Source organism: Crotalus tigris, unplaced genomic scaffold (genome assembly GCF_016545835.1).
Source record: "Crotalus tigris isolate CLP2741 ecotype Arizona unplaced genomic scaffold, ASM1654583v1 scf7180000017625.6296891, whole genome shotgun sequence".
NCBI lineage: Eukaryota > Metazoa > Chordata > Lepidosauria > Squamata > Viperidae > Crotalus > Crotalus tigris.
The window spans coordinates 12900-142588 of record NW_024096520.1 but is presented as its reverse complement, the minus strand read 5'-3'; the positions used below and the strand labels follow the sequence as shown (position 1 = coordinate 142588).

Sequence of the window (129689 nt, the reverse complement as noted above, 5' to 3'; positions counted from 1 at the left end):
GAGGGCTCGGAGTGCCGCCTCTGGCACCCGTGCCATAGGTTCGCCATCACTGGTTTACATAAAAGAAATGTTTTCTCTGTTTTCTCTTTTTTTTCTCTTATTTTTCTTTAAGATAAGAGAAATGTAAAAATGTGATGACTTGTATGAGAAAATCTGGACCATTCCATTCCAACGTATTTTCTCAAGGATGTAGCCCTTAGAATCCTATCTGAACTTAATTGCTGAAAATTGACAGAGTAATTCCCATTTTGCAATTTCCTGCTAAAGCATTCCCTGGAAAAATTGTGATCCAGCACTGACAAGCTCTATATTGAAGTAAAATAATGGCTAGTCTCAGGTTTTGAACAGGATGTGGAAAGTGGACAAAACTCCATCCCAACAATGGTGAGACAGAAGGCAACAAAGACAAGAGTAAGTAAAATAAAAGATACACAATATGCTGGAAAAGATTACAGGACGTTATTGTCAGTTTCAGTAGATGACAGTATAGTTGCTATATTCTGTATGAAGGAAATTTTTGCTTATGAAACCTATTTTTTGTTAAAGGAAGGATGGATTTCTGATACATCAGAATAATCAATCCTGGCATCACAAAGAATTAATAAACATTACCCACAAAACTTTTAACAAACTTGACTTGCTTCCTAACAATGGTGAATGTGTAAGATAAAGACTAAAATCATACCATCTGCTATGCAATCCAAGTTGATGGTTGACTTTATATTTTATTGGCATGTGGGCTAAAAAAAAGTAACTTTACGAAAATCCTTGTATTTCTGATCATTGCAGCATCTCCCAGTCATGTGATTGATATTTGGGTACTTAATAGCTGGCTTCCAATAAGCAGAGACAATTGAGAAGCCGGCCTTAAAATGGCAAATTGCAGTCATGTGATGTCTTCCTTAACAACCTTAACAGGATTTGTTTGATGTCTGTAGCAAAAGCAAGGTCATAACATCACAATCCTGTGATGCTTTGCCAGTCCCAGTTTTGGTTGCTAAACAAGGACTATCTGTAATCTTTTTTCGGAAAGTATGACAAACCTCAAATTTTAGATGATCTCATGCTGACAGGCTGAATAGATAGAATTTATATATATATTTTAAAAAAATTCCCCGCTCAGTTATAATTCTTTTCAAACACCAGACAAAATTGGCCTATACCTTTTTCATTTCCCTGTGGGGTCATTCGGAAGATAACTTCAGCCTTTAAATGATGCCTAGTTTACAGTTTTAGACTCAGGATGTAAAATAATGGGGAAAAAATTTATTGACAAGGCAAAGTAACCATCAGTTTCCTTAAAGAGGGTGGCTTTTCGCTCTGTTCTATCAAACTGTAGGATTGAGGAGGAGGATAAAGGAACCAGCAGTTCCCAGGTAAAGATGGCATTGTATAATACAGCTACCACCCATTTTCAAACTCACCTAAAGCTATGCTAAGTATCCATTAACTTTGAGGAAAAAAACTCTCAGGTTAATCCCTTGAGAATATATAAACATGTTTGACAATTTTACGCAGCAATGGGCCATTAACTTGTGCATGTGGCCTCATTCCTGTCCGCAGTCAAAATTTTGATCTAGCCAAACCACACTTGCAAATCTTCTTCCAAGTGGAGCTGAGGGTTGAACTGAGGGTTATGTATCAGGAGAGGGGTGATTCCTTTTACGCTATGAAGCTGGACAACTTGACTGATCATTCTATACCCATTAATATAGAAGATCCATATAGCAGGGTTGTCAAACTGCCGACCTGTGGGTTGGATGCATCATAGCAAAACCGTGCCCAGCACATTGCCAGCAATGGCAAAAAGTTGTGATACATCACGAAAGGTCACGTGACATGAGTTTGACACCCCTGCCATAGAGGATTAACATAATGGCTACAGACCCCCTGGCAGCTCCATGGCAGCCAATCAATGCCTTGGTCCAACATTGGAACCAAAGAATAATCCAGGTGCAACAATTTTCGATATTATGAGTCCTGATGGCCCAGTGGTCAGTATTGCAAGCAAACGGCCCACAGCCTGGAGTTCAATCCTGGCAGACCCCAAAGTTGACCCATCCTTCCATCCAAGGTCAGTAAAATGAGGATCTAGATCAGGGGGTTCCAATTTTTGGCCAATAGCCTACTACTGGGCTGCGGCCTATTTGCAACTGAGCCGTGTGAACTGTGAGAGGGTGCGCATACTCACAGTTCAACTCTCACAATCTGCAGGCCAGCATGCACTCACACACACACTCAGTTACCTTATGCAAGTCAAGCTGCACAAGCATACAGGAGCATGCCAACCTGCTACTCACGCAGCTCGGTTGTGAATAGGCCGTGGCCCAGTAGTGGGTCATTGGTGGCCCAGGTTCCCAGAGGTTTGGTATTTCAGTTGACTTCAAGAGAAAAATTAGTAATTTCTCAAGGTCAGGTTATTTCTCCTGGTCAACTTGCTGAGAAATACTGGACACTATATACATATTTTCTAGTACTGTAGGAAGTCAGCCCCTCCAGAGAAGGAAATATTAAAAAGGGCAAGAAAACATATTTCCTCCAAGGATCTTAAAGAGACAGAAAAGCATGCCCACTTTTCTTTGATAGCTCCAGGTCTCCCTCCCACAAGTAGAAGCCAGCTCTGTACAAATGCAGATGTAAACCATCAGGAAAGTTGGAGCTAAAAGCTTAGGAAGACAAAGACACCTAAAATCTGCATACCCCACCCAAACTCTTAAAGAGTCATTAGCCCCAGCACCAGGGAAGCAGGATATAACCCTTTGGACATAATAAGATTGACTCATCACCATCAGAATACCAGAAAGGCACACTCAGACTCAGGTCAAAGTTCATGCCACAGAAACAACTCCAAACAAAAGGCTCGAGAGGATATAAAAACCATTTCCCACATGTGTTCAGCCCTTTTTTTCACTTCTCTTGCTGCCAGAACCATCTTCCTGTCTGGCTCTCCCCTCCGATAAACTACAACCTTCTTCCCAAAGCAGTTGCCATGTTTATTCCCAGTTTGGATGAACCACGATGAAGTCCTTTCTTCTAATAGTACTGAAGGGATTGCACTTTTGCTATCCCCCCATACGTGGGGCAGATCCCACGAATGGCTGAATACACGGAAGAAGGCTCCTGACACAGAGGCTTTCTTGGGGTGGGACTGCCCCGAACCGAAGTCCGGGAACTACTTTATTGATTACATATGCAAATAAGCATTGATTACATGTGATACATTTGTGCCATACATATAATTTCTTGCTGCGCCATAAGCTTAAAACCACTCCCATTACTTAGTCTCAGAGCATGTCAAGAGTACATGTCATGTTTGACCTATATTGCCCACCTGGCTACACAAAACAAAACCATGTGGTTAGTGCCTTCTCGAGCTTAGTTCTGCATAACATCCTGTTTAACTGTCATGCGGTTTGCCATTTGTGTTACGAGCTAGCGAGCTTTGCCGCAGACGTTTCCTCTAGAAAGGGCAAAGAAAGGGCAAGGAGGGGGCGAGGAGGGGGCTACAACTCCAACATCTCCCCTGTCTTTTTCTAATTAAAGGAAAAATCATCTTCTTCACTGCTAAGGGTTATGGCTAAAGGGCCCGGTATGTCCATGGTTGGCAGTTTCTTGTACCTAACCAGGTGTATGGTCCTTTTGAGGAAAATATATTTTTCTGCTCCTTTTTAATATTTCCTTCTGGGGGGGCTAACTTCCATCAATATCCCCACTTTGTGCCTTAAGTGTGTAAATGTATGACATTAAAATTGATCTGGTCAGAGAGACTTGGTAGGCAAGCTTTTAAACTGTTAAGCAAAAAAAGGAAAAGAAAATTAAAACATTAATGGAGGCAGCAGAAAAAGATCCCTTTAGTGGCATCTATAAAGTTCTAAAAGTTAGGGCAAAATTTTGTTAGGTGGAAAAGAAATTTATAGTATCCAATATTCTGTGCCAATCATTTTCAAATGTTGGATGTCACCTTTAGCTTCCAGTCAGGTTTGCATACCTCCCAAAATTCTCCACAGCCATGGTTTTCCTTAATACATGACCACTGGCTGCCCAATTTCAAGGGTTGTTTCCTGCCTTAGCTCTTAATTCAGTGCATCCAGGTTTGTAATGTCCAATATGCCAGTCTATTAAATTTTCTTTAAATTGCACATAATGAGTTCTAGGAATCCCAATCTGAGCTCACCAGTGAAGATATTCAGGGCTGAAGTTTGGGATTTTTCCTGTTGCCTCCTTAGTCAGGGCATATGAATTGCAAATCACCTGAGGGGGCCTAGTTCCCTCCCCCTTGTTATCTGTTGAAAGTTGGTCCCACAAAGCTTTGGTGCAATAGAGCAAAAATCAGCCTGAGGAACTTTACTAAAGGTAGGTGGAGGAGATAAACTCAAGTGTAATTCTGAATGGTGTGTGTGTGTGCATGTATGTGCAGCTACTTTTACAAAATAGTCAATACAAACATTCTGGATCAATTTTCCCTCCCACCAGATAGAAGTTCAAGGTGTTCAGTACTTGTTCTGCCACATATTCCCAAGTGCCATCTCTCTATTAATACATTCAACTGGCTTGTTACAATACAAATGGGGCAAGAAAAAAAAAGTTTACAATGAGTTTCCACCCTCCCCCCACAGTCTTAATTTTCTCTTTTGAGGCTTTACATGGCACCACCTTCCTTCTGCAGCTCTCACAGGCATCTGGGGAAATGGTAGGACTTGGGAAAATGTTCCACTCAGATTGCATGGTGGCTTTTTAGTGGATGGCTGGATTCAAAACTCAATTCCATGGCTCAAATGGATGGAGGCAGCATCTGGGTCTGTGTGTTCTGCTTCCAAAGGCTTGGGAGAGGGTTTCAGGGCTGAAAGATACAAGAACAGGGTCTCCCCCCCCCTTTCTGGGTGGACTCTACCAGGAGAGGCAAACAAAAGGTATGGAGAACAAAGGACAGGAAAAGAATTGAAAGGGGGGTAGCTTGCAGGCAGTTTGAAAATGCTGAAAACTCCAAATAGTTTTAAAAGCCTAATATTTTAAGGTGTAGAACTTGTCAAGGGTAGGAGAACATTTATTCTAAAATAGACCACATCATTTTAGAGATTAGAAAATGCTTATTTGTTTCAGAAAAGTTTCATAGTAGTTTTACCAGTAAGTTTTAGGGTATGAAAAGTAACTTAGGAAAATTATTTCCCCACACAAGCAGACTTGAGCTTTAAAAGGCTTTTGTAGATAGACACACATTTTTCAGAAAAAGGATAGATGAAATACATACAGTAAATGCAAGTGAAACTTTTCCAACAGATAAACTTAAAACAATCCCTCCTGGTAACTTAAGGCTGTTCTTGAGCGTACACAGAGAGAAAGAAAAACAAACAAACAAAGAAACACAATTCTTTTTCTTCACTCTGTTTGTTGGCCAGACAAACAGAATGAGGTATTTCCTTTTTGTGGCTTATTTTAAGCAAAATTTCTAGCAAACTTTAAAATTCTTTTTCCTTTAGATTTGAAACAGTTAACAGTCACAGTTTTACACATCCTGATCATTCATGAAAATACTTTCCTAATTTAACCCACACAGATTCTTTGAGTGACCCCTCTTCAGGGTAGGTTGGGCATTGTTGATAAACATATTTTAGCAGACTGACCAGGTCTGACTTGGTGGGAACGGCCAGATTTTTCCTTTATTAAGTCGGGTCTTGGTCAATTCCCTAAGTTTGTGGAGGTGTCTGACCTGAGGCTTAGAGAATTCTGTCCCCATACTCACGAATTAGGAGGGTACTTCGTTCCACGACGACCGGCCCTGAATTGCAGTAGGCGTCCTGCCGAGTAAAGTATGAGGGTACCAAGAGATGTCTAGGAGGGTACTTCGTTCTGCGACGACTGGCCCTGAGAGTTGCAACAAGACATAAACGTCTAGGAGGGTGCTTCGTTCTGCGACGACCGGCCCTGAGAGTTGCAACAGGACATACACTCGACTTGCGGGTCGAATCACGTCGGGGTCACCACCTGAAGGGATTGCACTTTTGCTATCCCCCCATACGTGGGACAGATCCCACGAATGGCTGAATACACGGAAGAAGGCTCCTGACACAGAGGCTTTCTTGGGGTGGGACTGCCCCGAACCGAAGTCCGGGAACTACTTTATTGATTACAATATGCAAATAAGCATTGATTACATGTGATACATTTGTGCCATACATATAATTTCTTGCTGCTCCATAAGCTTAAAACCACTCCCATTACTTAGTCTCAGAGCATGTCAAGAGTACATGTCATGTTTGACCTATATTGCCCACCTGGCTACACAAAACAAAACCATGTGGTTAGTGCCTTCTCGAGCTTAGTTCTGCATAACATCCTGTTTCACTGTCATGCGGTTTGCCATTTGTGTTACGAGCTAGCGAGCTTTGCCGCAGACGTTTCCTCTAGAAAGGGCAAAGAAAGGGCAAGGAGGGGGCGAGGAGGGGGCTACAACTCCAACATCGTACTACCATGCATTTTTTAAAATTAAAAATGTGACTAAGCACAAAATATGAAGCAATATAAATTTAAAGTAATGTAAAAGTTGGATTGTGTTAGCTGATGAAAACAACAATTCATCAACAATTTGAAAATAAGCAAATTTAAATACTGGCAATCCTACTGCTATGAGCAATAGTACTTAGACTTATATACCACTTCACAGTGCTTTACAGCCCTCTATGAGTGGTTTATAGAATCAGCATATTGTCCCCAATAACTTGGGTCCTCATGTTACCCACCTTGGAAGGATGGAAAGATGAGTCAACCTTGAGCCAGTCAGAAACAAATTGAATTATGTTTGCGTAAGGGTTTCCAGATGAAGGAAAAGACTCAAATTAATTAACTAACTAAGAGATCTAAATCTCTTTTTCAGTACAGAAGATCCTGGACTTAATCTCTGTTCAGGACAGATCTGTCTGGAAAAGACTTCAGTCTCTATCCCCGGTGTTGAGTCTTCAGCGAATGGCAATAACTTCACGAAGCATTTAGTAGTTCTCAGGAGCCTCTTTATTGATGTTCAGCAGCCCTGTTACAACGCCGAGGCACACAAGCCTCTCTGCTTCTCTTAAAGGCAAACCCTGGGCCAAACAGCAACATTTGGCGCGCTTTGCACTTCACGCATGCGTGCGAGTGCCGGCGCCAGCCAGTCTGGTCCCAGGCAGCTTGCAACTGCCCGGGACTGTTGCAACATCCCGAGCCTGCCTTTGCAGGCTCAGGACACAACACCCCTTCCCCCCCGGCTAAAACTACAACTATATTGATAGTTACACGTGACCTCACACGAGCGTGGGAGCCACACTAGCTCCATGGTACCAAGCTGTAATTTTGGGCTTCATTCCCCAGTGTTCCTTATTCCAACCTTTCACAGGAATGCCCTCTTACTGTTTCTGCTTTGCCAGCAGAGTTACAAAATCTTCAAGATATTTAGGAGACCTTTTAGCTCTCTGTGATCTCCGAATTCCCTGGTAGCCTCCAAGCACATCTTGTCCAGAGGGTGCTATGTGTTCGCCCCCTTCCTTTGACTTTGGTGGTCCCCATGGACCGTGCCCCGTTGCCTGGCCTGCTTGCTTGCCCACGAGGCTCGTCAGGCCAAGACTTTGTTCTCTCCATAACCTGGTTGACCTGCCTAGTTGCAGGCTCTCTGGCCCTTCTAGAAGGCTACCACTGTTGGACAACTCTGTAGAGCCTCCCATGTCCACCCTAGACCTATCATGAGGCTGCCTTCCTCCACTCCCCAGTTCCATAGTAGGACTGTCTGGGATCTCAGTACTGTCCCAAAACTCAGTTGCCCCCTCTGTTATGCCGGAGGTGTCAGAATTGGGATTCGGCCCTCCGACCACCTCCCTATGTGAATGCCCCTTTCTGGGAACAGTGGCAGTGTTAGGCCAACTAGACGGAGTGTGTGCCAGCTCTCTTGCAATGTTTGAGTTATTAGGATGCTCCCGGTTATTCTCCCTGGCTGGAGTGCTGAATGGTGCTGGTGTGTAATGATTATGCCCCCGGGGTAACTCCCTGGCTGGAGTAGACACTGGTGCCTATGTTCTAGCTGGTTCCCACGAATTCCTGTTCAGAGCACTCGCGGAATCTTGAAATGGGCCATCTGTGGCCTCTCTGTTGGTGTCTGGCTGCTGCCCACACCCTTCCCTTTGCCCATAGAGGTCCCCCTCCCCCCCTGGAAAAGACCCTGGAATCTCTGCAGGTGAGTCCAGTCTCGTACGCAGCTGGTCGATATACCGGCGCAGGATACGACCGTCATCCAGGGAAACCTCGTAAGACAAGGGACCTGTAACCTTGCAACTTCACTTTAAGTGACAGTTTCTTCTTGATAGGTTTGTGTGTGCCTGTCCTATAAATGCTTCTTTGTGAAGCACAGAAACCCAACCTGTTTTGGCTGGGGACCCTGGTACCTTTCAGGCGCAATTCTTCTCGGGGTTGTACCTTCTGATGGCCCAGACACACAGCTGAAATGTGGCCTTGCTTTCCACATGCTCTACAGATAGCAGAGCAAAACCTGCAGTCGGTCCTCTTGTGGTGACCTCCACACCCGAAGCACTTGGGGACAGCTGAAGACTTTTCTTTGCCTTCCTTCTGCTTCCCTTCTTTTGTTGGGTAGAGACGGTCTACTTCTTCATCAGGATCGTCTTCCGAGCTCCCTTGGACTCCCTCCTGGTGCACGGACACATCTTCTGGAGTACTTCTGATAGGCCTCATATTCTTGATTGCCCCACCTGTTGCCTCTTCTGCAGTAACCTCTCTCAAGGCATCTTGGAATGATAAGTCTTCTTTGGCAAAAAGTCTCTGCTGCAAGTCTCTATGTCTCAGTCCACATACAAATCTGTCTCTCAGCCTTTCTTCTAAGTCTTTAAACTCACAAGGTTTAGCTGCTCTTCTCAATGCAGCAATGTACTCTTTAGCTGATTCACCAGCCCGTTGATCCCTCTGTTCAAAAGTATGGCGCCAAGCAATGACAGACAACTTGGGCTGGAAATGTTCCTTTAGCAATTTCTTTAAATCTGTGTAGGTAACAGATTCTAGAGGTGCAGGTGCTGCTAGATTTTCAGCGATCTCAAATGCATCTTGACCACAAACACACAGCAGGGTGGCGGCTTTTAAGCCATCTTCTCTCACTTGATTGACCTTGAGATAATTTTCTACTCTGGCCACATAAAACTCCCATCTTTCCGGATGCGTAACATCGAATTCGGAAAGTCTTCCTATCTTTGCCATCTTCAGTAGTACAGGAAGGGTCTATCAGCCAGCTTACCTCCAACGTTTGCTGTATTGGCAGGCAGTTGCTGAATTTAACGCCGTTTCCTGCTGCTTCAGGACTCCAGGGTAAGCTTACAATTGTTTGAAGTAATTGCAAGGCATCTCACCTTCGTCGCCAGTATTGAGTCCTCAGCGAATGGCAATAACTTCACAAAGCATTTAGTAGTTCTCAGGAGCCTCTTTACACATGTTCAGCAGCCCTGTTACAACGCCGAGGCACACAAGCCTCTCTGCTTCTCTTAAAGGCAAACCCCGGGCCAAACGGCAACATTTGGCGCGCTTTGCACTTCACGCATGCGCGCGAGTGCCGGCGCCAGCCAGTCTGGTCCCAGGCAGCTTGCAACTGCCCGGGACTGTTGCAACGTCCCGAGCCTGCCTTTGCAGGCTCAGGACACAACACCCGGAATGTTGTTGCTCTTAATGAAAATAGGCTTTAGAATGGTATGTTTATTTATCAAGCAAATGCTATACATGTTGCTGATACAGTGGAACAAACAGTAGGAGGCAATGAAAAAAGCAGGAACAATAAAAGGAGAGAATGGCTAGTTGCATTAGCAACAATGCTTTATTAGATTCCAAGAAGAAGAAAACAGGTAAAATAAATCCTTAGAAGAAACCATTTCACCAATTCCCTTTAAGAAGGGCTTCAAAAGCTTGATTTTGACTTGGTGCCTAATATATGTCAAGGAATTCTGTGAAAACAAGACCTACAAAGGAAGAGAGGGAGGGAGAGGGAGCAGGAGAAGTTTCTTGCATGATGTCATTTAGCCATTTGCACAAATAGGATGAAAAGGGGGAAGGGATAATACTCAGGGCTTTTCAGAATCAAACAACTCTTTTGTAATGTAAAGGAGACGCCAAACTTGCTTAAATACAACTAGGTTTTCTTGCTGCACAAAGCACAGAAAGAAAAAATGCCAATTGAAGATTCCTGAGCTGCTTCTTATACTTCAAAATTCATGAAAATCAGGAATCAGAATTAATGGTAACGAAATTTAGAGCTAATTGGAATTGCAAATCAAGAATCTCCTATCCTCCTTGCTTAAAAACGGGACAGATTTCATGTGAATTCATTTGATCCTCTTGCAACACAATTTGTTCTTCAGTAGTTAGATGTCTGAAAACTTGGTGGATCTGCTGGGGCTACTTGGGAAATAGCTGCTGCCTGCCACTTGTTGCAAATACTCCTTTCCCTTATTATCATATTTATCACATGTTACTTCCTTTCCTGCTATCCAGCTTGCTTGCTTGTTTTTCTCCAAATTCAGCTGGACATTAACAAAAAACAGAGCAAAAGCAAGCCATCCACCCAGTTGCAATTATTCTCTTGCATTATTTTATTAATTTCTGATGTTCTATAATCAATCAAGGAGAGTGAAAAGGCTTATTAAGGCCTATCTTAGAGGAAAAATACAGAAAGCTTTTCCCCTCCGCTCTTAGGGTCTTTTTCCCTAGTGGGCATAATCACTGCAAAAGGAAACAGTAGACACTACAACAATTGCATCAACTTATTGAATCAAATCTTGAATATAGCTGCCCTTTTAATACATTTCTCAGATCCAACCCAACTAATCATAAGAACACATCACTGACCAACACAATTTCTCTAACTAATGATAAGAGCAGGACACCCCCTCTCACCCCAAAGAGAAAATACCTTGGCAAACATAGGAAGAACCTCCAATATAAACTAGTCTGACTCAGCCGCAACCTGAGGCTAAATAAACAAACACTTAACACACACTGGCTACAAGGAATGCAGAACTGGCTAACAGCAATTAGGATTGACAGGATTAGAAAAGAAAAACCAAAAGGTACACAACAATAAAATAATTAACACCGGATCCCTCCTGGAGCAAAAATTAACACCTTTTAGACACAATTGAGAAGGAAAATAACCCAACAGTAGATACTGACCAACAAATCAGAAAAAACAAATTTAAACTCACCAATCAGAAATGACAATTTTGGAAACCATGAAAGGATACAAGAACTCATGTTTGAGGGCCATTCTGTCTAGCTAGGCGGGGATTCATGCTGAGTTGTCACTCAACTTTAATCTCCATGATTAAATCTCTCTTTCCAGTAACTGGCTTCACGTTCTATTTGTTCTCCTCTGCGCTTGGGAGAATCTTGGCTGGAAGAGCCTGAAAGGGGGAATTCCTCCCAACACTAATATAAGCAGAAAAGTTATTTAAATAATCAGATAATTACCAACAGTTGTTTTATGGTTGCTTTATTCCACTGAAAGATTTCCCAGTGTGGAAAAGAAAGTGATAAAAATTGCAAATAAAATAGCAATATTTAGAATAAAAAGATGCTTTACACCAGCAATCCTCAACCTTTGCATCTTTGTGGACTGGTGGTGGTGTCGGCAGGGGGAAAAGAGGGGATGGTTTTGCACAAGCAAGTGGAGCTTCACATGCTTGCACATGCACCAGCCACTCATGCAAGTGAAGTTGCGCACACTTGCACACCACCCGCCTAATTTTGAACAGGCCATGGAGGGGGGCTGCTTTACACTATATCCACATACTTCTCACATTCTTCCCTCTTATATTTTATAACCTAAAAGCCTTGGACTCTGACCAGCTGATTTTCCTCAATCTTGTTACTGAATCTTGTTACAGTTTAGATCACAATTTAGGGAAGGATTTGGCTGTTCTCAAGTAGTTCTTAATCAAGGAAATTTATGTCCTAATTCTGGATATTTTTATCCATCAGATACCTTGATCTTCTCATGGTCTTTGGCACTTCATTGTTTTTGTTCATCCCTGCATGATACTGGACTTCTATGCACTTATGTGTTCAAATTGACTATATGAATTTAATTAAACTAAGCACTCATCATACAGATAATTCAGCTCTTTTTCCTTCATGAGCACTGGAGAGGTCATTACAGCTAGTCATGTTCAGCTAGCCCTTCGTTTCTCTACATTCAAAGTAGCCTTCCAACAGCTTGAATAAACCTTATTATTTAAGGTTTCTGTAAACAAAAAGCCAGGTCTACTGAAGGACATAAATCTGATTCAAGCATACCCCAGCACAGAAAATATGGTTTGAAACTACAACTTAAAACAAATATTTTAGTGGATCTGAAAGTCTTGTTTTAAGGAACTGTGGTCAGAAATGAAAGGTTGCTTTAACAAACTACTGGATTTCTGCACTAAGTAGCAGAGTGACCAGGTAGTCTATAAGGTTTCTTCCAGATAATTAATTCATTTTATTCTAGGGATGTCATGCTGACACTGCTGTTTACTGAATGATGGAGACAGAGAAAAACAGGACTGTTCTTCTTGAAGGCTGAAGACATGCTGCTGAATTCCTTCCAACGCAAGGCCTTTACCATCTCACTCAACATAGAATGGCTAGCTCTTCCATTCTTTCTTAGAATTTTTCTTTTTCTTTTTTTCTCTTTGGAACTTCTTCCCTTTCCTTTTTCTTCTGTTTTTGGCATTTTCATCAGAATTTGAAAACTAAGAATTTTGAAGCTAACAGAAATGGTAGACATAACATTTTCCAATATTTAGAACGTGTAAGTATGTTTACATTAAAAATAGGTCTAGGAAGAATTTAATTTATGTTTCCCTGACTTGATAATCAATAATAATGATTACCATTTATTTTGATTTATCAGTTTTAGTTAGCAATATATCCTGGTGATGCAGAGGTTAGAATGCAGTATTGCAGGCAAATTCTGCCTACAGCATAAAGTTCAATCCTAACAGGCTCAAGGTTGACTCAGCCTGCCATCCTTCCAAGGTCTGTAAAATGAAGACCGAGATTGTTGGGGGCAAAATGCTGACTCTGTAAACCACTTAGAGAGGGCTGTAAACAGAGCTTTTCAACCTTTTCACCGATTATATGGCAATATTCGAGTACTACCAATCGCCTAGCAAGGTGTCAAAAACTTGAGGACCCCCCAAAAAGGAAAAAAGTGATAAAGTACAGGTAATCCTCGACTTACAACAGTTTGCTTAGTGTCTGTTCGAAGTTACAACGGCACTGAAAAAGTGACTTATGACCATTTATCACACTTATGATCATTGCAGCATCTCCAGAGTTCTATGATTTACATTTGGATATGATGGTCACAGTGTCCTGGGATCATGTGATCCCCTTTCTCAACCTTTTGACAAGCAGTCAATGGGGAAACCAGATTAACTTAACAACCATATTACTAATTTAACAACTGCAGTGATTCACTTAACAAATGTGGCAAGAAAAGTTGTAAAATGGGGCAAAACTCATTTAACAAATTTCTCATCCCTTCTCCTTTTACTTCCTCTCCTGTCTCCACTTCCTTTTATATCCTCTCCTCTCCCCTCTCCTTTTATATCCTCTCCTTTCCCCCTCCTCCTTTTATATCCTCTCCTCTCACCCCTCTTCCTTTTATATCGGGTGTCAAACTTCATTTCTCTGAGGGCTGCATTAGCATTGTGGTTACTGTGGGGGGCCCAGCTCTACATCACTCAGGTCAGGGGGGTGGGGGGGATCCTGGGGTCTCTGGCAGAGGGGGTTAGGGTTACTTTCCTTCCCTCCCTCCTTCTCTCTTTCTCATTCCCATCTTCTTCCTTCTTTTCTCTTCTCTTTTTCTCCTCCCTTTCTCCTCATGGCTTCTCTCACAAAAAGCCTTTTTTCTCTTTCTTATGCACACATTCCTCCAATATCCTCCCCGTTCTCTCTTTTATGTTCCTCCAATATCCTCCCCATTCTCACACACATGCCTCTCCAAAAGCTTCCCCCCTATTTCCCTTTCTCTTGTCTTGTATTAAAATGAATGAAGTGAGACATTTCTCTAATGACAATATTCCTATAAAAAAAGAACACAGCAACCCTTACCATGTTTCCTTTTCAGCATATATGCATTATTAATAACATCCATCTGCCCCTCTATTTCTGTATTTGACTTGAACATCAAGCTTCCTGTTGTTCCATTCACCCCAAAGTTGTGTGTGGCAAAGAGAGTGCTAAAGCTGTTTTCTTTTTTATTTCCATGTCTGTCACTCTATTTACCTTGGAAAAAGAACGACACATATTTTCCAACCTTGTATGTAGTTGACTGTTTTTTTCACAGATGGACGGAATCCATATACAGAACATGAGACTGCAGAATATAATTTCCCTTATATCATAAATAAAACAACAGCTTTTGATTTTCCTTGCTGCAGAAAAAAAAACCAATGTGTTTTTTTTGTATGGAATCAAACTTTAAATTCAAATCGCTTACCATGGATGGTGAGTAATCTGAGAAACATGCTTTCAAACTGGCCTTAGATCACCTCTGGCTATTTCAGATTCTGCAAAACAGGCAATCCTTTTCCTGGCTGCCATATCAGCTAATAAAAAATATGGATCTACTGTTTTTTGACAAGCTTCTTATTATTCTGTAAAATATTACGTTACTTGCTCTACTAATCAGCCCAGCCTCAGACTTATCCCAATATGCTATCAGTGAACAAGACAGCTCTCTCCTTGATCACCTCTGGCTATTTCAGATTCTGAACAGGACCTTTTCCTTCTCCATTCAGCTTCAAAATATGGATCTACTTTGACAAGCTTCTTAATGTGATTACGTTACTTGCTTACTAATCAGCCCAGCCTCAGACTTTCCCAATACATCAGTGAACAGACAGCTCTCTCCTTTTACCTTGACATCTTGCTTCTCAAGCCACAGGAGGGAAAAAAAAGTTCTCCATGCTGTCTAATAGGCTTCCCTGAGCTTCTCTTGACAGGTACATTCCATACTTCTGATGAAGTATTAAACTGGGAGGTTTTTCTTGTGTGAATGAAGCATTATGAGATGCAGAATGGCACTGAACCCAAATGACAATAAAAGCCAAGGCAGAAGTTTTGCATCCTGAGATTGTCTTCTGAAGAGATGTCAACAAAAGCCTGAAACAATTCTGTTTTGTGTATGTTATTCTGCTTTTATGTTCCTAAACTGAAACACTTTCTGATGCATAGACATAGGCATGTTGACTGGCCAACTGGAATAGATTATTTATTTATTTGAAAAACATATTGTGGGGAAAAAAGCACGCTCAGCAAACTGCCATGCTTTCCCCCCCACAAACCTCATAACCTTTTGATACTCTTTGTCCCAAGGAAGCAGCCAAAAGGTCATCCCCTTTTGACTTAATACCTTACTTACCTAAATAAATAATATGCTTAAGTTCCCCCTTATCTCTTCCTGTCTTTCATCTACCTGTATTTGTCTTTACCTGGTCTCTGAACAGGTAATATGTTACTAGAAAATAGTTGCTTATATGAAGGAATTTTCCAATAAAGAAACTATGTCAGCATCTAAAGGTTAAACTTATGAATGTAAAATGTCAGCATTTAATGTAAAAGCCTATGTACGTAAAAAGTATATAAGAAGCAATAAACTCAGAGTTTGTCAAGCTGTAACCTGCAGCTTCAAACCTCTGCTCAAGAAATGCCCGAGTCTTTTTCTTAGCATCTTTACAACATATATCCTGCCTCTCCTCCAGGAGCTTAAAGAAATATACACAGCACTCTTTCTTCTATTTTTTTCCACACAAGGACACCACTGGGAGATAGCTTAGGATAAGAACAGAGCTGTAGCTGCAGCTCCTATGGCCCAGCTTGACTCTATAAATGCTACACCATCTTGGCTCCTGCTGGAGTAAATTAGAACTTTTTTCTTTATAGTCCATGTCAAATAATGACATACATTTCTCTTTCGACTAGAATAGATTTTAGAAGCTGAAAACCTAAGGAAGGAACAAGGTGTATGTGAAGAAAAGCTTGGCGCATCATTCCCTTTCACTGTTTTTTCATCAACCTGGACTCCTTCAGATGCTGTGTGGACGGATGAGGGTCAGAGATAAGGTCATATATGCTTTCTTTAGATGCTGGAAAACAAAGTGAGGGAAGGAAGGATTTAGAGCTAGGACAGATCAAGGTAAAAATGTTAAGTAATCACTTCTCAGGTATTCCTTTGCTTATCAAAATACAAGACATACAAAGTTTGCTTTCAGTTAGAAGCAAACAAATGCAACAGGTGTTTTTAAAATTCCCTTTTCTTATGATTATTCTTTGGAAAATCAATGCAAAGATAATTTAAAAAGTCCATTGGGTGTGGCCCTTGAAATGGTATCCAATGACTACTGGACATAAACATTCTTCTCTTTGATTTTGTCAGAGTATGCAGGGCAATCAATAGTGTGGGTATGTGTGAATAAACTCTAAAAAAAATTAAATACAGTAAACTGTTGGTAGTAAAATCTGGACTGGTTCTTATTCCAAGCTGGGAGAAAGAAGTAGAAGAAATGAATTGGAGGCAGGCTGCAGTTGGAAAGGAGGTCTCCATTTATTTAATAGTCAGAAACAACAGTGACAACAGCATGCTTCTGGGATGGCTGACAAATTGGGGCTAATAGTAGATGGGCTTTTACATAGTTTTGAGGGTTTAGTGATTGAGATGCTGTTCCTGTGCAAGAATATGTCCTTTAATATTTTAATGGCTGTTGCCAGTTTCCTATGGGATCATGTAGGGGTCATGACTGGCTCCCCAGGCAAAAGGGGAAATGCAAATCCTAGGTGTTTCATTTGTCTGAGCTAATCTTGTCAGTTTTGGCTCCTTGCCTATTGTGCTGCTTATTCAGAGCTGCTGGGTGCCTTTTGTTTATGAACAGAGTGGCCTGGCTTTATGAATTCATACAAAATATCCATCCCTAAAGCCTAGCCTCTTCAGGCTTCTGCTTGAGGCTGTTTTCCTATAGCAGAAAGACTGGGGCTCCTTTCTGTCTTTGTTAAGGAGATTTTTCTCCTCCTTTAGGGGAAATATTCTATTCTGCCTCTTTTAATATTCTGTAGAATATTTTATTCTGGGGGGGGTGCTTCCCACAAAACCATATTGCTATGCATTTTGCATTTTTCTCAACACTGCGAAGTTCGTGGGACTAGATGGCTACAGTTTAGCTATATTTTGAAATAGAAATAAATGAAGAATAGAATAGAATAGAATAGAATAGAATAGAATAGAATAGAATAGAATAGAATAGAATAGAATAGAATAGAATAGAATAGAGCTGGAAGGAACCTTGGAGGTCTAGTCCATCCCCCTGCTCAAGTAGGAGAACCTATACCATTTCAGACAAGTGAATGTCTAGTCTCTTCTTAAAAATCTCCTGTGATTTCTGGAAGCAAGCTGTTCCACTGATTAATTGTCCTCACTGTTAGGAAGTTTCTCCTTAATTCCAGGTTGCTTCTCTCTTTGGTCAGTTTCCAACCATTGTTTCTTGTCCTACCCTCTGGTGCTTTGGAGAATAGTTTGACCCCCTCTTGAATGAATGAAGATTTCTATGGGAAATGGAAAAGCAGTCAACAGAAATGCTAGTTTACCACCAGCTTATCAAATACTTAGGAGGTGGATGTCAACGCTGCTAATATTGAATATTCTTGCTTTGACAATATATGCCAGTGGTTCTCAACCTGTGGGTCGGGACCCCATTTGGGGTCAAACGACCATTTCACGGGGGTCGCCAAACCACACTGTCCGCCATTTTTTCCCTTTTCCCTAGCTGTCCTACTCTCTCTTATTGGTGGCCACACCCACTTGAGGGTCACCACAACATGGGGAACTGTATTATGGGGTCACAGCATTAGAAAGGTTGAGAACCACTGATATATGCAGAACTGTCTGGTATTTTTAGAGTTAAATCAGGTGATAGTGAAAGGGGAGGAGAATATAAGGAAAGCCGGGAAAAAGAAATGGAAGTAAATCTTTGCCCTCCAAGTTAATTGGAAGATGTGAATCATGACCCCAAAATAGGGGAGGGGAAATGCCTGGAATGTTATGTGCAAAGGAAGGGAAATTCAGATCTTAGCATCCACCATGTTGTGCTGACTTCTCTGTAATACTAATAAAGGCTTTTTAGGTTGAAAAAATGCCTGAAAGTTATTTGAAGTGTTTCATTAATCAGACACATGACAGTGAAGGCTTGGCAGCATAAGGAAACAATAGCCAATGACTTACAGGTATCCATTAACATCTATAAAGCCACAGACAACAGGCACCATATAAATACCACGCACAGAATAGACCAAAGCACATACTCTGCTAGAGAGAAGTTCCCTAAAGATGGGCTCCAGCATAAGTGAAAGCCTAGAAGACTAGAACTCTGGCCCTGGTGACTGACCCAGATTGGATCCTGCAACTTCTGTGTTTTTTAAATAGTTTTCATTTATTTATAAATATACTTCAGTCTAAGCAGAGACACTACAGGTAGTCCTCGACTTATAACAGTTCATTTAGTGACCGCCCAAAGTCACAACGGCATTGAAAAATGTGACTTATGACCATTTTTCACAGTTATAGCCTTTGCAGCATCCCCATGATCATGTGATCAAAATTCAGATGCATTGTTGACCCTGACTTAGGGGACAGTATCAATTGTGAATACGTGCAAATGGCCCTCCTATCTCTGGCCACTTGCAGAACCATAAATGCAAGGTCATAAAAGAACAGCAAAGGAAACACCCAATATCCTAACCCACCCAGGAACATATGGTGTCTTGGGGAAACACCCAAAAGGGCACATTTTTACCTTCTTCTGCTTTCTTCCTTCTTATCTATAGTGTGCCAGGCTTAAAGAGTGAAGTCTTCATCTTATGTGTGTCAGCTTTGCTAGGTGAATTGCTTATGTAATCAAAGAAGGTATAAAAATAAGGCTTTTCTGATATTGGAGGATTTTTCTCTCTTTTAGAGAAGCCCGTTCTTTGTTCAGCTGAATAAAAACGTAAAGCTTGAAGGCAAATTCTGGTTTCCTGTATTTTTTTATCAAGCAAAACCGCAGAACCTGCATAGCAGCATGGCAACTGGTTCATATTTATGATGGTTGCTGTGTCCCAAGGTCATGTGATCATCTTTTGCCAAGGTGGGGAAAACAGATTCACTTAACCAAACTATTAATTTATCAGCTGCAGGGATTCACTTAACAAATATGGCAAGAAAGGTTGTAAAATTCGTTTAACAACAGAAATTTGGGGCTCAGTTGTGGTCATAAGTCAGGGACTACCTGTATTTAGCAGCAAATCTTCATTTCAAAGCCTCAGAGAGAAACATATAATTCAGAATGCTGTGCATATTTTATGTATTTTCCTTCCTTCCTTCCTTTCTTCCTTCCTTCCTTCCTTCCTTCCTTCCTTCCTTCCTTCCTTCCTTCCTTCCTTCCTTCCTTCCTTCCTTTCCTTTTTCTAGATTTCTAATACCCTTTAGATCAGGGGTGTCAAACTGTTGGCCTGCGGGCTGGTTTCATCATAATGGAGCTGCGCCCACCCCATTGCCGGCAATGGCAAAAAAGCTCCGATACATTGCATGATGTCACGTGACGTCGTGAGTTTGACATGTCTGCTTTAGATAGTTAAATAAACAATTTCTGAAAGTGATTAGAAACAAGGTTAGTGAATTTAGTGTCCTTTAAAAAGCTCCACTACAGTTGTGAACTTAAACTCCTTGTCTGCTGGCACTGAAATGGGAAGGGGATCACTGTCCTGCAATCTCCTCATGAGGAACATCATCCAGAACACAGATGGGTAATCTCCTATGCCCTCTTTGTCCAGAGAGTTTCTAAAGAACCAGTCCAATCACCAGACGGGCAACATATTAAACATAAGGTAAGGTGCCAAGTTCAGCAACCAGAGAGCCCAGCATGAGGAGGAACAAAACTTCCTAGTGTGGAGATTAATATTTGAGTATGTTGTTTCAGCCAGCCTCATCTCCTGGTGTTTGTCTTGGTTTGCCTCTTACATGGTTGTTGTCTAACTTAGATGGTCATCTGTACTATCTAAGTACATGCAATATGTATTGGTGCTGTGGATGATTTGGCAAAGAGGTTTAGTGAGGTGCCAGACTTTCACATGAACAGGTCAAAAATAGTTTATTTCTTTTCCCATTTTTATCCATTTGTATTTGGACTTGTCACAGTGTAAAAAAAATAACCCAAGGCTATATAGATGGATCTTCTACCTAACATCCGGATGCTCCCTAAAAGTATATCTACAAAGACTCAGACATACCCAGATAATGCTATTCTTGTCATTTGGATCAAAGGCAAATACATGATCAAAACAAGTCTGATTTTAAAATATAAAAGTCAGTCAAGGACACCTGCAGATTAGGGGGGGGGGAAGGGTTAGGCATAGAATGGGTTGAAAGGTGCTTCATTTAATTGGACCAGCTGGGGGTTGCCTTCTGCCTCAGAGGAGCCTCTGGCAGTAAAGTGATTGATTATGTGCCATCAAGTCATCTTCAACTCCTAGTGACTACATGGATAGATTTTTCTTCATGATCTGGCAGTAGAATGGGTATATATTTTGCTGATATTTCCCTTATGCGTCTCTGTGAGTACTTTAACTCTTGTAAAAAATAACAGCCTAGTTCTGAATCCTAAAAGAACCTCTTAGCTTTGACTGGCCACTGCTAGCAAGATATAGTGTATAGGCACACTATAAATAAATTATGCCAATTCAAAAAAAGCTAACTATGTTACTTTTTGCTTTCCTAACCCAACTTCACATGCACAATAGTTAGCCCCAGATTTTCCCTATGATTGGAACAGGCAGTATTTATTCCATAGCAACCAGCTTGCTGCAATAGCAGGTGAAGTCTATAGGCTGTGCTTTCGCCCCATGCTGATGGATAAATGGAAGGAATCTTACCTTCTATTTATAACAATACATCAGAACTGCACTTACAGTTTAAACAAAGATGAAGAAATACACAAATCCAAAGCAGCACTGTAATTTTCCCATTTTACTGTCAAAGGAAAGAATGGGGGTGAATCAGAGATATAATGACAATGCAAAATATGACGGTGTACTTTTGTTTATTTCAACAAAGCTAAGACATGTGCATGATTTTGCAGTGAGGCTGTAGGGACTGACTCCTGGATTGATATCTGGGAATTTCCCTCGACTTTGATGTTTTTGTTTTATATGGCATTTTGCATGATCTACTATACACGTGTGATGCTTTACATTAAGGAATGGCTTGATAATATGTTGTCAATTAGCTAATATATACTGCTCAAAAAAATAAAGGGAACACATCCTATAAGAAATCCTATAGGATGTGTTCCTTTTATTTTTTTGAGCAGTATATTTGCTTTACTTAATAATAATAATAGTAGTAGTAAAGTTGGAAGGGACCTTGGAGGTCATCTAGTCCAACCCCCTGCTCGGGCAGGAAACCCTACACCATTTCGGACAAATGGCTGTCCAGTCTCTTCTTAAAAACTTCCAGTGTTGGAGCATTTACTGCTTCTGGAGGCAAGCTGTTCCACTGATTAATTGTTCTCACTGTCAGGAAGTTTCTCCTTAGTTCTAGGTTGCTTCTCTCCTTGATTAGTTTCCACCCGTTGCTTCTTGTCCTGCCTTCAGGTGCTTTGGAAAATAACTTCCATAAGGAGGAAACAAGGGGGAGGCATGATATATGTTCAAACAAAGTAACTTAGAAAAGTGGCTGAAGATCAAGATTGCAAACATCTGCAGAGATGAAGCCATGGGCAATATCATGAAATGAACTATCATGAGGGCCTCTGATACAGTTGGACCCAAGACTTCTTCCCTTTACATCTAGGTACCTTTATTAAGATTATGTGAAGGATGTTTCCTAAAAGCAAGGTAGGTTGCATAATTTGTGTAAAGTGATCTTGAAATAAGAGAGTAAATCAATCTGGAACAGAAAAAGTCTAACTGAAGTAAGTGCCAGTAGGAAATTCCAATTCCAAGGCTGTGGTTAAATTGCTTGGATAACAAGAAAAGACAACAAGACTTTGTAGAGTAGAGTGACACTGAGAGGTTCTTCAACACTGTCGTAATATAAAATCTTGTATAGCCATCTCATGCTTCCTACATCTGGTATCCGGTCTTCTTGACAGACCAGAAGAAATTAAAACATAGCATTACAGAATCATCGATCTTAGCACCCACTTAAAACATACCAAATCTGGTAAGATCATTCATCCAATGCTTTATTGGAGTGTTTAGAAGAGAGGAATCCTGGATAGATGCTCTGACTCAGGAATGAATGCAGTATTGCAGGCTAACTCTGCCCTCTGCCAGGTGTTTGATCCTGACTGATTCAAGGTTGACTCAACCTTCCATTCTTCCAAGGTCGGTAAAATGAGGGTCCAGATTATTGCGGGCAATATGCTGACTCTGTAAACCACTTAGGGCTGTAAAGCATTATGGAGCGGTATATAAATCTAAGTGCTATTGCTATTTGATAAATTACTCATAAATTTAAAGGTATGCAGAATGGGAACAAGATGTTGGGCTTTTTGTAAGAGAGTTCTTTGACCATCCAGGCTTGTTTATTCATTTATGGGGAAGCAGTTGATTTGTTGAGTTGTCCATTGTAATGGCAAATTATGTAATAAGCACAGCAATTAATAAACCTTTGGGATTATTAGGCTCAAAAATAATGAAGGTTTTCTGAGTGTATAATCGAGCATGGAGAATATTCCTGTGATCTAACAGGAAAACACCTTTGGGAATGAAAGAGAAGTAATGTGGCTAAAAGAGAAGCCATCTTATGAAGAGACTGCTACTGCATTGGGAAACATATCCCACTTATCATGCTTTATGACGGCATAAATACTGGTAGTTACTCTCTTTTCTATTTTCTACTCTCCTTTTAATATTTCTGTTAGAAATAATGTCACGTTTGGCATTACTGACGCTGCAGAAAGTAGAGAAAAATAGAACACTGCTTTGAGCTTGGTCAGATTAAGTAGGTCTATACCAGGGCTAGGCAACCTTGACTCTTTTATGACTCATGGATTTCAACTCCTAGAATTCCTGAGCCAGCCATGCTGGTTCAGGAATTCTGGGAGTTGAAGTCCACGAGTCATAAAAGAAACAAAGTTGCCTACCCATGGTCTATACTATACAACACGCCATGTTACTTATAATTACATTGAACATAAGAACTTCCATGTTGGATCAGGTTGAGACTCATCTTAGTACAGCATCTGTTTCCCACAGTGGCCAAAAATATCTACCATGCGTGTAAGCAAGAGGTATGGACTCATCCTTTCCCTCTCCTTGTTTTCCTGCATCTGGAATTTGGAGCTATCTTTGCTTCCAATCCAGGGGATACACTGAGTCTTCAGGTCCAACAGCACTTCTTGGTCTGTTCTTCCAAAGTTTATCCAAGTGCATTTGACAAGCATCCAAGTTAATGGCCAGAACCTTCCCTTGTGGCAATGAATTCCAGAGATTAATTTTGCACTGTGTGAAAAAATGCTTTATCTCTTTTAAATGTCCTCCCAGACAGCTTTAAGATTCTAACAGAAAAAAAATCTTCATGACCACTTTCCCTATGCTATGCATGATTTTTTTTTAATGTTTCAATCATATGTCTCCCTCCAACTGTCTTATTGTTAAGCTAGAAAATCCCTGGCATTCTAATTTATTTTTCCTAAGGAAAATGTTTAAACTGGCTAGTAACTCTCTTCTGTACTTTCCCCCCAGCTTTTCCACATGTGGCCATCAGAAGCAATGTTCCAGATGTGGACTTTTCTCTATTGTAGGGGCATTACAGTGCTGGCATTTTAATCTGTCATGCCCTTTCCTAAAAATCTCCAGCATGGAATTCACTTTTTTTTCACAATTTGTTCCTTTCCTTATGTAACCCAGGGAAAGGATACACCCCTAGCATTAGTATATAGTTTGTTAAACTGTGGCTTGTGGGAGAAAAAATCCCAATGGTTGAATTCACACAACCCACCAAGCCCAAACTAATCATATTAGGGCTCAGCAGACTGCAAACCCTGTCCATGCCTCAACTGCCATATTGGGCGGGGTGCTTTACCCTATTTCTTGTTGAAATAAGAAGGACCGATCATCCTCCGGGGGGGGGGGGAATGGGAAACACTGGCCAGGTAAGGAAGCACCTGGATCCTTTCCATCCTCTTAGTGGCAGGTTGAACACCTACACGGCTCTGAAAGGAGGGAGCAGAAAGCCGGGAACTGCAGTAGAGGAACGCAGCCTTCCTCCGCCTGCTCGTTCCTTACAAGAGTGGGAAGAGAGATACCCTGAGGAGGAGGAGGAAGAGGAGGGAAAGGCGTTCGTCATCGGTCGCGCTGTCCTTTTGCCCAGCCGCACGTAGAAGAGGGAGGAAGAGGTCGGCGAGGCAATCAGAGGCGTTCTTGGATGGTCGCTTCCCTTCCGCAGCTGTTTGGTAATAGCCTATCTCCCTCCTTCCTTCCTTCCTTCCTTCCTTCTTCCTTCCTTCCCCATTCGATTCCAGGGGATCAGGAGGCTGAAGCTGCACCATATATAGCCAGGGCTGCCTGCTTTATTGATTGACTTGCATTTCCAGCATCTCCCCCGCCCCCTTTGGCGCTGCAGCGGCGGCAGCACCAGCACTAGCAGCAGCCCGGAGAGGGAAAGGAGGTGGACAGTTGAGAGACTGCGGAGAAGCTGCCCTGGAGACATGGCGGACCGAGGCCTCTGAATAAGCAAAAATTGAGCGCGGGGGTGGGGAGGGGAACGAAACAGGCTCCCTCCCGATTTCTCCTTTCCCTCCTTCCCCAGCGCAATTATGCTGTCCCGAAGTGGAGCGGCCGAAGGACAAACGGTGCAGCAGCTTTGGGGAGCCTTGGACTCCTTCCCCTCGCATCTACTTCTTAATCTTGCATCCCATCCTCTCCCTTGGCCTTAAGCTGAGGTAGCTGGCTGCTTCCCAACAACATCCAGGGCGAATTGCTATCCACCCCTCCATCCATCCTGTGGCTGCCTTCATCCCTCCCTCGCCCTCCCTTCCACTTCTTCCCATCTGTCTCCATCCTTCTTCCTTCCTCTCATTCTCTATCTCTTTCTCCTGTTGCTCCCCTCCCCCCACCTCCTCCCTGGCTGCCACCACCGTCCTCCAAAGCCATGGCTGCAGAAAAGATCTTGGAGACTGTGGATCACTATAAATCTGAGATTGAGCGCTTGACCAAAGAACTGACAGAGACCACCCATGAAAAGATCCAGGCGGCTGAATATGGACTGGTGGTCTTGGAAGAGAAGCTGACCCTTAAACAGCAGTATGATGAGCTAGAAGCTGAATATGATGTCCTCAAACAGGAGCTGGAGCAGCTGAGAGAGGTGAGTTGCCTTGGAAAACCGGCTGATCTCATTCTTCATTTCCCCCATCTCAATATGGTACCATCTTTTTTGTTTTCTCTCTTGATTCCTGGCATATGCCATGTATGCTTAAAAAAGAAAGGGAAGGAAAATATCCACCAGATCTCCTTGCTTTGTGATATTTTCTGAACTATTTCATCTAAAAAGAAGTGTATTGTGGGCCAAATGTTTTGAATCTGGATCTATAAATGTAGGATAAGACTGCAATGGCAGTGATTCAAGATACAGGGATCAGCACTGATCAACAAAGAAGCTTAAAAGTTATTAGGGATCTGATATTTTAAATGTATTACTGATCAAAATATGACAATACATGCTATGTATAGACACAACTTTTGTTTTTGTTTTTTTGTTATTTGAGGGTAAACATGCATATTACACTGAATAGCTAGGTTCATATTAAGAAAAAAACATTTAAAAATGAACATCTTTACATTTTTTAAAAATTAACAATTCTTTATTACATTTGTTTACATCCTTTTATAATTTACCTGTCAATGGGATCCATGATAGGCATCCATTTCTGTCTAGAAAGATATATTTGATCTGGGTCAGTCAGGTTTGCCTAAAAAGAAACTGATACATATCTAATCAGTGCATGTCACTGAGCAATCTGTATTTTTTCTTTGCATATTATTGACAAGATACAAGCAAAGATTTATAATCTCATAAGGCAGATTGCAGATAGGTATTTATGGTAAATCAATCAAATTGTGAATTCTACATTCATATTTATGTCCATATATTATATTTTACAAATAATAGAAACCTAAAGGCGAATTCTGATAGGCACTAGTATGGGAATAAGTATAACTCAATGTATCTATGTATGTATGTACTCAATTTTGACAGAAATGCCCATAGAAAACATCAGTGGTAACTGAAATGGCTGGATTCTTCCCTGTGAATATTTACTTGTTTAACTGACTTTTTAAATCTTGCCTTTATTACTTTATAAGTAACTGAAGGCAGTGAACATATATATTTCTCCTTTCTCCTTCTATTTTCTCCACAAGAATAAAACAACCCTCTGAGGTGGGCTTGGCTAAGAGAGAGTGACCAATCTGAAGTCACCTAACTGCCTTCATGGCTAAAGTAGGACTAGAACCAGTGGTGGGATTCAGCCAGTTCGTACCAGTTCAGCAGAACCGGTAGCTAATTTTTTGTTGAACAGACCCAGAATGGACCTCCGGAAGCGATATCCACACAGAGAACCAGTTGTTCACATATTTGAATCCCACCACTGACTAGAACTCACAGTCTCCTGGTTTGTAGGCCAGTACCTTCACCATTACTCCAAACTGGCAATATTCTTTGGTATGTGGACGCAAGTGAAAATTTGATCTTGTTCCCCCAAACCTTCTGGGTCCTGGCTCTAAAGTTTAGTAGAAATTTCTGTTTACGTCAGATATGTTGGATTATAACTCTCATAATTCCCACTGAAGGTAGTGAACTTGTTGAAGAAAGCTGACTATTGCTGATAGGAACAGAAATTCACCCCAGAGGGCTGTTGTAGGGAAAAATAGAAGGAGGAAGTCACATTAATCATGTTCACTGCCTTTGACTTCTTTATAAAAAATAATAAAGGTGGGATTAAAAAAAAATCTTTAAAAACCTAATATACATCCATGCAATGAGGTCAGCTAGATGACAACATCAATCATATGGACTGATCTTGAACATTTAGCAGGATTGGATTGGATTAGCACTTGATTTGGACACCACCTGGAAATGCTAAGATTATAGGTGAAACTGGAAGTTGAAAAACATTCTGCACGTGATCAATGGAAATGACTGTTCCACCATGGCCAGGAAAGCTACATGGATTGTCCGTGAAGTCATCATGAGTTGAGTTAGACTTGAAGGAGACTTTATGAAATAAAAGTGACATAGATGTTACCTGCTAAAGTGAAATGATATCAAAGGATAGGGGTGGGGGGGGGAGAGGTTGCACAATTGCTGGCAGTGTGTAATCTGGATGAGAAAAGGATGAGAGTGTAAGATAAGTCCTACCATTAGGCATATGATAGCTCCAGGGAAAAACAAGGCATTGCTGAGTAGCTCATCAGGAGCAAGAGAATGACTAGGCAGGTTGGCATGGAGAAGGATGACATACACCGTATTGATAAATCAGGAGGTGAAGAAAAAGGAAGATCATTTCCAGTGGCAACCTGAATATGTGAGTAATGAAGAAAATTCTCATTGCGTGGAAAAAAGGTAAATCCAATGTGTTCACTGTTGGTGTACAATATCCTGTCTTTAGTGATATATAGTTCATTTTCATTCATAAAAAATCATCACAGTGATGCTTGGATGCTGTTATATAAAGAGGTCTCATTGGTCTTTTATTTTAGAAATGGCAGTGGTGATTTTATAATTTTACATATAATTCTCAGCATTTTCATAAAATAGTATACTATAGATAGTCCCCGACTTATGATCACAATTAAGCCCAAAATTTATGCTGCTAAGTGAAAGTTGTTCCATTTTACGAACTTTCTTCCCGCAGTTATTAAGTGAATCATTGCAATTGTTAAGTTAGCAACACAGTTGTTAAGTGAATCTGGCTTCCCCATTGACTTTGCTTAACAAAAGTCACAAAAGGGGATCATATATCCCCCTTTTATGCAACCTTCGTACTGTAAATATGAGTCAATTGCCAAGCATCTGAATTTTGATCATGTAACCTTGGGGATGCTGACAACTGTCATAAATGTAAAAGTGAAAATGTCACTTTTTTCCATGCCATTGTAACTTGGTCACTAAATGAACTGTTGTAAGTCGAGGACTATCTGTAATTTCTGATATTAAAATCCATTGTAGCAAAATAATGTATATAAATACGATAGATCAACTAGCGTTTTGCTTAAGACATACCTACAATAAGGAGACCTGCATTGGTTGAATGCAAAGTGTAAAAGAAAAGTTAGCGAGCTTATTTTGTAAAGTGATACTTATATTTCTTCTAAAATATTTTCTCTAAACATGACTGCATTGCTTAAAAGCAAAATAAAGTGTTTTCCTCATGTCTTTGTGTAAATATCATGCAGATATTTTTAGATTTGCTCAGCTGATTTGATTAAAGCCCTTAAGATTTCTTTAACTGATAGCCTTATTTATATGCACGAAAACCAGCAATGTGCTATTTTTTTAGTATAACTGATTGTGTTAAAAAATTAACTGGTCTGAAATACAACCAAGTAAAATGGGATTGAATTAATAGCTTAATAAACCTTATCAGTTTTGAAAGTAATCTTCTAATTGGATTTACCCTGTGATAATCTAGTCTTAGCATTGCATTTATACAATGTACAGTATGTATTATAGAGATACACAAACCTTGTAATAACTGCAGAGAGAACTTGCACGGCTTAGGCTTGTTAGTTTTCTACTGCTCATAAGTTTCTGTTGGGTGAAGTACTTCTAAATACATAAAGCAAAGGTGTCTAACCTTGGCGACTTTAAGAATCGTGGACGTCAACTCCCAGAATTCTCCAGCCAGCCATGCTCCTGAGTGACTATCTTTGCATGTGTATGCTTGCACAGCCACTTTGCACCCTGCAGAGGCATCTGGAAATAATTTAAGAAGCAGCTGCATTAACCAGAAAAAAAAAGATATAGCTTATTTTTGTTGGTGTGAAATAATTCTGGTACTGTTGCCATAAGTTTGTCTGCTTATTTATTTATTAATAAATACATTTTGTAAGACTGCCCAACTCAAACAATGAGGCTCTGGGTGGTGCTCTTCTTGGATATTCCTCTCTTCACCTGCTGCATTCTTGAGTCTATTTATTTGTATACTTACAGTCCATCACAAGCATTCTGGGGCCTTCTTGGATCTCTTTCTTCCTTGAGGTTGCATTCTTCAGCCCCAGTGAATTCAGCAGGAGTTCATTTTGTATGAATTTTTGTACATTTGTATATTTGTACATTTTGTACATCTGCAGTAGGTCTGTAAATGTTTTAGCTTTCTGGGAAGAGCAGAGCAAAGGGCTGCTGTGTCAGCATCTGTGTCATTCCATAGGCATCATAGGGGATAGAGAGCGGTTGATTTTATTGGGTACACCATGGCTTGATGATTGAGCCTCGACAGAGTGAACTCCCGTTGTTGAGTTATTTATTTATTTATTTATGAGATTTATATACCGCTTTAAGTGCAAGCACTCTCTAAGCGGTGTACACCAGTAAGCAATGTATATATATATATATTTACATTGCCCCCAACAATCTGGGTCATCATTTTACCTACCCCAGAAGGATGGAAGGCTGAGTCAACCTTGAGCCGGTGAGATTTGAACCGCTGACCTGCTGAACAGTCAGCTAAAGTGGCCTGCAGTACTGCACTCTAACTGCTGCGCCACCTCGGCTCTTTTTTGGTTGGTCTTATACAGTATTTAGTGGTTGCCATTGAGCCTTGATACAATGAAGTCCTCAATTCTTTTGCCACTCTTTTTTTTCTTTAATTGACATCTGACTCATTAGTGCCAACGCACTAGTGCCATACCAATGTTGTGATAGAATTTTAATCTTACATCATACACACATGTATATATTATATACATACTTATGCATACACATACACACATACATACATACATACATACACACACACAAAGGCACACATATACACTCCACACAGATTGATTGATTGATTGATTCATTCATTCTTAGATCTTTAGGGATTATATTTAGTCAAATTTCTTAATAAAAGATGTGCTTTGAATGAAGGAAGCATCCACCTTAGCCCGCACAGAAGTTAAACTTCAGTTAACCTCAAGGATATATACTTACTCCCTAAACCCCAATTTCTGTTAGAAATGATTAAGCAGAGAGAATGCAGAAGCTTCTTGTTGTGATAAGGAACCCCCAAGATGTGCATATGTTCTAAATGTAAAACTTCCAAGCTATGTATTTCAACCTATAATGCATATTAGCCAGCTAATGAATCTCTCTCTCTCTCTCTCTCTCTCTCTCTCTCTCTCTCTCTCTCTCTCTCTCTCTCTCTCTCTCTCTCTCTCTCTCTCCCTCCCTCCACACACACACAGATGCACAAACACAAGCAAACACACACAAGCACATATAAACATACAGACAATTTTTTCATTGTTCAGAGCACTTTGACAGATTGTGCTTCAAATTATCATGTAATGAAATTTATAATACTCTGCTCAGCATGTTAACCATTTCCAACATGTTTTCACACAACTTGTAATATTGTCCTTGTGTATGGGTCTCCACACTCAGAGCAAAGGATAATTTTGAAGCAACACTGCTGGTTGCCAGAACAGAACAAGTGTATGGCTGTAGAAAAAATACTGTACAACATCTAATTCTAGCGGTTAGGTCAGGTTAACACAACACCAATTAAAAATACATGAAAACATAAATGCACCCAAATAGCTTGGCATGAAAATTATAATATAGTAATACTTTCTCTTTAAAAAGTCATCACAGGTAGCCATGGATTAATGATGATAGCTAGGGTTGGCAACTTCTTTGTTAAGCCATGGGATCATAAAGTGAAAAAAATCACATGACCATGCCAACTTACAATGGCAGTCCCACCAACTTTGGGGACTGTAAGTCCTTTTGTTTGGTGCTGTTGTAACTTTGAATGGTCATTAACGAATGATATTAAGTGAGGACTACCAGGAAAAAAAATGTTTTACAGATTGGAAGGCCCTGGAAGTAACTAGAACATAGCATATATTGAGACCAGAGGCTAAACTAGGTGTGATATTATATGCATTGATTAAATTAGGATGATGATGACGATGATGATGATGATGATAATAATAATAATAGTTGGAAGGGATCTTGGAGGTCATCTATTCAACCCCCTGCTCAGGCAGGAAACCCTATACCAACATATCAAACTCGTGACGTCACGTGGTGTCGCACAACGTATTGGGACAGTTTTGTCATTGCCGGCAATGGGGTGGGTGTGGCTTCTGTGTGACGCGTCCGGCCCATGGGCTGGCAGTTTGATATCCCTGCCCTATACCATTTCAGACAAATGGCTGTCCAGTCTCTTCTTAAAAACTTCCAGTGTTGGAGCATTCACAGCTTCTGGAGGCAGTTGTTCCACTGATTAATTGGCCTAACTGTCAAGAAGTTTCTCCTTAGTTCTGGGTTCCCAACCCACCCCAATACCCTCCCCCCATCTTCCCAGAGCTGAATACAGGCTTAATTAAAACTTAAAAGAAAAAATTTAAACACCAATAAACCATAAACAAATTTGATTATAGTCATTAGACAAATTATAAAATACTTTAACACCAATATATATAGAAAACAAAAAGAGGAAAAAAAAAAGAAACAAGAAGAAAAAAAGAAAAGAAAAAAAGGTAATAATAATTATACTTCTAATTATACTTCTAAATAATATCTTAAACTTTAAATATAAATTATTCAAAAACTAAATAATATTTTTTATATCGTACTTATATTGTATGAAATTTATCCATCTTTTCCACACCAAAAAATACTTCTCTTGCGATTGATCTTTCAAATAAGCCGAAATCTTTGCCATTTCCGCTAAGTAGGAAACTTTAAAAAACCATTCTTGCAAGGTAGGCAAAGATTCCTTCTTCCAAAACTGCCCTATTAACAACCTAGCCGCTGTAATTAAATTTAACATTAATATAGTCTCTTTGTTATTACAATCCGAAACAATACCCAGCAAAAACAGTTATGGGGTAAATTTTATCCTTCTTTTAAAAATTCTTTGAATATTCCACCATATCTTAATCCAAAAAGCTTTTATGTTTTTACATGACCACCAAATATGATAATAAGTAGCATCCAAGCAACCACATCTCCAACATTTAGGCTGCAGGTTTGAATACATGCGAGACATTTTCTGTGGGTCAAGGTGCCATCTATAAAACATTTTATAAAAATTTTCCCGTAAATTTTGGGCTTGTCTAAATTTAACATTCCTCACCCAAATAATCTCCCAAGTATCTAATGGAATCGGTTCATCAAAGTTTTGTGCCCATTTAACCATACAATCTTTAACTAATTCTGCTTCTGAGTCCAATTCCACTAACACCCCATAAATTCTTTTGATGTAGGTTCGACTTTGATCTCTAATTTGTTTTAACAAATTCTCATCCTGTCTAAGCAGACCCATATTATAATTACTTTCCACCTATCCAATAATTGTCTATACTGAAACCACGAATAAATAATATTTTCTTGTGCTAGCTCATCCATACGTTTTAATTGCCAATTTTTACCATCCCATCGAAGTAATTGTGCATAAGAAATACTATCCATCTTAACTCCTCTCCTTATCCCTTCTATCGCATGCCATGGGATAGCCCATAATGGAATTCTTGAATCACTTCTATAATATTTCTTCCAAACCCGAAGTAAGGAAGTTCTTAAAATATGAGACTTAAAAACCCTATCCATCTTCTTATTAAAAATTAAATAGGCCTGCCATCCAAAAAGTAAATCCCATCCCTCCAGGAGGAGTATATCTACATTTGTTAAATTAACCCAATCACTAATTAATGTTAACACCACAGCATCATAATACAATTTCAGATTCGGTACCTTGAGTCCACCTCTCTCTCGAATATCTTGTATGATTTTAAGTTTTACTCTTGGTTTTTTTCCTGCCCAGATGAATTTATTGATACCTTTCTGCCATTCATCTACATTTGCTTCTTTCTTTAAAATAGGTATCATTTGAAATAAAAAAAGAAACTTTGGCAAGACATTCATTTTGATCACTGCAATTCTCCCCAATAGGAATGAGTTCCCCATCTATCCCGTCATCCAAATCGTTGATGAAGATGTTGAAGAGCACTGGACCCAGAACAGAGCACTGGGGCACCCCACTACATACTTGCCTCCATGTAGATGCGGTTCCATTGAGGACCACACGCTGAGTACAGCCGGTCGGCCAGCTATGGATCCATCTGGTGTGATGCTGTCTAACCCACATTTTTCTATCTTATCAAGTAGTAGGTTGTGGTCTACTTTGTCAAATGCCTTACTGAAGTCCAAGTAAATTATATCCACAGCATTCCACTGGTCCAGTAATTTTATCACTTTGTCAAAGAATGCAATAAGATTTGTCTGGCGTGATCTGTTTTTGACAAACCCATGTTGGCTTTTGGTAATGACTTGGTTTGCCTCTAGATGTTCACTGATTCGTTGTTTGATTAACTTTTCCAGAATCTTCTTAGGTATTGAGGTCAGGCTGATAGGTCTGTAGTTTCCTGGATCCATTTCCCCCCCCCCTTTTTGAAGATGGGAACTGCATCTTTTCCAGTCCTCTGGTAGTTCCCCAGTGCTCCAGGATCTTTGAAAGATATAGTTCAGTGGTTCTGAGATCACATCTGCCAGTTCCTTCAAAACCTTGAGGTATAATCCATCTGGTCCTGGTGATTTGAACTCGTCTAGGGTGGACAGGTGCTCACTTACCATTTTCTTGCGTATCTTAACTTGTGTTTGTAATCTGTTTTTTACGGTACTGTTTTTGATAGGTTGGACTGTTTTTTCCCTTTGTGTAAAGAGGGATGCAAAAAATGAGTTAAGTAGTTGTGCTTTCTCCCTGTTACTTGTCACCTTTCCATTTTCTCCCACTAATGGACCAATCATTTCTTTTTTCTTGTTTTTTACATGTTGAAAGAAGCTTTTTTTGTTATTTTTTACTTTTGTTTCAAACCTTAGTTCATTTTGAGCCTTAGCTTTCCTCACTTCACCTTTGCAGGCTTGGGCTATTTGCTGATATTCTGCATTAGTTATGTGCCCTTCTTTCCACTTTTTATATTTGTCCTTTTTGTCTTTTAATTTATCAGAGAGTTCTTTATGCAGCCGTGATGGTTTCTTTTGAGAGCTGTTATTTTTCTTCTTCATTGGTATTGTGCTAGACTGGGCTTTTATAATCTCACTTTTCAAAATTTCCCAAGCTTCTTGAGTTGTTTTTCTGTTGAGGATTCTCATCCATGGAATCCTTCCCAAGCTCTCTCTAAGTTTATTGAAATTAGTTTTCTTAAAGTCCAATTTATTAAAATGCAGCCTGTACTTTTTTTCCTTATGCAAATAGGATTTTCAGGGTTTGCCAGAACTGTGGGCTATAGGAAATTTTAGCTTCCCCTTTTGATTTAATGCTGTTCTGCCCTTTTTTAATTGCTACTTATATTTTTAAAACTTTAGCATTAGTTATTGTCATATAGTTGACATGTTTAGGTTTCTCTCTATTTTGTTAAAAAAAATCTTTTATTCAAGAATGGATACTTCCTCCTTATGCCTCCTTATGCCGCTATTTTATTTAGAAAGTGTGGTTGTGTTTTTCTTAAGTCTATAATTGATATCTCACTTAACAACTGTGGCAAGGAAAGTCGTAAAATGGGGCAAAACTTAAGAAATGTCTCACTTAATAACAGAAATTTTGGGGTCAATTATACTCATAATTATGGTAGTCAATTATGGACTACCTGGATGTGTTTTCCCAGGATTTTATGGGAACCATAGAAGACAGCTCCATAAGAATAGATTAGCTGTTTCACGCTGTTTCTGCTAAATGTTATGGGCATACCCACAAATCACATTTTTGTCCTTCAAATCTGGATTACTGCACAGCCCTACAAAAAAAATATCTAAATAAAGCTAGAAATGTGTCAGCAGTTCTCTGAACTAAATTTGTTGACTTGGGAGACAATATATTTAGACTGTGGAATGCCATTTACTACACAGAATTGGCTTTCTGTATAATGGGGCAACTAATGTTTTCAGCCTTTTTCCTTGAAGCCTAATAATGAACAGTCTGTTTTAAAAGAGGGGATGCAATTTATATTTTTTCAGGGACAAACATCTTCAAAATAGCATAAGACATAAGCCTGGGAGCAAAAATTGCACTAATTCTGCCAGTTTCAGCCAGGAAAATACTGTATGTGCACTGCCTCTGTGATGTTTTCAAAAGCAGTGTTCTAAAACTGAATTACATAAAAGGAAAATGAGTTTTTAAAAGTCCTGAACATTTTTAAAAGGACTCACATTACCTTATGAAGGAGATTTTGTGTATAAGATTACATGTGCATACATATCAAGTTAAATTTAAGGCAGTTTCCCTGAATAAATACCTACATGCTTGTAGCAAATGGCAGCACAAGCTGATCTTGTTTCACTAAAAAAAGCTAAGCAAGATCAGATGTGGCCAATTCTTGGGTAGGTGACTATCAGCAGTTCAAGGGCTAGAGGTCTCCAGTATTTGGATCTGAAGCAAGAAAGGATGCTTAAGATTTTGCATTAGCAGATTTTCCTTAAAGTTGCAGCTTCTTTAAAAAACACCCGACAGATACAGGGAGGGTGCTCACACTGGATTCAAAGTGTTAGGCTTCCCTTAATTAACAGTATAAAAAAGTCTTAAAAAATAGATTACCAAGGACACAGCCTCAATTGGCCAATCAGTCAATTTATTTTGTTCAGAGACCAGCAAAACAGTTCTTTGAAAAAAAGAGTCAGACTTAACTCACTGAATATCAATGCAGCCTATATAGCACAGAAATGTATTAGAATTAAACAAGCTATAACATCATATAACAATACAAGCAAAATTGTAAATTTAAGAATTTTGGTCTTTAAAATTAATAAAGTAAGGCATTATGCCGTTTGAATAAGACAATTGTTGGAATATTCATGAGCAGGAAGCATGGTAACTCAGTCAGCCAATGTGAAGAATGTGCTACTGAGTCTGTGCAAAAGGTATTGAGTTAGGAGCTGGATTTCCAGTCTCAGTTTTGTCTCTATATCTCTCTGTAAGAAGTATTCATTGAGCTATGTTGCTGTAAAGAAGAATGTATGGTATTGTAAATATTTTGATATAAATATAAAGAAGTTATTTTGAATCAGCTAAATGAAGTCAACTGTGAGAGCTTCTGATTTATTTTTTCACCAATAGAGAAATTAAAATTCTCTAATAGGTTATGGGCCCAGAGCTTACTAAGGACTGCATTGTAATTTAAAGCTGGAAGAAATTGCCTGTGTTTAGAAAGTATAAGAACAAGGCAGAATAAGCAGAATGGCTGCAATGGAATTTAAGGAAAGCTCTGTGCCTCGTTTAGGCCAGAAGAATTACATTATATGGGCTGCAAAAATGGAATGTTTGCTGAAAGCTAAAGAGCTGTGGTATATTGTAGAAAATCCACCACAAGTGATTGTAGCTGCAGATCAGAAAAGTCATGATCAAGCAGTGTTATCTCATCTTGAATTTAGATGATGAACAATTTCTAAATGTTGCAAATTTAAAGACTGCAAAGGAGATTTGGTTGAAGTTGAGAGCTGTGCACTTGAATGTTTCTACATGCAATATAGTGCAATTGTCAATAAAACTTTACAGGGCCTGTTTGCAACCAGGTAAATCTGTGGAACAGCATTTAAATAAAATGCAAAGTTTATTTTTGGACTTAGAACAACGTGGGATTAAATTCCCTAAGTCCCAGAAGGTTTTATTGGTGTTGAACAGTTTAGATAAAACCTAGGACACAGTTTCTGCGATATTTGAGTGTAAAGAAGAGCAAAACTTAAATTTTGAGGCTTTAAAGGCATGTTTGCTTAATGAAGAAGAAAAGCACCATTTTAGAAGCAGCCATGAGGAGGTGAAATTCCTGAGGAGGGGGTCCAGACTGCAAGTCTCCAAAGAAACATTTTGCAGGCAGAGAGCTAAGCAAGAAAAGAATTGCTACATTTGTGGAGCAAAGACACATCTGAAAAGGAACTGTTTGCAGAGGAACTGTTTGCAGAGAAGGACATTTGTGCAACCAAAAAAGACTGATTTGCAAAAGGAACATTTTGGTGTTGCAAAAGTTTGCTATAGCAGCAACAGAGACAAGTGGCTAATAGATAACGGGGCAAGTCAAACAATTGACTCTGAATTATTTTGCAGGTTTGTTCCAGTAGCACAAGAAGCTGTGGCTTTGGCAAATGGCCAGAAAGCAAAAGTCATCGGAAGAGACGATGTAAAAATTCCATATTTGGAATCAAAGTTTACCAATGTGCTTTGTGTACCTGAGATGGAACATAATTTGTTAAGTGTGTCTAATTTAGACAAACAAGGTTTTGAGGTCATTTTTGTAAATGGGAAGTGTCTCATCAAAAGGAATGGAAATATTTGTGCAGAAGGCATAAAGGAAGATAATCTATATGTATTGCAGGGACAAAAGTTTCAATGTTTCCATATATTTAAGAATGTTGCAGAGCATGATTCATGTATTCATCTTCTACATAGAAGACTTGGCCATGCAAGCTTTAAAGTTTTGCAGCAAATGCAAGAGTTTGCAGAAGGGCTAAATTTGAAGGGATGCAAAACATATTTTGTTGGCATTACCAAAAGCTGAACAAGAAAGATGGAAGGAGGCCATGGATAAAGAGATTAAATCCATGGGAGACCATGAAGTATTTAAATCAGTGACTTTGCCACAGGAAACCAAAGCTGTGGGTTTTAAGTGGGTATATAAGAAAATGGTATTGCCAAATAATGATGTACAGTTGTTGCAAGATTTAAATATTAATGTAAAAGAATCTGTAAAGATATTTGAAGACAATGTTGCCTGTATAAAAATGGCAACTGGTGACAGGGTGAAGAACAGAAGTAAACATGTAGACATTAAGTATAGTAATTTCAGGGAAGCTGTAAAAGGAAAATTGATTAGTTTACATCATTGTTCTTCTGAGGATAATTTGGCAGACATGATGACTTAACCATTGGGGTGGTGTTCACTATGGAGAATGTATTAAGTCAATAGGTCTGATGTCTCTTCCTGTCATGAAGGGAGGAGTGTTGGAATATTCATGAGCAGGAAGAGTCATGTGGTAACTCAGTCAGCCAATGTGAAGAATGTGCTACTGAGTCTGTGCAAAAGGTATTGAGTTAGGAGCTGGATTTCCAGTCTCAGTTTTGTCTCTGTATCTCTCTGTAAGAAGTATTCATTGAGCTATGTTGCTGTAAAGAAGAATGTATGGTGTTGTAAATATTTTGATATAAATATAAAGAAGTTATTTTGAATCAGCTAAATGCAGTCAACTGAGAGCTTCTGATTTATTTTTTCACCAATAGAGAAATTAAAATTCTCTAACAACAATTAAATGATTATTTAGAAAAATAGAATGGTAAAATTACTAATCTAAAATATAGAATTATTATAATGCTAAAAACTGTTGAAAAAACTATACTACTGATACTGTATCTAGAGAAAATCCAGTCATTTGTATAAAGGCAAACTCAAATACTTATATTTACCGTTGAAAAGATATGACATAATTACTAAAGAGTGTCTGTGAGTGCTGGGTATGAAATATGAGCCCTGTTTATAATGAAATGAAAATTTGTATTATCTCAGTGATACAATGGGCCATGATGCTTCTCTCCTTTAGCCAGGAAGCCAGATTCCCATCTGTCTTTTGTTCTGCTATGGTGACAAGCTATACATTTCTGACCACATGAAATGTATTCACACACCAAGCACCCTTATCTTAAGATTCAGTGGTGGGATTCAAATATGTGAACAACCATGTAAGGACCCACCCCACTTTGCATCTTAAGAAGACAGAACTCTTGGAATAGTTCTTCCAACAGGCATCCTTTATTAAGAGAAAATGGTTGCAGGCGTTCTAGACATGACTTGGGGTCCAAGCTCTCCCATTCAAGGTTTTAAGGGGTTCCCCAGTAGCCCCACCCAATCACCCCCTTCTTCCAGCGACAGTCTCAGGCATTACATTCCCACCCCCTTTTCCTTACTGCCGTCGGGAGGGAGACTTCAGAGAGGAGTACATGAAAGGTAATAGCCCCATTGTTATAGTTAGTCCTTTTGGTGATATCCACATCCAATCCCTTTGAAGTGTACTGAAGGAAGTGAGGGCCATAAAGCCCCTTTGTTCACCCCCTTCCCTTCATCATATGACAGAATCCAGAGAAGGCAAAATTGGGGTTTTCTATAGTTGATATCTAGAGATGAAATATAATTGGATTCTGACAAACCATTTCTCTGTCCGGAAGTCCATTCTACGCCCGGGCACCAAAAAATTAGCTACTGGTTCTGCCGAAGTGGTGTGAACTGTCTCAATCCCACCACTGCTAAGATTCTAATACTATGCACCTCTATCCAGGGCTATAGGCTAGAGTGGGAAATATTTAAACAAATTTATGAAGAAGGCAATTATCCTGTGGTCATTGGGACTTGTGTTTGGGTAAAGGATGTCAACTAATGTTAACAAGTAATTATCTGCCATATTGAGCATATTTGACCTTTCCCCGAGAGTATCTGCCACTCCTTCCAGATCGGATAGGGTAGGTATGTTCCCTTCTTACCATTTAGTGCAGTGGTTCTCAACCTGTGGGTCGGGTCCCCATTTGGGGTCGAACGACCATTTCACGGGGGTCGCCAAACAATGCAGTCCGCCATTTTTTTTCCCTTTTCCTTAGCTGTGCTACTCCCTTTTATTCTATTGGCTTTTGAAAGCCAATAGAATAGACTCTCTTGAATAGAGTCTAATTCTATTGGCTTTCAAAAGTCAGTAGGAATTGTCCAGGCTGTCTCTGCCCCGCTGAGCCCGCCAAAAGTCCCATTCTGCAAACGGTGCTGCACCAGTTGAGTAGTCCTCGACTTACGACCGGTTGAGTAGTCCTCGACTTACGATTGGTTGGGGTTCGCAGCATTAAAACGGTTGAGAACCACTAAATTTTAGTGGGACCTCAGGAACATTAATGATTTTGAGTATTTACACAAGCTTTACTGAATGTCTCTAATTAATACTAAAATTGGCTTTCATGCTCTTACTTATCAAGTGTAACAGGCTTCTGTTGCATTACTTTTTCTTGGACAGTTCTATATAATATTGCTTTAAACATCAGAGCTGGGAATACTGTCTAGAAGTACATATACTGTAGTCTGAGAGTGCAAAAAGATAAATAGCAAAATAATGGGTTGAAACTGTTGTTTATTGTCAAAAGATTATCTTCTTTAGTGTTCTTTCCCATATTGGCCAACCCATTGTCTTTGGGAAGCTCAAAAGTAGGACCTGCTACTTTTATTCGTCAGATACTGAAATTAATGGCCTAACAACAATATATAGCCTTCATCTTATCTAGATTTGTCTAATAATCCTTTAAAGATCTTTGGTTGAGATCTATCAATATATTTGGTTGAGTAGGGTAAAGCTTCTTTTTTAATTTTTCCTAATTATTTCATCATTCAGTTTCAGAGCTTTACCCTGTGCCATGGTATTATGATAAACAATTTTCTACCCTTTGCTTTATTTCTATTAAATTTAATCATTTTTCTATATCTTTTGTTATCATCTATATCTTTTCTAGCAACCTTTTTGAGAGATTGATTGACTACATTTCTACACACTATTCTTCTCATATGATGTTTAGGCTCCTATCTCTTTAACCAAGCCTCCCCCTTTTTGAGCATTATGAACTTTTATATTTCCACCTTCCCATTCATGTTGGGATGGTCCATGAAAAAAATAAATATGAAAGAAATATGAAAGAACTTCACCAAATCTAGTAAAATATCTATGTTTGAGCACCAAACAGCCGCTGTGAATATATTCATTGATAATTAGCTACATAACTAGTAGTAGCTTAATAAAAGAGTTATGCTAAAATGATCCATTTGTTTGTAAACATCAGTCAGGAAAGAGTCATGTCTGAATGAGCATGAAAATACTCCATTCTATATCAGTGATGTATTTTGTTTATTTGATTATTTATATCCCACCTTTATTATTTTTACAAATAACTCAAGGCGACAAACATATCCAACACTCCTTCCTCCTCTTATTTTCCCCACAATAACAGGTGGGTTGGGCTGAGAGAATGTCTGGCTTAAGGTCATCCAGCTGGCTTTCATGGCTATGGTGGAACTTCAACTCATGGTCTCTTGCTTTCTAGCCTGGTGCCTTAACCTGTAGACCAAACTAATAATCAAGCAACGAATCAGTGAACATCTAGAGGCAAACCAAGACATTACCAAAAACCAACATGGGTTTGTCAGAAACAGTTCATGCCAGACAAATCTTATTGCATTCTTTGACAAAGTGATAAAATTAGTGGACCAGTGGAATGTTGTGGATATAATTTACTTGAACTTCAGTAAGGCATTTGATAAAGTAGACCACAACCTACTACTTGATACGATAGAAAAATGTGGGTTAGACAGCATCACCATCAGATGGATTCGTAACTAGCTGACCAACCACGCTCAACATGTATTCCTCAATGGAACTGCATCTACATGGAGGGTAGATGCAGTTGGTATTCACCAGTTCAGCAGAATTGATACCTAATTTTTTGTTGAGTTCAGTGAACCGGTTATGATATATCTGTGTTTTCAGTTTCGTTCAACTTTCAGGTGGGAAAAAAAAAAAATCCTTTCCCAAAAGTCCAAAGAGACACGGCACCTTTGGTCATGTCATTCAGGTGAAAACTAGGTAGTGCTTCTCAGAGGTAATTTCAGGAATAGATGCTTATCTCTCTAGTTTCCTGATTGGTGCAGATGGGAAAGAGGAAGAGGCCACCAAGTATTAGCTGGGCTTGTGGCTCTGCAACTTTTTCCTATCTAGCTATATAGAGCGCAACTAATGAAGAGCAGGAAAGCTCTTAAAGGATTCTGTTCTGAGAACTGGTTGTTAATTTATTTGAATCCCACCATGGTATGTAGCCAACTTTTATAGCCATATGTAGAGTTCCATAACTGCGATGTACTTCATTTTTGCTCAAAACCAATGGTTATGCTCCATAGCAAACAAAGGTTTGCTTAATGACTGTGGATTCACTTAATGGCTATGGTGATAGACTTAACAACCAACACAAAAAAAATCAGGTTGATTATGTAATGATCTGTTTTGCAACTGTCATGACTTATGACCGTAATGGCCAGACTCCATTATGATCATAAGTCAAGCACTACCTGTATTCCAAAAATCGTCTTTGGAAACATTTTAGAAACATTTTGGCTATATATATTATTATTGTTGGTCTTGTATTCTCATTATTGCTTTTATTGTTCATATTATTTTATTTGTTTTTGAAAGCATTTGATCTCTGAAGAAATGAGATGCAGATCTTTATTTCATTGCTAAAGTGTATTTTAATTTCTACCATTTGAGGATTTCAGTAAACATTTCCTAGTAAATAGGATCTATTTTCATCCACCGCATAAATTACAATAGAAAAGCTTAATCAAAAAATCAGGTTTTGCAAGTGGCATTTCTTTATGATACTTATTTGATATGCGAGACATCTCATATTGATGTCAACATGTTTCAGGAACTATGATCTGGCTCAGTGTGAGAAAATTATATAATTAAAGACCAGTAAATCAATAGTGAATCTTAAAATTCCATGGGCCCAAAGATTTATTCAGATAGCTTTTTGCTTTTTTAAAGTAATGAAGGACAGTAAAACATAATAATTTGCATTTACTTTGTGCTTTTTTTAAAAAAAATGGGGTTACTATTGAAAAAAACAAAGCTTAACAATACAAAGAGATTACATTCATAAAAAATTGCTAAAATAGAAATCAATGAGAAAATGGCTGTTAATTAAAATGCATGCCCGTAGGCGATTATACTTTTAGCAGTTTGCATAGTTCATCAACTATTTAATCAATCAATTAATTAACTTTTATCCTGCATTTATGATTTTATAATTAACTCAAGGTGGCAAATGTACACAATATAGGTAGTCCTCAACCTATGACCACAATTGAGGCCCAAATTTCTGTTGTTAAGTGAGACATTTGTTAAGTGAATTTTGCCCCATTTTATGACATTTCTTACCACAGTTGTTAAGTGAATCACTGCAGTTGATAAGTTAGTAATTTGGTTGTTAAGTGAATCTGGCTTCCTCATTGACTTTGCTTATCAGAAGATCGCAAAAGGGGATCACATGATCCCAGGATGGTGCAATGTCATAAATATGAATCAGGTGCCAAGCATCTGAATTTTGATCACATGACCATGGGAATGCTGCAAAGGTTGTAACTGTGAAAAACGGTCATGTCACTTTTTTCAGTGCTGTTGTAACTTTGAATGGTCAGTAAGTGAACTGTTGTAAGTCAAGGACTACTGGTACTCCTTCCCCCTATTTTCTTCACAACAATCTCACCCTGTGAGGTGGGTTGAACTGAGATAGAGTGATTGGTCCAAGGTCACCCGGTCACTATATTTTTTAAGGTTATTTTGAATGAAAAAAGTAGCATTAAAATATATGTAGATATATTTAAATGCTCCTTTTATTGGAAAATTGCAACGCTAAATATTTTAGAGTTTTTGTAAGTACACAGTATGGTGACATATTGACTTGTTGAACCATTTGCCGTCCTTAACGTGGAAAATAACAATGGACAAAGGGGATCTACTTCAGGAACTTTCAGAGAGCCACGTGATTAGTAAGAAGAAAGATCTGCAGTATTTAATGGCCTTTTAAATGGAAATCTAAGTCTTGAAGAATGTGGGGGATTTTAGAATGAATTATTGCCTCTTCTGGAATCCATCATACTGTCTTCCTCCTCCGTGTCTACATTTCTTTTTTGGTGTGCACATTTTTGCTTTGGTATTTGTCTGACATTCTTCCATAGTTGATTCTGACTACAAATCTTTTATTGCACACACACATATGCACAAAAATGAATAAAATTCTGGTGGCTTCATAGAGCAAGGAAACAATTTATTTCTGATCTTAGTATGCATTGATATTAGCATCTCTTTAAGTAATAGAGATAATTATGTCAATTAGTATGGCATCATCTGCCTTTATTAAGGTCTGAGGTGAACCTGAACTTCCAGACAGTATTTATTTATTTATTACTGTATGGCCTTTTTAGCTGTAAGTCATCTGACTCTATAAGCAATAACATACAAATGTACAATACAATACAGTAAGGTCAGGTGTGAAAGAATAGGACCACACATGAAATTCCAATTAAATTGATGTATTACTAATCATGATTATGCAGATGAATCTACTCAGCTACGAATTAGCACTATCTTGGCATTAGATAAGGGTCAATGGAATTCAAGAGAGGTTGGATGTACCATGTTTCTCCAAAAGTAAGACCAACCCTGAAAATAAGCCCTAGCTTGAGTTTTGGGGTGGGCCTAATATAAGCCCTACCCCCAAAATGCCTAGTTTTGGGGTGAGGCACACACCGAAAAATCAATCTAGGGCGAGGGTAGGGACCTGCCCCACATGCCCCACACCCATTTACCTTGCAGCCAGGCCTCTCCTCGCTGGCCGATTTGTTCTGCGGCATCTTCTGCACCCAGGCCTGCATTTCACTCTGTATTCGGCTGCATAGACCTTCTGGAAAGGACCTGACTGTGAAATGCAGGCCAGAATGCAGCTGCAGAATGAAACTGCTCCTTTGGCCACAGAAGAAATGGATCAGCTGGGCGGGGCTATTGGTGCCGGAGGTGAGTATAAAAGAAATCCCCCCCAAATAAGACCTGGTGCCTCTTTTGGAGGCAAAAAAAAAAGACCTGGTCTTATTTTTGGAGAAACACGGTAGTTGTTCTTGGCAACCTAAAAACTGTAGGCTGATTCCTCTTTTGACTCCACCCCCAGGTTCTACCATTCCTTCTCCCACAATCACAAAGTTAACAAAAATTACCAGGATAGGAAAAACAATATGTATACTAATGAATTATTGGCATAAATACAGTACTATGTGATTCAAATCATTTGGATCTATTGGGAAAGTCAATTTGCTGATTAAGCATAGGCAAATACCGGTAGTCCTTGACTTATGACCACAATTGAGCCCAAAATTAATGTTACTAAATGAGATGTTAAGCGAGTTTTGCCCGATTTTACTACTCTTCTGGCCAGAGTTGTTAAGTGAATCATTGCAGTTAAGTTAGTAACATGGTTGTTAAGTGAATCTGGCTGCCCCATTGACTTTGTTTGTCGGAAGGTGATCACATGATCCCGGGACATTGCAACTGTCATAAATATGAACCAAGCATCTGAACTTTGATCACATGACCATGGGGATATTGCAACGGTCATAAGTAGAAAAAAACCAGTCATAAGTCACTTTTTTCAGTACTGTTGTAACTTTGAACAGTCACTAAATGAAGTGTTATAAGTCGAAGATTTCGTGTACTAATAAATACCTATGATTTTGGATATTTGAATCAGCATCTGTTGCAGCAGGAAGATCTAATAGCTATTGCAGCTTTGGTAAAGAAACTTTATTTTTACACATTGATATTTTCATTATTAGATAATAGAATGTTTTCCAAAATATTCCCTTTTGTTGTTGTCCACATTATCCAACTATGGTTAGTGTCAGCAAGATACAGCTTTCAAAAGCCAGTTTGGTGTAGTGGTTTAAGTACTGCAGGGGTCCCCAATCTGTGGGCCGTGGTCCGGTAGGGGGCCGTGGCCTGCTGGCCACCGGGCCACGGGACAGGCTGGTCAGTGTGCACACCCCCTTATTTGTGGTAGTGCTGCGGCTGTGGGGTGCAAAAATAGGATGTCACGCCATGGGGTGCAAAAATGGACCACTGATGCACTTTGGGGTGAGAAAATGGGCCATTGCTGCCACACCTCACTGCACTGTGGGATGGGGAAATGGGGCACCGCCACACCACAGGGTGCAAAAACGGGCCGCCGCCACGGTGCAAGGTGCAAAAATGACCGCCGCTCTGCCACGGGGCACAGAAACAAGGGGCTGCGCCATGCAAGAACAGGGCAGAGCTAGTGAGTATCACGCAGGCACTAGCCCTACCCTGTTTGCGACGCATGTGTGCTCCGGCCCCGTATGTGCATGTAAAATGTTTCCCTCTCTCTTTTTCTCCGGTCCGCCAATCGACAAAGGTTGGTGACCTCTGAAGTACTGGACTAAATTGGCAGACCATGAGTTCCTCCCTTAAGCTCGAAAGCCATTCTTTCCTCATCACAAAGTGCCTTACAGAGTTGTTGCAGGGAACATAGGAAGAAGGAGCTTTATGTTTGCTGCCTTGAGTTGTAGAAAATAAAGGCAGGATATAAATAGATTTTAATAGGCCTTATATTAATATAGAACTTATATTAAACTTTCCTTTATGGGAAAGGAATAATCTTATATACTGTTATTAATACCTGGTTTTGCCCCAAATCATCCAAAGGGAAGGCTTGCATCTATCTACTCATAGCTGCCTGCCTTCTGAAAGAAGAATGAGGTATACTAAGCCTTCCTTAATACCATGGAGGATTTCAATGGATTTCACTGTGTAAAGCAGATCCCATCCTCTGACTGAAGCTGCTGGATTATCTACTCAATTTATGGGGTCTGATTATCTGATCCATCTGAAGTCCCAGCTGTTGAAAGCTTTTCAGATAGGGTTGTAGCATCACAGAGAAATTGATCAAACTTTGACTTCCTCTCTTTGGAATATGAGTTAGGCAGGAAGAATTCAGTAACCAGTTTAGAAAATGTGGTGAATACTCATAGCTCGGGTTGTACGTTTAGGCAGAGATTTGTCCTCTGAGCTTGCTGCTTGGCTCCTGGATGTTTCATTACCAGCCTAGGTAACCACTTCGGGGGGGGGGCCTTGGAGGGGTGAAGAGTCTTGTTTATTTATATAGGCCCTGGGTGGTCGGTTGGTCTTGTGACTGGTTCTACCAACAGGTACATCAACACTGACTTAGAACCAGTGTATGAACCAATAAAGAAGTGGACCATCTGAAGCACCAATTGACTGCAGAACTGACCACCCCCTCACCAGCTGAATTTCATACCTTGTAAGCAGTCAGAAGTCACAAGTCCAGATCCAGTTTTGTGAATGAACCAGCCTTGTGATTCAGTCAGCCTTGTGATTCAATCAGTCCTATGATTCAGCTAGTTACAAAACCAACTGACTACCCAGGACCTATATAAACGAACAACACACTTCACCCCCCCTAAAGCAAAACAGCCCTCCCAATTGAAGATGGTACTTGATTTGGTAACAAAATGTCCAGGAGCCAAGCAGCAAGTTTGGAGGACAAATCTCTGCCTAAATCAGCAACCAGTATTTCTTAATTAACATGTTTGCTAATTATATCGCATGAGGAAATTCTCTGTGGGTTGGTGTTTGTCCTCTCCGTTCAAGTTAGCTCAGATATGCTTAATGTCTCTTCTCCATGGAAACAGTTGCCTAGGCCAAGGCTCTTGTGTTTTCACTTTTTTTAGAGTACATGTAAGAGTCAGAGGCACTTTTAGTCTTGAAGAGGATTTGATGTATGCCTCATTACCTGCCCAACTTATAGTGTGGGATTGAATTCTGGTATACAAGTGGTCTTTTTAGAGAAGCATTTGAAAGAAGATTATTTTGAATTTCAGGACTATAGTTTATTGCCCCAGAAAATGACCATGTAAAGAGGTTGGTAAATATACTAAAAGAATTATACATTGCTCAAGCATGACTTTTTTTAAAAAATAGATCTTTAGGAGGCTTGAAGATATTCCATTACCAATTGTGAGTAATACAGTAGTGAGTGAATGACCTCATTCAGAATATTTACCTTTCTCTTTGGCATATATGAAAGCTAGATAGAATCCAGGCTGCTGGGTCTTTATATCACTAGTTGGGGCAGGACTGAGGATTTCTATTGATAGCCAGGAATATTTTTAATTGCATGTGTAATATATTGAGGAGAATTACTTGAAAATGTTGAAAAAACGGTCATAAGACTCTGTCAATGGCCAGACTTTCTGTCTACATGCTCATTAACTTGTGTTAAAGCAAGAACTAATACTTGAATTCTATTGGCCGCTGCCTAGTGGCTGAGTGTATAAATAGGGGTGGAGCGGTAGTTAACCAGGCTTCTGTTTAAACTGCTAATAAAGAGTTGTTGTTCACCTGCTGCCTCGTGAATGCCTCACCGAGCACCAAACATAATAGCATGGTTAATTCTTACTGTGTCAGCCCCCAGAAATCTGCTGACAGCAGTATTCAAAACACAACCAGTCTTGAAATAATATACCTCATTAATATCAATAACAGGAAAATGGGAACTTCTCAAGGTCTTTCTCACTTACGTTCTCCCATGAAATGCTGGATCCTTTGCACCTGGCATGCAAAGCCAATTAAGCATGCAAGACAGGAAATCTCTTTAATAACCTTATTCTGAATAAGGGATATTCCTTTCCAAATTAAGTATCTGATTTGTTTTAAGGCAGGGGATTTTAAAGGGCTACAGTAGGAAATCATGACATTATTGGTAACTGCAATCAACGATTAACACAGTTAAAACAATACATCCAAAGGTGGATACTATTAGTAAGAAGATGGGCAAATTGTTGCTAGGGAAATATGATCTGATTGGTTGGGGATATCTTATTTCTTCTGTTGCTAGCATGCTTAACTCTTGCCTCATTCTGTTCTGTGGGGGAGATTTCTACTTCCCTTCTCGTTTTCAACTTCCACCAATTAAACTTCTCACGGTGTAATTTTTACTGATAAGGTGCTCTGGGAAAGGAATTTGGCAACTGATTTATCTGCTTTCTTCTCAGTGTTGTAGAAATGGGCTGATCTGGCACTTCTAAATTTATGTGTCGTCTGGTAGACAGGAAACCTCCTTCGCACCCACAGTTTCTGCTAGACATCAGTGTTTTTCCAGCTTCCCACTTTATTAGCAACCTGTGAAGGTCAATGCGGGACCATACATAACATTTCTTTGTTTTAATTTTATACCCCCCTGCCTATTCAATCACTGATACACAGGATTGTTTATCATCTATCATTTAATTCTTTCTAATTGTCCATACAAAATAAACCTTCATAGCAACTTAGCTCACAAGCTAAGATATCCCCAACAAATTATATTGCGGCTCCTGAAATAAACCAATAGAAGTAGGTCCTCTGGAAAATCATACTGCATTCTAGAGCAAGGTCCATAATTGTAGTAGCGTTTGGTCTAATTATTAGGGGTCCAGGCTAGAAAGCGGGAGGTTGTGAGTTCAAGTTTTGCCTTAGACATAAAAGCAAGCTGGGGTACTTTTAGGCCAGTCACTTTCTTTCCGCCCAGCTCACCTCACTGGGTTATTATTCTGGGAAAACAGGAGGAAGAAGGTCTGTGGGATATGTTTGCCACCTTCAATTATTTGTAAAAATCATAAATGCAAAATACAAACAAAGAAACAAATAACAGGTCAAAAACAGAAAGCATCTAATATGGTTTTATGCATCACTTTGCAAACTAATTCTTTTGAACATGCTTCTACCACTGAAGCATGAACTCCATGACCCTGCCATGGTCTTTTATATGTTATTTAAATGCTTACATTTAGATGTTTTTCATTGATCTGTGAACCTAGCCATTGACTGACCATGACTTTCCAGGCCAGTTTTTCCAGCCTTATCTGGGAATTTCAGGGATTGCTTTTTGAATATTCTGCATGCAAAGTGCTCAGTCCATCAGTGTTCTCTCCTAAAATATACAGAATATGGAGCAAGTGTTTAGTAGGTAGGTATTTTCTTTGTTGCTACACAAATATTCTATGCTTTAAATATATCTTCTGTCATCATGATTGCTGATCTCATGATTTGAATGATATAACCCAGCCTAAAATTCCTGACCCAACCACTTGGTTCAATTAGGTATTAGATCTTTAGAATAGACCTATTTTAATAGGACTGTCTGTGTTAAGAATATGGATAGCACCATCTAGTGGTTGAAGAGTTGCTTATTTGTGCATCATTTTCCAGTTAAGCACATTTTTAGAAGGATTCATAATCTATCTGCAAAAAAGGTTTTAGAAATATTTTCTACTCACTTGAGTTTTAGTCACAGCAAAAGTATTTGTTACTGATAACTGGAACTGGGTCATGAGAATACCCTGTATCCATTTTTTGTGGAATCATCTGAGGTTTTCCAGACAGTTTGTCCCCTCAAATTGTATTCACTTGAAGGGCATAAATGCCTGGTACGATATTCTCTCCATCTCTTCCTCAGGGCAATTAACTTTTAGTTTTCCCAAAATCAAAGCATTAATTCAACATCAGCTCTCTCTACTACAAAGAATCTTCTCTGTTCATTATCCCCACGATAGGTTGCAAGATTTTGTAACCATAAGGCTATCCTCAAAAGCCTCTTCTTGTGAAATGGATGGATGGACACAAAGGGATATAAATGATAAAGAGTCTAATTCTTATTATACAAACTCAATTATTAGCAAATGAGAGTAGTGCAAATAGTTGAAGGGAATGAGATAGGAAATGTTTGCAGGTTCAAGGAAGTGATTCAATTATGTAGCTAACTGTTATAAAATATCTGCTTCTGAAGTATGAAACTAGGGCACAGGTTGGCAACCTGCAGCTCTGGAGCCGCATGCGGCTCTTTGAGCCTTCCCCTGTGGCTTCCAGCCTCCTCTTCCATTTGCATAGAGAGAGACAGAAAGAGGCACTTGCACTTCCCTTGCGCTCTCTCTCTCTCTCTCTCTCTCTCTCTCTCTCTCTCTCTCCCTCTGTAAAAAAAGTGGACTCACAGTGTTCTCTGACAAGCTGAAAAGCTTATTTGGGCAGGGTTCCTCCTTTTGCTGCGTCTCTGCAGGAAGCAGGAAGGGCAGGAGAGAGCTAGCTAGCTCAGCTATGCTGACTCAGGAATTCTGGGAGTTGAAGTCCATAAGTCATAAAAGAGCCAAGGTTGCCTACCTCTGAGCTTGTTGGAGAACAGCTTGAACCCAGCTTGCCATGTGAGCAGAAGATTGGAGAGAGGGAGAGAGAGGGGGGGAGAGAAAAAGAGAGGGAGAGAAAGAGGGGGAGATGAAAGAGAGAAAGGGAAAGGAAAGAGAGAAATAAATAAATAAATAAATAAAGATAGGGAGAGGAAGGGAGGGAGGGAAAGAGAGACAGAGAGAGACCCTTTTGACATCTCAAATGAAGATAACACTGCATATATCCTTTTTTACCTTTATTATAGGTGTATATGTATGTATGTATATATATACACACACACACACACACAGACAATAAAGGTAAAAAAGGATATATGCAGTGTTATCTTCATTTTAGATATCAAAAGGGTTTTGCAGCTCCCAATGTTTTGTTTTCGATGGGAAATGGGTCCAAGTGGCTCTTTGAGTGTTTTGGGTTGCCTACCCCTGAACTAGGGCAATCGCAAGGAACTGTTGCAGAAAATCACAAGACTCAGATCCCGGAATCAAAAGAAGTTGGTTTTATTTGCACAAAGGTTCAGAGCAATATATTCATAGCAACATCTGAACCCCTTCTTATGGAACAACAAGTACATATATATACTCTTTAGAAGCAGCAAAATACGGAAATGTAACTTGTTAGCTTTGATTGGTTACTTGAATTACGGCCCCCTGTTGCTATGCTAAAGTAGGTAAATATCTTGCCCCCCTCTCATCGATCGAGGTCACAGGTGTCTTGCCAAAGCATCTAAGTTTCCGGCAGTACATTTGTGGTTAGTTAGAAGTGAGACATATGTGGTTACAGAGCTTCATGCTTGACACTCATGTGTGACTGACAGATGAGCTTGTGGTTTGACATTTTCCATTTTCTTGTTCTTCTTTTAATTAATGCACACATTTCACTATCTATAAGACTCATGTCAGTATTTCTCTAAAAGCAATACGTTTCTTCTTTATGTCCTGCCTCAGAACAGCTTAAATGTCACATGTATAAGAAGTTAGCCACAAGTTGTACAAAGCCACTTGTAAGGAGCCCTATTTAGGCTGTGCAGAGCCCCGTTTAGGCCATGCGGCCGTGGCGCTAGCATGAGTGGGGATGAGTGAGCGCACTGGCCAGCCTGTCCTGTGGCCCGGTGGCCAGCAGGACAGGCCGGCCACCTGGTAGTGGGCCCACGGCCCTCAGGTTGGGGACCCCTGTTCTAGCTTCTATGAAGTGATTAACTTGAGTCAGATTAATGTTAAGATACTATCTTTCCACTATCTAAGAGGTTTTAATTTACAGTTTAGATCAGGGGTGTCAAACTCAATTTCACTGAGGGCTGCATCAGCATTGCGGTTGCCCTGGGGGGGTGGGGGGGTGTGGCCAGAGTGGGTGCAGCCTACTGGGTGGGTGTGAATGGAGTGGGTGTGGCCTACTAGGTGGGCATGGCCAGTTCTACATCATTCACGTCAAGGGTGCCTATGGGGGCCTGGTTAGGAGTGGAACCGATCTGAGGGTCTCTGGCAGAATGGGGTGGGACTGGGGCAAGTGCCAAGGCATGGTCCACCCGGGCAAGTGCCAAGATGGCCACCACAAAATTGTACATTGGCTCCTGGCTGGCCTGGGCCAGGGCCAAGGCAGCGGGGGCCATTCCCTCACTGTTTCCAGGATGGCTTCGCGGGCCAAATGAAACCACTCTGCAGGCTGCATCCAGCCCCTGGGCCTTGTGTTTGACATGTCTGGTTTAGATGCTGCCTAAATATAAAATTTCTCCTGAAGTTTTAAGCACCACCCTGGAAGCAGCCTGGCTCAGGCCAGGGCCTTCTCAATGGTGGCATTGGTACTGTGAAATTCTCTATTCCTCATCTGGTCTCCAACTTTTCTGGTTGCTTTTTAAAAACTTTGAAAAGCTACTTTTATGATTTAGCTTTCTCTTCCTAAATGGCACTTTATATTATTATTTACATTTCAGAGGTTTTTGCTAATATTTTATATGGCTTATTGTTAATTTTTTTGTATTGGGTTTTGTTTGTTTGTTTTGTACCTTTGAGTCAGTATTGTGTCATGGTGACCAGCTGTACAAGTCCCTGCAGTTTGGTGTTGTGGTTAAGGCACCAGACTAGGGACCACGAGCTCTATTCCCAACTTAATCCCAAAGCCAATTGGTTGATCTTGTCTTTCTCTCTCAGCCCTAAGAAGAAGATGATGGCAAACTGTGGGCTGGCCTCTAAATAGAAATAATGGCAGTAAACAAATAAATACTTGTTTTAGGACTATGTCTTTAATTTTATCAAATGACGATTTGTTCCTTGCATGCTGATATTAATTCTTTGGTAGTTCTATTTTGACTTTGAATCATTGTAGAACCCTTTCTAAGCTCATCAAATATTTATTCCATGTTTTATGAATGCAATATAATGTAAATAGGTAAATATTAGTCCTCTTTCATTTTTAAACAGTTTAATGAAACGATTACTAGCCCTGAAGAATGTTAAGAGCATTTGTAAATCCAAGAAGCATTTAGCAGCATTGAAACATTCAAGCAAATTGTCATGGTTTCGAAAGAAGCAGCTTTTCAAAGAACTTTGAGGCTTTGTTTACCTTAAAGAATCCTTTTATTGCTACATAGCTTCGGCACGTACATAATGAAGCCAAAAACTGAATACTCCTTCCCCCAATCACCCGTAACAAAGCATAACTCACTCCTTCATTTAATAGTCATCAATCACATTCTCCAATTAATTTGAAGTGTGAACTTTCCCTCCCGTAACTCCTCTAGTTACATCTGATCTTGGAAATACTGTACTGAAATATGTTGTGGCTAACTATTACCTGATTACATACTTTCCCACCCGCTATTCTAACATTGTTTGACTTTAACTCTAGAAGTGATATATACAGGTTAAATAAAACAGGTTTGCCTCTTCATTTATGTCAAGTAAGAACATCCAATGTTAGCAGTCTTGACACAAATGTGACAAATTCCCCCTCTTTCCTGTAATTCAGCTCCTCTTAAATTCGGTGATGTCCTGATGGAAGTTCAAAGCTATTAATAGATGATGTACCAGATACCTTATTCTACATATCTACCATAGTGGAAAACAGCTAAGAAAAAGACACAGGCATGTCTTGAGCAGAGGTTTGAAGCTGCAGGACATAGCTTGACAAACTCTGTGAGTTTATTGCTTTTTATATTCTTGTTACATACACAGCTTAACCATTAGATGCTGACATAAAGTTTCTTCATTAGAAAATTCCGTCATATAAGCAACTATTTCCTAGTAACACATTACATGGTCAAAGACCAGGTAAAGAACAAATACAGGGAGATGAAAGGAGAAAGAAGTAACAAAGACAGGAAAAGATAGGAAGGAACTAAGCATATTATCTGTTTAGGTAGGTGAGGCATTAAGTCAAAAGGGTATGACCTTCTGGCTGCTTCACTGGGACAAAGGGTATCAAAAGGTTATGAAGTTTGTGTGTGTGGGGAAAAGCACGGCAGTTTGCTGCGCGTGCATTTTCCCCCCACATCTTAAACTCTCATTTAGTCTTATATAGTAAATGTATATCCTCATGTCTATTCTTAACAATTATCATTCCAGAATTCCAGAGTAATATAGAATAGAATGCTCTATCAATTTATCTTTTCACAAGGGGCTGGAGATGTTAGCTATATCAGAGGTCAGACAAGAGGAAAAGGGAGAGGGAAGCATTTTACACGTGTGCATGCGAATGCTTGCACATGGGGTCATGAACACGTGCAGGCCGCAAACAGGGCAGGGCTAGTGCCTGCATGATACTCACTAACACTGCCCCGTTCTTGCGTGGCACAGCACCTTGTTTCTGTGCCCTGCAGCACGTTGGCAGCCATTTTTGTGCCTTGTGGTGCAGCAGCGCCCATATTTGTGCCCCATAGCATGACGGTATCCATTTTTGCTCCTTGCAGCATGGCGGCAGCCTATTTTTGCAGCTTGCAGCATGGTGGTGGCCTGTTTTTGCATCCCACAGTGTGGCAGCATCCGTTTTTGCACCTTGCAGAGTGGCAACGCCCTGTTTTTGTTCCCTGCAGCATGGCGGCATCCATTTTTGCACCTTGCAGCATGGCAGCAGCCTGTTTTTGTACTGCACAGTGCGGCAGTACCCCGTTTCTGTGTTCTGCAGTGCGGCGGCAGCCCATTTTCGCACCCTGAGGCACAGCGGTGGCAGCCTGCGGCGCTAGCACAAATAAGGGGGTGTGCACACACACATGCGCATACTGGCCAGCCTGTCCCGCGGCCTGGTGGCCAGGAGGCCACAAGTTGGGGACCCCAGAGCTATATAGTTATTGAATTATTCTTTTTATTTGCAGTGCCCCTTATGATATCTGAGTGTATCCTTTCTATTTTTGTCCTCTCATAAATAGCTACTGTCCTCTTTGAAGGCAATGAAACATTATATCTTAATTCTTTTTCAAAGCAAAACAACCATTTTTAAAAAAATCAAGATGCTGATGAGCATAGATGCAATTGAGCCAGAAAGAAAGAGTGGGCCAGTTTAATTGGCTCCAATCAAACCTGCTAGGAAAAGCTTATGGGAATAATTTTCTGGGAAACCTTGACCTGATCTTCTGGTGATCAAATGTGATATCTTATTTGCAACATTTGGTATTTAAATAATAGAAAAATTTTCCAAAACAAGTGTTTGATCTCCCTGCTGGACTAATTCACCCAGATGATTTATTCCTTCTTTGTGGACCAAATTAAATTTAGCTCAGGTTTTCATGGCTTGTCCCATGTCTTCAGGGTCTAATTTATATATAAGGCCTTTGACTTGATATCTCTGAGCAATCTGATGTTATGGGGAAAGGAACATTGTAATCAGCTGTTTATCACGAACAGATAACTTTCTGGTAACTAGAGGTACGCTGGCATCATCGAATATAACATGGAGATCAGACCCATTATGATGATCCATCTCTAAGTACCGGATACTTGGTTTGTACTCTCTGTGTAAGCTTTTCACATCATTAATAAGTCATTCTGAGAATAAAATCCAGAATAAATTCTCCTGCTGAATTACAGTGTCCAGTTACATTAAGCATTACCTTGTATAAACTGAAATACTGCTTAATAAACAGGGATATTCTACTCTCAAATGACAGTACGGAAACACATTAGTAGAATCAATATTCCATTAGCAATAAAGACTCCATCTATAATACATCATTATGATAAATTATTTCCCATCAGTGTTCCTTCACAGTTTATATTATTAGATACATCATCCCCATGCACAAATTGTTTCTTTCATGCTGCAGAGGCAGAATCATCTGATCCTCACTTTGCATCACTATCTTTTTTGTTATAAAAGGGCTAAGGTTGGAATAACAAAAAACCACACTATTTGGTATTTTCCATAGTAATTATCTGCAGTACTATTTCCAGTGGTACTGTGGAAGAGGGATCAGGTGTGGCTTCAGTGGTGGGATTCAGATATGTGAACAATCGTTGCTCTGTGTGGATGCTGCTTCCGGAAGTCCATTCTGGGCCCGGGCAACAAAAAAGTAGCTACCGGTTCTGCCGAAGTGGTGGGAATGGGCTGAATCCCACCACTGTGTGACTTGGGGCAAACAAAGAGAAGGGGTCCAGATCTCTATTGATAAATGGACACTTTATTCAGCTGAACAAAGGTGTGTCCTCCCATAAGATTAGAAGAACTCCTAATGGAATTGGAAGCAAGTATATGTAGATCTTGATATATAGATACAGATAGATAGATAGATAGATAGATAGATAGATAGATAGATAGATAGATAGATAGATAGATAGATAGATAGATAGAAGAAAGAGGCAAAGTCCAATTCTTTTTGAGTTACATGTTTATTCAGATCTGGACAAGGGTAGATTTGCCCATAAGGCTGGGAAGAGTCCTGAATGATTTTTTTCAACAAGCGTTTATACCTTACATGGTTACACAAGCAGGAAATACAGCTGTTTGTACAAAAGTAAAGTACAGAAGTTACTGAAACTGTGCCCATATCCTACTGCAATACATATTTTGAGCAAGCCTTTCTCTCAAAACTGTTGTTGTTTCCCCATCGTTCTTCCCCTTAGTTGGGACATGTGCAATATATTTTATTTCATTTCATTTCGGTATACAAATCTTAATCATCAGAATCCTGATCAACATAATCCCCCCTTTGAGCATTGCAGAGAAGTACCGCTTAGGAAGTGTAGCTATGGGATGGATATGCTTCTGAGGGCAAGCTTGCATGCACAACAATGTAAAACATAGACAGCAACACAAAAAGAGAACCAGGAAAACAATGAAGAGTAAAACCAAGAATATTTCATTAAACCATCTCCACCCAGGCAACCAATCTAGCAAACATTTTACCATTCAAATGGGTAATTTTAATCACCTGTACATTGGTTATCTCACAGCTCTCATAGTCTTCCCCCCCCCAGTGAAAAATGGAAATGATTAGAAGGACAGAACAAAAGGAGTAAAAAATTGACGAGGCAATTGAGCAGGAACAATCTGATAAAATATGGTGGCATTTGGACATGCAGTACAAGAATGCAGCTGTTTGAATAAAAGCTTCATCCCAAGGTCATATTCAGCACGAGGGGCTACAGTCCAATCATCATTATCCCTATCAGCAGGTGGAAAAGAGGTCTTTGGGCAGGTGTGATGGATGCAAGTCCGGATGCTGGCAAATGTGACCGTAGTGGATGTGGTAAGAAGAATGAGATAGGGGGCCTTCCACGTCTCAGAAAGCAGATCGTCGGTAGGCAGATCATCAGTAGTCCAGAATTTCACTAGTACCCAGTCTCCAGGGCAGAACATGGATGGTCTAAACCTGTCTGAACAGCTTCAGAAATAGAAGAGACATTGTTAGTCAGAGAATGAATATATTGCAGAAGAACATGGTCTCTGAAAGTAGGAAGAGAAGCAACTCTTATTCACCTTTGAAGTCTTACAAAAAATCAGAAAGGCAGCAGTGGTGGGATTCAAATATGTGAACAACAGGTTCTCTGTGGATGCCGCTTCCGGAAGTCCATTCTGGGCCTCAGTAACAAAAAAATAGCTACCGGTTCTGCCAAAGTGGTGCAAACCGGCTGAATCCCACCAATGGAAGGCAGGTACCCCTGAGAATTCTTGGAACACACTTGGTGCAATCCCCTTTCTGGGGTTCTGCAGAACCGGGCACCTGACTCCTTGCTGCTGGCTCACCAAATTTGTTGAGCAGAAATACTAGGTTTGGCCCAACATGAACAAAGAAGTCAAATCCAATTCTCTCAGGGTCATATGTCTTCTCAGATCTGGATAAAGGTGGGTTCTCCCACAAGGCTGGGAAGAACCCAGAATGATTTTTTTCAACAAGCTTTTATACTTTACTTGGTTACACAAGCAGGAAATACAGCTATTTGTACAAAAGTAAGTAAAATACAGAAGTTACTGAAATTGTGCCCATATCCTTTTGCAATACATATTTTGAGCAAGCCTTATTCTCAGAACCATTGTTGTTTCCATATCATACTTGCTCTTACTTAGAAACTGCAATTTATTTTAGTCATTTCAATATATGAATCTTAATCATCAGAATGCTGATCAACATTACCATAATAGAAAGGACATTAAGAGAAAATGCAGACTTTACAGAGCTAAGACTTACAGCGAAGAGATATAGGTAGTCTTGATTTACAACTGTTTTTTAAATGACTATTCCAAATTAAGACGGCCTCAGAAAAAGTGACATACAATTTGTTCTTGTACTTAGAACCATCCCTTATGACTGTTTGCTTAATCCCAACAGTCACATGATTGCAACTGAGTGCTTGGCAGTTGGCTGCAGTTGTAGCATCTTGAAGTTATGTGATCATGATTTGCGACCTTTTTTATGGGTTTTGGGCAAAAAAAAATGTCCATTGGGGAAACTGGATTCACTTAATGAATTGTGGATATAACATATTTACTTTAACCTTGATCAAATAAACCAACTTTAAATTCTTTCCTTTGCTGTCTTGCGGTCTCCTCACAAGGAGCAACTGTCTGGAGTACTTGTGGGCAATCCTAAATCCTTCCCTTGACAGAGAGGGATCACAAAGAGCCTGTCTTCATGCCAACTCGTTATTCTGCCAGGTCTTCAGTTTATCATTTCTTCCCCTGAAGTCAAAAAATAAATTGATTTTTGTTGGATAGCCATGGATTGTCAATGGATAAGCAGCAAAGATGTGTTTATAAGTCTTGATGAATCTTATTATAGAAAAGATAATTCAGGAAATGGAATGTTAATAGATATATGTAGAAAATAACAGTATTAAATAGAAATATATGTTTAGTGAAAATGAATGGACACATACATATTTTAAGAATCATAGTATGAACCTCAGTCAGATGCAAATTATATACTGTAAGTCTAAATTAATGTTTGCAACATGGTTGTAAAATTAAAAACAACTTAGCATAGCTACAAAATTCTACAAGTAATGTTGATGGGAAAGCATAATAAAGCTAATTTGCCAGAATTTACATAGTCTCAAGCAAGCAGAGTGGTAGAATGCACAGGTAATAAAGTTGCAAAATAGCATAGAAAATTACAGAGATATGAATTTGTAGTTAAAAAAACAAAGGATTCAGTCTGATTAAATGTTTCTCCTTGCAATAAACTGAGAGAATAAATATGTGATTGTTATTTAAAACCAAAATAAAAAAGAACAAACTTAATTTGTCCTACCTAAGAGCATTTTGAAACAAAGCTTATGCCTGCCTCTCTTTGTCTCTGTCTCTTTCTCTTTCTCTCTCTCTCTCTCTCTCTCTCTCTTTCTCTCCCATAACACACAAAAAATGAATGAAATTATAGAACCCAATTATGAATTATAAAATCAGAAAGTTGGACACTATGGGATAATACTGGGCTATCGAATAGGAATACAAAACTTACAAAATTTTGGACTTAAAAACAGAAAAATCAATTATAGTATTTTTTGTAGTATTTTATTTTCTAATTTTACATTTAAGTATTTAAAAAACAATGTGGTGACTGAGTTAATCAATAATTCAATAGCATACAAATCTCAAGGTACCACATCAAATATTTCCTCTCTTTTTTCCTTAATATTTACTGTCTCATATTTGAACTAACACAGTTCTTATTATATCAATTGAGTAAAAATAGCATTATTACATTTATCAATAAAATTTAGCTTATACATATCCTAGTTGCTTTTACATTCAATGTTTATAGACAATCAATGTCCTGTTATTAGTTTTTCTCAATTTTTAATTCCTCATCAATATTCAAATTTAACTTTTAATATTTATACTTCCAAGTTTTAAGTGACCAAAGTTTTCTTTATCTCAATTCATAATAAAATCTAGTATTCAAAATACACATCTTGTCTATTTGAATATATTCTATTTTAATTAGTAATATAAAATTCTCTCTAATAAATCAACCCCAATTTTCTTCAGCCTTATTCTAGCTTTCTTCTTTTGCCAGCTCGCCTTCCATGTCAGTGCTTTTAAGTCATCAAATAGATCTCCCTCTGTTGTTATATATATTATTTGAAATAAGAGAGACCATCCAGTCACCATTTTTTTGGAAGGGCTAATGAATCGTCTCTCTGTTATTCCAAATCCCCATAGTTGTCCTAATACGTTTGTTTTCTCTTCGATCTGTTCTTCTTGCTCCTCAAATTTCTTCTGATTTATATAGAAAGTCTTTTCCATTTTCAGTGTTGTCAATCCCTTTTCTGGATTTTCCATTGATTGTATTTGTTGGTCAGTTGAATCCTCTATCATAGTATTTAATTGTTCCATTTCTTCTTTATCTTTTGCATAGTTGATTCTTTGATTGTGGTCAAAGTTTGGGTTCGTATATTAGGCTGACATCTTGTTCTTTTCTGTAGCATCTTATTTCATCACAAGCTGAAAGAATGGTTTCATGTATTTTTATAATCCTTTTTCCAATTTTATTTCTTTTTTGTAAATAAAAAACAAAGTCTTTTGTAAAGATAAGAATCTTTTGGTTCCCAAATTTTAGCATATAAATCCAGTTAGATTAAGGTTATTCTTTCAGTGTTTTAACTCCCCTGGATAGTCAGTTGCCGCTATTCTTAGAGGGTGGGATAGAAGTTCACTTCCCTCTCACAGGGGGAAAATGCTTTGGGCAGCTTTTACAGGAAAAGAAAATACTTGGGATTGAAAAGAGATTCACCCAGTCTCATCTACGCTGCTTTAGAAGTGCCTGAGGTAAATTTGACTTCGGCTGTCTGCAGCCTAGTGACGAGCCATATTTCTATGGTCGGTCTTTGGTCCGCCAGTTTGGAGGGCTGCTCGGATCGAGCAGAAGTGCTACTGTCATCGTACAATCAAGCGGGGATCCTCTCCTTGCTTGTTGCCCATACAGGGCGACTCTCGACCCTTTCCAGAGTCCCCCAGCAGAGCGAAACCTAACGCAGAAGACGGAGCTCGTCTTCCAGCATCCGCGGCAGCCACGATGGCAAACCAGAAGTCATAAATTATAGTATTTTGATATTAATGCAAATCAGCCTAGTTTTACAAGTAAATACTTGATATGTCAGAAATCTACAAAGAAAAATAGAAAGAAATTGCCACATTGGTCAGAAGGGTTTATTGAAAATAAATTGAGTCATCTGAATTAGCAGCAGTTTCAGAACAGGCTATTGACACATAGTCAGATCAGAACCAGGAAGTCCTGAAAAATCTAAGAAAGATAGTCTACCTGAAAGAATAACTTGAATGGTTAAAGTCCAGAGTCTGGTTTAGTGGTTAAGTCACCAGGCTAGAAAGCAAAAAACCATGAGTTCAGGTCCCACCTTAGGCATGAAAGCCAGCTAGGTAACCTTGGGCCAGCCACTCTCTCTCACCTCACAGGGTTGTTGTTGTGAGAAAAATAGGAGGAGGCAGGAGCTCACTGCCTTGGTTATGTATATATAAAAAATAAAGGTTGAATATAAATGAAATAAATAACTGATCCCAATTCATGAAAAGAAGCACAGAGATTGACTGCTGTCTTCCAGTGAAAAGATGACCAACTGACAACATGCCCAGGGAAGGATCCCTGAGGGGTTTTCCCCCTGGAATGGAACTTGAACTTATTTCTTCAACTTACCAACAGAAGGAACCAGCATTTCTTTAGTTTATATGACTCTCCCGGGTTAGGGAAAGTCCTAAAATCATCTCACAAGATCCTCCAATACAGCAACAGGTCTGCAAATAGCTAAATCCATCTCACATGTTTCTTGTTTACAGTCTCTATTCACAAGACATAATGACTCATCTAGCATATGCAGATTTTGTGATGGCCAATCACTGTTTGTGCCAGAGAAGTTTTAATTGCTTACTTCCAGGCTCTTTGGAATCAGCCATTTTCACCTTTCAATGATGCAATTTATGTGGATTGACAAGTGAATTTTTAATCCTCAATGACACATTAATTACCCCTAGCTAATTTTTTGCAGGGCAATGACTTCTGGGCAATTCTTTACATTAGAGATGGAAATCATGTGACCTTTTAATGCTCTTTCAGGTGTGAATTGTACTGACTTAAGGAGAAAGGACATCCTGTAGTTCAGCAGCCCCCAACCTTTTGGGCATCAGGGACCAGTTCCAAGGAGAAAGGTTTTTCCATGGACCAGAGGGGATGTGGTTTTATATGCTGCCAGCATCCTGCAGATGGGGTTTTGCTTGTTTGCGTGGCCCAGTTGCTGGCATGCTGCGGATCGGTGCTGGTCCATGGACCAGGGACTCGGGACCCCTACTGTAGTTGGTATTAGGACAGAACCAGAACATAATGGTAGGGCATTGTCCCAGATGGTATCTCTGGGCTGAGAAGATGTGATTGAGTGATTGAGCTGGTTCTGAAAGTGCAGGCAATGATTAGACTATGCAAGGTGTTTGATGAGCATTTTGTTTAATCTTGGTTTTTGGATAAACTCATCCCCCAGAAATGGGTGTTATATGTTCTGCTCATTTACGGCTTAGCTGATCTGAACTCATCAAAATAAAGTATGTTCAATAAACTGTGGTTAAGCAAACCATGATTTATGTTATGTGATTTTTTTTTACAGATGTATGAATTAAATTAAATAACAATATAATAATAAACAATTATTCACCTTTAGCTGGTCCATTAAATATATTAATCTCTTTCAAATCACAATGGTTGCATTTACAGTATATACAGTATATTAAACCCATGATAAACAATGGCCATGGATTATTTATTTATGTCCTATTTTTCTTATTTTATAAACAAGGTGGTGAACATATCTAATACTCCAGGTAGAGCAAGTAGATTAAGTATGCCAGGTTAGAACTATGGAAAAGTAAACGTATATTAATTATGGATTTGTCTCTCATAGTTTAAAAGTATAATGGAAAGAATATCAAACCTTCCCTACCATTCAATTTCCCTTGTTTCTCAGGCAGGTCCCAATCTCACAGTCATTTCAAGGGCAAAAGGTGAGAAATTACTCTAAAACAAAAGTTAACAAACTTGATCAATGGATTGAAATTGTCCAAAGGTGCCAACATATTCAGGTAAACATTTGTTTCAGGAAGCCAGATTTTCATCTATTAGTAAACAAAATTTCCTTTCTTCCATGAGATTGCCATTTCTATCTTTAATGCTAATTGAGAAGGAAATTAGCAGTAAACTACAGCTCAGCAGGGTAGCTGACCCTAGAGAAGGTTGGCCAACTGTGGTCCCTTATGGTCTTCAACATCCAGGAATTTTGGGAGTTGAAGTCCACAGGTTGTAAAGGAGTCATAATTGCACATTCCTGCCCTAGAGGTTACCTGGCCCTAGAGTGCCCCCTTTTGAAGAACTGGTCAACTTTCTAAAAGTCCTAAAAGGCGGGCTTTTTTTGCCTACCTTCAGAGAACAAAGGCAAGGTTTTCCTATATAAGGGGTTTGTTGGAGAGAGCTCTGGGTGTCCACCTCTGATTGCTGACCTGACACTCTGTATTGTGCTCTTGGAAAAACTTCAACTTTTATGCCTCATCTACTGGACCTTCAAAGGTAGATTTCTGAAGTTGGGGAGAGGAAATTGGAGCCAACAGCAGTATGAATTTACACTTTTGGAAGTCAGTAAACCCCCCCAGAGAAGGAAATATTTGGGAGGATATTAAAAAAGACAGAATATTATATTTTCCCAAGGGAATCGTGGAGAAAAAAATCTTAGGGGAGGTAGAAACCAGCTCCCAGTGTCCTCCCCCCCCAGCAGGCCAGCTTTTAGAAATGCAGATTTGGGGCCACCTGTTCATAAGCAAAATGCCTTCAGCCCCAGAGAAGGTTTGAGCTGATGGGATTAGAAAAACAAAGACTCCAGGACAGGAACATGACCTTTAGGACATAATAGTATTAACTCACCACCATTAGAATATCAAAAGGGCGCACTCAAGCTCAGGTCAAAGTACATGGCACAGGAACCTCAGATACAAAGCCCAAAGAAGGTATAAAAACCCACCCAATCCCAGCTCCATTTAGGAAGCCACCCCAGAAACATGCTGTGTCATTGAAGTTTCTGGCAACTAAATAAACAACAACCTTCTTTCCTAAGCAGCCTCCATTTTTATTTTAAGTGTCTTAGCCTCCGTTTTGTTTACTCTCGGCTTGGACTGGATCTGAAGATTTTTTCTTTTCAACACTTTAAAGCAGAATTTCTCAACTTTGGCAAATTTAACATGGACCCCATGCTGGCAGGGGAATTTTGGGAGTCAAAATTCTCACATCTTATAGTGGATATGGTTGAGAAACATTGCTTTAAAGTAAAAATGATATACAATTCAAATTTGATGAACATGATAAAAACCAAAGTTCAAAATTAAAATGTTAGAACTTAAGTACAAAATACTATGATGAAGGTAATCTCTTTTAATGCAAAGTTTAGGAGATGTAATTAAACATAAAAGAATTGCAAACATTCTGAAATCAATGTCACCAGCAATAGTAATGCTGCAAGAAATAGATGCAATTAAAGGTAAATCACAGATATTTAAATATTTGTGGCTTGGACATCAAGTTTCTTATGCATCTGGATATAAATGTAAGAGTTACTAAATTTTAAATCCATATAAACTTTACACGATTCCAGTGGTCACTATATTTTCATATCTGGCTTGTTTTGTAAGCGAGAAATTACCTTTGCGTTGGCTTAAGCACCTAAGAAGTGATAAGTACTGTTTGTGTATAAAATACTGTATAAAATATTGAACAAGTTATCAAAACTTGCAATGTGGGAAATAGTAACAGGCAAAGATTCATGGTATAACAATGTCTGATTTTAAATTTTGACAATATAAGTATCAAACGTATGGTTTTCGGAAGACCTGGTTTTGCCACCAGGAATGGAGGTTTTATGGTATCATTTTAAAGAGGCTCCCCTACAGAGGGTGATACATGATTACTACATTCCTCTTTCTGTTTGTGCTTTGTACTGTAAGGTTTTCCCCTTGATCTCACAAACTTCTCTGTGCTACTCAGAAATTTCAAAGAGCCAAAAGAAACTCCTGAGCCGAGGTTCCAGCAAAGAAAACAACTTTATTTTGGCCAAGATAGAGTTGGGTAACCTTCTCCCTCTTCGTGACTGCTTAGCGGGACGAAGGCACACCCAGAAGAGTTTTCTTCTACTATTTATACTCTTTGAGAACAAAGAGATCCAGGTCTCTGTACCAGGAGCAAGGAAGCACAGAAAAACAAATTCCAAGATGATGACTCATATATCAATCCAGGTTCCAACCGTAACTCATTTCCCTCCCCCTCCTCCTTATTTCTTGGACCACTGGACCTTACCTTGCTTTTTCCATGTAAGCAATCTCCTGTATATTTGGCATGAGACATTGCTTTTTCAATATACATGAAACACTTGCTTTTATGTAAGTAATTTCCTGATATGAGGCACTTGTAAGGTTGCTTGCATATAAGCAAATTTATATAAAAAGGCTACAAACTAATACAACTAATGTCAAACTTAAATATAATAAAATCATAAACATAATAAAACCATAAGCATAATAAAATCATAAGTACAATAAAGCCCCTTCAGTACATTCTAGTTTTGTAATGGTTTTAAATTTTTTAATAATAATTGTTTTGATCTATCCCTCTGTTGATGCAGCCTAGGACTGCATTGACTTCTTTGGCAGCTGCCTGCATACTGTTGGCTCATACTTCAGTGATGGTCCACCAGGACACCTAGATTCCTCTTAGACTTACTACTGTTGAGCCAGGTACTTGCCTATTCTGTATCTGTGCATTTGGTGTTTCCTGCCTGAACTGCAACTTGTTTGATAAGGCCTGTCTAGAAGGTGGCTCAGGATTCCAAAGACAAACAAACTCACTTGGGATTCCAGGAATAAAAACAAAGTGTTTGCAAAGGCTGGTGGACTTAATGATGCAGGAGAATAAGCCACACACACACTTTTTAAAAGCATACATTTATACCCTTTTCCAAAGCATATTCCTCCCCCCCCCTATTGCACTCAACAGCCCACCTGCTCATCTCGGTCAGCTAATCTGAAGTGCCTAAACTGAATACATTTCCTTTCTCCCTCCCAGGAAGACCCTTGCACCTGCTATACCTATTGTGCTTAATCATGACCTACTTTTTGCTAGCATAAGCTCTATCTTTATTTTTTGTATTTCCTCTGCTGGCTTCCTAAGAATTAGCTACATGTCTGATATCAAAGCAACAATCTCACATATGTCAAATTCTTACTTCTAAAGGCTCAAGTAACTCCATTTTGCAACTATTAAGCATACTGCTTAAGTTTCAGCTAGGCCATTAGGATTAAATTTCTTCATAGGATACTGCTAATGTTTTGCTGCACTGGCCTATATGTCTCTAAAATAAATGAGTTTGTTCTTTCACATCACCCACCTTGGAAGGATATCTGTTCTGTATTCATTAACTGATTTCTGATCTATTATATTATCCCTTACAGCAGAAGTCCCCAACCTTTTGGGCACCAGGGACCGGTTCCGTGGAGAGAAGTTTTTCCATGGATCAGAGGGTGCGTGGTTTTGTGTGCTGCTTGCATCCCATGTATGGGGCTTTGCTTGTTTGTGTGACTGGTTGCTGACATGCTGTGGCCCCATACTGGTCCATGCATCGGGGGTTGGGGACCCTGCCTTACAGGGCCCAATACTCAAGTCTGTCAAGATCCTTCTGACTCTTGAGTCTGTCTTCCAAAATGTTAGCAACTCCCCCCAACTTTGTGCCATCTGCAAATTTGATGAGCGCCCCTTCTATCCCCTCATCTAAGTCATTTAGGAAGATACTGAAGAGCACTGGGCCCAAGACAGAACCTTGAGGTACCCAGATGCATGCTTCTCTCCGCGTTGTTCCATTAAGTATCACATGCTGAGTGCAGTTGGTCAGCCAACTGAAAATCCATCTGGTGGTGGTACTGTCTACCCATGTTACTCTCTTACCAAGAAATAGGCTACAGTTTACTTTATCAAATGCCTTACTGAAGTGTAAATATATTATATTCACAGAATTTCCTTGATACACTAATTTAGTCACTTTATCAAAGAAGATAACAAAATTTGTTTGGCATGACTTACTTTTAACAACACCATGTAGGCTTCTAGTTCATTGCTAGGTGCTCACAGATCTGCTGCTTGATTATCTTTTCCAGGTCTTTCCCAAGCTAATTGATCTGCAGTTTCTTGGATCCATTTTTCTCATTTTTGAAGGTTGAAACAACATCAGCTTTTTTCCAGTCCTCTGACAGTTCCCCATGCTCCAGGACCTCTGAAAGGTCCCTTCCAACTGTGATGTTCTGATATTTTTTATTCTAGTCTGTCTACTAGCTGAGGATGTTTTTGGCCTTCTATTATTGGATTATGCTTACAACAAGGAAAGGAAGATCTGTATCTTAATATAATAATGTCGGATCCTATCAGTAACTGGCTCCCAAATAGACAAATGTGCATATCATGTAGCAAAGGAAACCACGTTTCTTCCTTTTTGCTATAGAAAAGAGATTCCGCTAACCATAGATAAGGAAGTTTGGTGTAATTTTGATATAAAAGAACATTTAAACAGGATACAAAATAACAATGTCATGCTAGGAGGAACAGGATATGCAGACCAGATGTTCATGCTGGTAGAACAAAAAGTATTGAGATAAGTGATGCATTCTGATTGGCTGAATTATTAAAAGACATATAAAAGGATGGAGAAAACCATTCTCTGGAGCAGCCTCCAATTCAAAGCAACTTTGGGTGAATAAATACATTTTGACTCTCCACTGATTGTCTGGTGATTTCTATTAAATTCACAGCTTTGGAACGAACAGAGACTAGACTAGAAGACCTCCAACGTCCCTTCCAACTCTATTATTATTACTATTATTATTATTACTATTATTATTATTACTATTATTATTATTATTATTATAGAAAAGAAAGGAATCTCATCCTTCTGAAAAAGTGTAACGCCTATAGGATCTTTTTTAACACTGATTTCTTTTGATCAGAAACTTAGGTGTTTTATAATTGTTCAGTCAGCAGTATCTGGGTATTGAATAAATGATATCATCCATTCTAAACCATGCAAATTGTGGAACTCTCTTTGATCATACTGAAATTCTTATCCATATACAAATAATCAAGATACTTATAATTTTATAATGGTTTCATCTTAATTATCTTTTATGCTTCTTGTTCAATTGTTAGTTTTGCTATGACTTCATGTGCTGTACATTAAAATAAAATGTATTATTTTTATTGGATTTATTTAGCTTTTATGGTGCTGATTTTCATTTGTTTTCAATTGTATTTTATAAAATTGATGAGAGAACTTTGTTTAAATAATAAATAATGTCATAAAGTTATATTTAAATTTTATGATCATTATTAATTTCAGTTCTGCCTTTACAAAACAAAATGCTGCTCATCATACTTTGTGTTGCCATGTAGCTTGAGGTCTTGCTAGAAAAACAATAGATTAGTTATTTAAAATAATGTCTGTTGTTTTAAAATTAATATTCAATCTGCTTGTTGACATTGGATTTTATCTAAATCCAGTAGCTGTATGTGCTTTAAATTTTGGTGGTTGAATTCCAAGATTCTAGGTGGATCACATTAATGAAGCCAATGAGTTTGTTTAAGACTCATTTCTCCTTTGTGGATTTTGAAAGCAGTAAAATGTTGCAAATTCCCAGAAGCAGAAGCAATATACAAGATTAACTTGCTCTTGTTAACAACAAAGAACAAAGCTGAATGCAAGAGACCAATAAAGACAGAATGATGAACTTGTGGTCCTTTGGATTGTTTTTATTGTTAGTTCTTACATCCAATTGATATGGCCAGCCATGGAAGTTATTGCTGACCTGCCCAAATTTAGAGGAATTTGGTTGGTGAAACTATTGTTAATATTTAGGTTTTTAAAAACCTGTTCTTAATAGCTCCCACAGTTTATAAATACATTATCTACCGTATTTTCCGACATATAAGACAACTGGGCGTATAAGATGACCCCCAACTTTTGAGAAGATTTTCATGGTTTAGAAAGTTGCCTTATACGCCAGAAAATACGGTAATTTAAAAGGTATATACTGACCACCAGCCATGCAATTGTATTATAACTATTATCTTTTTGGAATTTTGAAATATACTTTTTCACCATAGTTTCAATTTCTAATGCAATTAATGCTTTTTAGGAAAAAGGAAACAAGGTAACCACAAACTCCCAGTTAAAAAAAATTAATATTTTCCAAAAATGGGTGACTCTTTGACACAGGTTTTATATAGTTTTTTTTAATATCATCTTGTGTTGCCCCTTTTATTTGCATTTAATCTTAAGAGTGACAGGGAAAAAAAACTGCATGCTGAATTGGAACTATATTTAATGATTCTACCACAGCAGTGCCTATTGCTAAAGAAAAAACTTGCCTCCAGAAGTTGTGGGTACTCCACAACTTCTGTCCCTGTCCTGCCGCAGGGATGACAGGGACAGCCAGGCATCTCACCCCCCCCCCCCGCAGTTCCTTCATGGGATTCCCCGTCAGGCAGAAGAGCAGCGGCGGCCTGGATGCCTGGATTCCCCAGCGGGGGGTGGAAGTGTTTCCAGGGCAACAGAAGCCTTGTTTTATTGGCATATTGGCGTGGGACACTTAAACTCTCATCCGGACAGCCAATCTCCACGCCAAGAGGTGAGGAGCATGGGGTGCAGGATACGGGGGAGCTTGCTTTGATGTACTCGTAAGCGGTTGAGGGGGGGCTGCCACCCCTGCCCCCACAATGACATAGTTAATAACAATCTGATCAGGCTTCGCTGCATGGCTGCACCCCCTCCCCCCACGTACTTTGTTCTGGTGCCTTTGGAGAGAGAGAGAGAAGGGAGAGAAAGCGCGCGCGCATGTGTTTATGTGTGTGAGAGAGAGGGAGGGAGGGAGGGCTCCGCTTTTTGTAAGTTTGCTTGCTCCGTCTGTGAGGCTCTCCGTTCCCCACACTTTTGCTGGCTAGCACCTCGCCTTCCTCCTCTTCCTCTTCCTTTTCCCTCCTGGCTCGCCTTCCTGTGTCCGAGGTGGCCTACATGTTGCAGTGCGAATTGGCAGCCCGGATGCTCGTTTAAATGTCCCCTGCAGCCAAATAGCCCTGGAAAACGCCAGGGAGAAAGAGGCGGAGCTAGAAGGCCTGCCTGGGGTGAGCCGCGGTAAGGCGCCCGAGAAGAAGTGGGCACGTAAAGGCAGCCAGATTACCTTGTCCCATTCCGCCCTGGGAAATATTTCTCCGTTTCTGGTGAAAACCGTTGCTCTGTGCCGCGAAGGGCTGCTGCGCTTAAAATGAAATAATTTCTGGGGTTATTTTTTGATATGCTAAGGTGGGGCTTTTTACCTCTGGACCTTTAAGCAAAATGCCATGTTACTTTTTCTTGTTCCTCTAATGGCCCCACTTGCAAAATTCTTGATTGCAAATCCAGTTCTTATAACTGAACCGTTTGTGGCCAACCTCTTTGGTTTCTTTAGGTACCCGTATTTTCCGGTGTATAAGACGACTGGGCGTATAAGACGATCCCCAACTTTTGAGAAGATTTTCATGGTTTAGAAAATCGTCTTATACACCGGAAAATACGATACTTTCTTTTAAAATAGTCAGTATGACTTTAAGGAGTAAAGGTTGTGAGTGCTTCATCACTGGAAGCTTTCAAGAAGAGACTGGACAGCCACTTGTCAGAAATGGTATAAGGTCTCCTGCTTGAGCAGGAGGTTGGACTAGATGACCTACAAGGTCCCTTCCAACTCTGTTATTCTGCATTCTGTAAAATAGTCAACATGATTCTACGGAGCAAAGGTAGTCCGACTTACAACCATTCCAAATTATAACGGCACTGAAAAAAGTGGCATATGACTAATCCTTGCACTTATAACTATCAGCATCCCCATGGTCACATGATCAAAATTTGAGTGCTTGGCAACTGGCATGTATTTATGACAGTTGCAGAATTCCAGGATCACATGATCGCCATTTGTGACCTTCCCATTGGCTTCCAACAACCAAAGCCAATGGAGAAAGCTGCATTCACTTAATGACCTCATGATTCATTTAACCACAGCGATTCACTTAACAATTGTGGCAAAAAAGGCTATAAAATCAGGTGCAACTCATTTAACAACTGCCTTGCGTAACAACAGAAATTCATAAATTGAGGACTACCTGTTCGCTTGTATGTTTACTTATTTATTTAATGGGCTCTTATTTTAATCTTGCAGGCCTTTGGACACTCATTCTCAGTCCACCGTAAAGTAGCGGAAGATGGTGAGACCAGGGAAGAGACACTACTTCAGGAGTCGGCATCAAAGGAAGCTTATTACCTTGGGAAGATTTTGGAAATGCAAAACGAGCTGAAACAAAGTAGAACTGTGGTTACCAACGTTCAAGCAGAGAATGAACGGTTGACAGCAATTATGCAGGACTTGAAAGAGGTAAATCAGGTTAAGAACATGTGAAACATATTTTAATTTAATGTAGTTTGAAAACACATGATTTAAAGATAGGATGCATAAGTTCCCTGAACTGGATTTACTCACATACTCTTGTTTCTCAAGAAATGCCTACAGTAGTCCTCAACTTGGTGACCATTCAAAGTTACAACATACCATTAGATGGGATATTATATTATTAACTAGATGTTTGAATATGGTGGAGGATAATTGCTATAAATAGAAGTACTATCATAATGTTGAAAGAAAAGTCTTCATTCTGGTTCATCCAAGCCGGGGATAAATAAACAACATGGCGACTGCTTTGGGAAGAAGGTTACAGTTTATTGAAGAGCTAAACTGAAAGATGGTTCTGGCAGGAAGGAGGAGAAAAATCAAAGGCTGAGCACATGTGGAGTAGGTTTTTATATCCTCTGAAGGCCTTTTGTTTGGAATAATTTCCTGTTCCTGTGGCATGAACTTTGAACTGAGTCTGAGTGTGCTTTTTTAGGCCTTGGTATCTGTGGTTTAATCCTATTATGTCCCAAAAGTCATATCCTGTTTCCCTGGGGCCCAACCAAACAGAGGAAATAGAGGAACTTTTTGCTAGTCAGCTAACTAAGCTATGTAGAAAGCACATCACAATAGTAATGGGGGACTTTAACTATCCTGACATCAACTGGGAGACAAACTCCGCACCAAGTGGAAGATCAAGCAGGTTCCTGGCAAACCTAGCAGACAACTTTGTCTCCCAAAAAGTAGAGAAGGGAACTAGGGGATTAGCCATTTTGGATCTAATTCTCACTAACAGAGATGAAATGATAGACGGTGTTGAAGCCATAGGAACCCTGGGAGGAAGTGATCATGCAATATTAGAATTCATCATTATGGAAGCACAAGCAATAGAACACAGTCAAACTAGAGTCTTGGACTTCAAGAGAGCTAATTTCAATAAACTTAGAGAGGGCTTGGGAAGGATTCCATGGATGAGAATCCTCAAGGGGAAAACAACTCAAGAAGCTTGGGAAATTTTGAAAAATGAGATAATAAAAGCACAGTCTAGCACAATACCAACAAAGAGGAAAAATAACAGCTCTCAAAAGAAACCAGCATGGCTGCATAAAGAACTCTCTGACAAATTGAAAGATAAAAAGGACAAGTATAGAAAGTGGAAAGAGGGGAACATAACTAAGTCAGAATATCAGCAAATAGCCCGAGCCTGCAAAGATGAAGTGAAGAAAGCCAAGGCTCAAAATGAACTAAGGCTTGCGACCAAAGTCAAAAATAACAAAAAAAGCTTCTTTCAACATGTAAAAAACAAGAAAAAAGTGAAGGAAATGATTGGTCCATTAGTGGGTGGAAGTGGCAAGAAGGTGACAAGCAACAGGGAGAAAGCAGAACTATTTAACTCATTTTTTTGCATCTGTCTTTACACAAAGGGAAAAAACAGACCAATCTATCAAAAATAGTGCCATAAAAAACAAAACAGAAACACAAGTTAAGATAGGCAAGAAAATGGTTAGGGAGCACCTGTCCAGCCTAGATGAGTTCAAATCGCCAGGACCAGATGGATTACACCCCAGAGTTCTCAAGGAACTGGCAGATGTGATATCGGAGCCACTGAACTATATTTTTCAAAGATCCTGGAACACAGGGGAACTACCAGAGGACTGGAAAAGAGCTGATGTAGTTCCCATCCTCAAAAAAGGAAAAAAAAATGGATCCAGGAAATTACAGACATATCAGCCTGACCTCAATACCTGGGAAGATCCTGGAAAAGATAATCAAACAACGAATCAACGAACACCTAGAGGCAAACAAAGTCATTACTAAAAGCCAACATGGGTTTGTCAAAAATAGATCATGCCAGACAAATCTTATTGCATTCTTTGACCAAGTGACAAAATTAGTGGATCAGAGGAATGCTGTGGACATAATTTACTTGGACTTCAGTAAGGCATTTGATAAAGTAGATCACAACCTACTACTTGACAAGATAGAAAAATGTGGGGTAGACAGAACCACCACCAGATGGATCCGTAGCTAGCTGACCGGCCATACTCAGCGAGTGGTCCTCAATGGAACTGCATCTATATGGAGGGAAGTGTGTAGTGGGGTGCCCCAGGGCTCTGTTCTGGGCCCAGTACTCTTCAACATCTTCATCAACGATTTGGATGAAGGGATAGATGGGGAACTCATCAAATTTGCAGACGACACCAAGCTGGCAGGAATAGCCAACACTCCAGAAGACAGGCTTCAGATACAGAAGGATCTGGACAGACTTGAACACTGGGCACTAACTAACAAAATGAAATTCAATGGTGAAAAAAGCAAGGTTCTACATTTAGGCAAGAAAAACCAAATGCACAAGTACAGCATAGGTGGCACCATGCTCAATAGTAGTAACTGTGAGAGGGACCTCGGAGTCCTAGTAGACAATCACCTAAATATGAGCCAGCAGTGTGCTGCAGCTGCCAAAAAGGCCAACACAGTGCTAGGCTGCATTAACAGAGGGATAGAATCAAGATCACGTGAAGTATTAATACCACTCTTCAATGCCTTGGTAAGGCCACACTTGGAATACTGCATCCAGTTTTGGTCACCACGATGTAAAAAAGATGTTGAGACTCTAGAAAGAGTACAGAGAAGAGCAACAAAGATGATTAGGGGACTGGAGGCTAAAACATATAAGGAACGGTTGCTAGAATTGGGTATGTCTAGTTTAACGAAGAGAAGGACAAGGGGGGACATGATAGCAGTATTCCAATATCTCAGGGGCTGCCATAAAGAAGAGGGAATTCAAGCTATTTTCCAAAGCACCTGAAGGCAGGACAAGAAGCAACGGGTGGAAACTAATCAAGGAGAGAAGCAACCTAGAACTAAGGAGAAACTTCCTGACAGTGAGAACAATTAATCAGTGGAACAGCTTGCCTCCAGAAGCAGTAAATGCTCCAACACTGGAAGTTTTTAAGAAGAGACTGGACAGCCACTTGTCCGAAATGGTGTAGGGTTTCCTGCCCGAGCAGGGGGTTGGACTAGATGACCTCCAAGGTCCCTTCCAACTTTACTACTATTATTATTATTATAACTATGCGTAGTATTTCTTTTATTCATCTTGAATCTCAGATTTAATCTTGCCTATTCTTTGGCTATTTTTATGTCACTTTATTGAAGAGAAAATAATAATCTATAAAGACATACAATGGAGATCATGCTATGCATTATAATGAATGCCTTTACTTATCTACTTGTTTCCCTGGAGGTTAAGTTCTGTACCTTAATTCCCTTTTTGACTGAAATCCCAAACCTCATTATGAGAGCAAACAAGTTCTTGGCTCTTGTTTTCTGATTTAATGGGTTCTTCTGTGACTTGCCCTACTATTCTTAGGAGAAAAGCAGAATATGGAAAGGAGTTGGCATTGTCTGTTTAATGGCATTATTGTGTGCTAGGCAAGCTGTTTATTTTTAGTAATTTTCAACAGCCAGGTCTGTCAGCATTCAGGAAGGGGATACAAAGGTTATTTGGACTCTTTCATTGTGATGGTCAAATCTGCCAAAGCTTTAGGATTGAATGTGTTTTATTCTTTTAGTTGACCAGTGCTTTAAATGCTTCAGATATATAGGAGCAACTGCTTATCCATAATTACAGCTTGCCTGTGTGCTTCTTTAAAAGTAACAATGCTGAATGGATATCAGTGAATGATTGTTTTGTTAATCTTGTCTTATAAAATTCATATTCTTCCTTGAGGCCAATATATTATATAGATTCTTTTCAATAATATGTTAATTGTTCATTTGATTTTTTTTAAAAAATATTACTGTTTGTCGCACAATTAACTAGAAGTTCAGACCGGATTTGGCACTTTTGTCCAACAGGACCTGGGATAGGCATTATTATTTTTATTATACACCAAAGGGTGAAATCAATTTTTGGCAGCTGGTGCTGGCCTTCTTTTTCATCAAGTTCTTCCCAAAACCTAGAATATTGTAATGTATCGGTGAATGCCCGGATGTCATTAACTGCAGTTTAAGCTAAATGTCTTATTACTTTGCTGTATCCTAGTAACAGGCCTGCTTGCAATGTTTCTAAGCAAAATAGCAAGACCACAATCCTTCAGTTCTAGGTTTGCAAGATTGTATCTCGTTATCTTAACCAACACTTCGAGCTTGTGGTCTCCATTGGTGAGCAGCTGTGTTTATCTAATCTTAACAGCTAATCCTAACAACATTTATCAAGGCATGAATAGAATGAATAATATAGAATAGTTTTAACTGCAACGGTTTTGTGACTTATTTGAAAAAACCCTTAGTAATTTATGTATAGGTTAATAGATTCATACACCAGGCCCAGGCCCTCACAAGCAGTGTGGTCTTTTGTATGGAAATGTTGTCAATATGCAGATTTTCCAAATGTCATCCAAGACTTTTTGGTTTGGCTTCCGTTGTGCTGATAACCACTGGCACCATCACTGCCGATTTATGCCATAAAGTTTAGATTTTCAGATCTTGATACTTCATGATATTCTCCAATTTTTTGTCTTCTACTCCTTCCAGAGTTGTTTGGATAGTGAGATGGTGAGCATATAAATTTCATAAAAATAAACACATTAAAAATATTGTTCCATCCCCTGATGGGGGCGGCACGATGGCTCAGAGGTTCAGATGCTGGGCTTTTTGGCTGGAAAGATGGCAGCCCAGGTTTGAGACCCGAGTGTCATGTGATGGGGTGAGCTCTTGTCCTCATCCCAGCACCTATCAGCCTAGCAGTTTGAAAACATGTAAATGCGAATAAATAAAAAAGGTAACATTTTGATGGGAAGGTAACAGCACTCTATGATATCATGCTGGTCACCTGACCACGGAAATGTATTTGGACAGCACTGGCTTTGAAGCAGAGATGAACACCACCCCTATAGTCGGCAATGACTAGCAAAGCAAAATCCGTAGGGACTCCTTTTTTTTTAACTGTCTCCTGATATTGCCACATTAATTGTCCACACTTTCTTCTTTTCAACCGAAGTTAAATCTTTTGAATTATGCACCAAGACTTCCCACCAATTTATCATTACTAGCAAATGATGTTTTTCATAGTTGTTTAGTGAATCATTTTGATGACAGTGTTATGTCATTGTTTGTAGTTTGCGTAATCTTCTTGCATGAGTTAAGTATATGATCGGCTATTTCTTCTGCTTCTTTGCACAATCTATCCTTTGTATCATTTCATGATATATATATTTTTAATTTGGGCCTTGATTGTGTTACTTGGATAGCTTTGCTCTTGAGCAACCAAAATCAAGCCTTCACTTACTTTTTTAAATGTTCCATTTGTAAGACATTGCCAGATTTTAACTTTATTTACCTTTCCTTCAAGCTTATTATTATGGTTAGTCATGTAGTTACCCAGGTATTCAGACTTGATTTGGAATTTTTGTCTGCCTAATCAAGTCTTTTCTAAGACTTTGATGGTTTACAAATATCATTGCGGGATGTAAGCTGTTCCAAGTAAAGCTGCCTTTTGTAATTGATTGATGGTGATTTTGTCAATGCCAATAGTGTTTACATAGTGCTCCAATTGTTTTGCGATTGCTCCCAAGGTATCTATTATTGTTATTTGAAAATAATTGGCTACTTAACTCCAAGAATATAACAACATTAGTCCACAACTCTAGATCAGGGGTCTCCAACTTGTGGGCTGGGGCCCACAGGTGGGCTGCGAGGGGCTTGCAACCAGGCCACGGATACAGCCGGTAAGCGCACATGCGCATCCTCATTTGCCCGAGCAGCGAGCAAGAGTGCAGACACCCAATTTATGCATTGCCATTCACGCAAATGGAGCTGCACTGCTTGCATGGAACCATCCCCTCTCCCTCCCCCACCCGTCGGTCCACAGACTCAGAAATGTTGGGGAACTCTGCTCCAGGTGGAGTACAGAATAATAAAAATGCAATATAAAATATCAATGCAATAGTACACTCTGTAACACAATTATAATGCTACAAACATTATTTTAGCTGCTTAATTGTATAAAAGTCCTTTTTAGAAAATCTAAGTTTAACATGTGCTCCAAAAAGCTTTAAGAGTGAGGGTAAAGGTCTTTATGGAACCTATCAAGTCACTAGAGATTTTCTTAACGACATATTTGGATCATAGCCAGTTTTAATAACATGGTTTCAAGGAGAAAATGCATTCTTTAAATAGAAGATAAGTGACAGGTTGTTACTCCAAGAAGGCACATTACAAAATGTACAGAAGCATTTTTTTCAAAAATAAATGCAACTTCGGGAATGTCAGAAACAACCATATGGTAAAACGTTTATGAAAGAATTCTTATGAAGTTTGCAATCGTACAAAATGATGTATAAAGATAGAGCTTATGCTAGCAAAAAGTAGGCCATGGTTAAATACAATAGGTATAGCAGGTGCAAGGGTCTTCCTGGGAGGAGGAAAGGAAATGTATTCTGTTTAGGCACTTCGGATTAGCTGATTGAGATGAGCAGGTGGGCTGTTGAGTGCGTTAGGGGTGGGGGAAATCAGCTTCGTGAAAGGGTATAAATGTATGCTGTTGAAAATTGTGTGTGTGGCTTATTCTCCTGCGTGAATTAAGTCCACCAGCCTTTAGAAATGTTATGTTCCAATAAAACTTTGTTCCTGGAATCCCAAGTGAGTTTGTTTGTCTTTGGAATCCTGAGCCATGTTCCAGTCACTATTGACTTTCCGTATATGATCAAACAGCTTCATTGTGTTTCTTTCATGCTGACCATTTATTTATTTATTTGTAAAATGTATTGGTCTCTCATCTTACCATAGGGTAACTCTGGGTGGTTTACAAACTTAAAAAGAGAAAAACTATACAAAAGCTAAACTATACAAAGCTAAAAGACATAAATAAAATACTATGACGAACCAACTATTGTGGCGCAATTAAAAGATGGGGAGGGCAGGAGCAGGATGGGAGCGCATGAGGTCTGTTATTAATTGATCAAATACCTCCATTGTGATGCTCCCCGCACTGGAACCCCAAATCAACTGGCAGAGCCAGGTCTTCAGGCTCTTGTGGAAGATCAGGAGGGGTTAGCCGACCTCACTCCAGGGGGCAAGATGTTCCAAAAGGCAGGAGCCATAGCAGAGAAGGCCCTCCTCTTGGATCCTGCCAGCCAGGACCCTCAGGCCAATGGGGCCTGCAGCATGCCTCCTCTGCTGGCATGGGTTAGGCAGGCTAACCCCATTGGGATGAGTAGTATTTGATTTATTCGGCGCTCATACATTCCTGATCCTCTCACTTCTTATTCCACAGCATACAGTTCTTTACCACCCTATTGTCCCTGCATTTAACTTGCAAGCCTAGCCAATCACATTAATGACTAGAACAGGGATAGGCAACCTTGGCTCTTTTATGACTCGTGGACTTCAACTCCCAGAATTCCATGCTGGCTCAGGAATTCTGGGAGTTGAAGACCATGCGTCATAAAAGAGCCAAGGTTGCCTACCTCTGGGCTAGAACAATCCCAGTCTAGCTTGGGTGCTTGCCTTGATGACTAGGCTGAGCCTTTTTTCTTCAGTTGTCTCTTGAAAATATATAATTTTATGTTAAATACTTTTACTGAATTATACATTTTAAAGATTGGTTGATCTTTTCCTTGAAGTTGGCAGAGTCAGTTAGGTGATGCTTAAAAAGAAAATTCTTCCATTTTTCACCTTTGAGCTCTTTGAATTTCCTTGGTTCATTTACAAGAAACTTTGCTACTTTATTTTGTCTTTTAGCATAACAAATGTTGAAACACGTGACCATGACTCAAACTGTTTTTCTTTCCATTATATTCAATTTCTCTTGAACTAATGTTTGGAATATCTTGCTGGGTTTTAGTCTACTGCTGTGCAGATAGTTAACTGTGGAGGGGTGGGAAGAAAATCAAACCTTCCCTTTCCTTCAGTTTCCCTTGTTTCCCAGGCAAGGGTGCTTCATACTCATTTCCAGGACAAAATGTGAAAAATGATGCAAAAACAACAAAAGCTAATAAAGAGATTGAAGAGATTGAAATTGGCCGAAGGCAATAGCTCATTCAGGTAAACATCCTTTTCAGGATGTCAGAGATTCTGCCTATTAAAAAAACAAAATCTCCTTTCTTTCATGAAATTGCCATTGTTCTTTATAATGCTAATTGAGAGGGAAATGAGCAGAAAAGTAAAACTCAGCAGGGTAACTGTCCTTAGAGGTTATCTGACCTAGACTGCCCCCTTTTGGAGAACTTGTCAATTACATTTTTAAGTATCTCTAACGGGTGAGCTCTTTCTATGCAACTTCAGAGAACAAAAGCAAGGGTCTTTTTTGTATGAAAAACTTGTGTGGCAAGGACTTAGGGTGGCCACATCCAATTGCTGATCTGATACTCTCCCTATAAATTTCATCTCTGCTTCAAGCAATGCCAATGCTTTGCATTATTTTTATTGCTCCAGCATGGAACAAATCGGATTTCTTTTTAACAGAGTCTATGGAGATTCTCAGTCATCCAGGTCATAGTTATCTCAAAGATGCTTTTTCATGAGGCAACTGAACTTTCCAAGAAGCTTCCTGCATGAGAAGCAAAATGTCTTCAAATAAAAACAAGAAAGTTCAATTGCCTCATGAAAAAGCATATTTAGGATTTTAACAGAGGCAGCCACCAGTGTCACATGCTCAGATTTTTATTGCAGAAAGTTTGTAAATAAATAATGCAATGATGTTTGGATATTTCTTGTCCAATGAAGTGGTCAAGAAGAGCAACCATTCCAGTCTTTTTGCGATTTCTTTCTTTCTTTCTTTCTTTCTTTCTTTCTTTCTTTCTTTCTTTCTTTCTTTCTTTTGTTTTCATTCATTCATTCTCTATCAATAGAGAACTTCCATCAGATTCTTCAGATCAAGTTTCAGCATTTCTTTGAGACATTTTATAAGTTTGCAGACTTACAGCAAAGGGACCAATCTTACTGATTCATTCATTAATTTTATTTAGATCCCGCTTTTATTACTTTTATAAATAATTCAAGGCAGTGAACATGCATAATATCATTCCTCCTCCTATTTTCCCTATAACAACAACTGTGTGAGGTGGCATGGGCTGACAGGAAGTGACTGGCCCAAGATTGCCCAGCTGGCTTTCATGCCTAAGGCAGGACTAGAATTCACAGTCTCCAGGTTTCTAGCCTGGAGATTGGTCCCTTGACCATTAGACCAAATTGGCTCATAGTAGCTTACAGTAGTCATCTTGACAATATCTTCCTACAGTTTTATTTCCAAAAAGAGGGGCAATTTATATTTTCTAAGTTTTCAAAAAAGAAAAATGCAGCAGCGACATGTTATGCAGGTTTGGATAAGACATACGAGGAAAGGAGAATGGAGGGAAAAGTCAACTGTTTCATGATCAGATGAAAGGATGTCTTGTTGAATTGCTGAGTTCATGAACATTTGCCATCTCTGCCAAGTGCAATTTCCTGCGTCAGTATGCATAAAAGGTTGTGCCTTTGTGTTCCTCTTTGGAAAGTATCCAGATGGAGAGTTTATGTATTCTTGGCTCCTGGGAACAAATGCTGGCCAATAACTCAGTCAAACAGAGTTGAATTGAGGGCATGGTGTGGTCTGCCAATCAATCAGCATGACGTTCCAACTGAAGATGAGCTCAGTTGATCTTCGTTTCGCTTCCTTTTCCTTGTTCCCAGGATATCCAACAGGCAAAGTTCCCTGATAGGGAAGAAAAACTACAATGTAGTTTTACTTCAGACAATGTAAGCCAATTAATAATAATGGTCATTCAATTTATAGAACATATTTTGCTTAATTGAAGTAATGTTGTTTATAATAACCCTGAAAGATAGGTCAATATTATTTATTGGAACATACAGACATAACTTAATAGCCTGCCAAAGGCTGTAACTCTATCACTTTATACAGTCAAGAAAGTCAAGTGGAAATGATGTGTGCTACAATATCTTTGAGAGTTGGATGTACAGGTAGTCCTCAACTTGCGACCACAATTGAGCCCCAGATTCCTCTTGCTAAGTGAGACATTTGTTAAGTGAATGTTGCCCCATTTTATGACCTTTCTTGTCACAGTTGTTAATGGCTGTTAAGGTAGTATAGTGGTTGTAAAGTGAATCTGGCTTTCCCATTGACTTTGCTTTGTCAGAAATTTGCAAAAGGTAATTACAGAATCCGGGAACACTGCAACCTTCATAAATATCAGCCAGTTGCTAGAGTCCAAATTTTGATCATGTGACCATGGGATGCTGCAATTGTTGTAAGTTGAAAAATGGTCATAAGTCACTTTTTTCAGTGCTGTTGTAATTTTGCATGGTCACTAAATGAATAGTTGTAAGTCAAGGACTATCTGCATTGGTTAAGCAGGAGACCATGAAACCTTGGGTATAAAACCAGCTGGAGACTTTGGGCCACCCACTCTCAGCCCTAGGAAGGACAAACCACTTCCAAGAATCTTGCCAAGAAAAATTTAGGGACTTGTTTTCCTCAAAGGTACACCCACAATCTGTTACCAAATTGTAACAGAAAATCAAAAATTATTCATGTCATGACTACTTGTTTGTGTTCAAGGGAAAAATAAAACTCCCCCCCCCTCCTGCATGTATTGATTTAATCCAGTGATATAATAAATAGTAGAAATGGGAATGGTATTTTGATTCTATATTCGAAACAGAGTTTGACTATGTCTTTTTTGTTTGTTTATTATTTTGGAAATGAAAAACTAATAAGTTGAATTATTTTCTTTTTTTCAGAACAATGAAATGGTGGAGCTGCAGAGAATTAGGATGAAAGATGAAATCAGAGAGTATAAATTTAGGGAGGCGCGGCTTCTTCAGGATTACACTGAACTTGAAGAAGAAAACATTACTTTGCAAAAGCTGGTTTCCACACTGAAGCAGAATCAGGTGAGCAGAGATGGAGTTTTTAATAAAAGATTTAAAAAGCAGTAATGTCAAATTCTCAGATGCAGTAATAACTTATTACAAAATGCAGCCTATAAATAAGAGAGATGCTGTTTCAAGAAAATTTCTAGCATTTCAGTAACCAGTGCTTTTTTTCTAAAGAAAAAAAAAAAGGTGCCAGAACTCACACACGTCATACAACCCGCCTTGCCTGCCCCACAAGGTTCCATCCAAAAAAGGTGCCGGAACTCCGTTCTGGGCGTTCTATGAGGAAAAAAAGCCCTGTCAGTAACTATTGTAAGACAAAAATACCCACATGCCACCTGGGTCAATCCCTTGGAATCCATCTCACAGGCAAGAGCTTTCCCTAAACCTTCTAACAAGCCCACATGCAAAGTTTTTTTAAAAAACCTACTTAAAGCCTTTTCATCCTATATAGGCTAAAACTGACAAATTGAGACTTCCCAGGTGTAACGATGCTAAGAAAAAGACTGAGACATTTCTTGAGCAGAGGTTTGAAGCTGCAGGACACAGCTTGACAAACTCTGAGTTTATTGCTTCTTATATACTTTTTACATACATAGGCTTTACCAATAACTGCTGACATTTTACATTCATAAGTTTAACCTTTAGCTGTTGACATAAAGTAATTGAAAAATTCCTTCATATAAGCAACTATTTTCTAGTAACATATTACCTGTTCAGAGAGCAGGTAAAAACAAATACAGGTAGATTAAAAAGGAGAAAGAACTGACAAAGACAGGAAGAGATAAAGACAGGAAGAGATAAGGGGGAACTTAAAGCATATTATTTATTTAGGTAGGTAAGCTATTAAGTCAAAAGGGGGTGATCTTTTGGCTGCTTCCTTGGGACAAAGGGTATCAAAAGGTTATGAGGTTTGTGGGGGGGGAAGCATGGCAGTTTGCTGCGCGTGCTTTTTTCCCACACCCAGGAAGCCAACCGCAAATCAAGACTCAGGAAGGAAAATTTTCTCAAAATAAGGAAATTTCTTAATCACTATACTGCCTCCCCCCATGCCAGACCCCTCACTCAAATCCCAGACCCCTGATTAAGGTAATCTGCAGGGCGAGAGAAAACATTTCCTCACCATCCTCATGGCAAACACCTCAATTGACATATCTGAATAAAACTACCCTTTTCTTCAAGCAGCTACCCTGTATATTTATTTGGGACCCAGTTGGAACTGAACCCAAAACTTTCGTCTGACACTATGTTGAGCCTTAACTTAATAAGGCTTAAACAGGTTTGTAGTAGAGTATTTACTAGTAATTTGATTGAGACAATATGTTGAATCATTCTAAGAATAATTCTAAAGGCATCTTACTACAACACCAATGTAATTCGATATTACATGGGATTAGCATGGTCATCAAATATATATATATTGAATAAGAATCCCCTGGATATATATGTCCATAGAGATGACTTTTTAACTCAGATAAATAGGAAAACAATATTTAAAGTATCTTTAAAGTCACTTCAAAATAGAAAAGAAGGAAAAGAATTTTGTTGTAATTTATGGATCAGTTAAAGGGATCACTATTATTGAGAAAGGCCAATTTTGAGTCAGAGACTAGGGCATCAGAAGGAATTACAGCATTTGATTGATAATTCCTTTTTGCAAATAACAATAATGCAAATTACAGGAGAATTCTGGCCTATTGCATATGAAGTCCGTTGCATTGAAGTATAGTAAAATTAGGTTTTCAGTGTATACTGAATACTCTGAAGAATTAATTAATATATATTATAATAATAACTACTATCACTTTTTATCAATGCAATGAAATCTTGATTTTAGTAACAATTTGAGATGAGAGGATGTTCATTGTTCCCAAATGCCCATTAAATACAGAAGTATATTTATGCAATTGTCTTTATACAAATAATGCAAATTCATAATTGACATTAGTTTGTTGTTTTATATATTTAAATGACATAATTAAGCCATTTGCATAATTATGCCATTTTGGAAATAATAATAATAATAATAATAATAATAATAATAATAATAATAATAATAATAATAATAATAATAATAAAGTTGGAAGGGATCTTGGAGGTCATCTAGTCCAACCCCCTGCTCAAGCAGGAAACCCTATACCATTTTGGACAAATGGCTGTCCAGTTGTAAATGTCCATCATTTACAAATGATGTAAATCAAAGTGAATAAGGTAAATGTAATTTCTTTTGGTAATTTTAAATCCCTTGCCCAGACTTCAAGAATATGTTTACCCTTTCAGAATGGAAATTTTGCCGTTCCGCTCCCAATTTACAAAATGGGGATTCTTTTAAGGAAAATAAATGGCTTTGTGTTTTCTTGGCTTCAGCACAGCTCAGGCTTTTGGTTACAAAATATGTAAGGATTTGACTATCAACCCAGTTTTTGTTACAGTAACTTTTAAACAACTTTTATGCAGTGTCAGAGCAGGCACACTGGCTGCCCTATTTAAGAAGCCAAGAGCATGCTAAACTGATTTGAAATATTTAGTTATAACATATATAACAAACACACCTACCATTCATACATATGAACACAAGTTATCTAAAGGATTGAACTACTAAAAGGGAAGTAAGAAGAAGAAAATAAAACCTTTATTTTCCACATAGTAGACCAAAGGGCTTTGAGAAAGGGCTCTCTATCCAGATGAAATGAAGGTGAATCTTAACTTCCCTATACTATAGCAATAGCACTTAGACTTATATACCGCTCCATGATGCTTTTAACCCTCTCAAAGCTGCTTACAGAGGCAGCCTATTGCCCCCAACAATTAGGGTCTTCATTTTACTGACCTCAGAAGGATGAAGGGCTAAGTTAGCAGTTGGGAGAATTAGCCTGTATTCTTACCATTGTGCCGCAGTCCTTATGCATTCATCTTTTATATTTTTTAATATATATATATATATATATATGTGTGTGTGTGTGTGTGTGTGTGTGTGTGTGTGTATACACACACACACACACAGAGAGAGAGAGAGAGAGAGAGAGAGAGAGAGAGAGAGAGAGAGAGTGAGAGAGTGTTTTACATCTTTCATTCATCTTTTATATTTTTCTCAGTTACAGTTATCCCTGGTAATTCTTACTGCTTATATTCTTACACTTTGTTCTAGCCTTGTTTGTTTCTTTCTCTTTGATATATTTAGTTTCTTTTTCAAGGAAATAACACAATAACTGCTTTGTTTATTTGTACTAACCATGCAATTCATGTTAGACAACCTTTAGTTATCAGTCCTGAAGGATGCTAATTGAAGGTTACATCTGCATTCTTCAGCTGTTTTATCGTTCCCCTTTCTCCTTTTTTTCCTTTTGGCTCAGCCAGTCTCGGAAAACATATAAAATAATATATTTAGGGAACAGAATGTAAAAAAAATAAAGGTACTATGCAGAGATTGGAGAAAATTTAAATTACTAAGCATTGACAACAACTCGATGACACGTAGTCAATTTACCAAACATGAAATCAAGGACTGTTGTGTGTCAGGGGAAAAACTTGTTAAAGAGAAACAAAAGACAACACACAACAAAATTCTCACTTTAGGATCCAGAGATTTATTTAAATTTGACCCACGAATTCAGTACTTACATTTCAACAACTTATTGCAATAAGGATCAAATGGACAGCAGTCATTATGTGTGATGGCTGGGCCAGGTGGCAACACCCAAATCTTTGAGGCAGGCTTTATACCTTAACATTGTGCCCACCTCTAGCATTTTGGCATCACCCACTAGCCATCCCATTTCCCTTTCCTTGTTAAACATATCATATTTCTCAGAATCCTCCCTCGGGTCACCTCCCTATTCTTGGAACTGACCATTAGGATAGTTCCTTATTCTTCTATTGTTGTCCTGGTTACTGGGCCACTTCCCTGTTCTTTCCTATCCTTGTTCTAACCACTACTTTCCTCACTACCATTCCTACATGTGTCATTGTAAAAGTTGCACCCATACACAGAGCTCAGTTCTTCTTTTCTCCTACATTCTTGTTCTATGTTCCTTTTTAAGAAATTCATGCCGACCACAAACAGTCATTTTTTCCGGTTGAAGATCAGCAGCAAGCAAAAGCCAAGTGCTAGTTAGCAAGTTCAAATCTAAAATATGATTAATCAATTAGATCACTCATAAAATAGTTATCGATATATTTTTCCTTTCACACTTCTTCTCCTTCAGGACAACACCACAGTTAGGACCAGTAATATAGAAAACATACATTACATTAACACAGGAGGGCATCACAGTGTTATACAAATTTTAAAAAGTGGCAATAAACAATAACAATAACAATAACCATAGGCCATACAGCAGGCATGAGGCATCCTTTTATGCAGAGCACTTCCTTCATGCACCTCTGGGCTTCCATTGTGCTGGGAAAGGTAGCATAAAGGTCTTCAGTTGTCTGAGAAAAGCAAATCGGAGCCCACTGCTTGTTGGTGCTGTCTGGGCCGAAGATTGTATGCTGGTGGGGAGCAGAGGTTACTAGCACTTGCTCCCTTATTGAACATAGCTTCAATCTTTGTCTCATTGGATTTGGATAGCTGGGGTTGCACAGCTTCCTCATCTGGGGCCAGTGCCTTCATACAGGGCAAAGCATGCACCTAGGAGGTCAGCTGTTGACACTTCACAGCAGTGTTGGTGGTCAACAGGATCTCCTTCCAACGAGGAGCCAGGCAATTCTTATGCTGAAATACTTTTGTCAGAACCAAATCACCAACTTTCAATGAATGGCAGGGATGTAATGATTTCTTGGGCATAGCTGCTGCAACCTGTGAATGACAGTCTTTATAAGATGTGAGAAGAGCTTGGCAAGAGGTCAACATAACAGCGACAACATATGAATGTCTTTCAGATATAGGAATGCCGGGGGAGAGGCTGGCATCCGCATGGGTTTGCTCACTAATATCTAATGTGGAGAGAGTCCAGCCTGTTGAGAAAGAATATAAAGAATCAAGAGGCAAAGTCAAAATTAGGCAGCGTTGTAGTTAAAATGCAAGGCAGCAAACAACAAAGAAGAGTGAACATTTGTCCTTATGCCAGAAAAGGAATTAGGAACTCTCAGCAAATACTTTTTACAGAGACAATCCCTGAATATAATCTTCTTATGCAAAGAACATCTTTGTTTATAGTCCTTTTAAAAATCTGTAATTACTGTGGCCTGAATAGCACAATTAGAAACACTTGAACTCTTTGTTGTTGTTTTTAACTTTCCTCTTTTGAATATGATGGTTATCTTAAAGGTCAGTTCATTTTACTGAGAATGTGCATCATGAAATGGGCTTGATAATGTTCATTTTGGTGACGGGAACCGTACAAATCTCGGTTACTCTTATGACTTATGCCTTATTAAGTAAAATATAGTGATTGAATTGTTATATATTAGTGGAGATAACATTTAGCACCAGAATTGCCATATATTAGCAGAGATAAAATATAACAAAATAACAGTTGGAAAGGACCTCAGAGGTCTTCTATTACAACCCCCTGCTCAAGCGGGAGACCTTATACCAGGGATTCACCAACTCCTGAGCCACATACTGGTATCGGTCCATGGGCTGTTAGGAACTGGGTCACACAGCTGGAGGTGGATGGCTGGCAAGTGAGTGAAGCTTCATCTCTGTTTGCAGTCACTCCCCAGTTCCACCTCAGATCATCAGGCATTAAGATTCTCATAGGTATGTAAACTCTATTGTAAACTGCATACATGAGTGATCTAGGCTGTGTGTTCATCCTCCACCCTCTGATCCATGGAAAAATTGTCTTCCACAAAACTGGTCCCTGGTGCCAAAAGGTTGAGGATCACTGCCTTATACCATTCCAGATGAGTGGCTGTCCAGTCTTTTCTTAAAACCCACAACTTCTGGAGGCAAGCCATTCCACAGGTTAATTGTTCTCACTCTTAGGAAATTTATCCTTAGTTTAGGTTGCTTCTCTCCTTGATTAGTTTCCATCATTTCTTCTCTTACTTTCTGGGGCTTTGGAAAACAGGCTGACTTCTAATTCTATTGTTATATTTTATCTCTGCTAATATATGGCAATTCTGTAGTGACACAATTGTCAATTATTAGCAGAGATAAAATATAATGATAGAATTACCAAGACCTCATGGGGCTAAGTTTATTAAATTTGTAATATCTCCTTTCCTTACCCATTGCATAATTCCTCATTTGTAGACATTTATTTGAACAGATGCGGCAAATGGCAGATTGTGTATAAATCCAACTTTTAGCATTATGAATCTTCTTTATTTTATTTAATTCAGGTTGAATATGAAGGCTTGAAACATGAGATAAAACGATTTGAGGAAGAGACGGTGTTGCTTAATAGCCAGCTAGAAGACGCCATCCGGTTGAAAGAGATTGCAGACCATCAGCTAGAGGAGGCCTTGGAGACATTAAAGAATGAAAGAGAGCAGAAGAATAATCTGAGGAAGGAACTGTCTCAGTATATCAATTTAAATGATAGCATGTATAATAATCATATTAATATCTCAGTAGATGGATTAAAATTTGGAGAAGATGGGAATGAACCTAATAATGATGACAAAATGAATGGACACATTCATGGACCTCACATGAAACTGAATGGGGATTTTCGGACTCCCAGCGTCAGGAAAGGAGAATCTTTGCACCCGGTCTCTGATCTCTTCAGTGAGCTGAACATCTCTGAAATGCAGAAACTGAAGCAGCAGCTCATGCAGGTAACATGGAAGATTCAAGAGATTCTTTACAAGAAGAGATCATCTTACTTACAAATGTTCATATTGTGTGCAAAGATACCAAGAGCATTTATTTCTCTGAGAAAAATTATTTGGGAAAAAGAAGTAAACATACCTTTTTTTTTTTAAAAAAAAAGCATTTCTCCACTTCAAATATACTGTATCTTAACGACGTGATTTCATGTTTTATGTATTTTTCATTTTGGCGTCCTTAGTGGTCCCTGAGATTGATGGTTTTCTTGCAGACATTTCATTACCAAACTAGGTAACGTCATCAGGAAATTAAATGAAATGTCTGCAAGAAAATCACCAATCTCAGGGACCTCTAAAGACCCCATAGTTCAGACATGTTAAACTCACGACGTCACGTGATGTTGTGCAACGTATCAGAGCTTTTCCCCCATTGCCAGCAATGCGGTGGGCGCGGTTTCCTGGTGACACGTCCGGCCCATTGGCCGGCAGTTTGACACCCCTGTCATAGTTCAACCCTCAGCTACACGCATTCTCTTCTATCAATTGTTCACTTTTTTTTGTTGGATTCATTTTTGAATTGCTACTGCCATTTTACTGCTTTTTTTTTTGTAGCCCACTGTTATGATCCAGGTAGTCAAGGCATGGCATGCCTTTAGAGTTCTTTATTGCTCTTGAGAAGTGTTCAACAAATGGTCTTCCAATGACCAGTAAGGCTCCACCCACAGTCCCCAATATAATAGTCCATAAATTAGGAAGAAAGTCCACAAGGCAAAAGTCCAGACATAAGATAAATTCCTCAGGGCAATAACAAGGTACAAGGCAGAGACAGCTCAGAGGTAAAACAAAGAGCTAAAACAATCCACAAAGTTAGGGCAAGACAAACAGCAGTCACCAAAGCAAGGCAAGTCATGAGTCAAAGCTGGAGGAATATAATCCAAAACAAACAATTATTCCTGGCAAGACTAACTCCCGCCTATGGCTTGCCCTTGGATCAAGTGGAGTAGGCAATTGTTCCTCATCATAGGGGATTAACTGCCTGTCTACACTGTTGTCAGCAGCCACTCCTCCCCTGTATCTGTGCAGGCAGGCAGTTCTCTGTCTTGTCCTCCACCTCCCCCAATGCCTGAGGGGGCCAGGATTGCATCACCCACAGCCCCTGGCTTGCCTTCCTTCTCAGCCACTCCCGGTTCCAACTCTTCCTCCGAATCGGCCTCTAAGGAGGCCATGATACCCACCTAACATAAAAATAAACATAAAAATAAAAAATAATTCAGCAGGATTGAGCCAAGGTCCATCTAAGCCTAGCATTTGTTTTTCACAATGGCCAGCTGGAGACATACCTTCTCCCACACTTATTTCCTGCAGCTGGTATTTAGAGGAAAGTTGTTCCCAACCCAAGGGGTCCCAAGAACTGCTTGCTCTGCCTCCCTCTGTAGTAGTTGTAGCTTCCGAAATGCTCTTCAAGAGTAGCCCTATGAAGGCCACATTGCAACAGTCCAAGCGTGAGATGACGAAGGCTTGAGCGACTGAGCATGTATTAAAGTGGATCATTTTATTTACATTTATATCTTAATACTTTGACTTTATATACTTAGTACCTCCCCATTCATTTGGGAAAGGCAAGGGAGGTCCCTTGCAGGTTGTAAACTCAACTGAATTGACAAATTTCCAAGTTATTGCTTCCTGATGCTACCTAAGATCATTGCCAGCCTTGCTTTGTTTACTGGGAGAAGTCAATTGTTATATTGCCCTCTATCTCCATCTGAATGGGTGACCCTGCTTCAACAGAAGAGCTCATTTACCTCCTATTTAACAGAGATTTTGACCAGTGTTGTCTTGTTTTTCTGATGTTCTTTACAGAACCTGATTGTCTTTCTAATGGAATACTTTATAAGTCTATTTTGCACTACAATACAATTTGACTTGTCCCATCTTTTGCCATTCTACTTTTTGCCCCAGCATTTACATTACCAAGTAAAGGATTTTCAGTGCCTCCAGTGCTGTGAACCAATGATAGTTTATGTTTTCCTTCTGTAGCAATGTATAAATTGTGATGCTGAGAGCATTGTGAAATTAATCCCAAGCATCCATTTCTTCCATATGGAATGAATTGGGAAAAGATCTCTATCGTCTTGTGTGTTTTGATTGGGTGTGGGAACAGCAGGCTAAGGAATCCAGAGTTCCTGGCATAACATGTTCCCTTGTATAGATTTTCAGTTTAGTGGCAATTGCCATGTCTTATGTTAATGCATTCCTCAAGTTAATTCTTTGTTCCAGTCAGCTTCATTGGATGATTTGTGGTCTCAGTATTTGTACGGGGAAAGAAAAAAAAATATTTCTGTTGATTTTCTCCATACCATGTACAATTCCATATACCTTAAACATGCAGCCTTTCAATAACCATTTTGCAAACCTAAAAAAACTCAATCATTTTTTTCTTGTAGACAAAGAGCCCAATCCCTCTACTCACTTTGATTGCCATTTTTTAACACTTTTTCCAGCGCTGTTTTATTTTGCAATCAGAATTGTACATCAGATCCTAGAGATAGATATAGCACAGATTTTATAACAGCATCTATGATTTGGTTGTTTGATTTTCAATCCCTTTCTTAGGACTGGCTATACAGATTTTACAGATGCTGCATACTAACCTGTCATTATGAGATTGCAACAGGATATAAATCCAATCATTCAATCTTCAGCTGTGCTCTAATTATATTTCCATTAAATGTTTTCATAAATTATTTTTTATGCATCAAGAGATTTGAAATAGTAATGACTACAATGCAGCAAACTAATTAAGTTTGGTTTTGTTATTGCTCATCAAGCAATTTTTGTCAGTGTATGTTTTATAGTTAAATTGTTAGAATATTTTTTTTCAGATGCACTAAAATATGCATTTGAAACTGTACATTGAAGTTTTTCAGGTTTAGAAAAATTATAGGCAATGTTTGATACCCCTTAGTCTCATTTTAATAGCTGGCTTATATTCATGAGGAAGTTCGTATTTGCTTTGATGCTGATCAGCTGCAAAGCGGTTGCTGCACCATTAGATGTTTTATGACAGTGTCGGTCAAACTTGAATTGAAGTTCACACATCTTCAAGTTGCCAAGACTGAGAAACCTGCTTTATGATAAGGACAAAGCAGTAATAAAACAGACATACCGCTCAAGCTATTTCTATTAGGTATCTTAAATGTCTAAGCTTTTTTCAGATGATGGAAAAGCGATTCAGATTTTATTTATTTTTTAAAAGACTCACATAGATTTATATTTTATACACAGTCCACTTGTCTGCCAAGTAGCATTTGAAATAGTGCATTTGATAAAGCTTTGATTATTTTAGCTGTATGCGGTTGATTAGGAAATACGACTTAATTAGGAGGAACATGCTTCTTGAATTGTGCAGCAATCCATGCACACATACAGGTAATCCTTGACTTACAACCACAATTGGGACCAGAATTGCTGTTGCTAAGCAAGGCAGTTTTTAAGTGAGTCAGACTACCTTTCTTTGCCTCAGTTTTAAAGAGAATCATGCGGTCATTAAACAAAGCTGGCTTCCCCCATTGACTTTGCTTGTCAGAAACCAGCTAGGACGATTGCAAATAGCAACCAGATAATCCTGAAATGCTGCAACCCTCCTAAATACATGCTCATTGCCAAGAACCCAAATTTCACGTGGCTATGGGGATGCAGTGACAGCCTAAGTGCAAGGATAATTATAAGTTACTTTTTTCAGTGCCATTGTAACTTCAAATGGTTGGTGGTTAAGTCAAGGATACTTGCGCAGTATAAGGTTCCGCTTTTAAACTGCGCCTTTAATTGTAGAGCCCTTGTACCCCAGTTCCTTTCTTGAGATATTTATATCCTTTTTCTGGGCTATCGCAGGTGGAGCGCGAGAAAGCTATTCTGCTGGCAAATCTTCAGGAATCTCAGACCCAGCTGGAACACACCAAAGGGGCCCTCACTGAGCAGCACGAACGGGTCCATAGGCTCACTGAACATGTCAACTCAATGAGAGGTCTGCAAAGCCACAAAGAGCAGAAAGATGTGGATTTTGAGAAAGGCCGGGATTCTGGGGAAGAAACCCATGATTATGAAGTGGACATAAACGGCTTAGAGATCCTAGAGTGTAAATACAAGGTAGCTGTTACTGAGGTGATCGACCTCAAAGCCGAAATCAAAGCCTTAAAAGAGAAGTATAATAAATGTGTGGAAAGCTACACTGAAGAAAAGGACAAGTATGAGAGCAAGATCCAAATCTACGATGAGCAGGTATCCGGCTTAGAAAAGTCAACAAAGGAAAGCCATGAGAAAATGATGCAGATGGAGAAGGAACTGCAAAGGATTACAGGCATCGCCAACGAGAACCACAACACCCTCAATGCCGCTCAAGATGAGCTGGTGACTTTCAGTGAAGAGCTCGCTCAGCTCTATCATCATGTCTGTCTCTGCAACAATGAGACGCCCAATAGGGTTATGCTGGACTATTACAGGCAAAGCCGAGTTACTAGAAGCGGGAGCTTGAAGGGGCCTGATGATCCAAGAGGACGTCTATCTCCCCGCCTTGCCAGGAGAGCAACGGTGCTCCCTGTAGAAGCCAGGGCGCCAACGGAACAGGGTTCAAAAGAGAACACTGAAGCCAATAAAGAGCCAAGTCCAACAAAGACCCCCACCATTTCTCCTGTCATTACAGCCCCTCCTTCCTCCCCAGTTTCTGACACCAGTGACATTCGGAAAGAGCCGATGAATATTTACAACCTCAATGCCATAATACGGGACCAAATCAAGCATTTGCAGAAAGCGGTAGACCGGTCGCTGCAGCTGTCCCGGCAGCGCGCAGCGGCCCGTGAACTGGCACCTATGATTGATAAGGACAAGGAGGCTTTGATGGAAGAAATAATGAAATTAAAGTCCCTGCTGAGTACAAAACGGGAGCAGATAGCAACCCTCAGGGCAGTGTTGAAAGCCAACAAGCAGGTAATTTGGAAACTGTAATATCCTTTTTATAATTAGGTATATAATTTATGCATTTTAAAATGGCTTAAAGAGCGATTTTACAATTGATTTTACAATTTACTTTTGAGCTTTTGTGAAATGAAACAGTGGAATATTCTTAGGTTTGTATGAAGTCCCAAAAGACAAGAAACAAGTACATTTTGCTAATTACATTTCAAATCAACTTGGATTAAATTTGTACCCTTGTTCTGATACAGTTAGAAAATTCTGATCTGGTTTCAAGCTGGATCATGAAAGAAATGCACTGGATGAGCTACTTGAAAAGAAAGTACAGGTAGTCCTTGACTTACGATCATTTTACAACTTTTCTTTTCACAGTTGTTAAGTGAATCACTGCATGGTTGTTAAGTGAATCTAGCTTCCCCATTGATTTTGCTTGTCAGAAAGTTACAAAAAGATGATCACATGACCCAGGGATACTGCAACTGTCATAAATATGAGTCAGTTGCCAAGCATCTGTATTTTGATCACATGATCATGGGGATGCTGCAATGGTCATAAGTGTGAAAAATGGCCATAAGTCACTTTTTCAGTGCCGTTGTAACTTTAAATGGTCACTAAATGAACTGTTGTAAATCAAGGACTACCTGTACTTTATTTGATAGCATAGAGTTCAGCTATTGAGATAGCTACAAATTTGTGGTATTGGGACTGGTAATATTACAGGAAAATTGGACCTTCGTGAGGTGTGTGAATGTATCATAGATCTTTTCCCTTTTATGTGTGTCTATGTGCTGAAGTTGGGGTGCAACATTTATATATTCAGGAAAGCTGTGTTGGAAAAATCAGGTCCAGTTCCAACCCAGGAAAAAGACACTGAAAAATAAAATGGAGGCTAGCTGCTTAGGAAAGAAGGTCTCTGTTTATTGATGAACAGAACCGACAACAGCATGTGATTCTGGGACAGCTGACAAAATAGAGTTGAGAGTAGGTGGGGTTTTATACATTCTTTTGTTGTAGAAGTGAGAGACTTGAGTCAGCTCTTTTGTGGGAGGAAAGTTTATTTGCGCAGGTTCAGAGAGCTGATCACAGCTTAAAGGGTCTGAACGCTCAACAGGGGCATGGGTGATCATATTTATAACCCCCAATACGTAAGTATTTCCTGATCAAGACATATTCCATACATGGTTACATTCTATAGTTCCTTATTCTAACATAGGAAGGTTACTAGACATGGTTATAATCTATAGTTCCTCATTTAACATAGGAATGCTTTTAGCAGTTAGCAATATTTCAAGTGATAAGCAGTTTGCAATATATCACGTGCAGAGTTTATTTATTTATTTATTTATTTATGAGACTTATATACCGCTTTAAGTGCAAGCACTCTCTAAGCGGTGTACACCAGTAAGCAATGTATATATATATTTACATTGCCCCCAACAATCTGGGTCCTCATTTTACCTACCCCGGAAGGATGGAAGGCTGAGTCAACCTTGGGCCGGTGAGATTTGAACCACTGACCTGCTGAACACAGTCAGCTAAAGTGGCCTGCAGTACTGCACTCTAACTGCTGCGCCACCTCGGCTCTATTGAAAACAGGATATCTGGCATTTCTAAATTTAAGTGTTGTCTGGGAAGAGGAAAACCTCCCTTTCACCCACAATTTCTGTCTGACAATCAATATTTTTCCAGCCTCCCACTTTACTTTGGGACTTTGTGTTTGAGATGCCTGTTCCTTGTGAAATGTACTTTGACCTGTGTTTGAATGTGCCCTTTTCCTATTCTAAATATTGTTGCCTGACTCCCATTGTGGCTGGGAGATCATGTCCTTGGAGCTGGATGGGGATTGTAGATTTTAGGAGTCTCTGTTATTCTAATCCCATCAGCTCCATCCTTCTGTGGGAGCTGTGGCTGAAGGCATTTTGCTTATGAATGGGGGGCCCAAAATTTCCATTTCTAAAGACTTCAGGCTTCTGCTTGAAACTGTTTTTCCTATTTCTGCCTTTAACAACATGTTTCTCCTCCTGTCCTTTAGAGGGAATATAATATTCCCTCAAATATTTCATTCTCTAGGGGAAGGGGCTTCCCATCTGTTTGCTATTCTTTGTGAGCGATATAGTTTTATCAGTTTCAGCCTGGCTGAACTTATCTGGCTGTTAATTATTGGCTGAAATAAGTTTAAGGGATTCTCGCACCATTATTTCTTCTTGCAATCTTGTGTGTTCTGGCTTCAGGTGAGGCTGTGAGTTTCATGAATAGAGAAGGTAGCAGGAATGGCATATGAATATGACATTTTATCCTACAATATATTTAATGAAGTTCCTCATTATGGAATTGTTCATATTTAAATTTCAGAAATTAGAGCTCTATAGTTTAGATATTTTGAGATATTGTGACACTTTGATTAGTTAATATGTCATGGATACTTGATTTTTGAAATATATCCTGGATGTTTGTTGAGACATTTCTCAGTGTTGTAGAAATCAAAGACTTGAATCAGCTCTTTCAGGAAAGGGAAGTTTATTGCACGCAGGTTCAGAGAGCCATCCTGGCTTAAACAGTCTGAACTCAGATTGTACATTGAAGACCATTTTTATAACCCTTTCTGGCGGGGGTTATTTTTAGGTCACATTACATTCTATAGGTCCTTATTCTAACATAGGAAAACTACTAGACAGATCTATAATCAATAGCTCCTCGTTTACATTGGAATGTTTTTAGCAATCAGCAATATATCAAGTGTTAAGCAATTTAGATATACCATGTGACAGGCAGTTAGTAATATATCATGTGCAGAGCTGGGAACAGGATGTCTGGCCATCCTAAATTTAAGAGTTGTCTTGTAAGCAAAACAAACTTCTCTTTTACCCACATTTTTGTTGGGCCATCTGCTTTTTATACACATCCTTTGTCGGACCATCAGTATTTTTCCAGGTACCACTTTATTCCCCCCTGATGAGACTTATCTCATCTATGCAGATAAGTTTCATTCCATAACACTTGGGTCTGATGTATGTATGTTGTTATACTCTTGTCTCTGGAATTCCAACATGTGAAGAACCACCCTTTAGGTAACCATATGTTTGCATACCCAAAAGACACTGTTTGGAAAGATGTGCAATTTAGCCTTTCTTGGCTCACTTTCAGGCAATGAGGTGAAGGTGTATTCTGCTCACACCCCGTGATATGTGCACATTGTAAGTCTTCTGGAATGGCTACATTAGGAGTATTTAAAGCTAAAGCATCAGTGGGTAGAAACTTGGAAATGTGACCCCAGCTGTACATTGTTTCATAGCCTATATGTTCTTTAAACTCGTGATGACTGAACTCCTTGGCTGCTGTGACAGGAACACATACGGGTATTAAACATGTGGACAGCAAATTTTCCATGTCATATGCTTCAGAAAGGCAAAAATCAGTTGTGTTGGCTAGTTTAGCCAATTGACCCACAAATTATATTGCATCCTTGACTCCAATGGATGGGGCATATCCTTATTCTGCTGGGACCTTTTACTTCGCTTTCTCTCTGGGCGCTTCCTCGGGGGTCTTTGGATAGTTACTCCAAATTCCACCGGGATAACATGTACGATGCAAGTCCCCTTCCATCCCGTCTTCAACTGCGAGACTAGGGTGACCCGCTCCCATCCCCAGAATAATGGAGGCCCACACTCCAGAGTAACAGGAGGAGGAGGCTTCTTATATGGGGCCTTTACACATATGCCTTTCCTAAGAATATACCCAACATACTGACAGGCTTCGGGATTGACAGGTGGTCTTGTAATACAGGCTTCTTTAACTATTCTGTCAAATGCTTGGGGAAATTGACAAGGATGAGGCCAGCTACCATTCCAGCATTCTGGGGAAAATCCAATAGGGGGGTGACCTTCACAAGTGCCCGTGCCTATAGCATAAGATTGGATAAGGCGTGGAGCTTCTTCTGGCTTGCTCCATTGGCCTAAATTAGAAAGACAAACATTATTACATGCAACAACAGTACTATATAAAAGCAGAAGGAAGCCTTTCATCCTTTCTTCTCCCGTGCGTAGAAAGCCAGCTTCCGGGTGTGGCTTAGCAGGGGGTTGAATTTCAGCCAGGCAGCCGTAGATATATGTGCAGGATACACTTGTACTAATACAATATCTGGTTTACAAACAATAAAATATTCATTAAACATACTAAACACGTTTTAAGAGTGAGTTTGGTGGGAACCTTGGGGTCCCTGTTCACTGTCCACAGAGGTTCTGCAGCTGCTTTAACTCTGGTCCAGTGAATCCAAGATTTAGATTCTGCAATCTTTATTGCTAAAGGAGAGGCCATTATTACTTCATAAGGTCCTTTTCATCTCCCCTCCAGTTGTTCATGTTTCCAATGTTTTACCCACACCTTATCCCCTGGTTTAAAGGGATGACATCTTGTTATTAGTTTAGAAGGTGTTTGTTCAACAACATAGTCCCTAAGTTTTTCCACTTGCTTATTCAGTTCCCCCATACTCCTCCCTGATGGCCCTTTACAATGCATAACTGAAACCTTTGCTGGCTTTTGTACTGCATCGAGAAGATGCTTTATCAAGTGTCCATGTAACCCATGTTTGCCAGCCGAATCCCTGAATCCCCTCTCCTTATACACAGCACCATGAGCATGCAGAGTTAGAAAAGCATATTTACTATCTGTCCAGACATTTAAAGTTTCCCCTTCAGCTCTTTCCAATGCTCTAATTAATGCCCACAATTCTGCCACTTGAGCACTGCAGTGTGCTCCTAGCGGACTACTTTCCACCACTTCCTCATCATTCACAATCGCATATCCAGAAACCCTCCTCCCATCCTGCATGTAACTCGAGCCGTCTGTATACCAATTCAGGGCAGCATCCTGAAGAGGAATATCAGATAAATCCGGACGGCTTGAATATACAGTTTCCAAAACTTGCAAGCAGTTGTGTTCTGAATCCACTTCTGTGGGCAATAGGGTGGCAGGGTTTAGCCGGTTAGACACCACTAATTTCACTTGAGGATTTTCAATCATCATCGCCTGATACTTAAAAAACCTTTGACTGCTGATACAAATTGAAAGGCTTTTCTAAGTTAGGCAAGGCTAAAGCTGGAGCTGCCCTAAAGGCATTCTTTTGTTCTCCCTCCCATTCAAAAGGTTCTCTATCACCTCCTTTTGTAGCTGAATAAAGAGGTGTTGATAATAGAGCAAAATTTGGTATCCATATCCTGCAAAACCCTGCCAAACTCAAAAAGCCCCTCAGTTGCCGCCTATTAAGGGGTTCAGCAATAGCTAGCATAGCTTGTTTCCTCTCCCAGCCTAAAGCCCTATGCCCCTCCTCAATCTCAGACCCCAAATACTTCACTTTCCGTCTGACTAATGCACAAAATGCTGTAAATCTTCTGCTAAGGCTGTTCCAAACAGGGTAGGTGAATTTTTAAAGCCCTGTGGCAGCCTGGTCCAGGTATACTGTGCTTTTTGCCCTGTATTTGGATTTTCCCACTCAAAAGCAAACAACGGCTGGCTATCCTTGTGAATAGGAATCGTGAAAAAAGCATCTTTCAAATCCACAACTGAAAACCACTTTGCTATGAACAAGTGTATACCTCCTTTAGGCTTCCTGATTAAAATTGTCCACACTTGATAAGAAATGCTAACCACCAAGATGTCCCCAAATGTCAATTTTAGATAAAAATGCCACTGGCTGCCTTTCCCCCCCCCCCACGCACACACTTCTGGGCCAAAACCTCCTCCAACCTTTGTCCTTGTTTATAAATAAATTACCTAGCAAAGAACCAACAAAGGAGAGCTCACCAAACCCTGTTTGCATTTATTAACACAAGCTCTTTTTCTAACAGTTTTGCATACAAATCTTTACTCAAAACAGCATAGCTATTTATAATCCCAAAATTTTTCTCAACTTCGTTCTAACTTCACACAAAAAAATAAACAAGTTTAATAAGATATTCTGAGTTACTGAAAGTTTTTTTTTTTTCTAAACTCTAGTATTGCTTTTAATATAAAGTTAGTCAAATCCCAATTTAATCAAATTCCATTCAGATGGAAACAGATTTCCATTAAATTTCCATTAAATAGGGAAAACATTTACAAATCTAAGCAAACTCTTTTGGTTGATATTAAACAATTTAAACTCAAAAATTTCCCAAAAAAGTTGTCCAACAATTACTGACTCCTCTTTTGAATAAAAAAAATTGCAAAAGTGGGCATTAAATTTTCACAGCCACCCAACCTTTCTCAAACCTGAATTCTAAGCAGAGAAAAAGTTAAAAAGATCAACCCCCCCTTTCTCCTTTCTCTCTCTATCTCTCTCCCTCTCAAAGCAACACAGCCAGAAAAAAAAAACAGGGGGTTAGGGGTTGTGTCTGCAGATAGATTTTGAAAAGGGCATTAACACACTAACATTTGCAAAAGGGAGAGAGCAGAATGGGCAAGAAAATGGTATAGGATTTCCTGCCTGAGCAGGTAACTTTGGGCTGTTCTTAAGAGGGAGAGAAAAAAATAAATAAATAAACAAACACATCTTTCTTCACCTTGTTTGTTGGCCAGACAAACAGAGTGAGGTTATATATATATTTTTTTTTCTTTTCTCTTGAGGTTAGTAACAGTCATATTTACTTCACACACAAAGACTCTGCTTTCAAATCCACAACTGATCTTCCTGCTCCAGTATCCACCAAAAACGTTGTCTGTTTGCCCCCTATATTTAAAGTAACCAATGGCTCAGGGGGGGCTTTCTCCAAGCCAGGTCCCCGTCAATCCGACCAGTTAGTTCCTGCCAATCCAATTCCTTCAATCTCCCTATTTCTATTTTCATCTGTCACATTCCTCAAACCATCTCCTACATTCCTCAGACCATCTCTTACCATCCCTGGAGCCCCTCTCTGCCCTCTACCCATGAAGGGGGAGTGCAGGGGGGGCCCACTGCCAACACCTCTACATCCTCTGCCTTCTCTTCCTCTCCAACCTCTACCTCGCATCTGCCTTCTTGGACATTCTCTTTGCTAATGACCTCCCTCCTTGCAATTAGCACACTGGTTGGGTCCCAGCATGATCCCTCCTTGTAATGCCACCGCCAACAACTCAATTTTCTTATGCATTTTAGCATCTCTTTCCTGTTTTTCCACCTTATCCCTATTAACAAACACTTTCCTAGCCACCTCCAACAATTCTGTAGTGTTCTTTCCTAATGCTCTTTCTAACCTCTACAACTTCTTTCTTATATCTTCATAACTCTGTTCTATGAACCTCTCATTCAACATTCGCACCTTGTCTGCACTCCTTGGATCAACCTGTGTATAAAGCTCATAAGCCTCAATCAGTCTTTGCAAAAAAAAAAACTTTCCGGACTTTCATCTGCCTCCTGCATCACAAAAGACGGCTTTAACACATTCACTGAAGGCTTTCCAGCCTTGCAAAGAGCCTCTACTACTAAATTCTGATATTCCTTTAACAAAGTCATGTGTGCTGGGTTTTGTGTATTCCATTCAGGGTCCTTTTCTGGTGCCCTGGCTTCCATCTCTGGCTGTGTATCTCATACAGCCGGCAACCTATCCTTCAAACACTGCCTAACAGCAGCCTTCCCCTTCTCCCTTTCCTTGGGAGTCAACAAAATATTCAACAATTGCTCCTCTTTACTTGCTTCTCCCCTCACATTTACAGAGAGACCTTCCAAATCCCCTTCCTCCTTGGGGGCTGACAGCCTCCCCCTTTCTGTTTTCGTCTCACAGCTGGCTGCCTTTCTTCGGACACAGCAGGGGCAATCAGCCCTTCCTCCGGCAGAGCGGCTGCTGGCTCTGCCACAGCCGGCACTGGGGGGGGAGGGGGAGAAAGGTGGAACGTAGGGAGGAGGTCTGAGAATCAACTCCTCTACCTCCATCCTTATCTCCTTCTTAGCATCTGACACCTTAGTTTCTGAAATCTTCACATCTTTCACTCTTTTAGTTTGTACTTGAAGCTTTTTTTCCTTTGGGTCTAGCCACACACAAACGAAGCATTTCAGCTTGACATTGCAATAACTCATCAGCTCGTCCTGCTACTGCATCCCCCCACTGATCTATATACTAAAATTGGTTAGGATAGTTTTCTTAAAAGTCCCCTCTGGGGGCCACCCCACACCCATATTACGCCCCCCCCCCATCCTAACACACTGCCAATGACCTACAGCGCCGGCGGTCATTCGTAGGGAATGCACTGGCTTAACCACCCACACAACCTAACACGGACTTCATTAGGATCGCCGTCCCGAGTCCAGGGGAGTGATCAGGCCCCCTCGTCTATCTTCAAGTGAGATAGGTACCATTACTTTAAACACATACTCGCCTGCCTTGTAGTTACACCCATCCTGGCCAGGAGTTGGTTCAGACTTCCTTTCCTTTCCCAAAGGGTTCTTGGACTGGCCTTCAGTACTGTCGGCTCTGCTGCGAAGCCACAGCTGTCTCCTGGAGGAAACACACCCCCATGGCGCCTGGAGAATTGTTCAGAGATGGCTTACCAGCAGGTCCGAAGGGTCCAGCCGTCCTCAGCGAAATATCGCCTCACTCAAGCTTTTCCCGGCCAATGCACCAGAAAATGTTGTAGAAATCAAAGACTTGAATCAGCTCTTTCAGGAAAGGGACGTTTATTGCGCGCAGGTTCAGAGAGCCATCCTGGCTTAAACAGTCTGAACTCAGATTGTACATTGAAGACCATTTTTATAACCCTTTCTGGCGGGGGTTATTTTTAGGTCACATTACATTCTATAGGTCCTTATTCTAACATAGGAAAACTACTAGACAGATCTATAATCGATAGCTCCTCGTTTACATTGGAATGTTTTTAGCAATCAGCAATATATCAAGTGTTAAGCAATTTAGATAATCCATGTGACAGGCAGTTAGTAATATATCATGTGCAGAGCTGGGAACAGGATGTCTGGCCATCCTAAATTTAAGAGTTGTCTTGTAAGCAAAACAAACCTCTCTTTTACCCACATTTTTGTTGGGCCATCTGCTTTTTATACACATCCTTTGTCGGACCATCAGTATTTTTCCAGGTACCACTTTATCAGGAACATTATATTAATTTCAAATATGAAAATAAAATATGGATGTTAAAATTGAAAAGATAGCATATATTATCCCTTAGTGAAAAAGAACCAATGTTCCAGCCAAATCTACTGCTCTATGATTAACTGAAAAAAAAATTCAGTTTTATATCTGGTTTAGTATCTTCTTGATAAAAAAAGGAGATTGCTAACTACCAGAAATAGTTGTTAATTAAATGCCTGTTAAGAGTGATTTAACCAAAGCTTGAACTGTGGCCTTGTATATAACATTGTGCTTTTGTATATTTGCGTCTACATATTTCCTCATATCCTTAGAGTAAGGAACCAGAAAGTATGGGAATTGAGGAACTGGTTTTCCAAAGGTATGTGCATTTTACAATGATATGTGCTGGAACGGTAGTGTGGAAAGTTGTGGTAAGAACATGAATGAATGTGAAAAACTGTGGTCAAAACAAGAACAAGAAATTGGCTCAATTGCCATTATGACCCCAGAGGTCATGTACTTCTGTGTTTAAGGTATAAAAGAGTGGAACTGAAAAGGGATAAAACATTTCAGAAAGCATATAACTGACTTTTTCCTGTATTACCTGATACAAACCCAATATTGTCCTAATCCTACGAAGGCCTAAATACATGCTACCACTACATGGACATACCTCAACACAGCACATTAGCACATATCATGTATTCAATGTTGGTGTAATTTTTACAATGTAAATAGAGGTTTCCATAAATCAGACTTCCAGCCAGGTGCCCTTCAGATGTGTTGGGAAAGAAGGCTAACTTAAAATCATCTTCATTTTAACTATAGTATATATCCGTGGTGGCGAACCTATGGCATGTGTGCCACAGGTAGCACGCAGAGCCCTCTCTGTGGGTACGTGCACCGTCACCCCAGTCCTAGGCCTTCAGTCCCGTCCATGAGCAACCTGCATCAATACCCGCGCAGGGTAAGATTACCATGCCCACCCCCACCTCCCCGAGCATTTTTTACTAACCTACCTTTCAGCTGCATTCCGTTTCTCCATTCGCTTCTCAGCCTTCGCCGTCTTTCTGGGACTATAGGAAAAAAAAAGCTCCATCAGACTTTAACTTCTTGTGAGATCTCAAGAAGTTAGAAAGTCTGATGAAAGTTTTTTACCCATGGTCCCACAAACACACAATGAAAGCTGAGAAGCGAATGGAGAAACGGAATCAATCATTCAATCAATTCCAACTTCGCAATCTTTCACGAGAAATTGGAATTGATTGATTGACCTTCCCCCCCCCCAAAAAAAGCTTTCTTTGTTTCCTTGCACGTGGCGGCGGATTGCAAAGGAGCAATGGCACGGGGCTGGAAGTCAGGTAAGGAAAGAAAGGCAATTTCTGGGGGGAGTGAGGATTTCTTTCCTTAACTGCCCCACTTGTTCTGAGGCCACTTTCCGCTCAACCACATTGCTCTTGCCAATGGCCTGACTGCCCACTTCAGCGCCCTCCCTCCCTGAGCCTCCGGCGCTCCATCTGCAGCTTTGGTGGCTCTGTAAGGAGAGCTGTGAAATTCTCTTCTCTGTCAGAGAACTTCGCAACTCTGCCTACAGAGCCACCAAAGCTGTAGCTGAATGGGCAGATGAGGGGGGAACCTGCCCCACTTGTTCCATGGCCGAGCTGCATTGCAGCGGCATTGGACGCAATACTTGAAGTGGCAAACAGCCACGTTGCACCAAAACTGTCCGTTTGCCGCCTCCTGCCCACTGCCGCTGCCATGAGGCCACAGAACAAGCCAGGCGGTGGTAAGAAACTGGTATAGTGGTTCCTTACCTTCGCCCGGCTTGTTCCACGGCCTCACGGCAGTGGCATTGGGTGCGACGCATGAGACGGCAAATGGCTGTGGCCAGAGGCAAAGAGTTGTGTCACACCAAAACCTGTCGTTTGCCACCTCCTGCCCTATGCCGCTGCCATGAGGCTGCGGAACAAGCCGGGCAGCGGTAAGAAACCGGTATACCAGTTCCTTACCTCTGCCCGGCTTGTTCCGTGGAAGTTTTTTACCCATAGTTCCACGATGCGCGAGGTGGCAAACAGCTACATCACACTGAAACCGAGGGGCCAGCAGGCTGTGGCTACTGATGGACACAGTTGGCCCCAATGTGCTTGCTGTGTGTGGGTGCCGATGGTGTCAGGCAGCAGCTGCCCCTACCTCGCCTTGCCTTGCCCTGTGGCAATGGTACCCCTGCCCTGCCCCCTGCCTCACCTCACCTCACCCCGCAGGACGAGCCTCCTGCCCACCATCCCACCCACCAGAGGCTCTGCCTGGCCCCCACAGGCGTCCCTCCCCACGAGTAACATTGAGGTGGCCACGCCCATCCTGGCCACGCCCACCCAGTCTGCCATGACCACCACAGCCACACCCACCCAATGGGCCACACCCACCCGGCACCCGATGATACATAAGTGGGTTTTGGGTTGCAGTTTGGGCACTCAGTCTCTAAAAGGTTCGCCACCACTGGTATATATCCTTCAAATTCTCCATTCCAATACATAAATATTTTCTTAAAATCTTCTACTGTAATCTCATGTTTCTAAAAAGGTTCTTCTATTTGAAATTCCTAAACTTTATTTTCCCTCCCAACCTTTTAATCTCTTAATGGAAGAAGGGGATTTTCTCGACATTTGTCTCCTTCTAAATCAGTGTTTTTCAAACTTGACAACTTTAAGATGTGTGAGTTTCAACTCCCAGCATTCCTTACCCAGTATGCTGAGGTATTCTGGGAGTTGAAGCAGTAATGGATTTAGCCAGTTCGCACCAGTTCGACAGAACCGATAGCTAATTTTTTATTACCCAAGCCCAGAACGGACTTCTGGAAGTGGCATCCACACAGAGAACCGGTTGTTCACATATTTGAATCCCACCACTGAGTTGAAGTCCATACATCTTGTCAAGTTTGAAAAACATAGTTCTATATTGTTCAATTGAGGAAGCCTTCTTTGTTCCTTTTAGGCACATTATACTTAGTTATTATGGATTTACCTTTCTTTTCAGCCAAGAAGAAAATTCCAAGTTATCCTTTGAATTCAATCCCGTACTTGTATCAACCAGATGAAAATAAATACATATGTTTTATAATAAATGCATAAACCTGGAAGAATCCAGAATGATTTCAACAGCAAGCTTTTATTCTTTGCTTGTGACACAAGATATGTATCTTTGTTTTAGACAGCAGAAGTGGCCCTGGCCAACCTGAAAAATAAATACGAGAACGAGAAAGCCATGGTAACAGAAACAATGACTAAACTGCGCAACGAATTAAAAGCTTTGAAAGAAGATGCAGCAACCTTCTCATCCTTGAGAGCCATGTTTGCAACCAGGTACAAAAACTAACTGTCAAGACAGGAATTTAGCTTGTTAAGCAGGAGTTTAGGTTTGACTTGGCACGAAAAAAGAGGCAAAGACCAGTCTCTCTGAGTCACACTTCTTTTTTTCAGATCTGAAGAAAGGTGGGTCCTCCCATAAAACATACAATCCTTGGTCATCAGAATCCTGGACAACAAGATGGAGGGAAAAGGCACTGGAATTAGGGGTGCTGACTTACAAGCTCTTTAGGAGCAGTTTTTCTAGGACATTGTTTATGAGCTGTTTTATATTCCTAGCAGTTTTGAAGCCATTGTCTCAGCCAACTGTTCTCCAGGGGTTCAGGCAAGAGCTGATTTTAACTTTATCTGCAGAAAAATTCTCCAGAACAATCAGTTCATAATTATGTATTAGCTCTATATATCTGCATCCCTAAATAATTTGTCCATGAGATTCTGATCTGTTCATAGTATTAATTTGTGAAGGTACAGTAAAGTCAGTAAGCATGATTCCTTTCCCTCCTATTGTTCTTTAAAAAAAAAAGAATTGCTAATATGATGATGATGATGATGATGATGATAATACAGTTGGAAGGGACCTTGGAGGTCTTCTCGTCCAACCCCCTGCTCAGACAGGAAACTCTATACCAGGGATCCCCAACCACCGGTCCATGGATTGGTACCAGGCCGCAGCATGCAAGCAACCAGGCCATAAAAAAAAGCAAAGCCCCATTTGTGGGATGCAGGCAGCACACGAAATCAAGCCCCCTCCTGTGTGTGGAAAAACCTCTCTCCACATAATGATTCCTGGTGCTCAAAAGGTTGGAGACCTCTGCCCTACACCATTTCAGACAAATGGCTGTCCAGTCTCTTCTTAAAAACTTCCAATGTTGCAGAATTCACAACTTCTGGAGGCAGATTGTTCCACTGATTCATTGTTCTAACTGTCAGGAAATGTTTTCTTAATTCTAGGTTGCTTCCCTCTTTGATTAGTTTCCATCCATTGTTTTTTGTCCTGCCTTCAGGTGCTTTGGAGAATAGTTTGACTCCCTTTTCTTTGTGGCAGCCCCTGAGATATTGGAACATTGCTATCATGTCACTCCTAGTCCTTCTCTTCATTAAACTAGACATACCCAATTCCAGCAAGCATTCCTTATATGTTTTAGCCTCCAGTCCCCTAATCATCTTTGTTGCGCTTCTCTGTACTCTTTCTAAAGAGTCTCAGCATCTTTTTTCACATCGTGGTGAGCAAAACTGGATGTAGTATTCCAAGTGTGGCCCTTGCCAAGGCCACACTTATTTATTTAAAAGGATAAAAATGAGCATAACCTGGACTGGTGAAGCTGATAAGAAAAGAAATTGGGCTTCAAGATATATTGATGGGAAAAAAAACACTTAAGAATATACTGGCAATTGGAAATGATCCAAGAATTATTTTATTAAAGCTAACAAGTTACAAAGAGTCTCTGTTCTCCAGCTATCAAGAGAGAAGAACACCAATCAAACTCTTATAAAGAGTTGTAGAGATTTAAGTTGAGCGTACTACACATTTCACCATTGACCAATAATTATTTTAGCCCTGATAAGGAAGACAGATAAAGAGTACAAAGGAATCTGACTGTCCCTGTGTGAGAACACTTTATTATGTAGAATACTTAGCCTGTGGGAACCAATTAAGCTGATGGTTATTCTAATCTAACCCTCTCCCACTTTGAATAGGGGAAGTTGTAAACACACAGATAGGTGCATACAAACAATAAAGGTATCCTCCACAATATTTAAATTTTAGGATTTTGTAGTTTAGAAGGAAGGCAAAGCAGATGACTTTTTAAAAATCCTCTAAAATGTCAACTTTTTTTTAACCTGATACTTTATCAAATTAAACAAGTAATTTTTTTAAAAAAATATTGTTTTTCTTTTCTTGGTTCATTGTTAACTTTAAACAAGCTTTACAAACACCATGTGGCAGGTCATAAAAGAAGTCCCTGCACTTTGCTTTTAGTGAAAGGAAGTAATAAAAAAGGTAGATTAAGCTTCTAGAAGAAATCTTTCACTTACACTATTTAATACAATTTTCCAAAATCTGTTGATTCTGTACGTTGCATGTACAAAAGTACCATTCTTATTTCCCATTGGTTTTATTTTATAACCTCTTGCTTAAATTAGCCATTAAAACATTTGTAGAATTAAGTCTGAGCCATTGATAAATAATGGGGTCAGACTCCACTTAAATGTAGCATAATGTGATTTTCTAAAATTTGGCTTATACACAATATATATTTGGGTAAGCAAACAGAAAAAAAATTCAGTAAAATTACAGATTCTTCACTCAGTGACTGAAACTATAACCCAGCATTTGATTCTCTGGAAAAATGCTGTTTTGGTATCATGGATAATTTCTGTTTCAATTTGTAAGTGATCATTACATCAAGCATCAAGGTAATTTTTTAAAAAAAGAAATAGTCATCTTCCTACCCTAAAAACCGCCCGTGTAAATGTAGTAGCAGAAGTCACTTTCAAAGTAAGAAATATAGTCGCAGCAAAAGGAGAGTGCTGTCAGTAGATAGCTGGTCTATGAATACAATAAAACAGGGGTGTCAAACTCAATTTCATTGAGGGCCGCATCAGCATTGCGGTTGCCCTGGGGGGTGTGTGGCCAGGGTGGGTGCAGCCTACTGGGTGGGCGTGGATGGAGTGGGTGTGGCCTACTGGGTGGGCATGGCCAGCTCTACATCATTCGTGTCAAGGGGGCCTGTGGGGGCCTGGGCAGGAGTGGAACAGATCTGAGAGTCTCTGGCAGAAAGGGGTGGGACAAGGGCAGAGCCCATCAAGCTGGATATGTGAAGTAGGCGAGGGCCATTTGCTGGCCACTTCCAGGCGATGGTGCATTTCTTCATTCCTCACAAAGGGTGACACCTTCCCAGCATGCACCCAAGAGGTGGGGCTGATGCAGCAGGGGCTGGTTCCTCGCTGTTTCCAGACAGCCTTGTGGAGCTGAATGCATTTCAGCATAGATGGCCACCACAAAATTGTACATTGGTTCTCGGCCGGCCTGGGCCAGGGCCAAGGCAGCGGGGGCCGTTCCCTCACTGTTTCCAGGATGGCTTCACGGGCCACATGAAACCAGTCATAAATGGAAGGTTGCAAAGCTTTTTTTTTTTTACAAACAGTTGTTAAATGAGGCAATTGGTAATCAAGGACTATATTTTCTTTCAGTGGGTCTCCTGGAGTGCTCTGCTTTAGGCAGCACTTACTGTTATGGATTTGTGTCCCTACGTTATCCTTAGTTCAGTTGCTTTGGAAGAAGAATAGATAGAGTATATCCATGGTAAGATTAGCTGTGCCAGAAAGAACAAAAGCTGCTCTGGAATGTGTGGAGGTGTGAACAAGCCAGGGCAACACTCCTGATGAAAGGTCTAATTGTTTTAAAGAATTGCTGACAGTTGCCAGGTTTGCAACTTTAGCCTCTATGAAGCTCCTTTTTATCTTAAATCTGAAGTGCCTCAAAAGATCTTTGATGCTGCTGAAACCCAAAGGAATGACTTTTAGAATAGAACAGAATAGAATAGAATAACAGAGTTGGAAAGGACCTTGCAGGTCATCTAGTCCAACGCCCTGCCCAAGCAGGAGTCCCTACATCATTTCTGACAATCTCTTCTTGGAAGTGATGAAACACCAACAATATCTGAAGGCAGTCTGTTCCATTGGTTGATTCTTCTCACTGTCAGGACCCCTCTCCCCACTTAGAAAGTGTTGGTGCTGATGTCCACATGGTTCATGTATGCCAGGCATGTCAAACTCGCAACGTCATATGACATCGCATGACATATCGGGGCTTTCCCCCCATTGCTGGCAATGGTGTGGGCACGGTTTCGGTGTGACGCATCCGGCACATGGGTCGGCAGTTTGACATGCCTGATGTATGCAAAAGAAAAAAAAAAGGCTGACCAGGACAGCTTGACCTGTTCCTCTTTCCTTTTTTCCCTCCAGGTGTGATGAGTATGTCACCCAGTTGGATGAGATGCAGAGGCAATTGGCAGCTGCAGAGGATGAGAAAAACACCTTAAATTCTTTGCTGAGGATGGCTATCCAGCAAAAACTCGCCCTGACTCAACGCTTGGAAGACTTAGAGTTTGATCATGAGCAGTCCCGGCGGAGCAAAGGCAAACTTGGGAAAACCAAAATCGGCAGCCCTAAAGTAAGTGAGGAGGCATCAGCCACCGTGTCAACCATAGACACTTTCCTCCTGCATAGTCAGGGCCCACAACCACCAAACATACTGGTCAGCAGTGGCACTCAGAGGAAAAGGTATGCATGCAGTCCTATTTATAGTACAGTGCAGTGGCCTGACTTGATTTAAGGTCATCCACTGAATTGCAAATACATTATATATTTTATGAGAAGAGGTTGGGGATGGGGGGAAGAGAAGTAATGGCTTTTCAAACTGTAAACATGGGCTTTTAATTCCATCTGCCATGGTATTTTCTTGTCCCTTTTGATACGGTCATAGTTCATGTCTTCTTAGCATTTCAGCATATTCTGTATGTCTTGAATGCCTCTGTTTGAGATAGAGCTGAATACCTCAGATGCAGGGCTGAGCCTATGTTGAAAAAAAGCACATCTATCGAAAATGGAACATTCTAATAAACTTTGGTGCTAATATATTTCCCTCAGTGGGTGGAGGGTTTTCATTCCCATGTGCTTCTCAGTGTACGTGTCAAAAAAGCACAAAGAAAGAATGAACGTCTAAGACAAACTCATATTTGACAATCCTGCTAAAGGCCGTACCACTGTAAGAACCAATTCAAGTATGTCCCTGTAGATACAGTTCTGTTCGGTGTAACTTTTAACTACAATCATGTAAATATGTCTGGAAGTCTACCTTCTAAGGAAAGAACAGCGGGTAACCCACGACAATGTATTTATGATGATGATTTGTAGTAAATTTATGTTGCTGTGGAACTATGTTGATTCCTGGCAACATCCAAAAACCATCTCCAAGAGGTGGAGGGGCAGATGCCATCCTAGTGTGACAAGCGGCAGCAAGAATAGATTGTATTGAATGCATATGCTGGGACATCACAGTATTGACTTGGCTTGATTGATCACTCAAGTTGAATACCTATTTTTTTCCTCAGATATACAAAATCCTCCCTCCCCCGTAGCATTCTATTATGGGATGGCAGCAATTATAGAAGATATTAGCAATATTTTGGGTGATTTTTCAGGAGGGTGGGTGATGTGTGATGTGTAATTCCAGGGGTCATTGCTCAGTAATTAAAGTAAAAACTCTTTTGTTTCCGTATGTATTTTTTCTTGGATCTCCTGCAAGACAATTCTCACCTTCCCCTTGTGATCAGAGCCATTCCAGGACTTCAGGGACCTATCTACTGCCTTTATTAAGAGCCCCCCCAGATCACACCTCCACAGAGTCATTTCTTCTGAGGGGTCCCATTTCCATGAATGAATCCTTCCATGGGCACCGTCTCAGCAAGGAAAAAAGGTTAACCGAACCCATCCCAGGTAAACACTTTTTCCTTGGGTGCATGTAGTGCAAAATGATTAGCTTAAGTAGAAGGGGAATCCTCTCCAAATGCTCTACATGCTATCTTTAATTTGGACATATGCTCACCTCTTTAGAGATGAGCATCCTCAAAGTACTTTCCCAAAGCTTATTTTTGACTAAGCAGACGGAGGGTTTAATACAAAGTGTTTTTTACTTATTTAAATTTCTACTACACAAAAGATATAGTGGCTCATATTTCTCTCTAACCCAGTTGGTGAAGTGTTAGATCAATGTTTCTCAACTTTGGCAACTCTAAGGTATGTGGAATTCTAGGAGTTGAAGTCCACATATCTTAAAGTTGCTAAGGTTGAGAAACACTGAGTTAGTGATAAAAGCATCTCAATGAAATAAGCTTCCCTGGCCCTTCCCTCATTATGAACTAAGTAAATTGTAGACTTTCTAATCCATATTAAGCCACAGTTATGTGTTTTGCCTGGATTAAATAAAAATTAAGACAGTTTTTTTTTCTGAGTTCAGAGGTAAAAATGCTCTCTAGATAAATATTGAAGGCTGTCAACCATAGGAAGAATGACAGAAAAGATCTTCTGTCCCAACACTGATTCAGTTTGTAAAAATGGTTTATGAAATCTCATGTAATATGACCAGTGCTCATAATACTTTAGCCACTATCTTTTAAATTTCCTTTCTATAGGTCCGTCCGTGTATATAACATATTGGCAAAGCAAAAGAGAAATATAGCAAAAAGAAATCTTTTGCATACCTACACACTATACAAATAGAATACGATGGATATATTTTTATACAGAAAACAGTGTTTTCTCAAATTGCATTCTTTGGGAACATTTTGATAAGAATAAGTCCTTACTTTCCCTATGAATCATGATTTTAAAAATGCACATTGACAGAAGCTTAGGAAAGTACTGCACACACAAGGCAGAACCTAATCTATTACCTCTAAAAGAAGTATCTTTTTCTTGAAGTGATATTTGGAGGGCTTTGGCTGTTCTACACCTTTGATTTTCAAAAACCTTCTCCTACCGTAATAGAGTTTTAAGTTACCCATGTCAATCAGCTTTGCTAGTTCAAAGAGGGTGAAGTCTCAAAACATTAGTGTAAATATTCAAAAAAGCCATGGATTTATCTTCAGAAGTTACTGACTCGCAAACAAAATCTTTTTGTATATTTTTTTGCAATTCTTCCCAACCTGTAGCCATGATTTAAACTTACTTTAAAATGCCAGTGTGCTATGTTCATTATGGCCAAGATTATAATCCTAGTTTATTTCTAACTGGTTTTCAAGTCTTGACCCTTGCTAATTTGTAAAACTATGAGAATAGAGAAGATAAAAATAGAAAAAATGTTGCTTTGGCTAAATTGCTTTTTATTGCTTTTCTCACCCTCATTTCCTCCCTTTTCATTCTCCCTCAACCTTCAAGTTTCCCTGCTTAACCCTTTCCTTATCTAGCATTCTGGGAATGTCAGAATGCTCCTGCTTTTTTTTTTTTTTTTTTGATGTTGTTTTTCATAGAAAAAGACTATTGCTTTGAAAATGTAGATAATACTGATTTAGTGCAAAATGAAAAATTCTTAAAGGGAGCAAATGTTGATACCAAGCATTAATTACACATTGTTTAAGATGGTTAAATATTTTCCCAGACCGATTTAATATCAATGAAATTGGGATACCTCATCCTTTTTGATCTGGGGCACATTAATCAGTTAGATAAAATGCAATGAACATTTTCATAAAGTGACTGCCAGGCCAATCAGAAAATGAACAGCTGTCCACAGAAATATCTGTAGTGGTATGTAGATAGTCAAAATATAAAACAGACTTCTTTTTTCAACAGAATCAGGTTTTTTTAATAAAAAATGATTTAGATACAGAACATAAATAAAAGATAGGGCTGAAGTCTGATTTCTCTCCTTCCTCCGCAGAGCATAACAAATACCACTTTTGCAAAAGAGAACTTTGCAGTACTTAAACCACCCTCCTGCACAACTTTAAGTTGCTGTGTGGGAATGCTGAAAGGAAACATCTTATGATGCAAAGCTGTCCTGCTCCATCTTGGAACTCAATAGGAATTCACTTTGTAGTAAAACTACATTCTAAACTACTGTGTCTGATATGAAACTGTATAATATCAACTTGTTTGTTTTTCAACAGTCTCAAACAACCCAGGTTAAAAATTGTCTAAATATTTTGGAGACCATGAAGAACAAGGTTATAAATAGTTGTAGGTGCTTGTTTTATATTAAAGAAAAACCTTGCCATACATTTTTTTCAGTTCAAGGCATAGTTTGAGAGAATACTGTATGTGGAGCTCAAGAATAATTGGTTTAGAACAAAGATAGCTGTTATACTAAGTAGTAAACAGCTATCTTTGTTCTAAACCAATAAGTAAAATCTGAAAACTCATATTGGCATATTTTCTTAGACAGAGAACCTTGACACATTTCAACAAACTGCAGTGGTGTCTCTCATCCTTTGTATAACTTCCACATTTGAAAGGAAGCTCCTTCTCATTATTCTTGACTATTGATTACAGATTTATTATTACTATATTATGTTTTGTACTGTGTTTTATTTTGTACACTTCAAAGAATATGAGGCAGCTTGTAAATTTAAAAAAACTATAATCCAATATATAATTTTGTGGCTGGGATTATACTCCAGCAAAATTCCACAAGCATTACCTTTTTGAGCTAGTGAGTCAAACTTGGCTCCTGGTCTCTAAATGCAAACATCCATGTTGGTGATTTGGTTTTATGCAAGCAGTTTGCCATTGCCTTTAAAAAATAAAAAAACTTCTTACAGCTCTAGAGTTTCCTGGTGATTTCCCACCTCGTTTGACTGTACAGATAGTCCTCGACTTACAACAGTTCATTTAGTGACTATTCAAAATTACAACGGAACTAAAAAAAGTGATTTCTGACTATTTTTCACACTTATTACCATTCCAGCATCCCCATGGTCATGTGATTAAATAAATATTTATGATGGTTTCAGTGTCCAAAGGTCATGTGATTGATTATCTTTTGCAACCGTTTTACAAGCAAAGTCAACGGGAAAGCCAAATTCACTTAACAATCATGTTGCTATGTTAACAACTGCAGTGATTCACTTAACAATTGGAACAAAATTCACTTAACAAATGTTTTGCGTAGCAACAGAAATTTTGGGCTCAGTTGTGGTTGTAAGTCGAGGACTACCTATAATTAGTTTTTTCAAGATCAGCTAAGTACTGTCATTTGCTGTAACGTTCCAGAACCTACTACCTCTATAGGACCTAGCAGATACGTATCCCAAAAAACCCTTCTAAAAAGTCTCCCATAACTTTAGAAGCATCCAGGCAAAATGCTCTTTTATAACTAAAGTCCTAACTGAAAATTGGAAGGAAAACAAATCAGAAATTGGCCAGCACACCTTTTATGAGGTTATATGGCTGAGGTTCTAGTGAACAAGATAGGATGAAAACAAATGGCATGGCATTGTTCAAATTTAAACCACGGTATGATTTCATATCTAGTTGTGAGAGGCAATCAAAACAAATCATTGTTAATGTTACCTTGACAAAATCATCTCTCTTGTAGCTTGCTTATTACTTACAAGTTCCTCTCTTCTACCTCTCTAAAGTCGTGGCTCCAGTGCAACGTTTCCCAGTACGGGACATCTCTCATGAGGAACACTTGAAAGCCATTTTGATGGATTTGGCAACTAGGCCCAAAACATGTTACCAAATACAAGGTGGGGGTATTTTTAATTATATAAGTAATTCCACCACCACTAATAATTACTTTGTTGGATTGTGCTAAAGTTAGTCCCAAGATACTGTGTCTTTGGTGGAAATAGGTTGAACTGATATATTTTAAATGTTAAATGCAAGAGACTAATAGCCCAACACCCCTTTTCCAATTACTCTCTTGTAACTTCTTGTAGTCCATATTTTTGCTTTATTGTTCCACTCAAATGTAGAGAAGTTTGTTTGAATACCCTTTTAATGTTTCAAAGCAAAGTAACATAGAATAAAATGTTCCAGGGAAATATTATATATATATTATTTTTCTTTATAAAGGCAAATAAAGGGAAAACGGCCTTTTCCTTATTTCCATTAAATAATATTTCCATTAAAAATGCCTGTAGGAACAAAGAAAACGAAATACAGTGAGGGTTAGGATCTGTACTTCCAGAGACATAGAGAATTGAAAAGAACATCTTTTACAACACTGGCAGCACAATCTCAGAGACTGATTCATTTGGTTATTCTTCCTTTTCTAAATTACAAATACAAATATCAGCCAAGAAAAAAAAATTACAAATATGAAAGAAATAAGATTCTATTCCAGCATTTTTTAATCTTGGCAACTGTAAGATTTGTGGACTTCAACTCCCAGAATTCTCCAGCCAATATGGAAGTACTTAAATCCTGGGAATTGAGTTCACACATCTTAAAGTTGCTAGGGTTGCAATACACTGCTCTATTCAGCTACACTCTACACAGAGTAGATATGGGGAAGAAGCAGCAGCAACACCAACAGCTTTTCCTTCTTTCAGATTGAGGGGAGGACAATCTTTCCCCAAAAGAGTGCCTATTGCAGTAACTGGGGTCTATAGGTGTAAGATGACCTCATAGTCCCCATACAAGGGCTATGATGCTGAAAATACCCAGTATATATGCTCACAGTAAAGTCATACACATGAACTTCTGAGTTATTCCACTTTGTCTATCTCTTTATTAAGGCTGTTATCTTGAAAGCTCAGGATCTTCACCCTGTGTCCAGGCCTGATAAACCACACCACATAGGTGGAAAGGAGTAAGGCTTTTATTTGAAAATAAAAGGTTTCCCAGGAGGAAATTTCAAAGTGAGCACATATCTCTTTTTGGAGTTGTAAGGTTTTCCACTTAACCTCACAGACTTCTCTGCGCTACTCAGAAATTTCAAAGAGCCAAAAGAAACTCCTGAGCCGAGGTTCCAGCAAAGAAAACAACTTTATTTTGGCCAAGATAGAGTTGGGTAACTCTATCTTCTCCCTCTTTGTGGCTGTACACCCAGAAGAGATTTCTTCTACCTGTATACTCTTTCAGAACAAAGAGATCCAGGTCTCTGTACCAGGGGCAAGGAAGCACAGAAAAACAAATTCCAAGATGATGACTCATATACATCAATCCAAGTTCCAACCGTAACTCATTTCCTTCCCCCTCCTCCTTATTTCTTGGACCACTGGACCTTACCTTGCTTTTTCCATGTAAGCAATCTCCTGTATATTTGGCATGAGACATTGCTTTTTCAATATATATGAAACATTTGCTTTTATGTAAGTAATTTCCTGATATGAGGCACTTGTAAGGTTGCATATAAGCAAATTTATATAAAATGGCTACAAACTAACATTACTAATGTCAAACTTAAACATAATTAAATCATAAGCATAATGAAATCATAAGTAGAATAAGGTTCCTTCAAAGGCTTTTATCTTACAATAACATTCCTGAGCTAACAAACATTCCTAAGTAACTTGGTACCAGGCTGTTATCATCTTGACAAGCAGGCATTCCTAATTGCAAAGGAAGATGGGATGGTCTGGTTTCCCTCTAGTGCCATCATATACACCTAACAAGCAGATTAACCAGCGAAATAGGTACAAAATGCCACAGCTAAAGCTATGTATTAAATAATAAGCAATACATGAATTAAAATGATTTATCAATGCATAAATAAAATAGGTTAAAATGGGCTGTCTCCTTAAGGTCAATCAGATATATTAAGCTCAAACTATATATTACACTAAATTTGCTTTTAGAAAAAAGAGGCTTAACCAGGCCACATGTTTAATAGAAAAATACATGTACAGGAACTCCCTATAATTCTCCCCCCCCCTTTTTTTTTCAAAATTAACTCCAGTTATTACAACATACATTTTAAAGCGTATGTGACCTGTGCTTTGGCTCATATAGCTCAAAGCTACCGTATTTATACTGTGTATATTATTTAATCTGTTTTATATGGTTTTCTTGCAATGTATGGCTGTGAAAGTTGGACCATAAGAAAGGCTGAGCGCCAAAGAATTGAGGCCTTTGAACTATGATGCTGGAGAAGACTCCTGCGAGTCCCTTGGACTGCAAGGCGTTCAAACCGGTCAGTCCTAGAAGAGATCAACCCCGACTGCTCTTTAGAAGGCCAGATCCTGAAGTTGAAACTCAAATACTTTGGCCACCTAATGAGAAGGAAGGACTCACTGGAGAAGGGCCTAATGCTGGGAAAGATTGAGGGCAATAGAAGAAGGGGACGACAGAGAATGAGATGGCTGGATGGAGTCACTGAAGCAGTAGGTGTGAACTTAAATGGACTCCAGAAAATGGTAGAGGGCAGGAAGACCTGGAGGAACGTTGTCCATGGGGTCGCGATGGGTTGGACACGATTTCGCAATTAACAACAACAACAAATATGGTTTTCAATGTGGAGACTCAGTTTGGTATAGTGGTTAAGGTGCTGACCTAGAAACCAGGAGACCATGAATTCTAGTCCTGACTTAGGCAAGAAAACCAGGTGGGTGACTTTGGGCCAGTTGCTTTCTTTCAGCTCAACTCAGTTAACAGGGTTAACCATCCATATTTGCAATAAATATAGCATTATTAGAGCTGGACGCTGAGAATGGCTCATTGAAGAAGAATTGATGCCTTTGAACTGTAGTGCTTGCGTATACCATGGACAGCTAGAGTAACTAACAGAGAGGTGTTAAATTGTATAAAACCCAAACACATCACTGGAAGATAAAATCATAAGACTACATCTGATTTACTTTGGCCATGTTAGGCTTGCAAATTCATTGGAGAAGGCAATGATGCTAAGAATGGTTAGTGGACAAAGAAGAAGAGGCAACAGGCTGGCTTGATAACATCAATTCTGATGCAAAGTTGATCATACAACAATTGAGAGAAGCTGTGCTTGACAGGGTAGTATGGAGAGCACTTGCCTATAAAGTCACCAAGAATTGGACATGATTAAATGGTTAAAAACAAAACGAAACATAGCATTCAGTGCACAGTGCTTAAAAGAGTTGGGAGTGAAAAAAAATTATAAACAGTGCTCACACAAGGAAAGGCAAGGAAGGACTGGATGAAGGGATGACCTTTACATTCCAAAATAAGTGCCTTGTAAATAGCAAAAAAAAAAAAAAAGTCCCTAGTCAAGTGGAATCATAGGGAAAGTCCACTTCTGTGTAGTTGATGGGTGAGATCTGCAGAGTCTGTACCAAGGGTATTAATAAGTGTCCAAATCTGTATAAAGCAAAAGAAGATTGTAGGCAGCTGAGGTACCATTGTTTAGAATCTTATTCATGCCAATAATAAGTGAAGGAAGAGGGGTGTCCTTGGTGCTCTCTGAGCTTGCTTGTTTTCTTGCAGATGTTTCACTGCACAAACTAGGTAACATTATCAGTGTTACCTACTTTGGGTAATGAAATGTCTGCAAGAAAACAAGCAAGCTCAGAGAGCACCAAAGACCCCTCATTTCAACCCTGAGTTACAAATGTTCTTTATTGATAAATGAATGGATTTAGTTTGAATTATACTTTTGAATTGCAGAAATGTGAAGAGCAGGCAAACATTGGAAAATATTTCCCCTTTAGGCTTCCACACCTTGAGAAAGCAAGACCTCCTGTGTTGGACGATGCTTACTTCTTGTAGGCGTGTTTCACATTTCAATCTTAGTTATTACACAAATGCATGGGAACCAGCATAGAGGGAATTAAACAACCAGATTTCACAGATTGTGAAAATAACAGCAGTGAATTAATATTCAGTGTAAGCATGAAAAAATGTAGGATCAAAGTATATTGATAATTTTTTTTAATCTTCTTAGTGCCATGATTTCTAAACAAAGATTAGATAGACTGCATGAAGTTTTAAAATATTGACTGGAATTTCTTGACTTCAACTAGAGGAACATCTGCTGCTTTGATAGTGGTGGGCAGGTGCCTTTCCCCATTTATGATTGTAGAACAGTATTTTAAATATATGTATAGCTTCCTAGTTAAAACTGTTGCCTCTTTCATTGCGGTTCATATGATAGAAGAGAATGTAAATAAGGCACACAGGCTTACCGTATTTAATGCAGTTATCATTTTCTTAAGCAGGAAGTGCTAAATGCATTTTTAAATGCAATTTAAACATCTTTACAAGAACATTTAAATTGCTTTGTACTTTATTAAATAAATACAGGTTTTGTTTCTCATGCTGTGAAAGAACAGCAATGTATTGAAGGAACTCATAGAACAAGCTAGTACAATTGAGCAGGGACATGGAAGGATTAATGCAGCTACTAAGTCAGTGAAGTAATATGTCTATGGCAGTGTTTCTCAACCTTGACAATTTTAAAGCATGTGGACTTCAACTTCCAGAATTCCACAGCCAGCAATGTTGGCTGTGGAATTCTAGGAGTTGAAGTCCACATGCCTTAAAATTGTCAAGGTTGAGAAACACTGGTCTATGGTGATTCTCAGTCATCCAGGTCATAGTTTTCCCAAAGATGCTTTTTCATGAGGCAACTGGACTTTCTTGTTTTTCTTTGAAGACATTTCGCTTTTCATCAAGAAGCTTCTTCAGCTCTGACTGGATGGTGGGGAATGGAAGGATTTATACTCCATGCAGGCAGCTGGTCATTTGCATCCTTTTAGTCACTGAGGCCACTTGGAGGTTAATCTATGTCATCAGGGTCACCTGAGTAGTACAAATGTGTGTGGTGCCATCTTGGAACTGTTGAAAGGACTGTGTTGTAGACTGGAAATAGATGGTGTCATAGCCCTCCCCCTCTGTTGAGAGAGGGCTGTTCAATTTTGACATAGATGGCCTCTTTGACCCTCTTTCAAACCAGTGGTCCTCTCTGTCCAAAATGTAGACTTTGCTGTCTTAGAAAGAGTGGCCTTTGTCTTTTAAAAGTCCACACGCATTTGCACTACTCAGGTGACCCTGCCGACACAAATAAACCTCCAAGTGGCCTCAATGACTCTAAATAATGCAAATGACCAGCTGCCTGCATGGAGTATAAATCCTTCCATTCCCCACCATTCAGTCAGAGGTAAAGAAGCTTCTTGGATGAAAAGCAAAACGTCTTCAAACAAAAACAAGAAAGTCCCGTTGCCTCATAAAAAAGCATCTTTGGGTCAGTGGAGCAGTGTTTTTCAATCTTGGCAACTTTAAGATGTGTGGACTTCAACTCCCAGAATTCCCTATCCACCATGATCAGCTTTGGAGCTGCATGGTCACATGAACCATATCTTTTGGAGAAGTATATGTGGAAAGCATACTAAGTGAATGAAAGTATGAAATACTGAAACAAATGGATGTATATGACATAACTGAAGAAACAGAGTAAGTGGAGTTACCCAGTGTTCATCCCATGTTCACACATCCACTTCAGGCAACAGAAATTCTAGGGAGTATAATTATATTTGACTGTTCCTTCTTGGCAATTATAGTCCTTCCTTGCTTTTCTCTGACTTGTGAGAATTAATTTTCATACTACCAATAATAAAAATAAAACAAGATATGAGTAAATCTGAGCACTGCAGAAACAAGGAGCAGATGGAAACAGGTCAGTCTACTTAAAAGAGGGGGCCACTAGACCACAAGTCCTTACAAAGAACAGAAGGAAAATGAAACGCAAGAGTGTGAGAAACACACCGAGCTTCCAAGCATTTAACAGTCATTCAAGCAGCAAGCAGAAGCAGCAAGCAGCAAGCAGTTTACTGAAAAATATGTTCTTGCAAAAGCGGGGTGGCTAGCAAGTAGGCACACCCAGGCATCAAATGGTTGCATATTTATTCCCTTTTCCTGAAGCACAAGTCCCTCCCCTGTCTCTCCATTGGCTGAGTACTGCAAGGTGCACTGCCTATCCGAAGTGCCTACTCACCCTAAGTGTATCTCCACCCCTGCTGACATCTCCCATTATCAACGCCCCTAATCTTTATATTGAGGGGAGGACAATTGCTCCTAGAAGCACGAAGCTGAAAACACCAGCCTGAAAATGACGAATGGGACTTCGTCGAAACGTCGCCAAGACACTTCCAATTATATATATATATTTGTTTTCTGAGGTTTTTGCGGGTGTTTGTATGTAGGTCTTTGGTTATTCGGGTTTTCTCCCGCGTCAAATTGGAAGTGTCTTGGCGACGTTTATATATATGGTACAAATAAAATACGAACACCAGGAGAGTATAAATATAAAAATATACTTTACTAAAAGCTGCCAAGCTTTCATTTGGAAACTCCAAACATCATCAGGGCTAAGGAGCCAGTAAACAATGATGACTTAAATGGGTTTTGCCGGCATCTGCACCCGGCTCATGGACCGCGTCACCGGTCCCGGCCGGTTAATTAGTGTTCCAGATGTTTCTTTATTATTCTCCTTACGCTTCCTTCTATGGTTCTTCCGGATCATTCCTTCCACTATCTCATTACTGGTATTCATCTCCTCCACCACCCCTTTATCCTTATTTCCTTCCATAGCACTGACCTTCCTCCCCTTTTTGTTTTCATTCTCCACCCTGGGGGCATCTGTTTCTCCTCTATCAGTGTTACAAGCTTCCCTGGGCTCACCGACGCTCCCCCACACACACGCTTTTCCCAATCCCTGCTCCACACCCTTTCTTCTCACTCTTCCACTGTCATGAGTAACTTTCATACGGGTGTTACATATTTGGGGGTCTATGCCCTCCTCCTCTGTCCTGGCAATCTTCGTGTCGACAGTTCTCCACCGTTCCATTTGTTTGCTGCGTGATCGGGTGCTTACCCCGTCTCTCAATTCATCCCTCCTCCCTATCGCACGCTCTTCCCCATTGCTGATAGGAACGGTATTCAGGCGGACACCAGATCTCCAGATCTCTGCATTCTGATTCCCTGCGTTCTCACTCCCCTCTTCTGTGCTCGTCTTTGGGGGGACTTCAAAGTGTTCGTCCCGGGAGGGGGCTGTATTGTTGGTGGGGGTATTCCTTGTCTGCAGGGAATGAGCCGTGCAGATGCCGGCAAAACCCATTTAAGTCATCATTGTTTACTGGCTCCTTAGCCCTGATGATGTTTGGAGTTTCCAAATGAAAGCTTGGCAGCTTTTAGTAAAGTATATTTTTATATTTATACTCTCCTGGTGTTCGTATTTTATTTGTACCATAGACATGCCCAGGAGTCGTATTTTTATGCAAATTTTCCAATATATATATGTGTGTGTGTGTGTGTGTGTGTGTGTCTGTGTGTGTGTGTCTGTGTGGTACAGGTCTTTAGAGTCAATGGGTGCTGCCGATACGGGGTGCGGCAAGATGATCTCACAAGCCCCCCCCCGTACCTGTACCACACGCATGCAAGAACGAGAAGCATTGGAGGGAGGAGGGGAGCAGAAGAGGAACGTCACGACGTTCGAGGAGACCATAATCCCACCTCCCCCCCGCATCGGTGATCCCGATGTAACATGTGGAGGAAGGATGCAGAAGACAAAAAGGGGGGCATGATGACTGTGCATGACCATACTTACGAGGCTTATCACATGGATAAACAGCTCACCGAACTACCCCAATTTACTGCTGTAACCCAGGCAGCCCAGAATGTTACACATGACAACTGGGCACGAGGGGGAGGAGTTAGGGAAGAAAGGGAAAGCACTCGTAGAGAGAATAGCTGCATGAATGTGGATTGGAAAAAGGAAAGGGAAATGCAAACCACCACACAAACCTGAGGGAGAGAATGGATCAAAGGAGGGGGGCAACCAGGGAGATAGGGAGGTTGCCCCATCCACCCTAGAATCCAAGGAAAAGAAGGCAAATGAGGACATACACGTAGATAAGGGGTGCAGGAAGAAACGGATCACCGGAGTACAATCTATCCAATTAGGTCCGATAACGAGATCAAGGAGCCGGGCACAGACTCTGGCTTGCTTATAAGAGACTCTCCCACTCTCTGGCGTTTTAAGCCCTGATGATGCCGGCAGGTGACGGCGAAAGCTTGGCGGTTTTAAATTAAACTTTTATAGTTTTTAATTACTTTGGTGCTCATTTTATTTTAACATATATATATATATATATATATATATATATATATATATATATGTTTAATTAAAAGCGCCAAGCTTTCGCCGTCACCTGCCGGCATCTTCAGGGCTAGCGCGCCAGAGAATGAGGAAGTCCTTTATAGGCGTGTCAAGGTTTGCGCCCGGCTCCTTGACCTTGTTATCGGGCCTGATTGATTCAATTGCGTACGGTTAACCTGTTTTTCCTTTCTCTTTTTGGTTGCATTTCTATCTTCATCTATCTTTATTTCTCTCAACCTTGGGGTGGTTGGGTGGCAACTCCAGTTGTTTCGGTTGTCTTTGCATTCTAATCTGCAAATAGGTGCCTTAACACCTATTTCACCTTCCAGGGTACTATATATGAACAAATTAAAGGAACACCTATGGGGTCGCCGATCTCCAGTGTGGTTGCAGAGATAGTACTCCAACAGTTGGAACACATAGCGATGGCCCGGTATCAACCAAAATTCTGGGCCCGCTATGTGGACGATACGTTTGCGGTCATCAAGAAGCGACACAAGACTGACTTTATGGGCATTTTGAATTCGGTATACCCAGACATCCAATTTACTATGGAAGAGGAAGATCAGGGCAGTTTGGCATTCCTGGATGTATTAGTGCAGCGCCAGGTGGATGGATGTCTGGCTACCAGGGTGTACCGAAAACCAACATGTACGGACAGGATTCTCCACTTTGGGAGTAATCATCCGATGGCCCATAAAGTCAGCTGTGTCAGGACATTATTCAAACGGGTGGAGACACACTGCAGCACCGTCAGAGCCAAGAAGGAAGAGAGAAACCATCTCTTCCAAATGTGTAGACGTAATGGTTACCCGGTAAAGTTTATTAATCAGTTCAGTAAACCACCTGGACCCCGGGGTAACCTTACATCCCAAGAATCTATACCTCAGGCAACTACACGCATCACCCTCCCCTATATTCATAATGTATCAGAAGCCACAGCGAGGATCCTGGCACCGTATAACATACAGGTGGCCCATAGACCAAATCAAACACTGCGGGCAGCTATTATGCGCCCCAAGGACCCGCTCCCCAACACTGAAAGATCGGCAGCCGTTTATAGGATTGATTGCATGGACTGCCAGTGCAATTACGTTGGGGAGACTGCTAAACGGATTAAGACCAGGGTCCACGAACACAGATTGGCAGTGAGAAGGGGAGATTGTTACTCCCAGATATGGGCACACACGGTAGATCTGGGCCATAGGTTTAATTTTAGTGGCGTCAGCGTATTGGCGAATGATAACACCAAAGAGGGCCGCCTACTTAGGGAGGCATGGCTCTCGGATAATAGATCTATTAATAGGCATGTTGACCTATGCCCGGCATACGTGGCTTTAAGATCATGGAGCATTAATAATCAGCGGCAACACCCCCGATGGCTTAATAATAATCCCAGTGATACCAAAGAGGAAGGGCAAATTGCCCAACAGACCTGGTGCAATCCGGAGGAGGAAGGGCAACTGCGGGACACCCCGACCATCCCAGTGAGGCTACCGCAATCCCAGAGGACTAGGGGGGTGGTGGAAACTGAGATCTGGAATTCTGACAGTGAGAACGAGATGAAGGAGGATACGGCAGGTGGAGGCGCGGGGGAATCGCCAAACGCAACAGCTCGCCTGCGCGCCAAAAGAAACATCGTGGCCGGTCCGGAAGGGAGGAGAAGACCCCCTTGCGCAGCCAGAGCGATCGGACCTAAGGGGGATAGATCACGGGATATGGCCAACGACGAACCCCCAAGCACCGCCGGAGAGGAGGGGAGAAGATCAGAGAGCGGTGGGGTGCGAGGGATTGAGTCGTTACGCCCCCTACCCGATGATCCTGAGAACTCCCATGGAATGCATACGAACATCAACAGCGCAGAAAGGGGGTGAGCCGAAGAGAAACGTTATGACAGCCAGAAGGAGCGTGATTCGACTATTACACACACACACCCCGGACCGAGTACCCGAAGCAGGACGCGCGCAAGACAGCTGGGTATGGCGATGACCAGGAAACGACCCCTCCACCTTGCTGAACACCCCCCCACGCCGTATTTGACTCGTAACAACTCGCAAGACCATCCGGATGACGGGCGCACCAAAAATGAAAGTATTGGGACTAAAAAGGAAAGTTACTTTAAAAGGAACAATTGGGTAGGATATGGCTGTGAAAGGAATGTGGAATGTGCACTACCACCTGAACCTGGGGGGAGATTAGAAAAAGTTGCCACCCAACCACCCCAAGGTTGAGAGAAATAAGGATAGATGAAGATAGAAATGCAACCAAAAAGAGAAAGGAAAAACAGGTTAACCGTACGCAATTGAATCAATCAGGCCCGATAACAAGGCCAAGGAGCCGGGCGCAAACCTTGACACGCCTATAAAGGACTTCCTCATTCTCTGGCGCGCTAGCCCTGAAGATGCCGGCAGGTGACGGCGAAAGCTTGGCGCTTTTAATTAAACTTTTATAGTTTTAATTAATTAAAAACTTTTACAGTTTTTATTACCCTGGTGTTCATTTTATTTCTTTACCATGTATACTCCCAGGGTTCATATTTTTAACCTTTTTAACCATATATATATATATGTGTGTGTGTGTGTGTGTGTGTGTGTGTGTGTGTATTGTTGCTGTAGGTGGATTGGTTGATTGGTTGGGGAAAGATTGTCCTCCCCTCAATCTGAAAGAAGGAAAAGCCTGAAGATGACGAGTGGGACCTCATTGAAACGTCGCCAAGGTACTCTCAATCTTACATGGGAAAAGACCTGAATACACCGAGAGAGAGAGAGAGAGAGAGAGAGAGAGAGAGAGAGAGAGAGAGAGAGAGAGAGAGAGAGAGAGAGGGAGGATATACAGTACTCTGTAACAACAAATTTGGCTTTTAAGTTGCTTTGGTTCCCTCTTTGTTTAAACCAGTGGTTCTGAACCTGTGGGTCGGGACCCCATTTGGGGTCGAACGATCATTTCACGGGGGTCGCCAAACAACGCAGTCCACCATTTTTTCCCCCTTTTCCTTAGCTGTGCTACTCCCTTTTATTCTATTGGCTTTTGAAAGCCAATAGAATAGACTCTCTTGAATAGAGTCTAATTCTATTGGCTTTCAAAAGCCAATAGGAATTGTCCAGGCTGTCTCTGCCCTGCTGAGCCCGCCAAAAGTCCCATTCTGCAAACGGTGCTGCACCAGTTGAGTAGTCCTTGACCTACGACTGGTTGAGTAGTCCTTGACTTACGACCAGTTGGGGGTCGCGGCATTAAAAAGGTTGAGAACCACTGGTTTAAACCTTGGAAGATAAAATTACTAGATCATGCTTTTTCGTTGCACGCCTTTCTGCAAGCTTTTGCTGTAAAGCTACGCCTCTGTGGAACTATGAAAAGCTTCCTATCAACTTCCTTACTGTTTACTCTTTTCTCAGTATTGTCAGCCACATCAACTTCCGAGTAAACATTCCTAAAGGTCAGTCAGGTGTAACTGATGCAAAGACACAACTTTATGTTTTCCGCAAGCTCTTGTGGTCTAACTACTTATCTTTAGGTTACAATTTTTTCCCTCTGCTCTTTCTTAGTATTCTTGGCTATGTCAGCTTCCTGGGTAAAAGTTCTTAAAATGTATCAGACATGGTTGCTGCAAAAACAACATTTTACTGTTTTCCACAAAGAGGATTTGAACACTATTTCTACAAAAATGGCTAGTTCTTGAATCATGGTACTTGTTGGAATTCTTCCTGACTTTCTTCAATAAACATTGCTTATCAGGTTTGTGGGAAGTTTTATATCAAAATATATTTTATTCTTTATAGCAGAGTTTTCCAACCTTTTGCAGTTGGTGGCCTGGAGCGGGGGGGGGAGGGGGGAAGCGAGAAAAAAGGAATGGTTTTGTGGGGATGTGTGAATGCATGCATGAACATGCGTGCACATGAACACCCATTGCTCATGTGAGTGGGACCGTGAGCGCTCGTGTGCATGGGGCTGCAAGCACCTGCAATGCTCGTAGTGATGCGAGTGCTCACTCGTGGGGCCACAAATGCCCACGCTTGCACAAGTGGGGCTATCCGCACAGGCACGCGCATGCCCACCAGCCAGCCACTCATGCATCCCAGTATCCAGTAGGCCGCGACCATGGCCCATAGGTTGGGGACCCCTGCTTTATAGTCTTTCTATCTTCCCTTTAAACATTAACATAATCTATAATGGGCTGCAAATCAGCATCTCCACTAAATAGTTAAAAATCAAGCTGAAACTAAGTTAATCAAATAAAATCTTTTATTCAAATGTCCTCAAATTCCCAAATAAGTTACCCAGACTTAATCCACATATCAAAGGATGAGGTCTGTAAACAGAGATAGAGTTAATTAAATTTGATCTCCCAGCATGTTCACAAGAATAAACGTCATAGATTACACACACACACACACACACACACACACACACACACACACACACATGTCTCTTAAGTGTCACCCTAAAATCAGCACATAGACACTTTCACACCCAGGACAAACTCCCCTATATAACTATGTTGCTGTACTCCATTTATCTGCAACTATCCCTAAAGGCAAACACCTTGCCTTTAGGAATAAATATTTCTTCTTTCCTCACAATTGTCTGGATCTCATTTTTATTTATTAATGTGCAATACTGGCTCAAGTTGGAGCCCCAAATTATTCTTCTGACAGGTTCTTGTGAACTCTCAGTTACTCCTGTCCAGCTTGATTGTGTGCAACCTGACATACACATCTGCTGCTCCCTCAAGAGAAAAGTGCTCATGAGCATTTGATCAATCGTGCCCATGGTTAGAGTAGCATACTTAATTTTTCTTACTTTGTGTATGTGTGGAGAACTGTGGGCATATCATATCTGGGTACCCCATTCAAGACAACCACTCAAGGGAAGCATCACTAATCATCTGGATTTTTGTAGTGCAAATACTGTATCTCAGTTGTTAATACGCAAACTCCAACATACAACAATGGGGATGGGATGATCAGGGAGGAAGGAGAATTACGTCAATCGTATTTTTTCCTCATAATTATAGCAAAGATGTTATCAATGTAAGAAAGTCATGAAAGAGATGAAGAAGATTAAATCCCGTCTGCTCACTAAACTTTATGTACGCTTTATCGTATCCATTGGTAATTTATCTTTTATTGAAA

The 129689-nt window shown here is 39.9% G+C and overlaps 1 protein-coding gene and 2 long non-coding RNA genes across 9 annotated transcripts; 1 reads left to right on the top strand and 2 right to left on the bottom strand.

Moving 5' to 3' along the window:
• Positions 1 to 24229: 24229 nt before the first annotated feature.
• BICD1 (BICD cargo adaptor 1) lies at positions 24230 to 117293 on the top strand. Of its 7 annotated transcripts, none has more exons than XM_039332960.1 (10): positions 24230 to 24482; positions 25179 to 25393; positions 71792 to 72004; positions 82763 to 82915; positions 89189 to 89626; positions 93509 to 94600; positions 106825 to 106976; positions 110949 to 111266; positions 112291 to 112481; positions 116123 to 117293. In XM_039332960.1, exons 1-10 carry the CDS (start codon positions 24455 to 24457, stop codon positions 116299 to 116301), a joined length of 2979 nt encoding a protein of 992 aa, XP_039188894.1. In that variant the 5' UTR covers positions 24230 to 24454; the 3' UTR covers positions 116302 to 117293. The 7 variants fall into 7 exon arrangements, with proteins under 7 accessions (XP_039188894.1, XP_039188912.1, XP_039188902.1 ...); XM_039332978.1 differs by lacking the exon at positions 116123 to 117293 and adding an exon at positions 114424 to 115171; XM_039332968.1 differs by having other exon boundaries at positions 24230 to 25393.
• LOC120303465 lies at positions 56901 to 67945 on the bottom strand. The gene is made up of 2 exons (XR_005555466.1): positions 67638 to 67945; positions 56901 to 57911 (listed from the first exon to the last, which is right to left on the bottom strand). It is a non-coding gene; the product is annotated as an uncharacterized LOC120303465 (long non-coding RNA).
• LOC120303467 lies at positions 86462 to 89290 on the bottom strand. The gene is made up of 2 exons (XR_005555467.1): positions 89075 to 89290; positions 86462 to 87853 (listed from the first exon to the last, which is right to left on the bottom strand). It is a non-coding gene; the product is annotated as an uncharacterized LOC120303467 (long non-coding RNA).
• Positions 117294 to 129689: the final 12396 nt, after the last annotated feature.

Bases quoted from the DNA above. Each gene is read 5' to 3' on its own strand.
- BICD1 (XM_039332960.1), top strand. From the start codon at position 24,455: ATGGTCGCTTCCCTTCCGCAGCTGTTTG. The intron at 24,483-25,178 runs GTAATAGCCTAT...CGTCCTCCAAAG, and splicing joins TTCCCTTCCGCAGCTGTTTG to CCATGGCTGCAGAAAAGATC. The intron at 111,267-112,290 runs GTATGCATGCAG...ATCTCCTGCAAG, and splicing joins AGTGGCACTCAGAGGAAAAG to ACAATTCTCACCTTCCCCTT.